This window comes from Podarcis liolepis, assembly GCF_965112155.1.
Source record: "Podarcis liolepis genome assembly, chromosome: 2".
Classification (NCBI taxonomy): Eukaryota; Metazoa; Chordata; class Lepidosauria; order Squamata; family Lacertidae; genus Podarcis; species Podarcis liolepis.
Window position 1 is genome coordinate 63559458 of NC_139555.1, and position 137458 is coordinate 63696915.

General features: G+C 44.2%; 2 protein-coding genes across 4 annotated transcripts; both read right to left on the bottom strand.

Moving 5' to 3' along the window:
- Nucleotides 1–892: 892 nt before the first annotated feature.
- LOC310699860 (melatonin receptor type 1A-like) lies at nt 893–11971 on the bottom strand. 2 transcript variants are annotated; one of them, XM_083488505.1, is made up of 2 exons: nt 11652–11971; nt 893–3636 (listed from the first exon to the last, which is right to left on the bottom strand). In XM_083488505.1, exons 1-2 carry the CDS (start codon nt 11686–11688, stop codon nt 2858–2860), a joined length of 816 nt encoding a protein of 271 aa, XP_083344631.1. In that variant the 5' UTR covers nt 11689–11971; the 3' UTR covers nt 893–2857. The 2 variants fall into 2 exon arrangements, with proteins under 2 accessions (XP_083344631.1, XP_083344630.1); XM_083488504.1 differs by lacking the exon at nt 11652–11971 and adding an exon at nt 7719–11594.
- A 3090-nt stretch (nt 11972–15061) lies between these two features.
- Nucleotides 15062–118441, bottom strand: FAT2 (FAT atypical cadherin 2). Of its 2 annotated transcripts, none has more exons than XM_083488283.1 (24): nt 118293–118441; nt 83109–86381; nt 82388–82702; nt 65993–66054; nt 63021–63332; nt 62059–62269; nt 56728–56867; nt 53028–53303; nt 52123–52333; nt 46212–50267; nt 45272–45468; nt 43526–43679; nt 42440–42673; nt 40404–40793; nt 39808–40022; nt 38699–38836; nt 37840–37983; nt 37150–37347; nt 35457–36267; nt 34059–34204; nt 27474–27915; nt 23094–23250; nt 20483–20901; nt 15062–16968 (listed from the first exon to the last, which is right to left on the bottom strand). In XM_083488283.1, exons 2-24 carry the CDS (start codon nt 86371–86373, stop codon nt 16445–16447), a joined length of 13017 nt encoding a protein of 4338 aa, XP_083344409.1. In that variant the 5' UTR covers nt 86374–86381; nt 118293–118441; the 3' UTR covers nt 15062–16444. The 2 variants fall into 2 exon arrangements, with proteins under 2 accessions (XP_083344409.1, XP_083344408.1); XM_083488282.1 differs by having other exon boundaries at nt 20321–20901.
- Between the last annotated feature and the right edge of the window lie 19017 nt (nt 118442–137458).

Consider the following 137458-nt stretch of genomic DNA (forward strand, 5'->3'; position numbering starts at 1 on the left):
TGTTATTCTTTAGTGACGTATGGGGATATATGTAACAGATAAAGGCAGAGAAACTTCCAGGCTCTTAGTATTGGAAGGGAAGGCAGTGCTGTCTCCACACACAGAAGGACAGTTTCAGTTTCTCATTTTTCCAATTTTAAATTATCCATATTTTTGCATCCCTTTGTGATTTTTTCCATTAAGAATCCTTCACCCGCATTTCTCCTAATATGAATGTTTGCATGCAATATTCCCTAATGTAATCTATTTTTGTGTGATTTTCCCTAATAAAACACATTTTTGTATGTTATATTCACTAATCTGTGCATTTCTGTGCACACTTTACCCTAGTATATGCAGTTTTGTGCACATTGCTTGGCTGGAGAACTGCACTGCAAAATTCAGAGAATGCGAATTTTGAAAGATGGCAGTGTTTTGGTTTCTGTATTGTTCCATAAAGTGTGAATTATGTAAGCCCTGGACTGAATCAAACCCTATTTCCACAGAACACTGGCACCCTTTGAAAAACGACAAAGCCCCTTGTATGGTGGGAGGAAATGCAGCTGTTTGATTTTCCAGAAGAGGAAGCAGATTCACAAGAAGATTTAGCCCAATCCAAGTCTTACTCTCCCATTTTCCAAATGTACAGGGATGGGACCAGAACATTCACAGCCTCCATGTCTCATGTGTCAATTAGCCCCAGCCCCTGGGGACTACATGTAGCTATGCACAGCCATGCAAACATCCTTGCAGATGTTTGTGCTGTAAGTGTGGACACCAGGGAGCTGGGACTAGTTTGCACCTGCGACATCAGAGGTGTGGCTACTCAAAGCATTCAGAGCAAAATTTATGAATAGGGCTCTTGTGTTTATAGAAATGGCCAGTGCAGGCTACAGAAAGAAATACACATGCATTTAGAGTAGAGGGTTGCATTTTATATGTCAGAGGGCAAGAGAAGGCTTCAAACAGTTCCATAACCATCTCCTCTCACCATCAGTCTTTCAGCTTGTCGGATAGGTCACCCTCTATTTATTTACTTTTAAATGATTTATTGCATTCTGATCCATATCCATGAGAGTTGTTTCAGCAGCAAATGTTCTTAAAGCCTGTTGCACCAGGATTGCTGAAGATTCCACACAGAAACTTGGCTCGGTCTTTGGGGTCTGCTGCTCTTCTATCAACCTGGAAAGGTTGGTGATAATTTTCTGTGGAATTTCATCTAACCCAAATGAGTTGTAATGATGGGCTGGGTTGTAGAGTGTCCTTCTGACTACCTTCATTTTTCATTTAAGGGCTTTCCATTATCCTTGAACATCCATCTCAATAGTATTCACATTTGACCATCAACTTCTTTTGAAAGTTTGCAGAAATACGTCTTCTGCTGAATCAGATCATTGCCCTCTCTAGCTCAGTAGGGTCTACACTGACTGGCAGCAGCTCTCTAGCATTTTATACCCTCAGCTTTACCCAGAGATGCTGGAGACTGAAAATGGGATCTTCAGCATTCACAGCAAATGCTCTACCACCAAGCTAAGGCCCTCCATAGACCTCTCTGGTTCTCTTACCCTTTCTGGAGATGTGCTGGGTGTCTCTGTACTAGGCAGATAGACAGACAGGGACCTGGCCTTCTTCCATATGCTTGGTTGTCCTTGGCATAAATGAGCAAAATGTGGGCAGTAGAAAACTGGAAAGATTATCCTGCTGGACTGTGCACTGACCTGGTAAGGCCTGACTATCCTACCCCTACTTGACTCCATCCCCTGCCTTGCTGAGTTCAAATCTGCTCTGGGACAAGTATGAACAGTGGAAGGATGGAAAGCCGATTTCTGCATTGCCTGGAAGGACATGGCCTCATTCCCACCTTCACTCCAAACAAGAAGAGCCAAGGGAGGCACTTCTTCAGGTAGTCAAGGAATAGCCTCAGGGATTAGATCCCTGTAATTGCTTATTTTTCATTTTGGGGAAAAAACACAGCATTTTGGAGCAGGCACACTGACTCCTCTAGCTCACAATATGGGACTTTCCAAAAGTCCAGCCTGAGGTTTTGCAGCGGTCTTCCTGAAAGCTAGCCTTCTCCTGTCCCTTTTTTCTAGCTTGCACTCAGTTTTGCATTCCTCCACCAAAAAAAAGATGGTACCCAAAGTGAATTACGCAGATATTTTCCAAATCATTTCACTTTTCATCAAAGAAACCACAAGAGAAAAATCTGTGCACACTCTATGCATGCGTGAACATAGATTTTTGAACTGGAATAAAAAATTGTTCATACCAGGATTATTTCAATTTCAGCAGTCCATTTCTCTCTCTCAACCCCACACCGTTTTTGTGTACTCAGCACAGCTGATGATCCATGTACAAAAACCTACAGCTCTTTGCAGATTGCATTCTCAGGATCTACCGAAGAAAGAAATCTACCAAGAAAGAAAGCAAGCACCAGTCTTAATTCTTTCCTAGTCAAGGTCCCTGGACTTCGTTCAACAAAGCCCATTTTGGGGCTTTTGGATAGCTTCTCAAAAACAATCTCAAATGCCGTGGGACTTTAAGAATCAAGTGGAGAAACCAGCAACATGTTCCGTATGGAGAGCAGGTCAAAATTATTACAAGCATTATTTGCTAAGAATTATTTGGCTCAGCTCTTATCAGCCACCACGGTGATTTTACTGATAAGAAAAACGGGGCAGGTTGTGGGTGGGAGAAGGATTTAAGGAAGCTGATGTTTGCTATGCCAACACAGCTCTCAAGTGCTACTCTCAAACCTCATTGAACAAGCCACCATTGAGTATCCTGTTGCAGGCAAGTAACAAACAACTCTTTTGCAAATTACTTTGCTATCCGAGACCCAACCTCTCCAACCCATTTGAGCTTTGGTGGATTTCTTTCAGTCAGTTCTGCAAACCAGCTGGCAAAGGGTTAGTATGATTTTCTTGTACTCCTTTCGGAAATTGTGATTCAGGGCTCCATAAATCACGGCGTTTAAGCAGCTGTTAAAGTACGCCATGAAGTAACTGCCCGTGAAGAGCCATTTAGGGATGGAAGGCTCCAGCGCTGGATTCAGAGCCACGACAAAACCAATAAAGTTCAGTGGCGCCCAACAGATGGCAAAAAGCACAAAGACCATAAACATGGTGAGGAAGTTCCGGATGTCGTGTGGCTTCATTTTGGGCCGGACGTCGGGCTTGACTCGCCGCCGCACCTGGAGTACCAAGGCCCAGATCCTCAGGTAGCAGAAGCTGACGATGGCAATGGGCAAGAAGAAATGGACCACCACCACCGCAATGGTGTAAAGGGAGCTGACGGACTGGGCAAAAGTGCAAGAGTACACCCGCGGGTCGTACCTGAGGGAGTCCACAAAGAGGTTTGGCATGATGGCCAGCAAGGTGAGGGCCCAAACGCCCCCCACGTAGCCCAGTGTGTTGCTGAGGGAGAAGACCTTGTCATACTTCAGGCTGTGGCAAATGTAGCAGTAGCGGTTCAGGGCGATGCCGGTGATGTTGAAGATGGAGCCAATGACGCTCATCCCCATCAGGAACCCGCTGACCTGGCAGTGGAGGTAGCCCATGACCCACTCGTCGTGGAAAATGGCAATCAGGGCCAGTGGGTAGGGGTACAGGGCCACCAGCAAGTCCGCAAAAGCCAGGCTGACCACAAAAGCATTCCCTAGAATTCAAAAGTTGAACAGTTAAAGGCACTTGAAAAGTAACCATTGTTAATAAACAATTAGCAATGTCCTTTTAAAAATAAAAACTACCGGTGCCTGCATACTTGTACCCTTAAGCTTCTTGTCTATATTTGAAATACAGTCGTACCTTGGAAGTCAAATGGAATCCATTCCATAAGTCCGTTCGACTTCCAAAATGTTTGGAAACCAAAGCACGGCTTCTGATTGGCTGCAGTCAATCGGAAGCTGTGTTGGACATTCAGCTTCCAAAAGAACGTTCGAAAACCGGAACACTCACTTCCGGGTTTCGATCGTTCGGGAGCCGATTTGTTCAGGAGCCAAGGTGTTTGAGATCCAAGGCACGACTGTAGCTTGAGTTTTCATTCCGCTGCAGAAAAAGGGACTAAATTTCATGACAGCAGGATTCATGCAGGAACAGAGAGCTGGCTCCTAGGATGGCAGAGGTGGAAGGGACCACAAGGATCATCTAGTCCAAGCTGTTGCGATGCAGGAATCTTTTGCCCAATGTTAGGCTTGAACCCACAGCCCTGAGATTAAGAGGCTCATGCTCTACAGACTCTCAGAGGGTAAACAGCCCACCCACTCAGTAAAAAAATGGCCTGCTTTCACCCGTGTCCTTGTCACTCAGCACAAAAACAAGAGGAAGACATTTGTGCACTTGATGTTCTGGAATTTTATTTATAATAATAATAATTTTTAATTTATATCCCGCCCATCTGGCTGGGTTTCCCCAGCCACTCTGGGCGGCTCCCAACAGAATATTAAAAACACAATAAACATCAAACATTAAAAACTTCCCTAAACAGGTTTGCCTGTTTTATTTTAATTACAGGTTAAATGAAATAGCCCTTAATCAAAATGTTTTAGACGATGTATACTTGAGTTTTTGCCATTTCACAACTTACTTTGAATACTGAGATCATGGGCCTCTGGTATAAGCGGAAAGTGAAACAGAAGTGTGGTCACCCATGCTAATAATTGTGAACGCCTGGTTCTGTTTCACTATTGCTTATGGCTAGAAAGCCCCTGCTGTTTAATTGACCCAAGGACAGAGAAGGTGTATTTATTATTCCAGATATGGATCTCAGCAGTAACCCCAGAGCTTATAATTCTGTGTTTTTCCCGCCACCCCTTGTCTACGAAGCATTTATAAGAAGTGTGTCATTATTTTTGCTACTTTATATTAGAAACACTGCAAGCACGCAAGCTGTTTGCAGTGCCTACAGATGGACAAAACCAGCAAGAGAGCCCTACATGTTTATCCCCAAACAGAAGTGCAGCTGCTGTTTGCTGAAGCTGCTCACAGCAAAATTTCAATAGACTGAAAGGCTGTTTGTTCCAGACACCCTGGGTCAGGCACAAGCAAAACTAAGCAGAGAATGCAAGTGGACACAGCAGAGCCAGCCATATCCTCAGGCTCAAAAGCTTCAGCTGTGTTTTCTACTTGAAGATAACATGCAATGAATTCAAACTACTTGTGCAGAAGTGTGCTTGAGATATTATTGCTCAACGGGGTTTTCGTGTAAGCACAAAAAGGACAGCCACTCCGAGCCAGGTGGTGAGACCAGTTTCCATCCCATTTTATCTAGTTCAGCCTTCTCCAAACTGATGACCTCTAGATGTTTTGGATTTGCAACAGCCCCATTCAGAATAGTCAGTGATCAGGAATGATGGGAGTTGTAGTCCACAGCATCTGAGGAGAGGGGAGGGACACCAGCCTGGTCTGTTATCTTGCATCAACAGGGATTAGTGATGTTTACATATCAGACAACAGCCACATAGGTGAAGCTGCCCAGAAATTATCAAGTAACCTATGGCTTGTAGCCAGAGGCAGAACAAGGTGCGTGTGGTCCGCCCCAGGTGTCATCTCGGGGGTGTGTGTGACATCGCCGCAGGCTCCACCTCTGCCCATCCCTATGAGCACCGCATGGTGGGCTCTGTCCCTAGCCCCTATGGGTGCCATGCTGCGTAATGCAGACCACCCCAGGTGCCCGCGAAAGCTTCCTCTGCCACTGCTCGTAGCTTATCTCCTTAAATTCCTTCAGTGCTTGCTTCATGCACCACTGAGTCCACCATGCCCCACAACCACAAATTCAGTATTATGGGAATTCTGTCAAACCTCCCTTCCCACTGAGGTCGGACAGGATCCCTTCCTGTTGAACTTCCAGCACCTACTAAGGTCTTCTAAAAAATTCCAGCAGACATGTTAATTGAAGTCTGCTTTTATAGTTTTAATCTTTTCTGTATTGTATCCCTTGTATACTGCTCAGAGATGCGTGTAGTTAAGTGGTATATACATTATTGAGTAAAATTAAATTATGCAAAACTGTACTAAAACACCCTGCACTTTCCCCACCTTCATGTAGCTGATTCCGAGTCTCTGTGTTTTGGAGATCACTTTGAAGGCAACTTCAGATAATTTTGAATCAGGGACAGGGAAGCCTATGGCCAGATATTGTTGGATACCCCTAGCCAGGATCAGAGCCGTCTTTCCCATAGGGCTTAGTGGTGCGTTGTGCCAGGGCCTCTCAGGGGCGCCCCAGCAAGTGGGGGAACTGCACGGCTTTGCTGGCGGCCTCCCCTTTCCCAGAATGCCCGCCAGCTGCGCCTCATCAACCACATGGCTGACAGGTGTGCAGCTTCCTTCCCAAGCCTCCGTGGGAGGAGAGCAATCCCCGCAGAGGCTTAGGATGGAAGCTGCGCCCCACCAACTATATGGCTGGCGGGTGCGCAGCTTCCCTCCCAAGCCTCTGTGGGGATCGCTCTCCTGCAGAGGCATGGGGGAAGAGTTGCGCACCCCCCATGGTTGGCTCCCTCCCCCCACTATCCCCCCACTATCTGTGGTAATTTGGGGGGCGCTGAGTGGATATTTGCACCCTGGCACCGCATCTGCTAAAGACGGCCCTGGCCAGGATGGCCAACTGGACAGCCACAGGGTCCCAACCCCTGCTTTACAAGTTGTGTTTTCTAGAAAGCAGGACATCTTTCGGAAAAGGAGGTGTGAGGGTGTTAAAAATATCTTTCCAAAGCAAATCTCTCTAGTCTTCAAAAGAGAGAATTGCTATTTAGAATGATGGTATTTAATAACCAGGGCACTTTCAAACCATCTAGCTATTTTGGGGTGAGATTCAATCACGCACCAGCTAATTCAGGCTGCACAATTAAAGTTGATTTTATGCTCCTGCAGCGTGGACACACTCTCCTAAAAGATTGGATTGGGACTGTGTGTGTTTTGCAATAAGGAAAATTGCAGGGGAAATGTGCTGGAAAGTGTGGCTAACACACTTGTTTTGATGCATGGCTGTAGCCAGGATTTTTGTTAGGGGGGAGGCAGCCAAAATTGTTCAGCTGTTTTTAGGAGATGCCCCCCCCCCAAGTTGTTGAGCTTTTGGGGGGAAATATACCCACCCCAAGGAGGACATTAACGAAGGCAGGCTTCTCCAGGGGAGGGATGGGCACAACCTCAGTTAATTGAGTTCTTTCATTGCTTTTCAAATATTTTTGTGGATCTAGGGTTACGCCCATAGCATCTAATGTCCCTGCAAACAGTGCTCAATAAACATGCCACCTGCACCCTAGAAAAGGAGTTTGTTCAGGACGCCACCCTTGAATGAACCCAAGGTGGCATCCTGCACTTCTTCTGACCAAGAAGGAGAGTCCTGCTCAGACAGCAAATATCTGCATGCCTAAATAAAATAAACATAATGTCTTCTGCATTTCATCATAAATTGTGGGGGAGAAATGCCTCTCCAGAATCTAATTTGGTGCTACAAGAAAATTTTTCTTGGAGATCCTGCTGGGCAGACACAGCATGATATTCTGCTTCTGCTGGAGTGAAGACTCTCAGCAGTTCCTCAGACAGGCGGAGGAGAACGGGAACTTGGAACAAGGAGGGCAGATTCTTCTGCATCCTGCTACCTTTACAGGCAGGTTAAAGAATGCGCAGGTAACCCCGTCCCAGGCAAACCCCGGTCAGTTATGGCAGCATCGGAGGCTGAAGGAGAGCGGTGCGGGATGCTGTCTCTGGAGACAGGTGTCCTTTGGCCAGCAATGCCATTACCTGCTTTCCTCAGCTTCTTGTTCTTGTACACGGACAGGATCACCAGCAGGTTGCCCAGAATGTCCACGGCGATGGTGACAATGAGGACGACAGCGAGGAGGGCCGCCACCCAAACGGGATAGGGACCAGCCTCTTCCCTTTCCAGCCGGGCAGACTGGTTCTTCTGCGGCAGCCACCCTTCCTCTTCCATCCTCGCTTATCGGGGGTTGGGGTGGGGGGCGCCCACCACCTCCGATTTCCGGGCGGGGGGAGGTGAGCGTGCAGGGCAATCGAGGGCGACCCCCAGTTTGAGAGGAGGAAGCTCATCGCACGGGGATCGAGGGCAACGCTTCCCAGGCTCCTGCCAAAGCCTGGCGCGAAGGAAGAGCCCAGCAACGCTGCATGGCCCCTTTGGAAACCGGCGCAGAAAACACTAAGGCCGGAGGAGAGCGTTGCGCGCCGCCTTGCAGAAGTTTTGCAGAGAAGTTGCTCGCGGCGGGGAGAGGCGCATGGCCTGGACTCCTCCTCCTTCTCGCCTCGTGGTAAATCCTGGTGACTCGCAGGCAGCCGGGTGGCTTCTTTGGAAAGACTCTTGCCGGCCGATCCACAACTCCGGCAAAGACTCAAGGCAAGGGCGGAGGACTCGGGGAAATCTTCCCGGCTGGTTTCGTCTGAGCGCTCCGTTCCCCGATCCCGTCTCGCCTTTTCTTATGAGCCGCGGACGGATCGTCCAGAAGCTGCTGCGCCCAACGAGATCTCCCGGCTCCTGAAAGTCGTGCAAGCGAGGCTGAGCAGCGGGGAGAGCAGCTGAGAGTGACCGCGGGACACTTGGAGAGGAGGAGGAGTGTGGGCTCGTCGAGGGAGCCTAGCCACGCCGCAGCTGCTATGGCCACACTTCCAGTTCAGTTCAGGGCGCGCTCACGCACGGGAAGGACCGACCATCTGCTCTGCCCCTGCCTGATGCAGACGGGCTCGGGTTCAATCCCCAGCGTGCCCAAATAGGGCCGTGACTATCCACGGACAGGCGTCGAGCCGCCTCTCGGCGCAGACAACATTCAGCTGCATGGGACGGATGCTCTGACTGCAGAAGGCAGCTTCCGAGGTTCCAGCGGCTGTGTTTCTCCCCCGTAGCTGCTCTTGTCATGCACGCGCCTTGCGACCGCCGACCAACTCGCCTCGTATGGATCTGCCCCCATTCATACCCGCGACCCGCCCCTCTCCCTTTCTTGCGCTCCGCCGGCCGCACTGGCAGGCTGGAGGGACGCACGCTGGAGGGGCAAAGTTCTCTGGAGATGCGGGAAAGGCGTCGGCGAGGCGAAGTTGCCAACTCTTTGCCCTCTTACTTTGAGAACCACCCCATCAATTCTTTCTCTCTCCTCCCTCCAAAACAGCCCCGGGTCTGGCCCGAGGGGGCTACGATTCGGGGGGTGTCTTTCCTACCCTCCTCTCGGCTCTGGACGCGTCGGAGGCAGTGATGGACTGCAGCCCGCTTCCTGCGGTTATATAGTCGCTGTCCCTGCACTTGTTGCTGCCTGCGGACGCTAGTTCGGGCTATTAACTCCTTCCAGCCCGCGAGGCAGACAGAATGTCTGGCCGGGGCTCTTCAAAACAAGCCTATGTATTCTTATCTATTGCTTTTGGTTGTTCGAAGGCTGCTCGATGATTACGTCTGCACACATTCTCAATTTAGTAGGATATTTTCTTTGCAATGAATTACCACCTTTTCCTTCCTATTTACGAATTCCATCAAAAACATTTGAATGCCAGTGGGAGGATGTCATGAAGCCCACAAGTCTTTTCTTTCCTGAACATCTCCCCACCCCGTACCCCGCACCTGATTTTGTCTGGCTGCCATTCATTCCTCTTGAAAATGGCTCATAGGCGGACTTTTTCATGGGCATCGATGTCATTGATCAGGACAACGAATTTGGCCAAGGCAGAAATAGCATTCTAAGCTTGATTATAAGTTCCAAAACCTTCCGTGAACTGAAGTTTCCTCTTACCTGAAGCTTAAAACGTTCTCTTTGAACTGAATCTTGTGTATGTCAGCGAGCCTTGCTTCCAAAATAAGACTTTAGCCTTAACAAAACAACATATTTCCAAGTCAGTGGAACTTACTTTTGGGAGTAAGTTGCACTTGCCAGGAAGAAAGACCATTTACTTCTGAGTAGACATGTCTAGGACTGAGTTACAGTCTTTTTATGACCATCTCCTGGAAGCAAAATTAGCTTCCCCACAAATCTCCCCCCACCCACAAATAAAACTATGCCAAAGTTTTGTGCTAGTTTTACAAAATTACTGATTTTGTCAAAATACCGGTTAGCCCTAAATGGCTTAAATCAGAGGGTTCTTGTGCTCTGGGTCTGGTGGCAGGTTTTTCCTGGGCATATGGTTGGCCATTATGAGAACAGGATATTGGACTGCAATGAGCCTTTGGCTTGATCCACTAGGCTGCTATGTTCTTATGCTCAAATCTATGTGCACTTCTTACATCCAAATATACCCTATTGCATTGTTCAGTGAGATTTGTGACCTCCGAAGTATGCATAGGACTGAGACCTTATTAATAATTGTGCTGGGATATTGTAGGTGTTGGTGCGGGGGGGAGTTCATTTGGAAACAGGAGGTTTCCAAATTTTTTGCTAGGTTGTTCCTGGACCCCAATATGTCATGGAGTGGTTTGAGCCTTTCCCAAGCTGGTGTCCAACAGCTGTTGCTGGACTACAACTCCCATCATCTCTGACCATATCGGCCGGGACTGATGGGAACTGGGGTCCAACAACATCTAGAGGGCATCAGCTTGGGGAGACCAGCATCACACACTACCCCAGCCCACAAATATTTTCATGTGATAAAGTCACTGGCTAGCAATGGCTAGACACAGAGGGCTTGCCTTTTCCATTGTGCACCTGTGTCTTAAAAGAAGCAGAGGGCCCAAACATTTATTTATTTCAGGCTTATTTAGATTTTTAATTGAATGGATAATCTATTGCTTTCCTCTTCTAATTTTGGAACCTCTTTGAAGCGCCTATGAAAAAGTGGAATAAAAATGTTTGAAAACAAATAAAACTTGCCCCCCCCCTTTGAGATCATCATCAGAAGCTCTCCTAGGTTTCCCAACATCTTGCAGATGCCTCCTAATTGGCACCAGGAAGAGGATCTCCAGTGGCTTCACCCCAGCTCTGGAACTCCCCCATTCTGTTGGCCTGACCTAAGTTAGTTAAGGAAAGGAGATGCTATCCCATCAAAATTAGACTGGCAGAACAAAATGCGAGAATATGTAGAACTAGCTAGATTATCAGCAAAATTCCAAGATGTCACTGACCAAAAATTTGATAGAGAATGGGACGTATACAGAGTCTGTCTGTAAAAATGTAAATCCGTTGGCAGGCCTGGACTGACTTTCTGCATGAATTAAGAGTACTTTACAAGATTAATGTAACCGAAACAACTTAGAAGAGGTAAAGCTTAGTTTGTAGTTAAAGAATGTAACTTGGGAATCACAATGGGATGACCGGAGGTCATGATCACAAAACGTCACATACAATATTAGGTTTGGAATGAATATTTTATCCCCACCCCCGTTGATTGCTTTGTGTCGTGTTGTTTTTAGAACCAATAAAGCATAATAATAATAATAAAAATCCCCAGGTTAGTTAAAACCTTCCCTTTTAGGATTTTTTTGAGGGTCACAAAATGGTTGCTCCCTTTTTAAAGTGGCTTGATTTCCATGATTAAGGGTTGCCACATTTCTCTCTGCCCTTTTAGTGTTTCCCGGCTATTTTGTTGCATTTATTGCTGCAGTCAAATTGTTTCAGATGTTGCTAAGTGGGCAATCCTAACCACCGGATCTGGATCTAGTGTATTTGATCCCCAGCCACCACCCACCCCATTGGAGAGGCCGTAATAAAATAAAAATACTAGGAGAATGCTACTACTAATACATTTTCTCACCTCTTGCCTTGGTTAACACAAACCATTTTACACCCATAGTCCACCCACAGTCCCACTCTGATTAGGGCTGCTAATCCATGCTGTTTGTCACCATGGGCTTCTTGAGGCAATGAATGTTTAAAATGAACAAGCTGGGGCTGCAATCTTAGACCTGCTTATTTACTCAGCAGGACTGATCTCTGAGTAGGCACTGGAGTCTGTAAGTACCGGTATTCACTGAAGTGGGTTGTGAAGTAGCAGCAGTCTTTTTCAGCAAAGGATTATGAGAAAGGCACATGGACACTAGGCTTCTTTTTCTCTATGGTGAAGCTGATTGGATTGCAGTTTAAGGGGACAGCTCAGTTGGTAGAAAGGGATGTGGGTGGCGCTGTGGGTTAAACCACAGAGCCTAGGACTTGCCAATCAGAAGGTCGGTGGTTCGAATCCCCGCGACAGGGTGAACTCCCATTCCTCGGTCCCTGCTCCTGCCAACCTAGCAGTTTGAAAGCACGTCAAAGTGCAAGTAGATAAATAGGTCTACTCCAGCGGGAAGGTGAACGGCATTTCCATGCGCTGCTCTGGTTCGCCAGAAGTGGCTTAGTCATGCTGGCCACATGACCCGGAAGCTGTATGCCGGCTCCCTCAGCCAATAATGCGAGATGAGCGCCACAACCCCAGAGTTGGCCACGACTGGACCTAATGGTCCTTTACCTTTACCTTACAGTTGGTAGAGCATGAGGCTTTTAGTCTCTGAGTTTGTGGTTCAAGCCCCACGTTGGGCAAAAGATCCCTGCATTGAAGGGGGTTGGACTAGATGACCCTCGTGGTCCCTCCCAACTTTACAACGCTATGATTCCCTAATTTCAGGGGGCAGGGATTTGCTCAGTGGCCATGGACGGGAATCCAAGATCAAAGGAGACTTCCCTAGAAAGGCAACTGGGAGGAAGACAGTTTGGTTTGACCTCGTTTCCACAAGTTCGCCACCTGGGTCTTGCTTTTATAATCTTGGAACGCCTGCAGAGGCTTCTAGTTAGGAGCAGATAAAAGGCACCCATCTCTCACAAAGGAACCCAGTTTCTTACATTCAAAGCAGTAGGTCAGAGAGAGTGGCTGGGGAGGGAGGGAGGGAGAGAGAAGCTGTTCTAAAATAGCAATTTATTTCCCCTGTCTGTGTCGGCCAAAAGGCTGGGGAGAAATAACAAACCACTGGCTGCTCTTTTCAAGGCAGGCTTCTCCACTGAACTCGAAGGCTCTCTGAAAAGACATTTGCAGCGCACCAGGGTGTGAGGAAAGTGGGCAATGAGGTGCTACTTCCATCAATGCCATTTTCTTAGACAAAGCCGTTCCCTTCTTAAAAGGTCCCTTCTCACTTGCAGCTGCACATCTCACAGTGTGTCTGACTCACTCTAGTATTGGCAACTGGTTCAATGTCACTTCTAACCCTTCTTTCTTCCCTTGGTTAACTTGAGGAATTTAGGGGATGGGGGTGGGGGGGCAAAGAGGAAACCCTGCAGAGATTACAAAGCAGAAACTAGCACAGTCCGATTATTGGTTTAGAATTCTTGTCCCAGAGAGCCTCACAATTTTGGGGGGCACAGAATCCCTGTGGAGACATGACAGGCGCCCCCCATCCATATTTTCTGGAAACATAAGAAATTTATTTTTGTTTCAGTGAACTTTTCCATCTGGATGAAAAGGTCTCTGCTTCAGGTTTTAAAACAGTACAAAATAAAAGATACAAAATCCATGATTGTTGGGTTCTTCTGCTGTTTTTTAGCTGTTTTGTGGTGTGTTTGTAAATTGCTTTGGGACACATGTAAAAGCAATTTATAAATATTTACCACTTTTTAATTTTTTGCTCAGAATTCTCATAGGGAAACACCAGCAGAAGCCACTTCCCACATGCTCTCCTTTTTCTCTAATGGCAGCAACTTAAATGCCTTGAAAGAACACAATTGCCACATTACCTGGCGATTTCTTTTTCTGGCATCAGGCAACAACAACCCCAGTTGGACCAGTTTTTCCACACATAAGCTCATAGGAGGAGGATAGTTCCTCACTTCACTGATTATCTTTTCCTAATACAAAAGAATGAATAATAAATAATCACCGCAGCAGATAGTTGGTAAGGTAAAGGTAAAGGGACCCCGGACCATTAGGTCAAGTCGTGACTGACTCTGGGGTTGCGGCGCTCATCTCGCTTTATTGGCCAAGGGAGTGGGCGTACAGCTTCCGGGTCATGTGGCCAGCAGGACTAAGCCACTTCTGGCGAACCAGAGCAGCCCACAGAAATGTTGTTTACCTTCCCACTGGAGTGGTACCTATTTATCTACTTGCACTTTGAGGTGCTTTCAAACTGCTAGGTTGGCAGGAGCAGGGACCGAGCAACGGGAGCTCACCCCGTCACAGGGATTCGAACTGCCAACCTTCTGATCGGCAAGTCCTAGGCTCTGTGGTTTAACCCACAGTGCCACCTGCGTCCCTAGACAGTTGGTAGGGATGCCATAAGAACAACTAGCGGTTGCTATGTTGCAATTACTTGGTTTTTCTACATTAAAAACTCGTTGTGGTTAAGACTTTGTAGTCAGCAAGCTTGCATTAGAGGTTATTTCCATGTTGGGAAAAATATAAATAATGCCTGATAAGAGATGCGGACTTCCATTTTCTTAAGACAAGAGAAGGTAGGAGAGTTTTTCCTATAGTAAGGTCTGCTGATTGCTTACTGATAGAGAAACATTTGCCACTGCATTGTACCAATCATCAGGTGCCTTTTTAAGCTTTTGAATATCATAATGGAATAATTGGACAATGATGCATGTGCATAAGCAGTTTCAATGCATTTAACCAACGTGGAGGTACAGCTACATCTCAATATACATCTGAGCCCTATTGAACTGGACGCATGCATAAATGAATGAATGAATGAATGAATGAATGAATAAATAAATAAATAAATTGTTGTGAAGGGGGATGTGCAGTGAGATTTAGGGGCCATTAGCTGTTATGTCTGACAAATGGCCTGAAATTTGGATGTGAGAAATTCCTGGAGGATAAGCCAAACAATGGCTATGAGCCATGATGGCTGTGTTCTACCCGCACTGGTAGAGGCAATATGTCTCTGAATACCATCTGCTGGAGATCACATGTGGGGAGAGTGCTTGTGGGCTTCCCATAGGGATCTAGATGGCTAGTGTGAGAACAGGATGCTGGACTAGACGGGCCTTTGGCCTGACCCAGCAGGGCTCTTATCTTCTTACGACTACAGCGGGGTCAAGGCCAGTGTCTTACTACTGAGCTGACTCAGTAGAGCTGAATGCTCCTGTGGTTTGTTTGGTTTGGGTAAAAATTCCCTAGCCCTGTCTTTAGTGTGATCTGTGCTGATTGCTTGCTGCTGGACAGTTATCCAGTAACTCAAATTGATCTGCAAATAACACATTTAAAAAAGTCCATTTTATTGCTTTTGATAAACAAATGTCCATAATAAACTCTCACAGAGAAATATTTCATTTAACTAAAGATGCACAGTGCATTAAAGGTACAGGCCAGCCTTGTATTAAATAATCCACTCCACACCCAATTTGGGCTCTCTTTCCCCATGTTTGTCCATCAGTAGTCGCACGCATTCTCACACACATCACCTTGCACAAGTATGTCCATATGTATATCTATTTATATATATATATATATAGAGAGAGAGAGAGAGAGAGAGGAAATATACAGTTACATGCCCATGGTTCGTGGCATGTACTAAAGCTGATGCAGATGGAGCCAGCACACTCTGTTTACTCATTTCCAAGGGCAGCAACGCAGTAACACAGGCTCTCATAAATTATGGGAATTGTAGGAAGATAGACTGATCATCGACCACCACCCTTGACTTCCTTGATCTGGTTAATAGGGCGCCCTTGTGGAGGACACCACTTACAGGTAACAGACAAGGCTTGTGGTACAAATATGGCACATTGCCTCTATGCCCTTTCCTAGTTTGCCATCTGCACTCATTACTTTCACTTGACCTCTAGCGCCAGTGACAATTTGTGGCCTAAGATAAGGAGACAATGCTTTCTGGGCAGCAACTCTTTCTCCTATAAAAATATAACTGTTCTCTTTCTTTCTTTTTCTTCCCCAGGCCCTTTTCTTTTGCAGGGCTCGAGGGTGACAGGCCAATGAATGAATGGATGTGACAGTAGAGTCCCCCTCTGTATGAAAGGAGCAAGGGGACATAGAGTTGTAGGGCAGCCCATTCTCACCCGCCTCCTTTTCTCCTTGGGGAGCTTTCTGCCTAATGTAAACCTTTGATGCCAGATCCAAAGGCAGCACTAAGAGATTTCTCACCGCCACTCCAATGTTTCCCTTATATTTTACAATAAGCAATCAGTTCAGCCCTAATTACTGCTGCTTTGGCGACTGACAACCACAAGTGCCCATTGTTCTTTGGTTACAATGCATTCTAATGTGTTCTGTATAGAACGTGTCCATGCAAGGGGTTGGAAGATGGCGTTGAAGTTCTGTGTCCACTTCTGAAGGACTCCCTATTGCTCAGAAGATGCCAGTGTTCTCTTTGGCTCTCGAGATACAATCCAGCTCAAAAAACAAACAAGCTCTATTTGAAATCCAGTCCAAAGCAGAAGTGGTTGTTGACCAGGGCTGTGGCACCAATACTAATTTTCAGTGTAATTATGTGCATGGATGAGGCTGCTTAGAATACCACAGGAAGTCGCATGTTCCGGGAAATGGATACTCCAAAGAAAGTTGCCTCTCCTTCATTGTGCAGATGAAATTGGAAGTCCTCCTCATTTCAAACACGAGTCCCACTAAAACATCACCTCCTCGCAGCTCCCATAGTCACTCTCCACCATGTCAGAGCCCTCGTAACTGGGAGGTGGTACTGGCTGAGTTCTGATAGTGGACGTAGGCCTCACCTCGCAGTCTGCATAGGACGGCTGGGCCACACTGAGTCGCATGCTTACTCTCTTGTACCCACTGTCTGGGTGGTAAGGTGGCCCCTCGCTCTCTACGCGCTGAGAAGGGTAGTAGCTAATGGCAGTATATTCATTCTGGCACTGGGAAGCAGGTAGCTCTCCAGGAACAGGAGGTAAGAAGTCTTCCAGATTCTGGTTGCTGTAGCGGGGTGGTATTGGGGCCCGCTTGTTGCTTTGGTCAAGCGGGAAAGGAAAGCCACCATAAAGGCCTGTTGCCTCTGAGTCTACGGAAGGAGGAGGCGGCCTACGGCATGGAGAAGGTGGAAGAGGGCCTTGAATCACTTCATACTGATGGTACTCTTGGAGATCGGCTGGCTGGTATCTTGGAGGCCAGTAGGTTGTTTCTCCTGGGTACACTAGAAGAAAATCAGAAGCATGTTAATACCTCCCAAGGAGGTATTTTCTAGCCATCTCTGCACTTTCTGTCTAGAATCAGTTCATCATAAGAAGTTAGAATGAGCTATTTCCAAGGGAACACAATATTTCACACTTGATCTTAGCCAAAAGGCCCAGAAGCGATTGGGGAACACAATCCTTGAAGGATGAGGAAGAATTTGGATCCTCACACAGTAAACTTCTCCCCTCCTTTTCCTATTGGTTTATATAGCCATTTGTATGTGTGGTATTGTCAAGGTGCTCAAATTAAATCTTCAAAGCGCTAAATGACTCAGGCTCCAAATATATGAAAGACCATCTCTTTGCCTCTTGGGTGTTAATATTAGCAGTAGGGGTCCTTTGCTTAGTTTGGCCATCCTCAGAGGTTTGTGGGCAACACACTGGGAGAGGGCATTTTCAGACACTAAACTGTGGAATTAGCTCCCAGTTGCATCTGGAGTCTTCACTGTGCAGTTTTTGTCCTATGCACCTCTATACCTTTGACACTTCAGATATATGTTTTTAGACCCACCCCATTCTTTTGATTGTAAATTGTTTTAATCGATTTGAATATTGTATTTTTAAATTGCTGTATTCAACCCTTATGGCGAATAGTGGGTAAGAAATCTTTAGCAACAGCAGCAGCAGCAGCATTATTCTACTCAGCCCCCTCAAGCATGGATAACCCACGTTAAACATCTCACTAGACATCAAGGGGATGTAGCCTATGTTAGTTCTAAGAGTAAGGTAAAGGTACCCCTGACTGTTAGGTCCAGTTGCAGACGACTCTGGGGTTGCGCATTCATCTCACTCTATAGACCAAGGGTGCTGGCGAGCTTCCGGGTCATGTGGCCAGCATGACTAAGCCGCTTCTGGCGAACTACAGCAGCACATGGAAACGCCGTTTACCTTCACGCCAGAACGGTACCTATTTATTTACTTGCACTTGGAGGTGCTTTCGAACTGCTAGGTTGGCAGGAGCAGGGACCGAGCAACGGGAGCTCACCCTATCGCGGGGATTCGAACCACCGACCTTCTGATCAGCAAGCCATAGGCTCTGTGGTTTAGACCACAGTGCCACCTGTGACCAGCTGAAGAGTAGATCAACTGAAATGAATGATCTTAAATTAGTTATGACCATTAATTTAAATGAGTGTGCTTCGAGGACTTAACGTAGGCTACAACCGAATGCTATTCCTTTGTACCCGTCATGTTGTTATAGCACTGAATACTGAACAATTCAGTAACAGTATGCAGTGTGAAGTTTGAGGCACCTCTTGGCAAATATTTTTGCTGTTTGAATCGCATTTAGTGGTGGATGGAAGAGTGGTGCAAGCAGATTATACAGATGTATTCTAACATCTGACAGTGGGCTCTTGCTAACAATGCCACCCACTCCCCTTGGCTAATTCTTGTAATTAATGTAAGCATCATGTTGGGGCTGGGGCTGATGGGAGTTTGAGTCCAACAACATCTAGCGGGCAACCCCCCATTGGGCTGCCTTGGGATCAGCAAAGGCCTCTTGTTATGGGGCCAAACTTACCATGGAGATGCTGTTTCTAGTAGTAGCCCCATGTTGAGTGTATTGGGCAGTTCCATTATTTCACCATGGAAAACAGGTGGGAAGACTTCCCACCTCTTTTTTACCTAGCCTCTAGTGATCAGAACATTAATTACCTCCCACATATTAAAAAATTCTGGGATCAAACATGCAAAATTTCTGTTCTGAACGTGACCATTCTTCATTTCTAAGCCTGTGGTCATCCCATCCTCCCTTATCCAAAATGCAATAGTGGTGGACCACGATATTTTCTCCCATTCTGATTGGTTATCTCATTCAATTTCCCTTTAATATGGCACATCCATCCATCACATTACTTTGTTACTGAAATATGTTGTTACTGGCATTTGAGATTCATAGCTGGCCTGTTTGACTGCTATGTGAGAAGTGAAAGCAAGTCAGTTTGATGGATATGATAGCCTCTGACACTGAAACCTGGCTTAAAAACCATGAAATATTTCTATCATGAACTGCATCAGAGCTCAGCTTGCCCACTACTTTGTCTATGTAATTAACTCCTGCACAGTAATAAACTTGGATATATTATTGCCCCTGAATGTTGCATCAGAGTGAGTGTTGAAACTAATCAATAGAAGTTTTTGTGTGGGCTGTGGGTTAGAGTTAACAGAAACCCAGAAGTGTCATAGCAAGAAGCCATTCAATCAAGACTGAAACCTACGTTGAAATTAGCAATTCCCTGCTTAAAGATGATTTCATCTTATTTGCACACAGCTTCTGCTTGCAGGGGAAGGAACTTCAAACTGATAAATGCCATAATATTTTCCCCCAATAAAAACTGATTGCCAAGCTGCTCTCTTTTTATAGACAGGCAAGTATAATCAAACTTTGCAGGTCCAGACAAAAGCACTGCTGCATTGAAACGGATCGTAGGCAACCCAGTCTTGTTTTTGGTGTGTGAAAATGCCCTTTCTGACAGAACATCAGGATCCACACATTTCAACAGCAGGGCATACAAGGCTGCATGAAGATTCCAGGGATCAAGAGCAAAACAATGGGGCTGGAAGGAGCAAATATTTTGCCTGCATTACTTTTGTCTCCTATCTGAGCTAGTGGCTTCTTGTTGTTTTGCTGACTGCACACTCATTCTTTTCAGATAATACAAAAGCACAGATCAGACCATTTCCCCATCTAATGGTTGTGTGTGGGGGGTGGTGGGGGTGGTAATCTTGCTTTGGTGTGATAGTCATACAAGTGGTCACCAAATCCTTTTACTCAGAGGGAAATCTGTGCACTGGTGTGAGAGATAAGGAAAACCTACCAATCAACGATTATTATTTTTTAACAATATTTTAAAGTGTTGCATTAATGAAGGATGTGAAGGTAGCCTGGCTAGCTAGCTCACTTCTGTTTCTTTTAAGGGCAACATTAAGTTCCCGTGCTTTAGGGGTTCAGAGTGGAAAGCTCCTCAAAAATTAAAATCAATTTTTTTTGAAAGACCACAAAATGGCGGGAGAAGCTTTAGACTACTGGCGTAATGGGCACAGCCAAAGTTACACAATACTCACATCAACCCTAGCACAACCAATGATCTATACTGGGGAGGGCAAAGTAGAAAATATGTTCCCCCAGAGACAAAATATTGTGTTTTGAAGGCAAGAAATGGAGATCCCTGTGACAGAATGGCTACTGTGAGACACAGACATCTCACACAATAACAACTGCGAGCACTAACTGCTGGGAAGGAACGTCACTTGGAAGCACCCCAACACAGTAGAGGGAAGGGGGGGAGAGAGAAAGAAGGTCAAACAAACCCATCTTTTCTCCAGCCCAGGTGCTCTTGATGACAGGCTCATTTTCAGGTGAGGGCGTGGCAGTTGGGAGATTGGGGGCCACACTGCACACAATGGCACCCCGCTGTTTCTGAACATGGTTTGTGTTGAAGGTCGCAAACTCCGATGTGACAGCAGGCTTGCCTGGGTCTAGTGCATCGAGATGGTGGTGGTGACCGTCGCTGAGGATGTTTAGTTCAATGGGGGTAAGACCTTGAGTGCCAACCCCGACACTTTTGGATAATTCGCTTTTGGAGAGCAGGTCTGGGTCTTCTTTGGCCACAGGCTTGTGAGCCTTGACTTTGTGGCAGTAGAATTTGCGGATAAGTATAAATGCTGTCACCAGGGTGAGGACACCTAACAGCCCAGCAGAAATCACAGCAATTTCTCCAGACCCCAAGATCCAGCTGGATGGACTAATTGTTGGAGTCACAATTTTCTGCGTGCAGAATGCTCCCTGGAAGTCGCCCGTGCAGATGCAGTGAATGGAACCATCAGAATTCACACAGCGCGCAGAGTTCAGACATGGGTTTTCCAGGCATTTCTCCGCAGCTTTTTCACATCTGCAGAAGAGATGGTAGAAGGCATCATTAGACAATGTGACATCACATGTATCAGAGACTCTACCTGTGAGATCATCGGGGAGTTACAGTGCCAGAGGAACCAAAAAACTGCATTCCACTCTAGCTAAAAATGGTTGTGTCCATAGTACCATTGAAGAAACAATTAGGTATCTTAACTCATATTGCCTTCAGTGAAAGAATTACAATTAAGTGTAGCTAAATCCAGCCATCGGGATCTAATTCAGAAGAACTGATTCAAAGTGTATAGTCAATATGCAAAAAAACCCACCAAAAACAAAAACAAAAAAACCCCCCCCAGGGTTAAAAAAACAATGTTCTGTTCAGAATGTTCATTTAATTCCTTTTTATATGTTGTTGTTTTTCCCCTGTAAATATTGCTGGTGTGCTAACAAAACCATTTCCATTTTAATACTATAAAAGTTCATAATAGTTCAAAATTTGAAGTCATTTCTCTTCAGTGATAATCATTCTATAGGATGACCACACTTTGAAAACACTTTGGTGTATAACCTGCGTATAACATGGTATCAAAGATAAACATAGAACAAATGTTCATAGAAGGCCAGACAGCCTCATGGTAATGGCATGGGAATGCTGGTGAACAGGATGAGAGGCCATAAGCTTTATGAATGCCAGATTTTTGTTGGCCTATGTCATCCTAACAACAGCTCTAAAAGTATCCTTTTGACAGAGAGGCCCAGGGCTGGTGCCAAACTTCAGACGGGTCATTGGCACAATCCAGCCAATGTCTCCCCCCCCTTGACCTCCCCGCCTCCAGTCTCCTTTTTGCTGCAGCAATTTGACCACAATTCCCTTCCCCCTGCTCCCCACAGCCCCCTCTCCTACTTTTTTTTTGTTTACAACCACTTCTCTGCCATCTGGGTTCTGAGATGGAGCCAAAGGCATCCTTCTTCAGACAAAGAGATTTTAGGTAAAGTCACTGAGAAGGCCTCTGGGGCTAATATGCATTGCTGTGCTGGAAAGTACTTTTACAACTTTTAAAGCTTAAAAAACCCACTGAGTTTCGAAAAGCCACAGTAGCGAAAGACTGCATTTTTCTGGCCACCTCACCTACAACACCTGGCTCTGAGGATACCCTTGGACCTTTCTCAGAGCTCCCAAAAAGCAGGTGGATGGAGGAGGAAGGGGAGCAGCTAGCTGGATGGGAGTCAAGCTTTACTGCCAAGTGAAGTGATGCCTACACAATGCCATCTGGGCCTGGTGGTGAGCGTTGGTCAGGCTGGTGAGATGCTCTTCCTAGCCCCGAGGCTTTAGCCAGAGCCTGACTTGGGCAATTGTTGGTGCTGTCCCTTGAGCAGAGGCACCAACTTCTCAAGATGATTGAGGGGGCTCGACACGACATCCTGATGCCACACGTGCGATGTCACGAGGAGCCAGGGGGCAGAGTTGAATGCCCCTTGAACATTGAGGGGCCCCAGCTGCCTCACAAAAAAGGGGGGGTAGGCAAAAATGTCTCAGCCCCTAGGATCTGGTGTGTATAGCCTAGGGAGATCCATAATTGGGTTCCCATAACCCCAAACATCCTGCTCCTCGCCCAAACAACTGTATTTGCTATGTGTGTAAATAATTTCCCGTTTAATTAATTAATAATAGTGACATTGGTGGCAGGTAATAATAATGAAAATACATTACTCAACACTTATGTAGCCAAAGACCTACAGAATAACCTGATGTGCTTGTACAGCAGCACCATCTAGTGACGATTTGTGCATTTTCCTCACATAGGCAAGATGAGGAGAGTTATTCTCCTTTTTCATGGTTGTCCTCAAACCAAGATTATTATAAATATTAACTGGCCTTTCCTTTTCCTCTAATCACCTGAGTGAATTCAAAGACCCGCCAACAACTTTTTGTTCTGGACCTAACCACGAGATCTCACCTGACTTCATATTTAAGTAAGAGGCTGCCACTGGTTGATAGTGAAACTCTACAGGCAGTTATCATTTTGCTGTGTTTTTAAAAAAATGGAATTAGGGCATCCATTCTGAACGAGCATGTGTGAACCCATCTAGCATCTGAAACGTGTAAACCGACTCCTCTGACAGATGTTGCATTTCAGACGTGGCATGAAAACTATTGGTAGTGCTATGATTCTCTGTTTCTTGTGTCATTCAAGCATGGAGGGGGTAATGCTTAAGGGCCACACCTACCTTTCTCCCCAGTACCACTCTGGGCAATGGCAGGTATAGCCGCCTTTCTCGGAGAGGGCACAAGTCCCCCCATGCAAACAGGGCTTGCCTTCACAAAGGTTATCAGCAACTTCGCAGTGGTCTCCAGAAAACTGGATGGGGCAGATGCAAGAATAACCTAGTGACAGGAGGGGGGAAAATGGAAAAGGTTTGAAAAACAAGTGAAACCAGAATGACATTTTTTCATGTGTGGAATCAGGGAACCAGCCCGGAGGCAAAGGACAAGATAGGGCCTCCCACCCAATTCAATATAAAGAAGCTGGATGACAGTGGAATCCTATGCCCTGCTGCCCAGAAATTTGATGATAGTGCACTTGAGGGTGGTAGAGTAGCTATGAGGGAGAAGGACAGCTCTGTGGCACGTATTGCTCAGATCTGCAAAAGGGGAGAATGGCCAGGGGCTCAGGAGGAATATTAGGGCTCTTGCCCTCCAATCTACTGCCTGAGGCAATTGCCTCACTCTGCCTTATGGTACGACCAGCCCTGTGTGGAATGCACCGTTGTTACAGCCATCCATTCCTGGGAAATAACATTTACAGTGCACCGAAACAAATGTTGAGTTGCTGGGAAAATCGGAACCGTTCACTGCTCAAACAACTACAGTAATTAGCACTGCAGCTGCACTACCTCAACTGCGCCGGCGTCATGGGCACCTATTGGACAGCATATGTGGAATCACGGCCACAAAAGACATTACTCTCCATTGCCATTTCGCTTACTATATTTTGCACCTTCCTGTTTTCTCCCAGCACAGGTTCCCAAGGGAAATGCACTTACAAAATGATCAGACGATGCTCAGATACCAATTCCGGGGCTGTTCTAGCTTATTGTTGGCATTCCAGAACACCCCAACCATGGCTACTGCATTTATGCAGGCACACACTTCGTACGGGCATCTTCCCACCATCACACGGAGACCGTCATGCATGTCCCCAAGCATGCTGTCACCGCGTGCTGCAGAAGCACATGTAAATCTGTGAGGACATGAACTTATACGCCCTTGTCTCTCTGAAAATTGTTGTCTGACAAGTGCGCCTGAGCTGCTGATCTGACAAGACAAGAATTGTAAGCTTTTTGCTCTGAGCTGAAGGAAAGGAGGACGTGTGCTCTCCACCTTTTGCTAACTGCTCACCTGTCAGGGCATGCAACTCGACAGCAGGCTTCAGGCAGAAATAACAAAAGGTGCACATGCCTACAGAAGGTGATTCAAAGTGTTTCTCAGTGTGTGTCTCCCATTACCACACACTGCTATCCAAGTCACCTCCAAGCACCCATCAGTCCCACCACCACCCCAGGATAGGGAAAGGAAAAATCTCTACAAGCCAAGGAGCACCTTTGCTGGCTGCCCTCTTTGCTTATAAAATGTGTGGCTTCGTCCCATGAGTATCAGGACGGAATGCTTTCCACAGATGTGGACACTAGTGACAGAGAGTGTAAAAAGGATTCTGCTTAAAGCTCATTGCACATCATGCTTGTGCACTAGAGTTGGAGTTTATGATTTGTCTTTCCCCCCCAAGTGAAGCTCATGCGTTACCGAATGGAAATAAAACCAGTCAATCAAGTGTATGAATGTAAAGCCCCACTTAGAGTGTACGTTTATACTGCTTTAAAGAGTCATAGCTTTCCCCAAAGAACCCTGGGAAGTATGGTTGATAAGGGTGCTGAGAGTTGTTAAAGGTAAAGGGACCCCTGACCATTAGGTTCAGTCATGACCGACTCTGGGGTTGCGGCGCTCATCTCGCTTTACTGGCTGAGGGAGCCGGTGTACAGCTTCTGGGTCATGTGGCCAGCATGACTAAGCCGCTTCTGGCGAACCAGAGCAGTGTACGGAAACACCATTTACCTTTCTGCCGGAGCGGTACCTATTTATCTACTTGCACTTTGACGTGCTTTCAAACTGCTAGGTTGGCAGGAGCAGGGACTGAGCAACGGGAGCTCGCCCCATCGCGGGGATTCGAACCGCCAACCTTCTGATTGGCAAGTCCTAAGCTCTGTGGCTTAACCCACAGTGCCACCCGAGTTGTTAGGAGACCCCTATTTCCCCCACGGTTACAATTCCTAGAGTTCCCTGGGAAGAGAGGCTGAATGGTAAACTGCTCTGAGCTCTGTGAGGGGAATAGTGGTTTCCTAACAACTCTCAGCACCCTTAAGAAACCTCAGTTCCTGGTATTCTTTGGTGGAAGCCATGACTGCTTAAAGTGGTATGAGGCTGCTTGAAATGTATAGTACGGATAACTTCTGGGGTCACCATTAAAGCCATTTGTTCAAGGATCAGTGTTCTCATGTGGCCACCAGACTAGAGACAGCTGAAGGCCTAAGCCCCCCTGCTCAGTAGGCACCAGAACAACACACATTTTGCTATATGTGATTTTGCTGGGGGAGAAGGGCTGCTTTAAGTATGGTGCCAAACCCCTAAAAAGCCCTCATCTTTTCCTCTTCTAATGTGCTATCTTTCCACGTCTAGCTTCCCAATACACCTCCATTCTAATTGGAAATTATTACTCACTGACTTTGGGCCTGAGTACATGCATGCCTTTGTAATGAATATGCCTCTCTTTGGAGTTCCCAACCCAATTATTTAAGCCCCTTTCCCAGTGCCACTCGCTTGCCTTCCAAAATACTCACAGGCCAAAACAGGTTCCCCTGCTCCTCCCATCCTGCCAGCCTAAACATTCTTGTTATCCAAATCTTCTTCGCTGGCCACGGGCTAAAACCTTCATCCATTCCACACCCTTCCCCCTTTGCAGCAAATGCTGGCAAAGAGAAAATCCCACACTTTTCACATTCTTGTCCCTTGCACTGTTGATTTAAATGTAAAGGGGGAGAGGCGGATGTGTAGGAATTCAGCAGCTGCCATTTGTCTGGCAGCCCCGCAATAAGCTCATTGGGTGACTTGAGGCTAGTCCACCCAACCTCAGCTTAGGGTTGCTATGTGGAGAAAATGCCTTGAGCTCCTTGGAGGAAGGGCAGGATACAAATATTGGGTAGGAAGGTACAGAGAAACCAAGTAAACCTCTACTCCTGTCTGACAGTACAAATGGATCTAAAGACCAGACTCCCAAGTGCTTAAGATATTGAAAGAAGGGACAGGAACAGAAAATTGGAGGAAGAACTTTATTTCTGCTGCCTTTACCCCCAGGCATATTTGAATGCAGGCAATGAAGCAGTTTGGTCTTTCAATGATCAAATCATTTGGAATTTCCCAGTTGACCTTATCAACTCAAGAAGTTCCAGCTAGTGGGAATACCTGGCAACAGCGGCCAGAGTCACACACAAGCCCAGTTCACCTGTTACACTGCCAGTTCCATAAACCATGGCTTAGGAAGCCTGGGTCAAGTCTCTTGCCTCTGCCTTCCTCCTCCCCTTGTGTGCTGGTTTTGACATGAAGATCCTGGCTTGTTTAAACCAGAGTTCCTTGGTACATCCCAAACAGAGAAGTCTGCTTTAATGTTGGTTAACCAATCAGGATATTAAGCAGATGTAAAGGAAGTGTGGGCAGGCAGTGTTATTTTTCTAAAAAAAGAGGTGCTAGAATTCACCACGAACACCTCCCTCATTCTCTTAGAATGGCAATGGTGCCCACCTGAGAGGTACTGGAACCCACCTGAGAGGTGCCGGGCCTGAGTTTCTGTGAGTTTCTCCTGAAAAAAAGCCCTGTGACCAGGTTTTAGGCTCATTTCTGGCAGTTCCCTCATTGCGAGAAGTGAGGCTACAGGGAACCAGACAGAGGGCCTTCTCGGTAGTGGCGCCCGCCCTGTGGAACGCCCTCCCATCAGATGTCAAAGAGATAAATAATTACCTGACATTCAGAAGACATCTTAAGGCAGCCCTGTTCAGGGAAGTTTTTAATATGTAACGCTGTACTGTTTTTAACACTGATTGGGAGACGCCCAGAGTGGCTGGGGAAACTCAGCCAGATGGGCGGGGTATAAATAAATAAATAAATAAATAAATAAATAAATTATTATTATTATTATTATTATTATTATTATTATTATTATTATTATTATTTCTGGCTTCTTAAGCCATGCTTTATGAAGAGGCAACATGACATCCTAAACAGACCAATGTCTCCAGTATTGTTCATATTTGCACAGAAGCCATTTTCCTTAAATGTGACTAATCCCTGCTGTTATTTCTCTAGGCCAGCCTTCCCTAGCTTTGTGCCCTATGGATGTTTCAGAGTACAACTCCTATCAGCCTCAGCCAGCATGGTCAATGGTCAGGGATGTTGGGAGCTGAAGACCAAAACATCTGGAGGCTGTCAAGTTGGGGACGCTGCTCTACCCCCCCAAAAAAACCTTGTACATTGCCCATTACTGTTATTAACACAGCTCTTACCTCCACCTTGTATCTCAATGCAGAGTCCGTCATTGAGGCACGGGTTGCTCCTACAGGCACCGGTGTGTGGGCAGCATTGCCGAACGCCTGCCTCTTCAACAACACCCCTGGATCTCTTTTCCTTTGGTATGGCCACCAGGTCTCTTCCATCGAGCGTCATGGCATCCAGGCACCCTCTGAACCCATCAGTGACCCTCTGAGCCTGATGGTGCTGCACAAACCCTCCAATGAGCAGATCTCTTCTGGAATGGGAAGGGTTGCAGGCCTCGGGGAGCTGCAGAGAGGCATTTCCCAAGCTGTCAACAAGCAAACGGATGGAATTGCCTTTCACTTCCAGGAAGACAGAGTGCCACTTTCCGTCACCCACAAATTGGCTGGACGAAAGGTTACCGCTGAAACCACTCCGACATCTGTACCCAAGGCGAGGCACTCCATTCGCAAGCTGCAAAACATACCAAAACAGGCAGAGGTGTTTGCTTTTTAAATAGATAGATAGATGATAGATAGATAGATAGATAGATAGATAGATAGATAGATAGATAGATGTGTCCATTTTGCTTTCTTGTTCTGTTTTTAGACTCTGGGGCTGCATTCACACTATACCTTTAAGCACATTCTAATCTAAGCACATTTCCCTCCTCAATGAATTCAGGGCATGGCAGTTTGCTAAGGATGTTGGGAATTGTAACTCTGTGAAGGGTTAAGTATAGTGCCCAGAATTCTTTGACTGGGGGTAGGGATGTGCTTCAAATGTGGTTTAAAGGTACAGTGTGTTCACAGCCTAAGCATCAAACACAATTTTACAGTGGTATTTTATTGTGGGTTCCTGCACCAAAACGGTATAGATAAACCAAACAAAATGGAAACGTGAATCCAAAGAAGCTAAGAAAATACAGTACATACATTATAACCCAAACTTGCATTGTCATTAATTAAGACTGATTCTTCCTAGAATTTACAGCCATTCAACATTCATAGGAATCATGCCTGCCATTTGGGCCTTAAGATAATTCAGAAGTAAAGAAAGAACACTGGCACTCGGGAAGACTTGACTGACGACTTGCCTACCAAATGGCTGTGCAACAACTCTGTTCTCGCCCTCTTGTTAATGCTATAGAAGTTGCTGCCTAAGCTGGAGCTGCTCTTTTGCTGGCGCCAGTAGAGGAGTGTTGGCAGAATCCAAACAGTGGAAGGCAGCTGACAGTTTTGCACCGGGGAGAGTCAGCAGAGAAAACAGAGAGGCAGAGAAAAAGACCGATTGTAATAGTCAGCAGCTTCTCAGCAAGATGGAAGCAGAGACCAGCTGCTCCAGAAGACCTATCTATTCAGCTAAGTTGTTGTGTGCACAGAACAAGGTCTCCCCCTCCATGCCTCCTAAATCTGCTCTGGAATATTGGTGAATAATAATAATAATAATAATAATAATAATAATAATAATAATAATTTATTATTTGTACCCCGCCCATCTGGCTGGGTTTCTCCCGCCACTCTGGGCGGCTTCCATAGAAACCAAAAATACACTAAAATATCACACATTAAAAACTTCCCTGAACAGGGCTGCCTTAAGATGTCTTCTGAATGTCAGGTAGTTATTTATCACTTTGACATCTGATGGGAGGGCGTTCCACAGGGCGCGTGCCACTACCGAGAAGGCCCTCTGCCTGGTTCCCTGTAGCTTTGCTTCTCGCAATGAGAAACCGCCAGAAGGCCCTCGGCGCTGGACCTCAGCGTCCGGGCAGAACGATGGGGGTGGAGACGCTCCTTCAGGTATCCTGGGCCGAGGCCGTTTAGGGCTTTAAAGGTCAACACCAGCACTTTGAATTGTGCTCGGAAACGTACAGGGTTTTTGGGTGGTGGGGGTGTCCTGCACCCCCCCAGTGCTATGTTGAATTCCACCCTGGACATTATATTTATTTTATTCTTCTGAAACATGCTATTACTATCATCAATATTCTCAGTAACAAATAAATCATAGTGAATAGTAAGATATACATATACCCACACCAAACCTATAGCTCACAGAACACAAGATGAGCCTGCTGAATCAATGCAATGACCCATCTAGTCCAGCTAGGAATCAAAGCAGGGACCTTCTGCACACAAGGCATGTGTTTGGGCATTGAGTTATGGTTCCTACCCTCTTATTAAGCCCATCCTGTCACTTGTGTTTATGGAGGGCTGCAGAAGAGTGCTTGCCAGAATGCCCTTCCCTATGGAATTTATTCTCCGAAAAGGCCTGTCTAAGCCCAGCCTATGTTTCGCAAGTGAAAAATCTGTTGCAATTTCTGCAAGTTACATTTTACTGTCTTTTTTGTTTCCTTGTTAGGGAGGGGATTCATACCTGTTTGATTGTTGGCTGTGCCTTTGTGCTATTTAACAGACCTTTATAACATTATTTTAATTTCATATGTTTTATACCATTTATGAGCCACGCTGAACAGCTTTGCTCACAGAATGTGATGTAAATAGCTGTGGAGGAAAGCTGTTGGTTTGCAAGATGTTGGGAGGGTGAAAGGAAGGGGGGGAAAAATCTATTTCAAGGAATGAAAGATAGAACAACCGTAAAGATACAATTTGACCAAAGTTAATCACTTTAAGATGCTGCTGATGTCAGCCAAGCAGACTGCTTCATTCTCCCGTTGAAATCATTAGGATTTAAATGTGCTTAGGACAGATTGTGCACTGAAGTATCAAAATGAGTAAAATAGCTGTGTGGTTTTTTTAAGCTAAACAAATGGGGCAAGGGATTCAAAGGTAATTTTAAAGTAATTTGTTTTCTCTGCTAAGTGCTGTGCTGTAGCAATGGCGAAAGATATATTCAAATTTTGGAATCAGTAAGTTACAAGCTCCTCTTTCTGCATCAAGGTGCATTAAACTCAACCAAGGACCATCAAATAAAAAGAAAACTGTATCTGGAGGGTGAAGTTCTTCCTCTGCTGCCAAGGGAGAAGCAGTGAGCACACCTTTGAATTCCATAAAGATTCTAAAAGTACAGCCAAAAAAGAAAGAAAAGGGAATGATATCAGATTAAAATGTTCCTGCTTCTGGCTAGATGTCTTGAGTGATGAAACTCATCAAGAGCGCATGTTGGTGCTTGACTAACTCTCTTCTTCTTTCACATGGGCTGTTCATCAAGGAGTAAGTCATGTAGGATGACCCTGAAAAAATGCCTGCCATCAATTAAAGCAGGGGTTGGCAACGTGCAGCCCATGGGCTGGATGCAGCCCACAAAGACCGTTTTACTGGCCCCCGAGCTGCCCCCGAACCGAGCCACCCACTTGGTGAGTCCCTCGCACACTGCGCTAAACTGGCGCAGTGCGGTGTGGGGACTTGCTGAGCAATGCTAGAAATCGCGTCTGCGCACATGCGGATACCAGAAATCGCGCCTGCGCATGTCCAGACACCAAAAACCGCTTCTGCGCAGGTGTGATTTTCAGTGTCTGGCCATGTGTAGAAGTGATTTCCGGTGCCACAGACATGTGCAGAGGCAATTTATGGTGTCATGCTGCGCCAGTCTGGCCCACGGACAATCTCCGTGGGAGTGATCAGGCCCATGGCCAGTAAACCTTGCTGACCCCTGAATTAAATCTTAGGTCAATGAAGACTTGGGTCATCACCTCTAGGTTAGATTACTGCAATGAGTTATACATGCGGGCTGCCTCTGAAGACAGTCTAGAAACTTCAGCTGGTGCAGAATTCAGCAGCCAGGTTGCTCATCCGGGCAAGATGGTTTGAGCATATAATGCCAATCCTGGCCCAACTGCACTGGCTGCAAATTAGTTTCTGGGCCTAATTCAAAGGGCTGGTTTTGTCCTATAAAGCCTTAAACAGCTCAGGACCTCAATACCTCAAGGATCGCCTCTCCTCGTATGAACTGACCTGGATTCTGTCATCATAATCTGAGGCCCTTCTTCATGTGCCTTCTCCATGATAGGTTCAGAGGGTGGCAACATGAGAACAGGCCTTTTCTGCAGTGGCTCCCCATTTGTAGAATTCCCTCCCCAGGGAGGCTCGCCTGGTGCCTTCGTACTTATCTTTAGGCACCAGGTGGAAACATTTTTCTTCTCCCAGGCCTTTGGCTAATTAAACAATCTACACAGCCTTTTAAACTGAGGAAGGGTATTGTTTTGTTTGTTGTTATATTGTGTATTTTTGTGTTTTTCTACTGTAAACAATCCTGGGATCCTCCTAAAACCACCAAGATACACCAAAACCACTAAAATACATAAAATAAATGTTATCTGTCAAATCTGAACCATTACTAATAAAAACACAAGCTATGGATTACATAAAAACAAAGATAAGAAGTTAATTAAAATTGTGGTGAAACAACTAAACGGAGACCTCAGCTTGGAGGCTGTGCCTGTGATAGCCAGTGTTAGGAAAACCTGTGGAACTGGATTTCCAAAAGTGCTACGCATCTCTCTAATTCCACCGATTTCAGTATGAAAAGCCAGAGCTAGATCAGGATCGAGAAATTGGGGGGATTCTGTCTGACAATAAGTGACACTGTCTTCCAGCAAAGTGTTTCAGCCAAAAAGATAAAACTATTAGGAGATGTGCGAGAAAAACAGCAAGAAGACGCACGAGGTGTTTTTATCTCAGACTCATTGTGTAAACAGGCTAGATCATTAAAAGCTAATGAATTATGTGTAGTAATTATTATAAACTGTCATCAGACTACCTGAATAGCTATAATTAGCTGAGTGCTTTGCCTATTCATCTTTATCCAATGGCTCTTGAGTGTTAGAAATGTAGGAGGCAATTCTGTGACTGCCTTCTCCCCTTATGAATCATCAAAGGATATTCAATATTTCTAACCACATGCCCGTTAAGCATTTTCTTTTGCATTGAGTGCTGCGTAGGAGACCAGGCAGCCATTTTGTTGAGCAGTCATTCTTTTTTTTTTTCCTGCATGAAGATTAGTCAATGCTGGCTATTTAACAAGCATTCACTGCAATCTGTTTGCTGATGTTGCATCAAGGCAAGCATTCCTCACACCTCCCAGTGTCTTTTTCCTTACTTTCCTTATCACAAGAAGTCTGATCTTTTTGGGGAATAGGTTTGTTGTACAACCTCTGCAGATCCACCATAGTTGTGTGATCTGAATGTGCAAATTTTGCCTTGAAGATTAGCAGCTAGTCTCAACCTAATTCAGTTTAAGCAATTTTATGAGTGTTGTTTAAGAAAGTGGGTGGTGAAGGTAAAAAGCCCCCCCAGACTGCATGGATAATGCCTGTCCTTCACCCCCACAGTGGGGTTAACAGTAAGTTCAGGCTGAACGGGAACACATGGGGTGGGAAGGGGTGAAGTTCCCATTCCCTCAGCATTGCTCTGTTGATTAAATTAGGTGCCCAATATGTAGACAATCTCCCATGGCTGCTTTAAAGGGGGGAAAGGGCCATAGCTCAGTGGTAGGCCATCTTCTTGCATGCTAGTTCAATCCTCAGCATCTCCAGGTAGGGCTGGGAATATCTTCTGCCTGAAGCATGTTTCCTCCATGTGGAGATCTGTGGCCAATCAGTGTAGACAATACTCAAGTAGATGGACCAATGATCTCACTCAGCGTAAGGTAGCTTTCTATGTTCCTATGTTAACAGGGTGAGCAGATGACAGTCTCCTGCACCATATCAGTTTTGACCCCAAATGTGAGAAGCTTATTCATTCATCCAGATCAACCACATGGCCCATGACACTATATTTCAGCACATCTCCACTTGAAAGACACAGATATGTATTGAGATAATTATGGCAGCCCACTGGAATTGATGACTGCTGTTTCCTGTGTGGCCAGGATGAGAGGAACTGACCCATGAACTCAAATCATGGTGAAATGGAAGCCCTGAGGCTTCCCAAGTTCATAAGTTCATTGAATTGGCAGGTTACCCTGATACTGAAAGCTCTGCATTGATTGCCAGTTCATTACCAAGTTAAGACTGGTATAATCTGTATAAAGCCTGATGTCCCAAAGTTATCACATATTTGTTTAGCTTCTACACGAACTAAGGCCTTTAGTACAGTGGCACCAGGATTCTGGTACACTGTTCCTGCTGAAACCAGAGGGGCACCTACAATTTCAGTTATTTCATTGCCTGCTGAAAACAGGCAGTTGTAATTGGAGAATTAATTTGGTTCAGTGTTGACCGTTTGTTCTGTATATTATGATTTTATAATTCTATTATGTTTTAATGATTTTATCGTACACCACAATGATATTACTTTTATAAGTTCAGATACGCTTCTTTAAATAAAGATGGAAACTTACTGACTTCTCAAGAAACCACAATGGTTGGTTTTTGGCCTCCCCCTCCTTTTGTTGTTGTTGCAAAGTGCACTTCTACATATAGAATCAAAGAGTTGGAAGGGACCCTGAGAATCATCCAGTCCAATGCCCCGCAATGCAGGAATATGCAGGTGTCCCTTGCAAGGATCAAAGCTGTAAACTTGGTGTTATTAGCACCACACTCTAACCTACTGAGCTATATATGTAGGTGCTCTACATTTGAGATGGGGAAGGACATTGTGCCTGCTTCCTTGGGTTGCAGGGTAGTGGTAGTGGAGGCTGTAAGGATCCACAATGCCTACCTGCAGAACGGCACTATTGGTTCCATTGGTAGTGAGCAGGACGGCATGGAGCTGATGGGTTTTCAAGTGGAACTGCATTTGCCAATCCCTTTTACCTTGGTGGTGGTACCATATGTAGCTGTGTCCACTGAACTTCAAAGCTGTACCTAGAAACGAAAGTTTAATAAAGGCTGTTTTCAGAAATAGGACATCATACTGTACTCTTCCAGTTCTATGCATTCTTTATCCTGAACATGATCTATAGTGATACTTAATAATAATACTTCACATTTATATGACACTTTTGAGTGCGATTTGGACATGCATGACCAGATCCATGCAATAAAGGAAGCCAGTATTGCTACCCCCAGTATTGCAGGTGGGAGGACTGAGAAAGTGTAGCTTGCCTAAGTCTACCTAGCAAGTCATGGCAGAGGTGAGATTTGAACTAGGGACCCCCTGATTCAGAGCTCAGCTTCTTTACCTGCAAGGCTACACCAGCTCTGCTTCCCTAAGCATCAGCATCACACAGGTTTTAATGAACACCCCTTGCAATCCACATCACAAAAGTGCATCAGACAGGGAGTGAAGTCGTCAAAATTTGCATTTCCTACTGGATGACAGTCTCAAAAATTAATTTCCAGATGCCTTCATCTGCCCCTGCTGCCATAAAAAACCTCTGTCCCATACTGATCTCTACAGCCACACTCAAACGGTTTGACTTTGGCGCAGTCTTCCATTGCATCTTGAGACAGACAGATGCCATCAAAAGCCTATTGCAAGCACTGTGAAAACCATGAATACTGTGAAAACCACACCTAGTCGAAGCAATACTAGGTGTCACAGCATGCCAGGTATCTGAGAGGGAGCGGGGAAAGACCAAATTCCCTGGCCCACAGCTGCTGGAGCAACAGTGCAAAGGAAATGGGTGTATGGGATAGAAACTGGGGAGAACAAGGCAGGCAGGTAGATTCACAGGGATTTCACAGGAGGGCAGGGGGAAGGATTGGACCCTGTTGTGCTCCCAGTGACAACATAGGAAGCTGACTTATTTGAAGTCAGGTTTATCTAGCTCAGTTGACTGGCAACAGATGTCCAGGGTTTTGGATGGGAGGAATTTCCAACCCTATCTAGGGATGCCAGGGATTGAATCTGGGACCATCTGCATGCAAGGCGAAGGCTCTACCACTGAGCTACAGGTTAGTTTGGGGGTGGAGTAGCTATTTTCTGAGTTTTTGGAAAGACATTATTTTTGGTCTGAGCGACAAAGATGAAAGAAGGATGTGTGTGTGTGTGTGTGTGTGTGTGTGTGTGTGTGAAGAAACAAAACATGCAGGGCATTCTACAATGTTCAAAAAGGACACCAACAGAAAACCCTGAAATACTTCAAGGAGGTGATTTATCAGAAGACTTTCTCACCATTGCAAGAACACATTTGTTCCAAACTGTGCCGAGGAGTGAGAACGCTGAGTCGGGCGGTACTGTAAGTGAACACCATGCCCGGGTCAAGCTGCATTGTCTCCCTGCAAGCACGCTGAGTGGTGCAGCCCCCCTCCTGGCATGGGACATGAGTCACCTTCTTCATCTTCAGCCCTACTCGCTGGTCCATCTCTTCAGCTGACTCAGAAATCCGGCTAGCAAGGAAGCTGGGCTGAAAGAGCGGATGATGAGGCTCCCCAATGGCCAGCAGAAGGTCCACTCCATTGGTAGCACCCGAAGGCTGCAAGCTAGCCATGTGTATGTTCTGCCGCCTGGTTTCAAAGAGGCTTCCCAAAAACCTTTGCAGGTTGCGCCAGTGATCGCCTATAAACTCCTCAGGGGTGAGGTGGCGGAAGTGCAGCACCACCGCTTTATCCACAGCTTCCTGGCTGAAGGACCACACGTGGATGTGGACGCTGGTTGTGGCTGCAAAGGTCCCATCACTGACAGTGACATTCAGGGCATAGTGACCGTGCGGGAGACTTTCATCTGCAATTATCTTCCCATCTGTAGCCCCCACAGAGAAGTGTCTCTTTTCCGGCCCTTCCGACTCCAGAGTGTACAGCAGAGTGTCGTGAGGGTCTCGATCGGTGGCATGAATTTTGCCAAGAACCCCACCGCGGAATGCTCTTTCATTAGTACTGATGAAAATCTCTAGAGAGAGGGCTGAAGGTGGATATCTGCTTTGCTGCGTCACCCGGATGTTTACAAATGCAGATGAAGAGAGAGGAGGGATACCACTGTCTGTGACCTGTTGAGAGAAATTCAGCAGATGTTTACAACTTTGCACTAACACTTGTGCTCAGCGTGTTGCTAGCATGCCTCCGTCTCCTACTCAACTCTCCTCCTCAAGGTAAGAAATGATGTAATATACAGTTAACGACTCACACTTGCATAATGAAAGGGTTAATCTGAGTTCAGGTTGCCAGTGGGAGTGGAGTTTTGCAGGCTCCCAGTAGCCTTTTGTTTCCTCTCTCTTTGAGCTTCCTGGAAGAAAGAGCCATGCAGCCATGGCTCCCTGCAAGTGAACTGAATCTCCCTAAATGGAGATTTTATAACCAGCATCTTTGCTAACCCAACGAAGGAAGAAAGGAAACCAAGTGCTTTTATTTTGAAGTTGTTTGGAACCATTTTTCCATCTTTATTTTACTGCTGGCAGATGGAGACATTTATGTTGTCACTTCTGAAATTCTGTGGGCAAAATATTCACTTACTTGCAAAGCTGAGTGTCTGTGATTTATTCAAGGCTAAGTATTTTGTGGGGAATGTTTGTTTAAAGGTGTGGGTTGCCAAAGGGTCTTTCTGTGTGGGTTACCAATGCTGTTGTAGCAGTGGCACTGGGGAAGAGGCTATTTTACCCAACCAAAAGTGTGCTTTTGCAATCAAAATACTCACTTCCACGCTGCTATTTGCTCTGTAAGGTACTTGTATCTTTCTCTCAACAGCACAAACAGCAGGCTACCTAATAGGCGCACTTTTGATATGAGAAATGGCCCCTTAGCCAGCATTGCTGCTCTAAAGAAACTGGCAGCTCTCCAGCCCTGTGGCTCCATTTCATTTATTAAAAAATTGCTGGGAGAGCCACTCAGAATCTTCCCATGTAATGTGTGATTTGAGCCTAAGATGGATCTACCTGGACTTGCAGAAGGTATTGTTCTTTTGTTCTTCTGTTCAGGATGGATGATGTCAGCAACACTCCATCCTGATTGATCTGGAATGCCTTTCCATCATTCCCTTCAGTGATCTGGAAAGAATATGGAGGACCGTTCTCTGGAGAGTCTCTGTCACTCATGATGAACTCCAGGACACTACTGCCAACTGGAGAGTTCTCCTGAAACGTTCAGAGAAAAAAGTTAGAGAAAGACCAGTTGTCTAGCTAGTTACAGAATGGCCAAGTTGGCTTACAGGTTCAAGGCTCATTTGCAGCTACAGCTTTGGTCAAAGGCCATCACAAAAACAGAAACAAAAAGTGCTAGGGTTAAGCACGTGCAGAGCATGTGAGCTTAATAAAATGTCCCACTTTGTATACCTCTTTAAATGTTAAGAGATATTTTGGTAATTATGCTATAAAGAATCTTCTGACCAAATGTGGATACTGCAACACAGTTAATATCTTCAGATCCCGTTAAACTCAAGGGCTATGTAGAAAACTGTGAAAGAATGAAATATTCCTGGAATTTCACCAGATTGGTTTTATTATTACTGTAAATCTTGAGTTACCTCTTAGCCTATAGGAAACCCTGTGATTAACATGGCAACTCTTAGGATTATCTTTGAAAAAGACTAATCGGGTAAGGCTGATGATTTGGAATCGATACTTTACCTGAACAGTCACACTGTAATTGAGCTGAAAGAACCTGGGTGGGTTATCATTGACATCAGACACTCGAATGAGTACAGTGGTGTCATTGAAAAAAGGCACCTGTCCATTGTCAGTCGCTCGGACTTTGAGAGAATAGCTGGATATCTAGAAAATATAACGCATGCACCAAGGAGCTTGGTTATTCCAATACACATTAAATAATGATTAAGTAAAGTATCATTTATGGCCTAATATTATAAGTGCCTTCTACTTTACTAGGACTTTCAGGGTTGATGAATTCTAAGTCCATGTCAGTCATTCAGTAGTAAATTTGGATATGCAGTAAATTAAAATATAAACAAGGAACCGCAGAAAGAGGGGAAGGGGAATCAAGAATGATTGTGATTTATTTTAATTTTTGTTCTGTATATTGTAAAAGCCTGTAAATAAAATTTTAAAAATAAAAATAAATTAAGATAACTACATTACCCTTATTTTATAAACAGAGATCACAACTCACAGATGGTGAAGCAAGGGTGGAGGATGTAGATGAGATTAGGTTTATACACCAAGTCAAGAAACCACAAATATGGGTATTCTAACCACTGAATGCTCCTGCCTGCCCATTTAAACAGCAGCTCTTACTGCACATTCAAAGTAGCCTTCATATTGATTTCTATGCCCAGTGAATGTTAAGCTACCCTTTCTTATTGACTATCACATTTTATTAGTATTACGAACATGTTCGGCAGGTGGACACCATTAACTTCATTTTGAAAAAGTTCCTCTTTTGTCTTGTGGATGTGTTGCCAGTAGTTTAATTATTCAGTATTAAACCCTAACACATCTTAGCCTCACTCCCACTGAATCTGTCACTCACTTCTTCTCTGTCCAGGTGCTTGGCAATATGGATTTGTCCACCTTTGGGATCAATGATGAAATGGCCCAGTGGATTCCCTACCACAATTGAGTATGTGATCTGGTTGTTCATCAACCCATCCTTGTCATCTGCTAGAACCTGTAGAGAGAGAAAGAGCTGAGTTATTACCACCAGCAACCTTTAGCAGGAAAGAAGCATTATCTCTTGGACAACGTGTGAAGGTTTCACTAAAATAAGCAGAATGGGTGGGTTGGGTTGGCCTGATTGGGGGTGGGGGGAGAGCATGGATCAAAGCCATGGGGCAGATTGTGTGTGTGTAGCCCTAGGAAATGATAGTCCTGTTTGGAGGTGTTGCTATTTCCTCTGTAATGCCAAAGCCCATATCAGCCTATTTAAAAGGTGCCAAAGATCGGGCTGATCACTAATATAAACTCAGTGGCCTGATTCTCACACAACCCTAAACTATGCCTTGGCTTTAGCTTTATGTGTGAACCCTGCTCACTGGCGTAACTATGGTTTGTTTACTGCCAGAAAAACCTCAATCTGAAACCATGGTTTGGTGTTGGTCTATGAAACCTGGTTTGTTTTTACTATGGCTTGGCGCTATGCTTGAGCCCAAAGTTCTTCTTTAACCATGGTTTCTTTGGCCACCCAGAGGCTTGACAAGATGCAAAGTCACAAGGCAAGAGCAGCTGGAAAACAACCAACTTTGGAGAAGCAAGCTATGGCTTGTTTGATAGTCTGTGGAACCACTCGTGGTTTGTTAAAGATGTTAGATGCAAACCAGGCCAGTAATGGCTGCTTTTAAATGCTTTCTCTTTATGTATCATGTACCAATATGTACCAATATTGTGCCTGGTCTGATGATGATGAATGGAGATGGCTATCAGCTAATATGCCTAACAGCATATTAGCATATTTCACACTGTCTTTTCTCACTTCTCCCATTTACTGCATCCATTATTACACCAGGACAACGGCTCATCTTCTAGTAATAATCCTGTGCACTGCCTAGTGTGTTTTCCTCCACAGAGGCCATTAGAACACAAAACTATAGTGGCAGAGGCTGTGGCCAAAATGCAGTAGTGAAGTCCCATGCTATTTCTTACCATGATCACCATTTCACCAACAGCTGCATCTTCACGGATGTCGGCAATGTACGGGTCTTGGCTGAACATTGGCACGTGGTCATTTATGTCTGTGACATTGATCACAACCATGGTGATGTCACTGAGAGAAGCAGAGCCCTTTCTTATACCCTCGATAGACAAGTAATATTCATGGCTAACTTCGAAATCCAGGCTTCCATTAACATATAAGATGCCTGCGTATAGATAGGGACAAGAAATGTTTTGAACACAGGACAACCAACATACTAGCTATACAAACTAAAGGGATGGGTGGCTATCTCACAAGAAAATATAACTATTTCAGATAAAGCAGCATTTCCATACAAAAGTGACCAAAATTTACTGCTGTATTTTTGAGTGAGAACAAAACAACCACTACTTTTTCCTTTCCCCCACCCTATAAAACCATCGCTCTCATTGTTGATAGATTTGTCGTCGGATCTGTATGGAGAGGGACCAGGGGAATTCACTGCAGAGTGCAAGAGAAGCACCTGGGATAGACAGGAGAAGCCAATTTGCTGAAGAACAAAAGTATCATTGGCTTATCTTGCCTGCTGAGTAAATAGCCCACTTACCTGTCATAGAATGAAGCCTGAATTTCCCATGATCATTTCCATTCATAATTTCATACTTGATCTCGGTGCCCTGAGCACTATCCCTTGTTAATGAAGACAGATTCAGAATCTCTGTGCCAACAGCCACGTCTTCCTGTACCACAACCACGTATTCTGTATCCAGGAACACCGGCAGATATTCCTTCAGATCCACTACTGAGACGGTGACAGTAGCAAAGGAGGAGAGGGAGCGTGGAAAACCCCTGTCTGTGGCACACACGGTGAGCTCCAGCGCGGTCACCTGCGATTCTTTTAGAGGCTTCTCCAGCCGGATCACACCAGTTGCCTCCTCTATTGAAAAGTAGCCATTGGCTGACTCAGGAAGAGCATAGACAACTTCTGCATTAAGACCTGGGGGGAAGGGTGGACCCACAAGAGACAGAAATATTACAGGAAAGACCATTTCATTTCCATCATTATTTAATACATGGGAAACAAGCATATCTAGCATCTCATTTCTTGCCTTAATAATCAGAGATCCAGGCTTTAACCTGGAGTAGGTGGCAGTGCTTCCTGAAAATAGCATAAATTATAGGTTTACGTGGACGTTATAGATTGCGTTTTGTTATTATTTGATGAAGAGTGGAAGGTTACTGTGTTTAATTTTGCAAGTGCTTGCAGGTTAGGCGTATTGTCATGGCACAAAACGGGGCAAATCAGATTCTAAGATTCATGTTTCTTTGCAAGAAACAATTATGATCAAAAAGAAGTGGAATCCTTCCAGATGATATCATTTTTTAATAACTTTGGATCACCTGGGGGGTTAAATCCTCCATAATAAATGAGAAAAATGATCTGCAACAAACTACTCTATAGGCAGCATGGGTGTTTCTGCTGAATAAATATCAGGTTTTTCCATCTGTTTAGATTAAAATATATATATATAAAACCATGCCACAGATTTATAAGCTGATTGGAAACAGCAAATAACTGGTTTTGCAATGGCGTGAATAGGGAGAGCTTCTTCATCTCTGGTAGGAAAATTTAAAAGTCAGAAAATTTTGGAAAATAGTAATTAACTTCAAAGAGACATACTTGAAATATATTATAATCCAAGAGGCTGAAGGCTTCAGGTATCTAGTTTCTGTTCAGTTTCAATTGCTCTAGTTCTGACTAGGATTAATTATGTTAGGCTATATAGAAATGAGTGACTATACAGAATCTGTGAAACAATACCATTGGAATTATAAAGTTACCAGATTGATAGGGTTGCCATATTTCAAAAAGTAATATGCTGAACTTTTATAAGAAACTCACCGGGTTTCCCCTGATACTGTATTTTGCTGATGTCCCGAAAACCAGGACATGTCAGGAATTTTCCTGACATATGACAAGTCTACCAGATTGATGAAAGAGAGCTGTCTCCAACAGCCAATGGTCTGTAGTAACTAGATACATAGGCTATTTCACATCATTTACCTATGATACGACACAGCTACTCTAGATCTGGGAATTGTTTAATATATTACAATCACATTTGATACACTTTTATATATTACTGTCATGCATGATACAATTTGGATCATACATTTTGTATTAGCATACAAATTTTTGCTCTTCATTATAATGTGAAAAGAGTCATCCTAAAAATGACACACACCCCCAAAGATTTTCCACTGCAGAAAGAATTTACCATTATCTATCTAGGCATAGCTAAACTTGAAACTCAAATTTCAGTAGCATTTGATTTCCACATCATATTTGCACAAATCTGTCAATGGTCCATCAAATAGGTGTTTGCCTATGAGATGTCTTCCTAAATATCCTGAACTCTCTCTCTCTCTCTCTCTCATCATTAAATTGCTTTGGGATGCTTCATGGGAAGTGGTTCATTAACAAAATAAATAAACACATACATAAATATCTTAACAAGATTACAGAAAACACTCAAGATACTTAAAATTAAGTTACTCATGAATGATATATTTTCTTCATTTGCCAAAAACATTGATCTGTTTGTACTATAAACTTGCAATAAACACCACATTTTGTCTCACCTTCATCAGGGTCCCTTGCGGAGACAACTGCCACGGGAGTCTTTACTGTGGTGTTATCAAAGACAGCTACTGCACAATGACTGGGAAAGAACCTGGGAGCATTGTCGTTTGTATCTTCTAGGTCCACAGTTATGCCCACCTGGCAAAAACGTCCTCCTCCATCTGTTGCCTTGGCAACAAGCTGGTACTTGGGCTTCAGCTCCCGGTCAAGTAATGAAGAAGTGGTCAGCTCCCCTGGCGTGGGAATGATCAGAATGAATAAAGACATAAATACGGGGCAGGTTCCATGGCATCCTGGGATTTTAAATTGATAAAACATGCATGCTTACCTAAACATTTTAAAAAAAAATGGCTCCGGGCTTTGGAACTCATATTTAATAGCCGATAGCCTTCTCTGCTCTGCAGAGTTGCCTAAGTATGCTGTTCTCTCTTGGACTGGTGCAGAGAATTATGGACAGCATGTAACAGTCTCTTTATAAATAGACCTTACTAGATATTATACTACTGAAAGATCACCTTCTTCAAGAGCTCATACCATGTGGGAATATTCTGAAAATAATATAAATCCAGGCCAGGGATGTCAGAAGGCAACAATTTCCATTCTGACGTGTATTCTTCACAATCAGCGCTGTTTCTATTCTGCTGCAATTCGGTTTTCAACAAATACTAAATTATTTATCCCACTGTCTGCTCATTAACAAGATCAGCACAGTTATTTATATAACATCAACTGCCCTTATGTAACTTAAATTCATTGCGGTATAAAGACAACATTAAAAAGTAATTAATTAGGCATGGTTTGTGGGCTTAAAGGCCCACAATTTTCCAAGAAAATTGTGAATGAATACCAATTGTATTTTCTTGACAGGTTATACCCACATGTGGTGGATATCCCTGCATTCAAAATGCTGCTCCACAGCACATGCTGACTGGGGCTGATGGGAGTTGGAGTCTAAAACATCAGAAGGGAGCCATGTTGGGGAAGGCTAGCACACAGGGACAATATTCTGATCTCTAATGTATGTGCAAAGAGTGGGAATGAGAGTCAGGGATACCCTGGAGGGTTGAGGAAGTTGCCCATCTTACCTGTATGGGGGTCTAATCTGAACTCATCAGCACCAGATCCATGGAGACTATAGGTAATTTGGCCATTGCTACCAACATCAACATCTGTGGCTGACACTTTCAAAATAGAAAACCCTTGAGGCGCATCTTCTGAAACTCTCTCTTCGTACGGTGTCTGGAATGAAAAGAAAGGATGTTTTCAAGTGAAAAGACTGACTTCATTCCAACTGAAATGCCTTGCTGAAGTGGTCCACTCCATTAACAGATGCCGGGATTCAGAATAGTGATGGAATGGTCATTTCTTGCATTAGCTGAACCTATCTAGTTCAACCCCGATGCCTAAAGTCAAGGCTATGCACCCACAGGCATATGTATTGGCCTGGTTGACTTTGCTATTGCAAATGGTGAAGCTAAGGAAATGCGGACCTAGAGAGAAGAAGACCACTGGAATCCTAATGAAAGATGCTTCAAGCTTTCTAAAAGAAGAATGAGCTACATATATAGGCTATAAATACAAACAGCCATAGATCAGCCTCTGCCATCCTTACCACATTGTGTGTCCTAGGCAGAGTAAGAAAAGGGAAACAGTTACAAAATTCCAAGGAGCATAGCTGCTCAGGAGTACCTAGCCTCTTGGTTGTGGTGTCACTGCGAGAGGGCAGTGCAGCAGGGAGATATGCGCTGTGCAGACGCAGTGCAAGGAGCACTGGATTGCTTCTGTTTGTGCACCCATGCAGGGCCACCCTCTCACAATGTCACCCTTCCCTCTCTTCCTCCTGGTAAGTGGTACTGGCACAGCTGCTGAAAGGCCAGGTACAGTGGTATGTCAGGTTAAGAACTTAATTCATTCTGGAGGTCCGTTCTTAACCTGAAACGGTTCTTAACCTGAAGCACCACTTTAGCTAATGGGGCTTTCTGCTGCTGCTGCTGCTGCGCCGCCGCCACACAATTTCTGTTCTCATCCTGAAGCAAAGTTCTTAACCCAAGGTACTATTTCTGGGTTAGCGGAGTCTGTAACCTGAAGCGTCTGTAACCTGAGGTACCACTGTATATGATGGAACACCTCCCCGCAGACCACTCACTTCTGCAACTGTTCGTTAAATAAGGCCAGTGAATCCTCATCATCTAATACTCATAAAGGACCTAAATCAGGCACCCCCAAACTCGGCCCTCCAGATGTTATGGGACTACAATTCACATCATCCCTGACCACTGGTCCTGTTAGCTAGGGATGATGGGAATTGTAGTCCCAAAACATCTGGAGGGCTGAGTTTGGGGATGCCTGACCTAAATCATATCTAATCACTTTCAACCTAGTTTTTTTCTGGGGCAAGTTTTCTATGAGAGTGCAATTCCATGCATTTATGATTCCTTACCCTGTGCAGCTACCATTTTGATATCCAGAATCATCAAAAATATAAAGAGGCCATAGTTTGTACAGAGTGCAATACTGCTCTGTTTTGCTATTCTCCATCTTCTCCACCTTGAACTATTTTATATTGCCTCCTCCTTCTCCCCTAGTCAGGTACGAGGCAACAGAATCACAACACATGTCACAGTACTTCTAAACAAGAGGAATGGGATGACTCAACACGGCCAACATGTAATTGCTCAAGGGATTGTCCCACCTTACAAGGTGGCTTCTCCAGGTCAGCTTTGGTTCCAAATTGGCACACAGCTAGTGGTGTGGGATTCTCTCTCTCTCTCTCTGTGTGTGTGTGTGTATGTGGACGAGGAGATCACAACTTTATAGACATACACAATCACCTGCTTGCATTCAGGGCTGTTATCATTGACATCAAGGACTGAAATCTCCACTTCTGTTGCTGCTTGAAACTTTCCATCAGATACCATGACTTTGAGCAGATATTTTTCTCTTTCTTCCCTGTCCAGAAGCTTCTTGGAAAAAACCTTCCATTCTCCATCAACCTCAGCAACGCTGAACTGTCCCAAGATATCTCCTTCTGATAAGGAAGAGAAGGCATCATAATTGAAGACAATACAAAGTAAAACAAAAAACAAAAAAACCTAAGAGTTTAAGGGGAAGAGGTAAAGAAAGGAGACAAGCACCCTGACATTGCCATCCTATGCATCACACTCAAAAGTAAGCCCCATTAAGTTGAATGGGACTTACTCATTCTTGCTTACTTACTTAAGTATAGGATTGTATCCTGTGTCTCTTAAGTCTCAATTCTCTGTGTGGGATGTTTGCCCTAGTTATAATGAACACACTGCCCCACTGACTGCATCTATGTACTTGACTCTGAGCAGAATCAAAACTGCTATATTAAGACTATATGGGCAAGATTCAGCTAATGAGCTCGACTACCAGAAGCCCACTTCTGCGATGGGGCTTTCCAGTCACCACCTCCCACGCCCTGAGGGAATCCCCCAGAACAGCATGAGGAGGAGAAAAGGGAGCATAATGTGGTTTAGGAAGGAGCCAGGGATTGCTTTTGAGTTCTCTGATTTCAAAGGGTTGTCCTTCCAGGCAATGTCGGCATGTAGTTTTCATGCCTGCACCCCACAGTACCACCTGATTTGAAACATGTTGCATGACGCGGTCTTTAGTTAATAAAGGCTATCATCTGATATTATCAACTGCAAGACTAATTGTAGGATAAGGTGCTTCTCAAAGTCAAGCAAACCTGCCAGAAAACAAGTTGTATTCTATTTTATCAAAATGTTAGGAGAGATAGGTTCTTACCAGTGATGTAACATGTGACTTGTCTGTTCTGTTCTGAAATATCATTGTCTACAGTTCTAAGTGTGGTGATCATTTGCCCAGGCTCAGCGTTCTCAACCACGGACCCTTTGTAGATTTCAGAGGTGAACTGTGGAGCATTGTCATTTTCATCAGTTATGGTGACCACCACAAGGGCTTGAGAAGAAAGCTGGTGTTTCCTACCATGGTCTGACGCCACAACAAAAAACTGGTAGGTTTCTTGAACCTCACAATCTAGCTCTTTAAGAGTCATGATCCAACCACTTTCACTGTCAATGGTGAAGAGCTCTCTGATGTTGCTTGGTTCTGATCCTAAGCTATAACTCACTTGCCCATCGCTTCCAGTATCTTGATCATTGGCAGTGACCTGAATCACAGTAGTTCCTGGTGGCATGTTCTCCATTACAAAGGCCCTGTAAGGATCAGCCTCAAAAATAGGCTTGTTGTCATTGACATCTTTTACATGGATGTTGATGGACACCAAAGAGACCAAGTCAGTATCCTGGTGTGAGCAGTGAGCCAAAACATCAATCTGGTACCATTTCATCTTCTCATGATCCATTGCCTTCTCAATAGTCAAGGCGCCTGTTCGTTTATCCAAAGCAAATATCCCCTCTTTATTGCTTTCGGCAGTGGTACCTTTCACCAAACTATAGATGACAGGGTCCTCTGCCACAGCACTAACTGATCCTATTTCGGATCCCTCTGGGAGGTCTTCAGATGCTGAGAAGGTGTATAGTGGCTCAGAAAACCTTGGCAAGGACACCTCCTTTGGAACAACTTGAAGATTCACTGGAACAACGGAATTCCAATTGGGAGGTCCTGCATCTTCAGCTTTGACTTTGAAGTTCACTGTCCTGTTTTCTAGCCTGCGGAGACTCTCTTTGACTTGAACAACTCCAGTTGCAGTGTTAATCTCAATCACATCCTCTGCAATAACCTCCTCCACTGAATCAACAGAGTAGGTGACATCAGCATTCACTCCTTCATCAGCATCATAAGCTAGTACTTGAATGACTGGTGACCCTCTGCTCACATTGGACTGGATAGACAAGATGTATTCAGAAGCTTTGAACTGTGGCGGGTTGTCATTTTCATCTGTGAGTATGATTTTGACAGTACAGAATGCCACCTTTCCTCCCCCGTCCTTGGCCATGATTTTAATTGCAACAACTCTCTCTGTGGAATTTTCTCTGTCCAACTTCTGCAGTGTTTCAATGCGTCCCTTGTCATCTATTGCAAATTTCTCTTGGCCAAGCTTGTTTATGATGGTGTAATCTACAGTGCCATACGGGCCATCATCTGGGTCAGTGGCTAGCAATTCAATCACTTTGGTTCCAACCTTGGCATTTTCAGCCAATACGGCTTCATATACATCCTGCTGAAATGACGGACTGTATTTATTTACATTTGTGGTATTGATGTATACTGGCACTGTGGTTTTAAACACGCCATCTGATGCAGAGACTCTGAGGTTGTAAAAAGACTCCAGGTCCCTTTTGCAACGATTCAGTGTGGAAATGATTCCGGAAGTGCTGTCAATGGTGAAATGCCTTTTCTCATTCCCTGAAAGGATTAGATATTCCAATCTATGGGTGTCCCCGCTATCAGGGTCAAAAGCCTGGACTTTTATCACAACATGGCCACAGGGGACCATTTCGCTCACATTGGCTTCATAGTGAAGCTGACTGAACTTGGGTGGGTTGTCATTGATGTCTAACACACTGATCATCACAAGGGCTTCAGTGCTGAGAGGAGGCATTCCATGGTCTGTGGCTCTCACTCTAATGCGAAATTCATGGTTGGCTTCATAATCTAGAACCTGAGTTGTTGTTATTTCACCTGTGCTGGCATCAACATTAAATAACTTTGACGCGTCTGAACGGTCTTCCAAAATCTGATATGAAACCACCTTATTCCTCCCTGAATCTCTGTCAGTAGCAAGGAGCTGTATGACGGGGGTCTGAGCTGGCAGGCCTTCGGTGACTGACGCAGTATAAACCACCTGAGAGAATTCAGGAGGATTGTCGTTGATGTCCTCAACCTCTACTTCTACCATTGCTTCTGAAAAGGCACCCATTGCTGTGTCTGTAGCTCTGACTGTAAAGGCATGTTTTGTGTCAGATTCATAGTCTAGTTGGCTGGTGACCATAAGCACACCGGTCTTGAAGTCAATGTTGAAATGTTTAAGAGCTCCTTCTTCCACAATGTTGTATATTAAACGCAAGCCTTCAGGGCTCCGAGCCTGGATGTGGAGAATAGACGTGTAGAGTGGAATGTTTTCAGGCACTTTCACAGTATAGAAGAGGCTTTGGAAGAGAGGGTTGGATTTGTCCCTCACCATGATCAGAACCTCTTGTTCAGCATACAAGGGAGGTTCACCGGCATCTCTGGCAATCACTTTTAGTATGTATTTATTCAAAGTTTGAAAATCAAGGGGTTTCTTGAGTGAGATGTCCCCTAAGTAAGGGTCAATCCGGAAATACTTGTAATCTTCTGCAAAGGAATAAAAAATGACTCCATTATTCCCCAGATCCCAGTCAGTGGCAGAAACCTGAAAGATGACATCACCTGGCTCAGTGCCGTCCTGCATAGCTATATAATATGGCACATTTTCAAAATGGGGTGCATTGTCATTAACGTCGTCCACATAGATTTTGAGCATTGCTTGAGACACCCTTGGCGGATTTCTAATGTCCTTTACTTCCACTGCAATATCATAAGTGTCTTGAGTTTCACGATCAAATTCTACGCCCTTGGTCTGTAGCACTCCTGAAGACTGGATCACCCTGAACTTCTCTGTGCCATTCATGATGGAGTAGAAGAGGGGTTCATTCAGTTGATTCCCAATGACACCAAGAACAACCAGAGTTTGGATATCTGTGGTGTTTTCCTTCACTGTTGCTGTATATAAATCTTGATCAAATTTTAAGGTGCTGTCTTGTGGTTCAATAAAATGAATCCTAACCATAGCACTAGCTGTATATAAACCATCTCCAGCTCTAACTGTGAGTTCATGATAGCGTTCTAAGGTGGTAGCATTCAGCACAGAGATGAGGCCAGTTGTTGGATGAATGTAGAAAACGTGATCAGGATTCCCTTCTACTATACTGTAGGCTATCTCTGAGTCCGCATCTTCTGCATGTACGGTATAAAGCTCCATCCCGTGATGGACAGGAAGCCCTACAGAAAGTTCATAAATATCTTTTGTAAACACAGGAGGACAATCATTAACATCCTTGATATAAATGGTGACCTCAGTGGGTTTGGAAGCAAATAAATTGGGTTTCCCACTGTCACGCACATGGACATTGAAGTGATGAACTGGGACACGCTCGTAATCAATTTCTGCGCAAGTAGTAAGAGTGCCCATGCTTGGATCAATTTTGAAAAAATCCAGTGCCTCTGGCTGCAAAATTTCATAGACCAACAAGGCATTAGAATCTCGGTCAGCATCTGACGCATGAATCACAAGCGGCGCATTGTTTTCATCCATAATCATACTTCCCAATGGAACGTTCTCATTGATCCGGCCAACAAAGGAAGGCTTAGAAAAGATAGGCACATTGTCATTCTCATCTATTACATAAACAAACACCAGAACATCCATAAATGCTCCGGCCATATTGGTGCCACGGATTTTCAGCTGATAAGATGAAGCCTGCTCAAAATCTAGATTCCTTTGTGTTGAAATAAGGCCAGATTGATAGTTGATGGAAAATAAGCCATCTTTATCTCCTTCTTTTACTTCATAGGTAACAGACGAAAGGCTCGTGGCTGAAACAAGGATGACAGGAGAGCCAATAACAGCAGATTCACTGATCTCTATAACATACTCCTCCTCTGAAAACTGTGGAGGTGTGCCATCAGAGGGCTTCATAAAAATGTTCACAGTAGCAGAGTCCTTCAGTTGTGGAAACCCTTGATCTTCTGCCTTTACAGTGAGAACAAATCTCTTTTGCTTGGTCTGATCCAGTTTCTGAGACACTGTAATAATTCCAGACAACTTGTCTATAGCAAAGAAGTCTCCATTGTTCCCTGAAAAAAGAAAGAAAGGCTCACATGAAGAATGAAAAACCACCTTTAAATTGCTGTTGTGTTTATTGGTTTTCGTCACCCATCTGATCACCCACCTAACATGTACCCATTTCATTTATTAGGAGATAATTGCTCTTAAAAACACTTGTTGATGGGACCCGCCCCCCAATTATTTTCCCCTGAAACTTGTGCTGTTAAGACAGTACCATATATATATGTGTGTGTGTGTGTATATATATATATATATATATATATATATATATATATATATATATATATAAAAACCAGCATTTCTAACAGTTAAAATGAAAGGCTTAAAAGTCAGTTCTGATCTACTTTATTTGGAAGTAAGCCATTGCTTTTTCAGTGGCGCTTATTTCTGGAAAAGGACTGCAGCTTTAGGGACAAATAGCCTTACTCAACAGAGCATAATGGGAAACAATGCCTTCACTGGCAGGCTACACTTTGTTTAAAGAGATTTAGAAATGTGAAACGGTATTAGCCGCACATCCATTCAAAAAGTTAAACAGACTTTCATGCTACACTTAGGAGCTGCTGGCTTGGAGATGTAAGGCTGTGAAAAGTGATAGGGAGCAAGGTGTGTTTGTGTTGCACTGCAGACCAGAGACCTGAACTCAAAGAAGAAAAATGCTCATAGAAAAAGAATCACAACTCAGATTTGTTCAACACGTTGGCTAAAATGGTGGCCCATTTTTATTTTTAGATGCCGCTTCTGTCCAGAATGAGCAGAGTGATACTGACCTGCTGAACATTTTATGATGTGTCCACATGGTGGGGGCAACAGGAGAATGAATGAATGAATAAATGAATAAATAAATAAACAAACAAACAATAGTGCTTTGCTGGCTGGCATAGCTGAGCAAACAAGTGCTAAGAAAAATTTTCAAATCATACGAGCCTTTAGACTGGTAAGCAACAATTATTTATGTGCCTTATGATCTCAAGTGATTAAATTATGGCTATAGTAGCTTTTGGAGTATTTTTGATATGACATTTATTGTACTAATGGAATCGATTATTTAAAGTAGTATAGCCTTATGGTTTTAAAATGTTTATACATGGTATATTGAACCGATATGAATTATTGTTTTGTGTGTTTGGCTTTTGTGTGTATATACACTGATGAAGGATATGTTTGGAAATGGGTGCTTTATGCTACCTACTCCGCCTTTTTATTGCTCATTAGCATTTGATGCTGAATACACTATTATTCATATAAACTGAAATTTCAAATCAGCATTTTTGTGCACGTTTTTGTCTTTTTTTGCTTTACCAGGCAGAGAGCCAAGGAGCAAGCAAGCAGTGGCACCTACTACTCCTCTTTCTTACAACCCCTGTAGTTTAAGCCTGAATGAGAGGCAGGTAAACAATCAGGTTGTAATGGTGATGAGAAGGAGCAGGTCTTGTTGGTGGGCTTCCACCTGTGGTGTGTTCCCTTGGCAGATGCACAACCATCTGACTCTTGACTTGATGCTGGTTCTGCCTACTAATACAATGGGAATGTGGTCAATGAATTTGGAGCCTGTGGTTAGACATGGGGAACCCAGAGGCACAGTCTTCAGCACACAAGATGGAAAGTGAAAGGACAGGGGCTGAGAAAGGACACGAGTCCTGCAGAACCAGGTCCATCTAGTCTAGCATCTTGTTCTCACAGAGGTCAACCAGCACATTCATATGCCAATCCACTCCAGTTCATGCAATTTTCTTGCTCCTATTAGTCTTGCATTTATAGCACACTGGGAAAAACCATATTTAGCTAGCACATGCCATTACACTCAGTATTCAGGGAAACACTTTCATTCATAGGCAGCTATAAATTGCTCGAGTCCCTTACCTGCCTCAAGGCAGTAGTGGATTTCAGCATTCACTCCTCGGTCTTGATCCAGGGCTCGGACTTGCACAACCTCTGTGCCTATTGGGGCTGCATCCAGAACTTCCGCCTTGTAATGGAGGCTGGAGAACTGGGGAGGGTGGCTGTTGCAGTCCTCTACGTGGATGACAATTCTGGCAAAGTCTCGCTTGACCGGGACTTCCTGGTCTCGCACCTAAGTGGCAGAACAGGTGGACGTGTGAATGTCAGTCTTAGAGAAAAGAAGGCATTCATTGCAATGTGACACTTCCCAGCTGCAGAATGCCAAATGGACCTGGGGGAAAGGGACAGTATGGAATTGGCATCGCAACCACTCTCATTCATTTGGATGAACCCGTGAGCCACATCTCAGTCTCCTGATTCCAATGAGTAACTGCATGCATACTGTCACATTTTTTGCAGGGAAGGGCATTGGTGGGGATCCATAACTTATGGGGGGACTTGGGGAATAAGGGGTATTGGGCGTGGTGCTTCAAGGTCTTCACCCTAGCTTGGGGGGCCATGGCCAATGGCCATATATTGGCACATACCCCAGGTTGCCATCTCGGTGGCCCTTGGCATGATGGGCTGCATGGTGGCCTCAGCAGTTGGAAAGGGTGGTGGTGGGCTGTTCTTCCCAGCAGACAGATACTTACCCCACCCCACCCCAATATATTGACTGTAACCAATAAAGTAATGGCCTTGCTTAACCCACAATACTATCTTTGTGTTTCGGTCATTGCACCCTGACACAACACCTAGCTGTGCACGGCAACAAGTACATGTTGAATGAAATTGAGAAAAACTGCTGTAAGGCACTCCAAGCCCATGGGATAAAGTTGGATATAAATCAAATAAATATACAAGTTGCTTTCCTGTGACTCCCATACCATGACTGTCAGGGTGTGCAGCGACATGGATTGCGAATCAAGTGCTTCCGCCATCATGAGTGTGCCACTGCTTGGGTCCATCTGAAAAAGCTTCATGCTTCTGGGATCCACGCTGCTCTGAAGGGTGTAGATCAGTCCTTTCCCATGGTCCTTGTCTGTTGCACGGACCCAGGCAATTTCTGTCCCGGGAGGCGTGTCTTCTGGAATGTGAGCCTCATATTGAAACTCCAAGAACTTGGGGGAATGCTGGTTAATGTCAATCACACGGATATAGGCCTGCAAGAGTGTGGGGAAAACATATGTAAGAGAGAAGGCAGGGTGGGGGCTGGAATGATGAGGTTAATTCTTAGACAAGCACAGCAATTTTGACAGAAAACTCTAATGTGGTTATTTTTTGTAGCTTTGGAAGTATATTCAGCATGCCAGAGTTAGCAGGCTTTGGACGTGTGCTCCCTGCCATGTGCATAAATGCATATCTAAAACATGTGCTCCAGAGAGCTTCTATGCGGTTTTTGTCAATGACTTGATGTGAGTCCTGTTCTAGGCTTGAGGTCTTTGGTGGACGACTTCTGCTCTGGATATGTCCTCCCTGCTGGTTTCCCATAGGCATCTGGTTGGCCACTGTGAGAACAGGAGGCTGGAGGTGATGGGCCATTGCCCTGATCCAGCAGGTTCTTCCTATGTTCTTATGTGGGCTTACATGGCAGTGGGACCAGGTGACATAGGGCCACTGTTTTCATTCCCCACCATGTCCCTGAGTGACGGTACTTCAGGGGCATGGAATTAAAAGTGCAGTGAGAACTGCTTGTGATGCCTGTCTGGAAAAGAACAGGGGGCACAGGGCAGGTGTCAGTGGTGGGCTCTAATAGGGTGCCCAGCTTGAACGAGATGGCACTATATCTGAAGTGATGACCTCATGGAGGAAGGACTGCAGCTCAGTGCTAGAGCATCTGCCTTGCACGCAGAATTTCCCAGGTTCAATTCCTGCCATCTCCAGGACTGGGAATGTCCCATCTGAAACCTTGGAGAGCTGTTGCCCATCAGCGTAGACAATACTGAGATAGATGGACACCGCATAACGTAGCTTCTGATGCTCCTAAAATAGGATGAGGCATCCCAGCCAATCATACTGAAGTGTAGGCAAATGAGGCTGAGGATTATGAAGGTGAAGGATAAGGGTAAGCAACAGCAAAGGAGACCGAAAAACTCAGACACCATTAATGTTAGGTGATAATCAGTTTAGCAGCACTGGATGTACATACTGTTTTGAAACAAGCACTGGAATTAGAAACTTATTTGGTGTAGTTGCACTTCTGCTTATTTCATCCCAGGAAACTAACAGAATAAGGACAGGAATGACATGATGGGGAAAGTGTACAATATATCAGAAGCAGCCTGGAAACGTATTTGCAAGAGCCTGGAAACATATTTGTAACAGGAAAAAATAAACCCATCCCTAAGCTCGCTGTCAAATGTTGCAAAGAGAATTTGGCAATCCCTGTCTATTTGATCCAATTGTTTTTCATTGCAAACCACATCTTGGAAGGAGACGACCTGATGCAATCGCCTGCTTTCTTCAATGAAATCCAACTTGCCATGATTTTGCAAGAGCAGGTTCACCAACATACCCAGCAGTGATTGTCAATGCCAAAGTAAACAGAAGAAAAGTTCCTGGAGGCCGGGATTGCATGTCAGCCAAGGTGTCAGAAGATGACTCTTAGTGGCAGCAGAACAATGTTATAAAGACGTTGAAAATACCATCAATCTACTACTGAGTCACACTGAAACAGCACCCTCAGCATCTGCTTCCCACCATCTCCTAGGTTTTACATAACTTTAGTGGCTATCAGTAAAGCAATTATCAGATTAAATCCCTGCTAAAAACCTTGTTTTCCCAGGCAAACCTCTACATATTCACTTGTTGGCAGGAGTGAAAGGTGAGGCTACCTACCTGTTGGGAGACAAAATGCATGTCTACACTATAAATATCAGGTCACTTTTGAATTCATTAGCTGTCATGGCTACTGGCCAAAGACACCCTGAACAACAGAGATCACAGATCTATAGCAAGTAATTCTCAGTATCTTGACAAAAGTTACAATTCCCAGATTGCTTCAGAGAGACTCTGACAGCTAAACCAGTAACAAAACAGTTTAGACGTGCCTTCGGATCTTGCATTGACACGTGCAAAGGAAAGAGGTGGATTGGTGGAACCATTTTTGGTCCTCACCTTTCTCCTGGACTTGATAATAGGCCTTACAAATGCTGCCAGTTATGTGCAACAGGCAATTGCATTAGATGCAGAATTATTCTGACTGCTCAGACCCTGGGACATAGAAATCTGCCTTACCCTGAGTCAGACAATTGGTCCAGCTAACTCAGTATTGGCTACATAGACCGCCAGCAGCTCTCTGGGATTTCAGGCAGCGTTCTCTCCCAGGCCTACCTGGAGTTGCCAGGGATTGGTAATGAACTTGCCAATTTAATGAACTTAGGAAGCCTCAGGGCTTCCTCTTCACCATGATTCAGATTCGGGATTCAGTTCCTGGCCACACAGAGAATACTCATCAATCTCAAATGCCTGCCATAATTATCTCAATACATATCTTCATGTGGAGATGTGCTGAAATACAGTGTCATGGATGATGTGGTTGATCTGGATGAATGAATAAGCCCTTTGTTGTTTTGGGTCAAAACTGATGTGGTGCAGGAGACTGTCATCAGCTCACCCTTTTAACATAGGAAGCTACCTTATGCTGGGTGAAACCATTGGCCCATCTAGCTCATTACTGTCTACATTGACAGGCAGCAGCTCTCCAGGGCTTCAGGCAGCCCTACCTGGAAATGTCAGGGATTGAATCTGGGAGCTTCTACATGCAAAGCAGGTGCTCTAAGCTGCAGCTCTCTTCCATGTGGAAGCTCCTGGAGATGGCTTAGTACAGCTCAACACAGCAGCACAATGCCAGATCCCAGATCTCAATGCCAGATCCCATTCCCACCACCCTTCTGAGTAATACCCCTCCCCACCTTCTCACTATATAGAAGGATCTGGCAACTTCTGTTTCAGTGTATCTGAAGAAGTGTGCATGCACACGAAAGCTCATACCAAGAACTAACTTAGTTGGTCTTTAAGGTGCTACTGGAAGGAATTTTTTTATTTTGACTATGGCAGACCAACACGGCTACCTATCTGTAACAGCAGCACAATGACCAGGTAAGAGGAAAGGGACTGCAATCTCCTCTCTGACAGACTGCATGTTTGCTCATTTACATTAAGCAGTGGTTAGGCTTAGCTTGCGTGCAAACTGAGTCCCTGAGTCTCCAAGTACTGTATCACTGTTGGCCAGGATCTGCAGAGGAAGGAATTTAAGAAAAAGTGACACCTTTGATAAGTGTTCTTATCTTTATTTTTTTGCTGTGCATTGAGAAGAATTTGAGCATTGAGTTTGGGGTGTTTTCCCCAAGTGAGCTTGCATGAAAGACGATGCCATTTTGCTAACCTACACAGGCCAAATTGGGAGCCCCTTATAGCACCTTATCCCCCAGTCTTATGCAAATTCAGCTGAATCATGAATTTTTAGCATTTTGGTAAAGTAATTTTTTGAGAGAACTCTATCTGTGTATGTTCTGATCCTAGGTTCTCATAAAAACTCTCCCTGAGAATACAGAAGGGTTTGGACAGGGCTTTGTGGATGCTCACCTGTGTCTTGATGATGCTCGATCCATCAGTGACCTGCACTGTGAGGTTGTAGTTTGACCTTTTCTTTGCATCCAGGGTTCTCGCAATAACAATGCTGCCAGTGCTCTTCTCGATGTCAAAATCCATGTCATCATCACCACCTTAGAGGAAAGAGATAACTTAAGTAGATAGGGTAGGAGTTATGATGGAGGAGGCCAGGTGTCTGAGTAACATCATCTCCCCGGGCAGGCAGGGATCCAAGAGGGGAAAAAGTATCAATGCAGCTGGTAGCATTTGCAACAAATAAAATATATCCAGAGGCAGGCAGCAGAATAGCAAAAAAGGTGGGTGGAAAACCTCTGTGAAAGGCTTCTATTGTATTGTCCTCATTGCATCTTTGTTTATTTCCCCTAAGTTTTGCATAGGCTTAAGCATGCAATAATGCCTAGTTTGTTGTTGAAATGCTATACAAGGTGAAGGGAGCTGAAATTAACCAGTGGGACACAGAAGGGCATGTTCTGTTGAAAAGAAGGACTATTGGGAGAAATTGGCAGGGGAGAGGACATTTGCTGGCTTTGCTTCAAGGTGTGATGCTTAAACCAGTTCCCCTCTCTCTGTTGAGACTTGCTCCAATTCATGGATGAGTCCTGGGCAAGGACAAACATCTGTAAGATTTGCAGTGGAGCAAGCCACCCCAAAAGAAGATGTTTTGGAAGCCACTGCAGAGTTCTTGTACATTTCCCCACCATTAGTTACAATTGGATAAGGACTTAAATAATGCACATTTAGCATCTGAAGACTGAAATAAGACAGAAAAACCCGCAGCTTTATTCTCCAATAGTCCATAAAGCTAAAGAGCAGGCTGCATAGATGATGAAAGGCAGTCAGAAGCCAGTGATTCTGGCATGAGCTTGAGCAACCTGCGGCCTACCAAATGAAATGCAGCTCACCACCAACAATAATGACCAGGCAGAGGCTGCAAAATTGCGAGGTTACCTGGCAGGCCACAATACCCATTTGGTGGGCTGCTTTCAGCTTGGAGTGTCACAAGTTGTGTAAGGCTGACTATGATAATCTATGGGTTATTCTCCAAGCAAGGTTTCTGAGAGCTCTTTGTGTGACTATACACTGAGTTAGAGAATGTATCCTGCTTCTACACTAGGCATCATCTTGTGGAATAGTGATGTCACAGCAGTGTTCCCTGACATCTGCATGACATCATGAGCGAAACATCCTCCCATTTTTCTCCTTTCTCTGCTTCACCCCATCCAAAGAGCTTAGAAAATACAACTTTTCAGTACAATTGGCTAGCTGCATAATCTTTTCCTGCCACATAAGGCCTGTATAGACTGCTCTGTTTTGTCCACCATAGTCCACCTCTTTTCTCTGGGAATCAACTCTGTCATGTTAATCCTTCCATTTCTAAATAGCATTTCCTCTACAGCTATTTCTCCCCCCACCCCACCCCCCAAAATTGCAGGCATATGTTGAGGTGGGAGGAGGATCATGATCAGAATGGGAGTGATAGTCCATACTACAGTCCTGACAAATATTCCTTTCAACCAAGATGATCAAGGGTCTGCAAACCAAGCCTTATGAGGAATGGTTGAGGGAGTTGGGGATGTTTAGCCTGGAAAAGAGGAGTCTGAAAGCAGATATGATAGCCACCTCCAAGTAGTTACAAAAGTGGCATTGGGGAAGGGCCATAGCTCAGTGATAGAGCATCTGCTTTGCATGCAGAAGGCCCTAGGTTCAATCCCTGGCATCTCCAGGTAGGGCTTGGAGATATCCCCTGCCTGAAACCCCAGAGAAGTGCTGCGAGTCAGTATAGGCAATGCTGCGCTAGCTGGACCAATAGGCAGTGGCGTAGCGTGGGGGGTGCCAGGGGTGCCGACCGCACCGGGCGCAACATCTGGGGGGGGGGTGCGAGTCCAGAGGGAAGGGACAAGTTCCTTCCTCCGCCGGGCTCCCCGCCGCCACCGCCAGCCTTGCGCCCTAGCGCGCGCGCCCCCCGCCGTCGCTGTGGCTGCGCTCCGCTCACTGCTCGCAGGAGGAGCAGCCGCTGCAGCAGCGCCGACGCCGCCACCGACGCCTTGCCGGGCACGGGCAGCCTCTGCACCCTGCCGCCGCCGCCATCCCCTCGGCCCAGCCACAGGCGGCGGCTGCTTCTGCCTCCATCCTCCTCCGGGCAAGCAGCGTTGTTTGCGCGGCAGCGCCAGCGGCAACTCGCAGGTTAGGGGTTGGGGGGGCGCAAATTACTTGCCTTGCCCCGGGTTAGGGGGCGCAAATTACTTGCGTTGCCCCGGGTGCTGACAACTCACGCTACGCCGCTGCCAATAGGGAAACTTCCTATAGTCCTATTTGTGTTTCAGAGATCTGAAAGTAGAGTTCCTTGAAGCAAGACAGCAGCAACTGGGAGGCTTTGATGGAGGGTCACCATGGATCTATTGTGTCATGGATAGAGGGCAGCCTTGATGCAGGAGAGATGGGAACTACTGTGGTGCCTCGGGTTACATATGCTTCAGGTTACATACGCTTCAGGTTACAGACGCCGCTGACCCAGAAATAGTACCTCGGGTTAAGAACTTCGCTTCAGGATGAGAACAGAAATTGTGCTCTGGCGGTGCGGCAGCACTGGGAGGCCCCATTAGCTAAAGTGGTGCTTCAGGTTAAGAACAGTTTCCGTTTAAGAACGGACATCTGGAACGAATTAAGTACTTAACACGAGGTACCACTGTATGGCCATTTTTAAGAAGCTGTAGTTTCTGTGATAACAGAAACAGTTTCACAGATAACAAGGGGAAACTAAGATGCTATTGTATGAGTTCCTGAAATGGTGGAGCAAAACTATATGGAGTAGGTAAATGTAGTTCTGCTCATACAGGCCACCTGACTTGACACGTGAACACTCCTGGCTTGGGTGGCATTGGAGAAAGTAGTAAGCCTCCAAGTTTAAAAAACTAAATTTCAAATAAAATGAGGCAAGTAGAGAATATGTCAGAGGTGGTGAGGCACTGGTGGTCATCAGCGATCTCATGGGTAATAAGCAGTTAGGGCCTGTTACACTCACAAAAGCCTATCCCACAATAGCAGTTCCAACAACCATTAATCGGGGACCTGGGAAAGAATCTTTGGTCTGAGTACTCAGAAAAATATGTCCCTAAGGGAAAATGTGTTTGGCTCTCCTGAAGTAATTTAGGAAGAGCCAGGAATGAAAATGAGAGTGGATCAGAGGCACCAAGATTTTAAAGAAACAGTGCCTTTACAGAAAACGGAGCAAAGGGGAAAGGGATGGGGCCAGACAACGTCTGGAAGAAAATGAACATGTAGAACTATTTGAGCAGACAGGTGCGGACATTGTCTGACTTGCATTATAAATCACTTGAGCAGACAAGTGGAAGGGAAGGGCGTTATAGCGCCAAGAGAAACTTTTGGCTTTGGAACTCAAGGGCAGCTCTATGTGTGAACTCGCAATGTCCTCTGCTGTGACACTAGGGAAAGTCCACACTTTCTGGGGAAGCCTAGTCATCCAGGGATAGCTCAGTTGGGAGCGCATGAGACACAGGGTCATGGGTTTGAGCCCCACGCTGGGCAAAAAAATCCTGCACTGCAAGGGGTTGGACTAGATGTATCTTGTGGTCCCTTCCAGTTCTACGATTCTATAATGCTAATTGGACAGTTGCAGAAACAGACCATGGCTGGGGAACTAAAGGTCCTCCAGATGTTGTTGATTCCCCATCCCTACAGAGGAGCCCCATATACCACTTTTTCCACTGCCTAAAGCAGAAGGCTGCATTCTGTTTCCTTCTCACAGAACTGTTGTGTAGCTAAAAAGAGAGAGCTACATATCATGTATGCCATCCCAACCTGAGCTTCTTGGGGAATGGAGGGGTGTAAAACACAATTTCTAAAATAGAAAAGGAAACTCCGCCAACACTAGCTTGAGTATGCCAGCCAAACAAGGTAATGATTCAGGGCAAAGGATTACCCAGACTCACTGCGTGAAGGAGGTCCCATATTGTAAACAGTGTCTGATTTAGGAGAATAGATAAATACTGAGATTAAATTCCAAAGAAAATACTTGCAAGGGGACACAATGCGGGCAGATTGTCCCACACAAAAGTAAACTTTCATTAAGCATTGTCAATTCTGTACTGTGTTGATTCTTGTCCTGCCTTCATTGTATTTGTACTCTATTATCCATGCCCAACTGCACCAGGCACAGAAGCATTCCTTGGAGGTGCCCTGAGAAGAACAATTCTTGCAGGTCTGCAAACTATCTGCCTTCGGGAATGGCTTCACTCAACAGAGGCAAAACAAAAACAAACAAACAAAAAGCCAAAAAGCCCCAAACTAAACCTTAAGTCTGCAATGTGATGCCAGGAAATAGGAATTACGCACTCACAGATCAGTACAGCTGAAAGATACATCAAAGATCAGTCAGATGTGCAGGATACAAATGAAATGATCTTGGCACCTAAGAATTATTTCAAAAATCTATGCATTCCTGAAATTCTACCATTAAATGTGCATGAAAACCTACATGAGCCTGGGGATCATCTTACAGATGTTGCAATATACTATGAAAAAGGTAAACCCCCTTCAGAACCATGAGTACTTGAAGATGGAAGTAGGACCACAGTGGACAACCACTCGTGTCCCAATTATTAATCCCAGTGAGGTCCATATCTCCAACAAAAACAAAAATGCATTGATCATTACACTGGAATATCTAACTAGAATGGGTCACTCTTAACTCTTGCAAAAATATACAGATGAGATTTGTATCTTTAGACATCCTTCTACATAATGAAAGCATAGGGCATTTCCTACTAGTGGGGGAAAGCAGAGAAGAATAGGAATAAAACATAATAGATTTTTATCAAGGGAATTGCTGAGCATTCATAGCAGCTCCCTACCAACTTAACATTTAAAGACTTTCAAAACCCCTTGTGGTTTCTCTCTCTCTCTCCTGTTGGTTTGTTTTTATTGCTGTGGGGAATAGTTATGATTACCACATATTTCCTGTGAGCTGCAAAGATGTGTTTTTGCCCGTTTGCAACACAAGAATTTTCATTTAAGGTTGGGGGAGTGCCAGAAATGCCATTTTGCAAAGTGTGATGGGTAGGTAACGCAAGACCTGCACAATGCTTTATGTGGGACAACTGCTTGAGTCAGCCTCCATGCTGCTCCTTGCCAGCGCCAAGGCCTTGACTCTAATGTGCCTGCCATCTAAAATAAACAGCCTTTGTTCGCTCGGGGCATGTGCGTGCCAAATATCTGGGGAACCGAGGCAGCGTTTTGTCAGCCCAGTCACCCTCAGAGCTCATTTCCCAGCCGCATGCCACTCACCTGTGATATTAAACCAGAGTTGGCCGAGCCCAGCCTCCACGCTGATCACTCCCACCATGTGGTTGACTGGGTCTGTTTCCATGACAGCAAAGTTGAAATGAGGCTCATCAAAAGTCAGAGGCTCTGAGGACGGGAGGGGCTTAGGGATCCAGTTGACATGCAGCCTCACGCTGGAAGAGAGTGGGGGGCTCCCACCATCAGTAGCCTTGACCTGCCAAGAGAGACACCAGCTTACATGCAGTGGAAACCAAAGTTGCTCTTGCCAATGTTCCGAGTGAGCCTAATAGGACAGGACATCAGCCTTTCATGGTTCTATTGCCAGAAGCACCACAAAGTGGGCAGCCTGCAGTTGCCTTTGCCTTCCTTCAGCTGGTAGGTAAAGTGTACACCTGGATGGCATCCATTTGCTTGCCCCTGTTAACTTAGCAGGGTTCATGCAATACAAGAGTTCGATAGGATTTCCTTGGCAAATGTAAAGCTGCTGACTCTGTAGCCTGCAGAGCTTGTTGCTCAACATACAGAGGAAAATAAGGAGGCCCCTGTTGGACCTGACCATCTAGTCAAGTGTCCTGCTGCCCACAGTAGTCAGCCAAGATGCCTCCAGGAAGTTCACAAGGAGGGATTGAAAATAGCAACCCTGTCTTGCTACTCCTCCCCAGTAACTGGCGTCCAATGATGACCCACCAAACTGCTCTTGGACTACCCATGCAAACTGAAGAAGGTGATGGAGTATTTTGTCTTTTGCAACATACGTGTTGCTGTTGTTTCATGGCAGGTTTGGGCTAAATATGTTTCACAGGTTCTTGATGTAATTATGTTGCCCTGAGATCTATGAATGAAGGGCAATATACCAATGAGACAACAACAACCTGAATACCCTCTTTAACTACAAGGCTCTTAAATACTCAAGCAAAAAACTACTGTCTGCCTCCATCCTCCTTAACTTCCTATATCTCACTCACCGTCAATATGTTGTACTCCTGGACAGGAAAAGCCTTTTTGGAGAAGACCATGCCTGTCACTGGGTGGATGCTGAAGACTCCGTCACTGTTTTCTTCAAGGCTGTAAGTGACTTGGCAGTTCAGTCCCTCATCCCGATCTGTGGCAATCATCCTGTAGACTGGCAAAGGAGTCTCAGATCCCATTTTCTGTGGTAGATTAACCATGAAGAACTTCTCGGAAAATGTGGGAGGATTATCATTGACATCTGTGATGTGGATTACAACTCTGCTGGTGGATTTCAGAGTTGGATCCCCATTGTCTGAAACAGAGACCTATAAGGAAAAGCCAACAGAGTATCAGATCTGAAGCCTCGAGAAAGCAGTTAATGCTCATGAAACCCAGATGTTTCCCTGCTATGGCAGAGGAGAAGACCCAAGGTCCTCCAGATGTTGCAGGATGCCTGTAAGCATAACCAATGCTCTGGGATGATGAGAGTTGTAGTCCAGCAACATTTGGAGGATCTCCTAATATCTGACAAAGTCTTCTGGGAGTGGTTGAAGTGTTACAATGTGTGGTTTGCCTACATTGAGGGTTAAGGGTTTTATCCAATGCTGCTGTCACATTCAGGCAACAGACTTCTGCTTGCTCAATGGAACCTGCCCCTGCTTCCCCTCGGGCCCCCTGTGTACCCTCAAAATCTGCTCCAGAGTATTGGGGGACCCTTTTGGAGCATGAAAGGAGAGGAGAGGAACAGGAAGTCCTGCTGCGTGAGGAGAAGACTCATCATGCAAGGTTGGGTACAACCTTACAGAAGCTGCCTTACATTGAGTCAGACCATTGGTTCATCTAACTCGGTGCTGTCTATACAGACTGGGAGTGGTTCAACCCGGTTTCAGAAAGTGGAGATGCGAGGACTTTCTGCATGCACAACACTGAACGGCAACCCAAACAGTTTGGTGTGCATGTGTTAGGTGGAGAGATATTAGTGAATCAAAAACCAGAGACCACTCATGAAGGTGTCATCTCGGAGATGCTGTCCAATACAAAGCATTCTCTTTTGCATTGACTCTTACCAATAATGAATCTTTGAGCAAGCTGAATATAGCTCATTTGAAAGAGCTGCTGTTTGTAGAAGCTAGCCTGCAAAATGGAGCAGATTCTCTCAGGCAGCAGCCAGGAGCTAGTAATGTAAGTTTAGACTAAGAATGCCAACTGGCCAGATGGGAAAAGGGTGGTGGTGATGGGGAACAGTCTGTCTGAATTCCCCCTGCTTTCTTTGGAGTTATTTGGTAGAAAGGCAAAGAGAAAGAAAGGATGAGGGGCATCTTATGTTGTGTGCTGGGATCTATCCAACCTCCGCTCCAGACCCAACAAAAACTGCTAAAGGACTCCAAGTCTGTACTTGCTTCTGAAAGTGCTTCTGTACTCCACCTTCTGACAGAGACAACTCTTCAAAAGTTGGCAATCTGATATGTGCTACATTTATTGAAATGCATTGTTCCTACCAGCACCCATGAATTTTGGTATGAGCTATTTTCTCAGAATGTGTTTGAGTGCAGCACAGTATTTAGAGGAATGGCCATAGCTTGGTGGTACAGCATCTGCATCTGAAGAGCCACTGTCAGTTAGCATGGACAAAACTGCATTACATGACCCAGTGATCTGACTTTGTTTTTAAGGCAGCTTTTTATGTTTCTTTTGGAGGATGGGCTAAAACACCTTGCATGCAGAAGGTCACAGGTTCAATCCTCAGCATCTTCAGGTTATAGCCAGGAGACACCCCTGACTGAAAATATAGTCCTTACACTAAAACCAGCCTTCTCCAAACCAGGGCTCTCTAAGAATTTTGGACTACAACATCTATTATCCTTAACCACACTTGGCCATACTGGCTGAGACTAAGGATGGGTGAAAATGTCTGTGTTTTTTCCCCTCTGTTTCTCATTTTCCCAACCTTAAGAGCAGTTCCCAGACATCCACATCAATCTGTGATATTATTTTTTCTTAAAGTCAACGAAGATTCAGCATTCTAGTGTGCATTTCTCTTAATATACACATTTTCACATAATTTTGTTGAATAAATACATTTTTTTGCAAAGCTAAAGAAATATATTTCACTAATACATGCATTTTTATGTACACTTTACCCTAATTTGTGCATTTTTGTACCATTACTTTTCCGGAGCAGAGTGTGAATTTTGAAGGGTGCCTGTGTTTCAGTTTGCTCATTGTTTTGGAAAGTGTAGATTGGATAAATTTTCCTTTATATGCAAGTGGAGTCAAATTCTTCCCTTCTCCCTGTCTGAGACTGATGTAGTCTAGAACAGGCATGTCCAAAGTCTGTTTCAGGGGCCTAATGCAGCCCGGCCGATCAGTTTAATCCAGCAGTTTCTTTCCCGGAGTAAAATCCTAAAAAACCCCTCAACAACTTCAATCCTTAGCAAAACCTCAACAACTTCAACCCTAAAAAAACAACTTGAATCCTAAAAAAAAAGCCAACTTTGGTCAGCCTTTTGGTCAACCCTCAAGGCCCTTCACTTCATCAAATCTGGCCCGATTTTGAAAAAAGTTTGGACACCACTGGTGTAGAACATCTCCTATGAAGGCCTCAGAACCTGCCACCTACTACCTCTTAGCTTGGAGACTGCATTTCAGTACGATGCAGTAATGAAATCCCCTAAGTGTCCATTTTGTCAAAAGGGGCAGGAAACCACTTGCCCCCCTTTACTCTGCAAGGGCTTAGCAGCAAGATTCCTGTTGCAGCCTTTAGTTAAGAAGCTAAGCCAGGAGGTATTAGCGAGGCTGGCACTGGGGGCAAACCCACAAAAATGCAGAACAAGCAATTATCTTCCTGAGCAATTTGGAACTGATGGAATGAGTCCTCCTCTTTGGTGTGCTCTGACTTGCAAGGAAATGTTCTTTGAGGACTTAAAAAAACAACACACACTACTTTCAAGTAAATAAAAGTAATTACAACTTCGTCATCACTCACCTCTAAGATATGCTCAGCCCTGTATTCGCGATCGAGCTGCCGAGATGTGGTATAAATCAGGCCTGCCGTGAGAGAAAAAGACCACGATCAGTTCCAAGAGCCCATGTGCTGCTGTGCCTTGCTCACCTGCCATGCCAACGTGACCTGGTTCTAAAGGTGGTGCTGCCCTGAAGCAAATCTATGCCACAAGCAAAAGAAGCTGATAGTTTTTTTAAAAAAAACACTTCCTGCCTCCCAACCATGGAAGTTTTCCATACTTCTTATATTAACCAAAATGATTTATTTCATTCCCTGGCACTTCCAACAAGTTTTCCCATTCATCTCACCGAATAATGCAATATTTGAGGCCCTCCACCTCTGGAGATGCCATATCAGGCTTCAGAGTCGAAGGATAATACTAATACTAATACTACTAATTATAATTAATTGATTATTTGTTTATTTATTAATTATTATTTCTACCTCGCCCCAGGGCCGTCTTAAGCATATCCAGTGCCGTGGTGCAAAGCTCCCTCTGGTGCCCCCATTTCCCAATTTTTTAGGGAGGACGGCACTGCCAGCAGAGCTGGAGGAGGCGGGCAGTGGCTGGAGGGCGGCTCCTCTGGTGGGGAAGAAGCGGAGGCTGGACGTGCCACTTCCCGGCTCAGCTGGATGCTTCATGCCGTGGCGGCCACTGCAGATGGAGGCTCCAGGCACGGCCCTGCTTCAGCGCGGCATGGCTGAGGCGGGCAAGGGCGCCGAGCTGATGCCGGGAGGCGCTGCATCCAGCCTCTGCCTCTTCCCTGGCACCCTCCAGAACTTGGCGCCCTGGCGCCTCGCACCACTAGCCTCTATGGGTAAGGTGCCCCTGCCCTGCCCATCTGGCTGGGTTTCTGGAGGACTGAGAGAGCTCTCAGTGGGGCACAGGAACTTAAGCAGCTAAGTCAGTCCTCTAATTCATCTAGCTCAGGGTGCTGGTATTTGTAGGCATACAGCCTTTGAGGTAGAACATAGCCATGAGCTTCCCTGGTGAGAACATTCCACAGTCAGGGGCTACCACAGAAAAGGTCTATCCTCTGGTTGCCGCCACATGTGGTAGAGGGGGCAACAGCCTCCTATAGCAGTGATACTACCACCTACACCCTTAATTAAGGATTAATAATAATAATAATTTAAAAAATCGTAAGCCAGCATTTTGAACTATGCTTCCTTCTTTCTTGTTACACTTGTACCTCCTCAGTCCTAGGGTCCCTACATTGAAAACAATGCCAACAAGGCTAGGGCAGGTGTTGTTGAATGCACATTCTGAGACGCACTTCATATTGCAAAAACATCAGCTCCATTTTGAAGGCTGTAGATTTCAATCTTTCCTGATGTATGCATGTATGGTTAGCAGCATATCTTGTTATCTTCAGCTGCAAGAAGCTCTGGGAAATGTCATGGTTGTTGTTCAGCTTTCGCAAATGAAGTACGCTACATGGAAAAAACCCAGTCGATGCTGTATTTTAGAGGAAGCTGACATGAGCAAGCTAACAGATAGGAGATAAGATCCAAGGGTGCCAGAAAGACAGATCAACATGCCTACTACTAGGGATGGGTGAGTCCGCCAACTTCTGATTCTTTCAGTTTTCCTCTTTGTCCAACTCTTACTCTCTACAAAAGTTGGTGGGTTTTAAAAAATTCTCGTGACCATTCAGCATTTTAGAACAAATTTCTATTGAACACATTTTTGTAGCACAAAATTTCACCTTCTAGACTTCATTTTCAGATGTTCTTTTCACTAATGCATGCCTTTTAATGCATACTTGATTTGGCTGAAGAACAGCATTGCAGAATTCAGAGAAACAAGCATTTCAAGGGAAATTTCACGTATTGTTTCAGAAAGCGCAAACTAAGCAGGATTGCCTATAAATGCAAAGGTAATCCAATTTCTACCTCATCCTTACCTACTGGTAACTGATCAGCCAAAAAGGTAGGATTGACAGGATTTAAACTTTATTATCCTTTGAGATTACTATAATTTCCTTAGCATCAGCGGCATTATCCTTCCCTCAGACTTCCAGGACTGATCTGCCCTTAGGATATAACAGCATCCTAATTATGGGAGTTGCAGTCCAACAGCCTGTGGAGGACCACAATTTCCCCATCCATGTCCTAGAGCAAGTAGGTAGTTTTACTAGAAAACCAGACAACGTCTGTTGATCGTTGCTCCCTCTATATACTTCTGTTCTCTCTAGTTTGGTCACTGGCATCATGCCTCTGAATCACCTTAAGGCAAGAGGTTAACTCTAGACCCATTGTTCACTGATCCAATCTCTCGCTTCATTTACCTGCTATGGGGAAATATTCCTCTAAAGGTGAAGAGACAAGTTGTAAACAATGTGTTGCCACAATCCATTATTTTGATGGCAGCCTCTGCTAATCTGCTGTCATTTATAGCTGGGGGGGGGGGGACAATGTTGCAGGGGCAGGAAACAGGAATTAAAGTGAGGAGGGATTTCTTTTTATCTCAGGATGCATGATCTAAACAGTGTCAGCCCTCCTACATATCAGAGTGAATTGCACCATATCAGATGGCACCATGGAAATGGGGGGGGGGGTGTGAAGGCAGGAATCAGTGCCTGAACGATGCCGCAACACACTGTAAAGTATTGGACCTACCAAAGGGGATACCATTTGGGTTCCACTTCAATCAACAACATGCAGTGTGCTGGCACTGGACCCAAGTCTTGAGGATAAAATATTGCACTTTAACCCAACAGACCAGTCTTCAAATCCAATTTTACCCATGATGACATATTGTTACTCCACTACACAAATACAGGTATTAGAAGTGCAGGAAGCCTGCCCTCCCCAACCCCCTCCTAGCAACCTAAATGGAGCTCTCTAAACACTCTAATACTCACCTAAAGAACCTAGGATGAGCCCTGCTTGATAAGACCAAAGGCCCATCTAGTTTAAATGACTACTGAATACATTTTTGTTTGGGAAGGCTTTCCCTGAGGCGTAACCCAGCCATTGATGGAATATTAATTTTATTGCCAATTAAATTCATTTGTAGGGCTTGTATGGGTTGTTTTATTGTTCTTAGAGCTTGTGTTTCCGCGCTTTATTCTCTTCTGATCTTGGATACCACTTTGATGGCTTTATGCTGTGAAATGGTCCATAATCTTGTATAATAATGATCATAGACTCCAGTGTCCTGTTCTCACAATGGCCAATCCATGAGAAGCAGGACTTAAGTGCAACAGAACTTGCTTGTGATTTCCAGTGACAACTGCTATTTGTCAGGGACTGAGCACAGGAGGAATTTTACCCTCATTTGCCTTCCCATCCTGACCCTCCCAGGGAGGAGGAAGAGGAAGACAGTACAGATTTACAACAGTGGTTTCCGGGAAGTCACAGCTCAGAGGCAGATGAGGGTAGGGAATTAGGAAATAATGGGAGAGGAGGAGGAGGGGGAGAAAGTGGAGCAACAGCTGATGGACACGGTGTCACTGGAAAGCCTCCCAGACCCTCCATCTCTCAGAACCCGGAGAGCCTTAAAAGTAGGAGAGCAACAAGCTCAAAGACAGAGGGCACATAGCAGCACCCATAGAAGTGACAAATGAGAAAATGGGAGACATGGGGGTGGAGATTCACTCGGACATCACCATTATCCAAGAGGCTGGGTTCTATAGCCTCTCTCTGTAAATATTGAATAAAAAAGGACGGTAAGAAACCTTCCCTTGTCTTTATACTTTCCTGGGCAACCAGCCAGGAGCTGCTGACAGCATCCTGACACTATTCAGTGGGAATCTGCCTCCAACGCTAGAGGGAGCACATAGCCAACATGGCTCCTAGCCCTTTGGTCCATAGATTCCAATTCATCATAACTTCTATACAGGCCTGGCCTATGCAGCCTGTGACCCACCAAACTGAGCACAGTCCACCTGTCATGTATAGTATAGCCTACAAGAGGCTTTATATCTTGTTATTACTGTTTCTCTGGGACTACAAAAGGCATGGGATTGACTAGCGACAGCAATACAAGACACGTGAGTTGGGTTTTGGTTTGGCAGGTTGCAAGTTGCGCTGAGCAGCTATAGGCAGAAGACGATTCCATGGGAAAACAGGACGTGCTATCCAGCTCCAGGGATTGTGATGTAAGTATTTGGAACAGGGCTTCAGTTAGCAGTCATTACTTGTTCATTACTTTCTCCCTCTGAGGGATTATGGATATTTGGCTTATAAACTACGTTTAAAACCAAAGAACACAATGTGTTACAACAAGACGAATTTAATGGACTCTGCATAGAGCCCACGTCTGGGCTGCTGTTTGTTTATTTCATCCTTACATCTAAGCATGAGCAGAAGATCCCAAGGGCAACAACGAAACTATAAAGGAATGTTTGCATTCCTCTTCGCGGCCATGAAGAAAGCTTCGGGCAAAGCACTTAAGCATGTGGTCTCTGAAGTGCAGCCCAAAGGTCTTTGCAAAATTGGGTCCTACATATGGAGCCAGGATGACTCATGTAGAGCAGAGAATGAACGCACCGTGCGGAGGTGCTTGTTGACAGCTGCCCCTTACAGATGTTCTAAGTGTGCAGCGCGAGCACACACAGGTGAGGAGGAGGCTGGCATCCTGGCAACAACTCCACCTCTTCCTACACGTATTCAGTCTACACACTGAAGGCCAAATTAGATATGATGCTATTAATGTCCTCCCATGCCAGTGTTCTGGTCCTCAGTGAGCTTTTGTCCTCATTGCTACAGCAGCCTGTCTTCTCTCACTCTAGGCCCAACTGAGGAACTCAAGGAAATGGTGGGAGCACCTACTGCTGTTCCTCCTTCTCTTCACCCCAACTTCTTCACTAGGCTGGGCAGGATGGGCAGGCAGTGAGGAACCTGCTAGGGTGTCCCAGCATGCAACAGTGAGCCACTTCACTGAGCTGTGGGCCTTACAACTGTTTGAGGGAGCCAACCCCCTGGTGCCAGCCATGTCCCAACCTCCTGGCCAGGCATCTTATTCCATATTACCCTCCCCACCATCTAAAACCAACAGCTGAGGCTTTTCCTTTTTCTCTGTTATAAGTGAAGCAGGTAACAACTAGAAAGAAGGTCCTTTCAGGCTTGGCACCCCATATATTGAATGTCCTCACCTGGCACAAGGGCTCCAAATCTTGTTTGTACTCTACGGTTTCTTGCATTTTGATATTTTTAATCCTGGAAACTAACCTGAAACCAACTTCAGTGAAGGGAGGTTTATAAATATTCTAAACAAATCAACTGACTGTGTGACTCAAGGTCCATAACATAATGGGCTTCCCCACCCATGAACCATATCAATTGAGGCTGCTAATTATGGCAAGAAAACCCACAGCATTTGACTCACATGGCACACTCATGGCTTCCCCAGTGGGGGATGGGGAGCTCACCACAAGGATCCTGGTTTTGATAGCAAAACTAAAGGCAAATTCTCCATTAAGAGGAGAATGGGCAGGTAGAGACAGATTTGTGTGGTAATACGAAAAGTGACTCACTGTGGTTTTGGTGCTCTGCAGAAGCTGAGTGTTCCTCCTATATTTTATGACCTCATTTACTTGTGAGTAAGCTTTAAAATAAACTAACAGAGCAATAAGAAATTGCCACTTTCCCCTCATTCACATTTGGAAAAACAAAACAAAACATCACAACACTGATTGAAAGGGTTCTCATTCCAATTCCCGTGGCAATAGTTTAAGGAATTGCAACAAGACTTTTAACTATTTGCTGTCTCTCAGCGTATCATGCACCAGAGGGAGAACTATATACAACAGCTTGAGCTCCTTGTAAGAAAGGTGGAATAGAAATGTAATAATAAATAAAAGTGAAAAGGGAAGCTTCACAGGACAGGGAGACAGCACAAGGGACAGGAATCCTAAAACTGGTATCATATGAGCTGTGATGAAGAATAATGCAGTAGATGACACAAAAGCAAAGAACTAATAATTTTTACTCTGCTGGACTGCTGGTATGAGATATTAAAAATATATAAAAAAGGAAGAAAATTTGTTACTTCCTGAAATGTAGCACCTTTATTCTTATTAACCTATTTTTAATTTTTATTCTGTGCTGGAGTAATACAAAGAACAGGCTGAAACAAACAAACAAACAAACAAACAAACAAACCTAAACAGAGAAAATGTATAGTGAAGGAGCCAAGTGTGAAGGCCGATGCACAATTTTTAAAAAAATCAACATCCCGAAATTATTGTTTTGCTGGAAGACAACTGGAGAGAACCCAAATCATCCTGGAACTTTTGAATAATAAGAATAGAACTGGGAGAATCTGCAACTAATCCTTATTACATGGAGCCCCTTTGGGGCATTTGCAAGGGAGAATTGGCAGGTACTTATTCCTCCCACTACCAAACTCTTATTTGCAAATATCTCCCGCCATTTTTTTACCCTAGCCACAATTAATTCTGGTTTAAGAGCCTGGAGAAGCATTTGCAGGGGAGAATCATTAGGAGGAAGAAGACAGAGCACCTACATCTTCTTCCTGATGCTCCCATAATGCACAATGACCACATGTTAAATCAGGAGTAATATGTCTGCCTTCCCACCCCCTGCTCCCTGCTTTAGAGTTTATTTCCCCAATTTCTCTCATCCTGCTTTTAATTGTTCTGCTCCTTGACAAGGCAGTTGTACTTTTGGAGGGAGATCTTGTTTGGCTGCCCTGTGATTCCAGTCCATGCCACACACCCCACTGATTTCCTTACAAGGTCTGTTAAACACCCTGTAATGAGATATGAGAGGAATTGTGGTTAATGGTTAATTGCACTAATTCCAAAATAGAGCCGTGATGCTTTTGCTCCTGCACACAAATATGAGATGTGTTGACATGGATCCATGTTCACAGCACATCTAGGAAGATGCAGTGACATGGAGCTGGCATTAAGGAGAAAATAATTAGAGTGAATGCGCTTTCTTATTTAACTGCCGCTCATTTCCCTATAAAAAGCAAAGGGTTAGAAATACAGGCAGGGTGCAGCATCTAAAGCTTTTGTTCCCCCAAAGATATACACTTTTATTTTTCACCACTTTAGACAGAAAAAAATTAATTCTTTTTCGCTTTTAATAAGCATGCTGTCCTTCACTACACTTCACATTTTTAGGTGTACGTCTAAGATGTTTTAAATGAATAACTACACATCTAAAGTGTCAATGTGACTAAAATATTATGGAAAATTGATGTCCAGAGCATAAACATTACTGTTTTATTTAGCTGGGCTTGGTGGTGGTGGTGGATTGAATCGAGGTGTCCCTCTGTTTGGTTCTCTCGGCTGAGCTGGTCTCCTGCCAGTCCCTGCAGTGCTGAGTGACCTTTGCCTTTTGCCCCCACTGAATGGGCAGGTGGGCAGGAGGCCCACAGGAAGTTTGTTAGAATTCCTGCTCTGTGATTACAGTCATGGGATTTTTGTCTGTCACATGACGGTGTATTTTTTGACTCCACAAAGTGGGGAGTGACGGAGACAGGATGTTTGTGTTACTGTGTTCCCTGAAGTGGGACTATTGTCCTTTGTTCTTTCTCTTTGCTGTCTGATGCTAGAGAGAGAGGGAGCCATGTTGCAGTATGTGTTTATATGTATGTGTTTATATGTAAATAAAGTAGATTAGCCAAAATGCTGAGTTGCTGAGGTCTGTTACACAAGCTGCGAAGACTCTGCAGATCCCTAAGTGTGCTGATGTCTGTTGGCATCAGTCACTGTGATGTTCGCGCTGAAGAAAGCTTTTGAAGCTCCCGAACAATCAACCAGGAGGGAGAGAACATGCCAGTCGGGCATGTGTCTCTGCCAGGGTCCTACTTGAGTGTAGGACGAGCTCCTGACAGTTTCCCTGCCAGCAGAATCCAGTGGAAAGCCCTGGGGAAGAGGTGGAACTGAACCAACCCAGGAGCCACTGGACCTCACACTCTGGAGCTGGGGCAGGGATCAGCCCTGATTGTCCAGCTCGCCACCTCGCCACCTCCCACTGCGATGTGTGTCCAAGCTGTGAAGGTGACTCTACTGTTCCTCAAAGCCACAAGGATGAAGGGTGAAGAATGCAGCCCTACTTACTGTAAATAAACAAGCCTTTGGGTGGGTTTAGGAGTTAGAAGGCGGGCTTGACCCTCAACATGTATTCATGAAGCAATATTCAACACATTTTCAAGTATCTGTGTACAACCATGAGTTAAAGACATTTCTGAAAGGCCGAGAGTCCTCAAATCCCCCATCCATCGATGCTGCTAACGCTGCATTGGCATAATGTAACATCTGTGCCCTCTGCCAAAAATCACCAAGAGAGAAATGACTAGAGCACTGGGTCTCTTAGAAACGCCGGGGCAATCCTTCCTATTAGGCTGTTACCCTAGTTAATCGGTAACCTGAGTGGTTTCATTACTAAACTCCTGAAAAGCAGAGCGCCAAAGTGTTTATGTTGATCAATCAATTTGGATTACAAATGGACTGACACCTGATTGTAGCTCTGAAGTGTCTTCCACACTCACTGCAGAATTGGATTCATGTAGTCCTGTGTCTGTGTGCTCTACGTAATTCAAAGGGCTCTCAAAAGCAGTGTTTTCCAGTCACAGAAAAATAGTCCAGTAGTGTTTTGCTGATTTATACGAAACATAGAATCCTTCCTTGCTAAGCTTTCCCTGCTCACTTCCCAAATCCTGGAATTAAAAAGGTAAAGGTAAAGGGACCCCTGACCATTAGCTGACAGTAAATCTTAAGTTTGATCCGGGAGGTGGAAATCAGGTGAGCAGGACTTGCTTAAACCAGGATGAGTAAATTATGGAGTCCATCCTTTCCCTGGCCGAATTAAGGTCGCTGACGTAAGGAACCCGAGAGATGACTGTGGTACAAACTCTTGGTTGTCATAGCTTCCTCTATGGAATTACAGGTGCTGCCATTTTGTAAAGGTGGTGGGTATTCTTTAAAATAATGTTTATTGTTTGAATTCTTGTTTGGTTTTTCTTATTTTGAGTGGGACTGGAAAGGAAATGCTGCATGCGCAGCAGATAAATGTCACAAATAAATACATTCTGTTTCGGTGCTTCTGAGCATTTTTGGAAATTCTGTGATTCTGCTGCATTTTAAAAGAACAAAATCGCCACATCGACATGTCACATTTCCTCCATGTCCCCCCAGTTTTATCCTGCAATAATCCTGTGACACAAGTTATAATGAGAGACTGTGGCTGACACAGGTCACTCAGCAAGCTTTATGTCTCACTGGAGATTTGAACCCAGGGCTCCCAGGTCCTCACTCAGCACTGTATTACAGTGGTGCAAATGGGCCCTGAAAGTACTTCTGTTTGTGCTGGATTGTCCTTTAGAATCTGCTCAGGCCTCAGGAAATGGTACATATTCTCCCATTGTGTGATGGGGAATGAGTGACTACACTTCATGGCAAAGCAACTGACCTGCCTATGCTAGCAGATTTTGCCATGGTGTTTGTGCCTCAGGGTTCATTTCTAAACCATGGAGGCAAAGCCTCTGTGTTTCTTTACTCCTGGTTTGGAGTTTGAAACCTATATGGCTGAGCTCATATGTAGAAAATTGGGAACGTATCGTTTCTGCCTGCAGTTATGGAATGCCTGGCTTCTGCTTTTCGTCAAGCAAAGAGGAAGAACATCCAGTCATGTCAGAACAGAAGCAGAAATATTAACACTGCACAGTTGGCCAACCATAAAAAACCCCAATTTCTCTTGGCAAAGGTGGAGCTGAGGACAAAGTCCTGGTCCAACCTTATTAGAACTTAAGGATTTAAAAGAATGCGAACCAAGTTACTGGGCATGTCTGTGTACGTTGTGGGAGGGGGGTACCAACTAAATGAGGTCTAAGTGGTTTGCCTAAAATTTGCTGCTTTAGCAACAATTTGCATTCCTTTTTCTTTGAACTCCTAGGGACTGAGAGTGTGAGTGCATAATTCTCCCCACCCATCCAGATCCTGTAAATTCCTACAAATTGCAGCATTTGGTTTAGGGCCCAGTTTTTTCAGGATCCAGGTTGTGTGTTTGAAGAGGATGACCAACATGGTTTCAAAAAAAGCATTGCTCCTGACTCAAGTTACTCATCACCTGACACGTTGTACCTATGCAATTTCATAAGCTGTGGTCGACATCTTTCAACATCTTCAGAGAAGCCTAGCCCAATGCAGATATCAGGGGCTAGTATCTTATTGCTTTTGGTTTGCAAGAAGCAGGTGTCCATAGCAAACACTTATAATATAAATGCATATATGAACAGTGGCGTAGCATGGGGGGTGCAGGGGGGCCGGCCGCACCGGGCGCAACATCTGGGGGTTGGGGTTAGGGTGCGCAAATCCACGGGTTAGGGGGCACAAATCCACGGGTTAGGGGGCGCAAATTACTTGCCTTGCCCCGGGTGCTGACAACCCATGCTACGCCACTGTATATGAAGTTAGTGGCTAACTGCTGCAAATTGCATCATGTCTTCTGCTACACATTGTATTACATACTGGGGATTGTGGGGTGGTGGCAATATTAAACCAGCTTTTCACTTTGCTGAATATGTGTATAACTGGGATGTTACTTCTCTCTTAACCAGGGGTAGGCAACCTAAGGCCCAATCGCCTGCTCAATCCGGCCCGCGGGTGGTCCGGGAATCAGTGTGTTTTTACATGAGTAGAATGTGTCCTTTTATTTAAAATGCATCTCTGGGTTATTCATGGGACATAGGAATTTGTTCATCCCCCCCCCAAAAAAATATAGTCTGGCCCACCACATGGTCTGAGGGATGGTGGACTGGCCCATGGCTGAAAAAGGTTGCTGACTCCTGCTCTTAACCATAACCGATTTGACTTTGAAGCTGTCAAGCCTGCATGTAGGTTGACTGTAAGCAGTGCAGACTGGTACTAAAAGAACTTAACTGTGTGGAAGCAGTCCTCCCCCCCCGGGGGGGGGGCATTTCAGAACATCTACTTGTCCATACACAGAAGCAGAAAGGGAGATAATCTGAGTCAGGAGTGGGCTTTTCTACATGTACCTCTTGGGTTCATTTTCTATCATTCCTAATTCCAAGAGTCAAATCCAGGAATGTTAAGACTTGATAATAAAAGGCAGCAGATTATGTTTTGGAACAGCCTGAACATGCAGAGGCTTGCTGCAGGAGGAAAGGTTAGAAATCCAAGTTCTCCAGTTACTACAAAAGCCTTCGATCCAGTATCATCCACTATTCTTCTCGCTGAATGCATCCGTTTCTTTAGAGATCTTCCCTTCCAAGCATTAACTGCCGTTTGCCAGTATCGCATAACAGGAGTCTCAGTCAGCAATGCAGGGCCTGCTTTTAATGCCCTTTATTCTCTCTCTCTCTCTCTGTTTGTGTAAACATATCCTTTGCATTATGAGCAAACTTCATCTCCAAGTGTGGAGCCTTATGTAGCTAAACTGGCATTATCTTATGCGCAAGAAGGAGGCGTCTGTTGACAACAGGCTTTAGAGATCCCCGAGATTTGTAGAAGATGATTAATTCTTCAATTAAATAAATAATAATAGAAAGAAACCCTCTAAGAAAGAGGGCGACCAAACAGCTCAATGTGGGTGGCAGCTGCATCCACACATTTTATTGCAGAATCAATGGAGATTGCGCACTTGGTTTTTTCTACAAAGTCCACCTACCATATAGATCTACTTTGTATTCCTTTGCCCTAAAAAGTGGTTCTTGAGAAAAGGGTTTCATTCCAAAAATAAAAGCTCATTGGAGATTTAATTTTGTATCATCTTGTGTCCATCTGAATACCGATGCAAGCGGTCCCAGCTGCCCAGTGATGTTGTGGGTATGCATATCACAGTCACCAATTCCTTCTTTGTACACCTGGGGGTGTGCAGAGAAGAAAAGGTGTTGTTAACCTAATCGTGGGGATGGTATCAAGGAACCACACTCACCCTTGCGGACAGCAGCATCTAGAATTAATCCAGATTGAAAGCAGCATATTAAGGCAGAGCATCAATGATTCTGGATTGAGAAAAACTACATATTTGTGCTTCAAATGGGTTAGTGTAGACACAAGCTGAGCATGCTCAGTAGCCATGGAATGCTGACAGGGGTTGTGGTGGTAAAAGAACAACAACAACAACAGGGAGAGGGGAAAGGGAATGGAATATCTTGGAAAATGTACTGCAACACATCTCTATTTTCTTTCACTCTCTCCCTCCATCTTTCCCTCTCTTAAAAAGGAAAAGAATAAACCAAGGGTAGAGCAATGGGTGTAACCTACCAAATCAGGAATGAAACCTAGCTTAAAGATGAATGATATAACAAGCTACTCTTCACAATTAGCCCTGACAAGGCCTGCGGCGGGAAAATGAGCAATATGTGGTTGGAGAAAAAGACAAGACTAGCCAGTTTATGGCTAATCCATAATGTGTAGATTAATAGATCTTGGTTAAAGCGATGCCTGATGCAAAGAAGAATTCTGAGCAATTTCACCAACCAAATGACAGCATAATACACAAAAGCTGAGCTACCCTTTGAATCAGGAAGCGCCCAAAGAAAAAAATGTGACCTTGAAAGGATGCTGCTGCACTGGCTAGTCCTGGTTTTCATTCCAGTCAAGCATGTCTTCCAGAAGAGAGAGTTCAAGAAAATAAGGTGAAGGGGCTTGCTCTCTCACTTGTACAAAGAGATGCATTGGGGCTTGGACAAAGAGAGCATTGGAGACTTCTCCGAGTAACCCAACATTGTGGAAGACAGCTTGGGGTTAGTTGATGGTGAAAGAAAGGCATTCTGTACATGCCCAGGAACCTAAAACAGCCATTTTATTATTATCTAAGAATCACACAGATTTGACAGCAGAAGCTCTTTCATAAAGAGTTGAAGTGTTACTAACATTTTATAAGGTTTACCAAAAGAAACATTATAGCTATGTAGCAGACCCATTTAATTAACACCGCATTTTTACACCAAATCTTTTGTTTTCAATTTCTTTAAGCAGGAGGACCCTGGTATTATTCCTGGATATGTTAGTCTGAGGCCCGCAAGCTGCCATAGACTGTGACCCAAAGACCTGTGGGTAGATGGAGCTTTCTTGCTACATTGTACAGCTCAAAATCCAACCTGTTGCTGGGTTTCAGAAGCAGCTGGCCTTCTTGGCTGCTTGAGCTGCAGCAAGAAAAGCTTCAAAGAAAATTCCAGCTGAATGCCTGGTTCCCGAGCACATGTGCAAATGGCTTCTTTGGACTGTAAAATCTCCCCAGTGAGAAAGCACTTGGCAAAAGCTCAGCTGGGCCATCAGCTCAGGTAGGGATATAAATCCATTGCCAGCGGCAAGTAGTTTGAAGTGTCACAGAGGAGCCACAAACTGCTGCCATGCGGCGCATTCCCTGCGCAGGATTTCAGCCAGTTCTGGCTCATCTCCCAAAAATCTATTCAACTTCCTTAGCTGACATTGCCCTTTGCACACGCATCTCATTCACTTATACCTTCCTCACTTTAACAAATCCCTCACATATTTAACTAGGGTCATCATTCCTCTCTTCTAGCACCTTAACTATCTAGAACAGAACTAAAGAGAGAACAACAACAACAAAATACTGAAACTTTTACATTTCATGTGGCTGAGGTGGCTCCCAACAGAACACCAATAACAATAATAAAAAAGCAACAACATCAAATATTTAAAACTTCCCTAATCAGGGCTGCCTTCAGATGTTTTCTGAAAATCAGATAGTTGTTTATTTCCTCGAGATCTGAAGGAACAGCATGTTTAGTTCTGGTCATCTCATCTCAAAAGAGTATTGCAGAGCTGGGAAGGTGTAGAAAAGGGCAACCAAAGTGACCAGAGGGCTGGAATAACTCCCCTATCAGAAAAAAATTACAGTGTTTGGGGAATTACAGCTTAGGGAAAAAAGATGAGTAATATGCAATAGAAGTGTATAAAGCACAACAGAGATGTGTAAAGGCATGCGTGGTGCAGAAAAAAATAGATGGGGATATATTTTTCTGCCTCCCCCATAACCCAGAGTCATCTAATGAAACTGAATGTTGAGAGATTCAGGACAGTCAAAAGGAAGTGCTTTTTTCACACAGCACAAAGTTAAACTACAGAATTTGTTACCACAAGATGCTGCAATGGCCGCCATTATGGGCAGCTTTAAAAGGGGATTGGCCAATTCATGGGGAGTGAGTATACAAATGGCTACTAGTCACGATGACTATATTATTTCCAGAAGCAGAGGAAGTGTGCCTCTAACTACTAGCAAGAGAGTGTGGTTGCACTCATGTTCAACTTGTGGGCTGCCCATAGGCATCTGGTTGGCAACTGACGGATACTGATGGGCATTTGATCTGATCCACAGGACACTCTTTGTGTAGGAGGTTCTGGGGTGTGCCATCACTTCACATAAAACCTTCTGGCTAAGTGAAAAATATTGACTTTTATTCTGTTATATGCCGTGCTTCTCAGGACTGCTCATTTTACAGTTAATGGAAACGGTTGTTGAATTAATTAATTCTTATGGATTTAACAGATTTATTGTATCCTTGCTCTGGTTTGGATATGATTTTGATCTTTACTTGTTTTGTTTTTTGATATATTATTCTTGGCTACATTGATTGATCATTCTGATAAGTTGTGGTCCCTTGGGAATGAGAAGCAGGTTTTAAGCAACAGATGAAAAGAAATCAAATGACAAAGCAGTTTAGAAGCAGTCAATGAAATGAAACTGAAAAGATACCAGGCATGCCAGCTACTGGCACTAGTTGTGGCAAAGGTTGTGCCAGAGTCTGCATGCTCCTATATAAATGCTGTAAATCACAAACTACAAAGCCAGTTTTGCTGCCTGAAGACAACATGGTGCATCAACAATTCTCTCCTACTGTCAGCCACAAACTCAAAACTAGGGAACTATTCCAGTACACTTCACCCATATCCCTAATGTACACATACAGCAGCCCAATTGGGAACTCATCGCCTCCACATCGTGCAGTGAATGAAGCCAACGTCTCTAGCATTGCGTCACTTACAGCAGGAGTGCTTTGTTTAAAGACTGGCCCAACACCAGACCCAGAAGACTACTTTTCAGAGGCAGTTTACATTAAACACTGGTAGGATTTGAACAATCTGGATGGATCTGTTCCCTAAGCTAGAGATGACACAGACATAATGGAGGCGAAAGGCTGAGTTGATACCTCCTCTGCTAACACTGACAAAACAAGGGAAGTGATAGACACAGCTCAGATTTATAGAAATGGTAAAGCATGGGGAATTTAGCTAGTGTTGATAGCAGTTTGCATTGAATACGAATTCTGAAGCCTGAGCTTCTAAAAGGCCATTTCTTGTCAGTGTGACTGCTCTTGATGAACAAACTGTCTCCCAGTTCACACAATAACAACAGTGGTTTTTGGTTGTTGTTTTTTAATTCAAGAAAGTAACTGAACACCCTGGGACTCACTTTATTTTTTTAATTTTTATTTTTGTGATTGTCAGCTGTTTTAATCTGTGTTTAGCACTGTGTTTCAGTTGTTGTGACCCATCCTAGGACCTTAGGGAGAAAGGGCAGGTAATAAATTACAACAACATCAGCAACATCTGGAAAGCCACAGGCTTCCCTTGCATGGTGTGAATGAATTCTCAATATCCTAAGACCTATATTCAGACAATAGTAGCTGTCAGGGAACTGACATCGGAGCTAGAGGCGGAGGGAAGGCTCTCAAATGATGCTGGAGAAGGGCCCAGCAGGGAGAGAGGTAGCTCAACAGATGGGGAAGCAAATCAGCGCAACACCAGGGATAAAGGGGGGCAGATGGGGGAATCGGCGAGAGGGCTCCAGGACTCTTCACCGGACACCAGCGGGGAGAGCACGGGTCCTCCGCTACCCACGCCCTCCCTGCGCAGAAGTCTTCCATGCAGGGAGAGTAGGAGGAGACTTGGCGTCAAACAACTTTTATGTTGGAAAATGTTTAAGAAACGCCCACTGACGGATTCTGCTAGCGACTGAGGCAGCCACGAAGTGAAGGGCTGTCCAGACAGAAAGGTTTAACCAGGCAACATAGCCAGGAGAGGTGGCAACTTACGCACGAGCAACGCATACTCATTACAGTAGCCTATTCATGTTTTAAACTCATTGCGCTGAAAAAGCAATGATCAATATTTTTTATGTTTTCTCATTCATCTATCTTCCACCTCCAAGCGAGGAAGCCAAGCAAGAAACATTTGTTCCCTCTAGACATCTGAACATTTTATTTGTTTGTGGTGACCAGCAGTGGGGAGGGGGTGTGTGTCTTTGACAGAATTGTAAGTATTTTCTAATAAGCAGATACCATACTGAGATTGAGTCTTTGTAAATGGTGGGCATTACCAGACTTTACTCCTTGTAAAACAAACCTCATACACATTAGGAAGGATTAAAAAACAAACACAGAATCTGCATGTGTTTATTCCTTACCTGTGACAGGATTAATGGCGAAGAATCTATTATGGTTTTCATTTATGATGTGGAAGGTCAGCTTCCCTTGGGAGCCAGAATCTGGGTCAGTAGCTTCAACCTGAAGGATGGAGGTGTTGGCTGGGGAATTTTCCATGACAGAGGCATAAAAGATTGGTCTCGACATCTGAGGCGGATTGTCATTTACGTCAGTGACTTCAATGTATATGTCAACCACAGAAGACAGAGGGACTGATCCTCTATCAACAGCTAGCACCGTCAACCAATAATGACTGTTGGATTCTCTGTCTAGTGGACCTGTGGTAAAGATTGTACCTAAGAGAAATTAAAAAAGGGGGAGGGGATATATGGATTCCACAATTAGAAATATATATATATATGTATATAAGAATCCCTTTCAAAAATTAAAGTAAGTGGATTTCTTACTCCGAAGCCCTTTAAAGACAAAGTAGCCCATGCTTCCTCAACCTTGGCCCTCCAGATGTTTTGAGACTACATTTCCCATCATCCCTGACCACTGGTCCTGCTAGCTAGGGATCATGGGAGTTGTAGGCCAAAAACATCTGGAGGGCCGAGGTTGAGGAAGTCTTATAAACACAGATAATACTAGCAATTTTTTTTTTAAAAAAAATGCTGGCACATGAAAATTTCAGGCCAAACAACCCATGCCATTTAAGCCATTTTTCTATCTTGTCTAGTGTCCTATTATTATTATTATTACCTGTGTCCTTTTCAATATCGAAGACAGCCAAGCCTGTTCCCTCTCTGATGAAATACTGGATTTCTCCATCTTTCCCTTTATCGCCATCGTTCGCTATCACTGTCATCACTGATGTCCCTTCTGGTCTGTTTTCCTTCACTGACCCTTCATACACAAAAGAGGCAAAGCGAGGCGGGTGCAAGTTTTCATTGACGTCCAGAACATCAATCTCAATATGGCAGAGGGAAGAAAGAGACAGGGGTGTCCCAGCATCGCTGATTCTCACAGTTAGATTGTAAGAGTCCCTCTTCTCATAGTCCAGCTCTTTTTCCAAGACCAGTGCCCCTGTAAACTCATTCAGGTGAAACATATCCTCATCATCTCTGAACAGGCTATATTGCAGCTCTCCCCCAGATGCAGTATCTGGATCAAAGGCTTCTAGGAACAGCAATGTTGTCCCAAGGGGCAGGTCCTCAGGAACCTTCACCTTATTCAAGGCTGGGATGCAGCGTGGAGAATTGTCGTTTACATCTTCCAAAGAAATAACCAGATCAGCCACTGCAAAGAGCTGCTGGCCTGTTAGTGGCTGGTCTCTGGCTTCAACTTTTAATATGTAATGAGGACACGATTCTCTGTCAAGGGGAACAGTCACTGCTACTTCACCAGTGATGCTATTGATGTCAAATTTATCAGAAGGTGCCAAAAAAGAATATTTCACTCTCCCATTGTCATTTGTATCCGCATCATGGGCTTTCACCACGGTGATGGTTGTGCCTATTTCTACATCCTCTGGTATAGTAACCAAGTATGTATGTTGCGAAAATTTAGGAGCGTTATCATTTGTATCCAGAACGTTTACCGCTAGCAACTTCCAGGAAGACTTCTGAGGAATGCCAAGGTCGTACACTGTAACGTTAAGTACGTAGAAACTTGTTCTTTCATGGTCCAAAGGAGAGGAGACCAGGAGGAGACCCGTTTCTGTGTCAATGTAAAAACGGCCATCCTCATTCCCAGAAGATATTACATAGACCATCTTTCCATTAAAGCCGGTATCACCGTCTACAGCTCTCAGCTGTGCAATGGTTGAGTTGACTGGGGTTGTCTCCATTATATCAATAGATCTTGGGAAGGCATCATCGAACTGTGGCGCATGATGGTTTATAAGATGCACATTCAAGGAGGAATCTTCATCTGGTTTTTGCTCTGGAGACTGGGATTCAATAGAGTGGATCATGCTCTTAGTTAGTTCCTTAAGAACCCCAGTATCCTCACACTGAAAGTCTACTTGGGTATCCTGGTAGACCACAGTGATATTTACATAGGTTGGGAAAGCAGAGTTTTCTCCGTCTGTGGCTGTGATTTTTAAAGAGTAGGACGTCGCTAGTTTATCATGGAGATCTCTTAGAGGAGCTCTAAGTGAAATCACCCCAGACACAGGATCCAGTTCAAAAAGCTGCCTCTCATTGCCAGACATGATTTCATATTTGATGGGCTGAAGCTCGTCATTATCAATGGCTGACACTGTGATCACAGAGTGGCCAACAGGCAAGTCCCATGGAATACTTGCATTGCAGTTAATCTTCTCAAATGCTGGTGCATTATCATTCATGTTATTCATTCTGAGGGAAACGAAGACCTCGGTCTGAAGGCGAAAAGGAGACCCTGAGTCTGATGCCCAGACACGCAAATGGTACAACCTCTGCATTAGCTCATAATCCATTAACTTGGAGATGGAGATGACACCTGAAAATGGGTCAATGGCAAATGGAACAGCTCTCTGGTTGGCTATGGTATATGTGATGAAACCGTTCTCCCCAGAGTCACTATCTGTAGCCTTCACAGACAGGATGCTGGTGCCCAGAGGCAGATTTTCATCAAAGCTGCCATGGTACGATGGTTGGTTGAAGCTTGGAGCATGGTTGTTGCAATCAATAATACTAACCAAGACAGTGGCAAAGACCTCACTGTAACTTGTTGTAACTTTGAGTTCAAAGTGGGACTGTTCCTGGAAATCTATTAGTTTGTCTGTAGTTATCAGGCCAGTCTGAGGGTTGATTTTAAAGCTTGTGCTACCAGAACTGGGTTTCAGAATGTATTTTAGATTTGGGAGAGCTGGACTAATCTGAACCATTGCAACATGACTGCCAGGAGGTGCAAATTCACTGAGCTGGACATGATACAGATCTTTTTCAAATCTCGCAGAGGCGTATTTGGAAGGTGGTATTTGAATAACTACAATCTGAGAAAGAAGAGGTGGCTTGTTTTTGTCTTTAGCCCGTAGGCTGAGATTAAAACCATGTGGGTTATCGTTCCAATTGATCTCTCTGGCTGACACTATCATGAACTCATTACTTCCCACATAGGATCTAATGGATTTGAAGTGCCTCCTTGGATCTCCAGCCACAATGTCAACTGAATCTACCCCGGCTCCTGATCCATCTACTTCCACACTCAACGTAGCATAAAGCAGATCCTCAGGAGAATCGGATGGCCTCACCATCACTGAAGTTATAATGGGGGGTTTCTTGATAGATGGCTCCACCTGGATTGTAAGACTGGCCACGTTTCCAAAGCCACTTCCTTCAGAGATCTTCTTCATTCTGTCGACAGCCAGAACCTTTAACTGGTGCTTCCCCCTGTGGGTGGAGTTCAGTTTCACAGCAGTCATAATTACCCCACTGGTAGGGTGAATGGAAAATAGAGGTGACCTTGTACTAAACGCATAATAGAACTCTGCATTCTGACCAACATCAGCATCTGTGGCACTGACTGCACCAATGGAGGTTTTCAGGGGTGTATCTTCTTGGATGGTGACTTTATAAGAGGGTGGTGAGAACAGAGGCTTCAGGTCATTTCTGTCAAGGATGTGGATGAGTACTTTGGCCCAAGCCTCATAGGCAAATGTTTTCTCCAAGGCTTGGATTATTAACACGTACTTGTCTTTGAACTCCCTGTTTGGCCGCTCGGTATTACCACTTTTAGTCCTGATCCTCAAAAAGCAGAAATCTCCCACAATATGCTCCTCTGTTTTAAACAGGCCACTCGTGTCCCCAGAAGCAATCTTATATCTGATGTCCCATGCTGGGTCCGTGATGTAAATGCCCATTTTGACATAGCTCTCCACATAGGTTTTGGGAGGGGAATTTTCATAGACTGTCGTGTTATAAAGGGGATAAGTAAAGTGCAACAGGGAAGCATTGCCTTTTTCTGAATTCCCTTCACAAGCCAGAAAAGACGTCAGGCACAGTGCAACAGTCACGGCGAGCCTCCTTGTTTCGATTTCCATTGCAGGCCCTAAAGGAAGGAAAACGAGAACAGTGAGGAGGCGGAATTGCCAAAGGGAAAACAAGGTACAGAAATAAATAATACAGAGCTTAAGCTATATGCAGTGGTGACCAGCAGGATGTGGTTGGGCTGTGCTGTTTAGCTGACTTCCTGCTAGTTACTGAGAAGGAGACAGGCAAGGCAGCAGGGAGGTCAGTGTGGTGTGGGTGCAGTGGCAGTGGCGGAAGCATCAGATTGGCTTTCTCCCCCTGCACTGCACCAACCACCTCACTGCCTCACCCATCTCCCTCACATTTCACTTCTCCTATACCCTGGTCACATTTCTGTCTCTCCTGTGTCAGAACCTAGCTTTTTATTATTATCATTTAATCATTTTTTTGATACAAACAACAACTGCAAAAGACACATACAACAAAAACCATAATAACAATAACAACACAATTTGACAATTCAGATTTGAATACACTGATATACCTATGACTACACCTTTTAAAACAATATTTTCCCACCTCTCTCTCTCCTCCCCCTACTTCCCACCACTATCCGCCTTATCACTTAAATACCGTATTTGTTCCAGATTTCTTCATATTTATCCATTCTTATTTTGCACTGACATGCAATTCGTTCGTATGTAGCTAATCTGTCCATATTATCAATCCATGTGCTCAATGGAATCTTTTTGGGGCTCTTCCAATTCATCAAAACAAGTTTTTTTTGCTTCTAATATAGCACGGTACATCCATTTTTTGGACCCCTTGAAATCTCCAATGTTTCCAAAATATAATTTAGAATTAAATTCAATTCCCCTAAATAACAAATTTTTTTTATTAATTACTCTTGCTATAAATATCCTCACCTTGCACCAAAATGATCTTATCATTGGGCAGTTAATCATCATATGTACTAAGTTCGCATTTTTACTCCCACATCTCCAGCAGTTGTCTGCGTCTGGTGTCAGAACCTAGCTGCCCTCTTTCCCTCCTTAACACATGACATGCTTTATGGCTGGTCTCTTCAGATACACATCATTTTGTTAGTGATATTACGGATATCACAGAGGAAAGGGCTTAAGGCTAATCATAATACTGAAAATATTTTTGCAAAAAGACAGGTGAATGCTTTTTAAAATTTGCATTCAGGGATGAAAAGAGAGAATATTTACATACATTTTGGGTTAATTATAGGTGCCTATATTTACCCTGGATATCCCGGGAGATCTCTATCAGGTGCTGTTCCTTCCTGTTTTAAATTAAAAATCAATGATCAAGTACCTGCCAGATGTTTGGCACTATCCTGCCTTAAACAAGGCAGACTTGTTCGTCCAGACACTTTTTCAAGATCCAGCGTCCAAAAATAGTTTGCTTTTCACTTTAAGTCAAATGTACGGTGCACATAGCCATAGCCTCAGTTTGTAACTGTGCTGGTTATGTGTGTATGAGTCTCACTTGTGGAAATGCTTTATTAAACTAGATACAGCGGTACCTTGGTTGCTGAACTTAATCCATTCCGTGGGCACACTGGCAGAATGACTGGATTGTCTTTGCTTAGGCACCGGCATAGCCCCAGCCTCACCCTGTCTCATCCCAATCTTCTAACTACTTAGGCTGCTACTGGATATAGAATTGGGCAGGGGAGGGGAGGGAATACACATATTTTGCCAACCAAAATCTCACAAAATTGCATGCAGTTCTACAAAACTCTTTTATCAGACTAGATGGTAACAAAGCAGCAGCAACAAAAGGGACGGACACACACACACACACACACACACACACACACACACACCAGTGTATCTTGTAGTGAAGTCATTTGTCTCCATTTTGTAAGAGGCCAAAGATGAGGTGGGGAAGGAGGCAACAGTCAAGCAAATGAGGTCTACAATGGTACCTCGGGTTAAGTACTTAATTCGTTCCAGAGGTCCGTTCTTAATCTGAAACTGTTTTAACCTGAAGCACCACTTTAGTTAATGGGGCCTCCTGCTGCTGCCACGCCACCAGAACACGATTTCTGTTCTCCTCCTGAAGCAAAGTTCTTAACCTGAAGCATTATTTCTGGGTTAGCGGAGTCTGTAACCTGAAGCGTATGTAACCTGAAGCGTATGTAACCCGAGGCACCACAGTGGCTGTTCCCTTATCTAAGCAAATACCCAAACGAGTCGCGATCCAGGTCTGTCCTCCATCCTTAGACAAAACACACAGGTTCCTTTGTAGATGGGCAATAGGTAAACAGAAGAAACAAAGGAAGACATAGATTTTAGGTGCTATATCCCCCCCCCACAAAAACCCCCAATCAAAGTCAGATTGAGTAGCTTTACCTAACAGTTGGAGGGAATATAGATGCTTGAGATGTCAGGTATTGGCCGTCAAATTGACAGTCTCCCTCAGAAGGTTGTGGACTCTCCTTCCTTGGAGGTTTTTAAGCAGAGGTTGGATGGCCATCTGTCATGGATGCTTTAGTTGAGATTCCTGCATTGCAGGAGGTTGGACTAGATGACCCTTGGAGGTCCCTTCCAACTCTACAATTCTATGATTCTATGAAATTTATTTGATAGAAACCAATGGTCATCAGAAAAATACAAACAGCAAAGAAGTATGTTTTAGAATACATGGTCCCTAGCATGCAAGACTCCTTGATATACAATGATATTTTGTCTAATTCTTTGGGCTGTTTAGGGAAACATAGAAGCTTTATATGTAGTGTTTCTATTTTTTATCAACAAACAGCAGATTTGCTCCCTATACTGTTATAAAGGATATTCTCTAAAGAATTCCTTTGGGAATTCTACCCCTGGGAGAATAATACATGAATACATTGCAAGGAGCATAATGAAATATTTTTCCCACCTCTCCCTGGATGCAGATAAACAGGCATTCTGGCATATGTCCCATCCAAATACGCTGTGGGCATAATTTGAAATCTCAAAGCTGTAAATGCCTCCCTCAGCATGTCAACCAATCGCTAAAAAAAAAAAAAAAAAGCAATCTGGAAGACCATAATCTGTATTCTCAGAATGATAAAATGGTGAGAACTGCATAGTTTGGAGATGACATCTAGCTAACAGAACCTCCCACACTTTAACTTAATTTATAATGCACTGTTTTTAAACTATAGAAGTAGCAAACTTGGGGGCATTAACAATCAGTCCATATTGGATTATGAGGGTTTTCACACTTGTACAGCTGTATTAGGGACGCGGGTGGCGCTGTGGTCTAAACCACTGAACCTAAGGCTTGCCGATCAGAAGGTCAGCAGTTTGAATCCCTGTGATGGGGTGAGCTCCCATTGCTCGGTCCCAGCTCCTGCCAACCTAGCAGTTTGAAAGCACGTCAAAGTGCAAGTAGATAAATAGGTACTGCTCTGGCAGGAAGGTAAATGGCGTTTCCATGCGCTGCTCTGGTTCACCAGAAGCGGCTTAGCCATGCTGGCCACATGACCCGGAAGCTGTACACCGGCTCCCTCGGCCAATAAAGCGAGATGAGCACCACAACCCCAGAGTCGTCCTTGACTGGACCTAATGGTCAGGGGTCCCTTTATTATAAATTTGCTCCAAATGACATGTTTTTGGGGTGACAGTGTCTGGCATATTCTGCTGTTTCAACCAATACAGAAGCGAAGCAGTATGATCTGTGGCCTGTCAGCTACTGAAAGAAGGGTTCACTTCCCCTCAAAGATGCTTGCCTACCCATATGCTGAGCAAATAATTTGAGAGACACAAGTGCTCTTAGAGAAAAATGACAGGTTTGGGCTTTGAGAACAAAAGGACGGACACACACACACACACACACACACACACACACACACACACTGCTTATTCTCAGCCAGAGAGCCATGATTTTAACAGTGCGGTTCATGTCACAACTTTAACAGGGTTGAAGAGTCAGGGAGCATGCAGGAACTTGTTTCTCTTTCTCTTGGTTCCTCATCTGCTGATCCTAGAAAGAAGCCATGCAAATGCTGGTGCCCTCAAGTCCTGTGAAGCAGGAAGGATTTCATGTCTCATACAGTAAACAAAATGAGCAGAGGCTCCATAAGATATCAAAAGGGACGGGTCCTGCTGTGGAAGTTTAGGTAGTCAAAATTGGCATCAGGGCTTCTGGTCTTTCACAGGTGGTCTCCTTGCCCAGCAGTGGCCAGCTGGTGACAGCATGAATGCAGTGCACTGATGTGCTTGGTGGGTATTCACTGATTTTGCAGTTCTATATTGTTGAGATCGATTCATTGTATTTACTGTAATGTTGTTCAATGCTTTTGGTGGGGCTTGGGCCAAAAAGCAGTATATCAAGCAATCTGTTTGTTACAGCCAATGACCACTGTTCAAAAAGCAGTAACATAAAGAAACCATACCACAACATGCCCTAACATTTCACAAGTCACGTGAACCAGCTTGTCATGTGCCAAGGCTCTAGACCATGGGTGTCCAAACTTTTTTCAAAGAGGGCCAGATCTGATGGAGTGAACATGTGTGAGGGCCGACTAAAGTTGTTGAGCTTTTAATCCACGGGGGTGGATTAAATCGACCGGTGGGCCAGATTAGGTCCCCGAAACAAACTTTGGAAATGCCTGCTCTAGACCATCTGTGAGCAGTTGGGGCTGTGCCCACACCATACAGATAAGGCATATTTAAAGCACACCCCCACCAATAATCCTGGGAACTGTAGTTTGTGAAGGGTGCTATGAATTATAGCTCTGTGAGGGGTAACTACAGTTCCCAGGATTCTTTGGGAGGAGGAAAGGAATGCGTTTTAAATGTATGGGGTGAATGCAACACCTTTTGGGATAAAAAATAAAGATGCCAATCAAGCAAATCTTGATAAAAGTGGGTGCCTTGAACCTCACTCAGTGCAGCTGTTTTAACAATGGTGTGACATTTTCTTGACCATCAGTAATCAGGCTACTGAATTTTGCACTAGATGGAGCTTCCAAATCAGACACGCATGGAGCGCATTACAGCAAACCAGCACTGACGCATGGAGAACATCAGAAGAGCCTGCTGAGTCAGGCCAATGGCCCATCTAGTCCAGCATGCTGTTCTCAAAGTGGCCGACCAGATGCCTTTGGGAATCCCGCAAGTGGGGCTTCAGCATAATGGCACTCTGCCCACCTGTGATTCCTGGCAACTGGTATTCAGAGGTATTGTACCACTGATGGTGGAGGTGGAACATAGCCATTATGGCTGTTGAAAAGAAGCAACATAGACAACACCTCCCAAGGACAGCATGATGGGGAGATCAACAAAGGAACAGAGGAAAGTTCTTTATACTGAGCCACATTATTGGTCCACCGAGCTCCACATTTACACTGACTGCTGGCAGCAGCTCTCCAGGATTTTAGACAGGGGACAGTCCCAGCCCTACCTGGTGATGCCAGAGATTAATCAACTGGGGACTTTCTGCTTGCAAAACTGTTACTCTGATGCAGGTGGTGCTGTGGTCTAAACCACTGAGCCTCTTGGGCTTGCTGATCAGAAGGTCAGTGGTTCAAATCCCTGTGATGGGGTGAGCTCCCGTTGCTCTGTCCCAGCTCCTGCCAACCTAGCAGTTTGAAAGCATGGCAGTGCAAGTAGATAAATAGGTACACACTGTGGCGGGAAGGTAAATGACATTTCCGTGTGCTCTGGCTTACATCAAGGTGTTCCATTGTGCCAGAAGTGGTTTAGTCATGCTGGCCACATGACCAGAAAGCTGTCTGTGCACAAACGTCGACTCCCTCGGCCTGAAAGTGAGATGGGCGCCGCAACCCCATAGTTGCCTTTGACTGGACTTAACCATCCAGGGGCCCTTTACCTTTCCCTTTTTTTCTGCCCTGAACCATGGCCCGAACTAAAAAATGTTTGGGGTCGTTTCCTACTGACAGGTGTACATTACAATCACTATGGAACACTCCGCCTAATACTATCCTTGCTTTATTGAAGCTCAAACCTTGAAGCACGGAATGGACGATTTCACCTGCACAACAACATGAAGGGCTTCATCTTCCACAAAATCCTCTCCATATACAAACACACTTTCCCTACCATATCCACAAAGGTCAAAGAACACTTTGCTTTTCTTGGACCCCAATGTATTTTTCAACTACTGCCAACTATCAAGCTTAATGCAGTTGTATCAAGCCCAACTACAGTGGTACCTCGGGTTACAAACACCCCGGGTTACAGACACTTTGGGTTACAGACTCCACTAACTCGGAAGTAGTACCTTGGGTTAAGAACTTTTCCTCAGGATGAGAACAGAAATCGTGCGGTGGCGCAGCGGCTGGAGGCCCCATTTGCTAAAGTGGTACGTCAGGTTAAGAACAGTTCCAGGTTAAGAACGGACCTCCAGAACGAATTAAGTTCAAACCAGAGGTACCACTTTATTGCCAACTGAGTGGGTCCCACAAGCCCAAACCCAAAGACAACTGATAAGGTAGACAGTAGTCCATGAAAGCTTATACCATAATACATTTGTTAGTCTTTAGGGTGCTACAAGGCTTTACAATAGTTTATGCTGGCATACATTCCTTGTCCTGCTCCCAGCTTAATGGAGGAGAACATATATAGCTCAAAACAAAAGATCTGAAGCTGCAGTGCCTGCAGTTTGAATAGTAGAAGGGAATTATGGGCTGGGCTGGGGGAATGCCACATAAGCTATGGTGTACTGCAGACATCAGGTGCAATTAATTAATTTTGGGTTCTATAACACACCTTTAAGGTGGGGAAGGGATGCTCAAGGTGTGGCCTGTCTGGTACTTTGCCTCAGAAGCAGCAGCAGATGCCTACAAGGCATCCTGGTGTTTATGAGGGAAACAAATGTACAGAAGTACCTTGTGCTTTCATCTCTGAGGACTTCAAAAAAATTTCTCACTTTGGGACAATGGGTGCCAAAACTTTCTCTAGGAAGTACTCAGATCCATCATTATGAGCTGTTAGCAAGGCATTGTGGGTAGGCCACAATCTCCTTCCCTAACTTAATACTGAGAGTGTGGAGGTGGTCTGGCAAGGATGCAGAGGGCTCTTTTCATGCTCCACATGCTACTTTGTGTGTGTAGGCCATGCAGAAAAAGCATCAATCCATAAGGTACATCCACTACATTGTATTTTGGGAAGACTGCCTGAAGTCGTAAGGGAGTGAAAGTTTAGAGCAGGAAACATAAAATGGATTCACAAGGGTCTGGTAATGTGAAAATGAATAGATAGTTCATGGCTGAAATCTAGCATATAGCGTAATGACAGCTTCTGCTCAGCTGTGTACTATAAAATGAACAGAAAGCAATGCAGTCTTTGATCACATCAGTGTTAAAGTAAGGAAAATGAGTCTTCTTTTACGAAAGCAAGAGATGTACAACTGGCAAACTGTGGCCTGGATCCAGCTCCCAAAACAGTTGATTCCTGGCAGGTCTACCAAATTTTAATCAAGGTGTGGTGAAACGATTGCCTACAGATTAACTCCTAAGAAAAACAACTACTTAAGTGGTAAGAGGAAAGAGCCCACAGGGACTGTGCCTCCCTCCCCCCCTCCCTCCCCCCCTCTCTCTCTGAGTTCCTTATCTAATGCCCTAGCAATATGTGCACAGCTGTGCATGTCAGAAACTCCTAGAATGATCAGGAACTCAATGCATACAATCCCACTCCACCAAACATACATACATACACACATGGAAACAGCTTGAAACACTGTTCATTAAAAACAGTGCTACATGATCAATCTGATTGTGCATTTTTGTTCAATTCTAATTCCTCCTTTAAAGATACAAAGATACAACGACTATTGGGGAGATGAGGTGGAGCAGTTTTGCTACACTGGCACTGAGGTTATACAATATGTATCCCAGCAAGAACTACAAATGCTTAAACTGAAAGGTGTTTTGATTTCATCTCGACTTCTGCAGGATTTGCGTGGTATCCTGCGCTGAGTTCTCTGTGGGTCCTCAGAAGAAAATATAGGCAGGGGCGAGCCTCACAGCTGAAGGAAGGAAGAGGGATTGACTAATATTTGTGTACCCTTTATGTTGCAAGCCCACCTGCCCCAATGAACTGTAATTCCCAGAGCCCCAGCTCTGTCTCTTTTATTTTTAAAATTAAATTTCTAGTATTTGTATAACCTTAGTAAAGGTAAAGGGTAAAGGGACCCCTGACCATTAGGTCCAGTCGTGACCGACTCTGGGGTTGTGGCGCTCATCTCACTTTATTAGCCGAGGGAGCCGGCGTACAGCTTCCGGGTCATGTGGCCAGCATGACTAGGCCACTTCTGGCGAACCAGAGCAGTGAAAGGAAACGCCGTTTACCTTCCTGTCAGAGCGGTACCTATTTATCTACTTGTACTTTGACATGCTTTTGAACTGCTAGGTTGGCAGGAGCAGGGACCAGGGAACGGGAGCTCACCCCGTCACGGGGATTCGAACCGCCGACCTTCTGATCGGCAAGTCCTAGGCTCTGTAGTTTAACCCACAGTGCCACCCGCGTCCCTTGTATAACCTTAGATATGAGGTAAAATGTACCAGCACTATTCTCATCCTTTGTGTTTGTGTGCTCCCCCTATCAGTCTTTTACTTTGCCCCTAATACCACCACAAAGCATTCCTGTGGACACCCAGGTATCCTACCTTGTTTCACAAACCCAGGCAACATTAGGGTTGCCATATTTCAAGGAGTAAAATTCCGGACTTTGAGCTTTTCTTTTTTAAAAAAGGAATTACCCAGAAAAAGGCATTTCCTGCTTCTGTCAATAAAATCCCGGACATTTTGCCGATTTCCTGAAATTCCCCTGAATGCTATTTTCGCTGCTTTAATCCCCGGCAATGTAGACATGGGCATCCACCCATGATGATGAGCTTCAATTCAAGAATGTTCAGAGCGGGATTCTGGGATCTATCAGAAGCCCCATATTGGCCCCACCTTCCAGACTTTGTGAAGGTTGTCTGAAGCCCTTTGCAACTCAAGCAGGCAGGAAAGAAGGAGGCACAGAGGCTGCCAAAACAAAGGAACCGGTTTGCAAAGGCTTGCTAGTCATCTGCAGATGCTGGGGCCAGGCAAGGTGCTGATCTTTGATACAGCAACTGGTGAGAAAAAGCAGAGCAACAGAGGTGTGCCCAAGACAGAAGCGGGGAGCCTCAGGCAGGTGTGCTTGCTATACTGTGTTATGACTGGCTGGACGGAGAGAGGGGTGGGGTTTTGCTTTGTGGCCATACTAGAACCAGCATTACTAATCTCCCCACTTTGTCCTTGCTGTTTGCTCTGGTGGTTTGGGAATCCTCCTTGTAATAATACATTGGTAAGAAGAAGAAGAAGAAGACACACCAGCTACACAGGTGGTTCCGTGTTAAGTGCTGGTAGGTAAACACCAAGAGATCTCTGCCAAATGACTCATGATCCTCACTAAAGGTTTCAGGTTCTTAAATATAAGTACACTTCCCAAGCACCTCATTATGTTTTTAATTAATTCAGCATTTTAACTGAGCAGCCATCTTGGGGAGCTTAAATTAAAACCCCATTTGACTCTACATTTACAAGTCTGGCTACGACATATTCAAATGAAGAGGCTGGCACAAGGGTGAGGTTCTGGAGAGGAATTTCTTTGAAATGTGGGAAATATTACTGGCGACCAATAATTATATATTGTGCTCAGGGACTAATTCATCCATCTGGAGTTTAATGAATGCATACACACACACACACACACACACACACACACACACACACACACACACACTATTTCCTTTCTTGATAATGTAAAAATATGTTGGCCTTTGATTCTTTGAGACCTACAGCAGCAGCAATGAGGACACTGGCAATGCTCTCTATTTGGGTGTCTTCTATTAAAATCGCAAACAAAATGGCTGCAGAACCTGTCCCAAAACAATACTGGGGAGTTATCCCATACAAGCCCCAGTAAAAGAAACTGGAACATCACAAGAGCACTACCAACCTTTTTGCACTGTTTGCAGGTATAATGAGGACGGGTGATACTAAAGGTACCCCATTCCCTCTGCTGCCTTGGTTTCTACTTCTGCTTCTCTTATGCCATCCATGAAATTGTGATAGGGAGGGAAAGGAAGTTATATTATTACTACTGCAACTGTTGCTGCTAGAAGTATAAGTGCCTAAAATTAACTAAGTGCTGTCTTTGCATTAGTAACAAGGCAGTTCCTGGTCCACGTGCTTACAATCTAAAAGATGCAACACACTGGAAGAAAAAAGGGATGCTGGCAAATTAGAAAATAAACTCCAGAAAAATAATTTCTGTAAGAGGATTGAACTGATAAGACTGAAGTTCTGTGGAACTGTCCATTTAAATGGGGGTAGTTTGATGCAATTCACACTTCATATGAACTGCTAGACCATTTATATTATAGTCGCTTCAAAGGAAGGAACAGTGATGTGTGCAGAGTAAATTCATTCTTGACCACCTGTAAGTACTTATAAACGCCATCTCCAACTCCTCGAAAGATTCCATCAACGGTGTCTCTGAAAATTTGTACACATCACTTGGGAAGACAGGCAAACTAATACCAGTGTACTGGAAGAAGCAAAGATCACCAGTGTTGAAGCAATGATTCTTCAACATCAACTTCGTTGGACTGGTCATGTTGTGCGGATGCCTAATTGTTTGTCTTCCAAAGTAACTACTCTATTACGAACTTAAAAATGGAAAGCGTAATGCTGGTGGTGAACAAAAGAGGTTTAAAGACAAATCTAAGGCAAATCTTAACAAAAAAAAGTACTATAAACACTAACAACTGGGAAACACTTGCCTGCAAGCGCTCCAACTGGAGAACAGCCTTTACCAAAGGTGTCATGGGCTTTGAAGACACTCAAACTTAGGACGCAAGGGAGAAACGTGCTAAGAGGAAGGCACGCTTGGCAAATCCACACCGTGATCAACTCCCACCCGGGAACCAATGTCCCCACTGTGGAAGGACGTGTGGATCCAGAATTGGCCTCCACGGTCACTTACGGACTCATCGTTAAAACTGTGTTTATGGAAGACAATCTTACTCAGGTACAAGTGATCGCCAAAGAAGAATAAGAAGCCCCAACACACCTGTCTCCATACAGATCCCCTTGCTAGCCCTTTCACTGGGCAGCCACAGTAGTGTGCATTTTGCACCTTGCACCATGATGAAAATATGGATTCCATGATGGTGTACATAAACAATTTCCAAACTCCCTGACACAACATTAAAGGCAGCATCAATCATTCAGCAAAAATACATCTGAATTGAGAGGAAACCCTTGTCTGTTGACTTGGTAAGGATTCCATAGAAATGCGGTTTTCCATTAATGTGCGGTTTGGCAGCGCCTAAAGTGTGCAGCTCCTTCCTTCCTTCACAGTGGTACAGCTTTCGCCCCAAGAGTAAAGACACAACTCCTTATTCTGACATTTGACATTTGACACGAAAGTATTTTGTTTTGTAGCATCCATAGTATTTGATTTGAGATGGAAAGAGGATAAAGTTCCTACCAGAGAGGAATGGCAAATCAAGCTGTTGGAGTACGCCAAAATGGCAAAATTGACTGAAAAACTCAGGAACCAAGAAGACAAAAAATATATAATTTATCTAGGAGACCACTGCAAGCAAATGAAAACATTAGCAGGATTCCAATAACACTTGTAATGTAGCAAATATCATGGTCAATATGGAGAGATGTAAAATATGGATTATGACAGTAGAAAAGGTTGACAATAGGAGCCATGGAGGGGAGGCGGGGAGTCAGGAGATTCAGATAAATCTCTAAATATGGATTTGTATTTTGAATTGGTATAATTCTACACTTGTAAAATCAAATAAAAATTATTTCCAAAGAGAGAGAGAGAGAGAGAGAGGAGGAGGAAATGAGGAGGGGAAAATGGTTTGATTTTGGTTAGAACAATTTCACTGTTCTGCTTGCTTCCATCATTGTAACTGTTTTGCTTGTTGTTATAAGTGTATGACTATATTGTTGTGTAACCGTTCCTTGGACCTTATGGTGAAGGATGGGTAGGAAATCTCGTAGGAAAATAAATACTGGACGTGACTACACAGTCTGGATAACCCCCACCATAAATTCCCCTTGCCCTCTCTCCCGACTCCCTCATCCTCGCCTCCATTTTTGCATATGCTCCGTAATCTCTGTCCCAGTTGCCTTTCTGATCTTTGCACTTTTACAGCCCCAATAAAACTGACCCTTTCTTGACTTATCTGTGGAGCTGGAAGAGTTATTTCCCTCCCCCTCCGTCTTCATTCTTCCCTGTAACCTTTAGAGAGAGGGTAGGCATGTTGCTGCATGTGGGTCTTGTGTGGCAACAACATAGGCAGCCTTTGTCCAGGTGATTGGGAAAAGTGGGGGAGGAAAAGGAATCCCTGCCATCTCATGCAAGGAAGTGAGCAAGCATTGCCCAGAAATCTGCTACTGTGCTCACCACCTGGCTCCCTGATAGCATTACCTGGAAGCTGCCTCAATAAACGGGTGAATAGGAGAAAACAAGAGGGAATACTCCACTAGACCAAAGAACAGGGATGGGCAAGCCTGTCAATTTCAGTTTCTTCCCCTTTCTTATTTTTCCAAACTTACGATCAGTTCTCTGTTTTTCCACACTATTTTGTTAACTTTTTTTTAAAGTCCTCAAGAGATTTAATATAATTTTGCATTTAATGCAATTTTCTCCTAATATTTCCATTTTTATAGGCCATTTTGCCTAATGTACACCTTTTTGCAAAGCAGTTTCCCCTAATATAATGCATCTTTGTATGCTATTTTCACTCATAGATGTGCTTATATGCACACTTTACCCTAGATTATGCACTTTTGTGGACATTAATAGGCTGGAAAACTGCACTGCAAAATTCAAAGAAGTGCAATTTTTGAAAGATGGCTGTATTTCACTTTGCCTATTGTTTCAGAAGGTGAAAATTAAGTAGGTTTGCCTTTAAATCGGAACTGAGTCAAACTTCTTCCCCCATTCTTACCAAAGAACATGTACATATATTAATCTGTATAACTAAGTTAATAGAAACAGAGAGCTGGGTGGCACCCAACCCCGAATTATAAATCCGGAGTCAGAATATCCGCAGCAGACATCTCTGCTTGAATACCTCATGAGAGGAATCCCACCCTATGCAGCACAAGGTAATTGGTTCCCTTATTCTCTTATCATCAGGAAATTTCTTCCAATGCCTAGTCAAAGTGTACAACTCAGTGTGTACATCAGTATTCGCTTTGGATGTGTGTACACATGAACATGTAAAGTGTGTTTAGGAGACTAACGGGCAAAGCATATATGATACGAATATGCATAAAAGGACTAGGACTGACTACAGTTCCTTGTTACATGTATATATGCTTGCAGACATGGGTTTGTGGACACATTATACAGGAGGAACTGGATAGGGTGGCCCTGTGGTCTCTTGGGCTTGCCGATCAGAAGGCTGGCGGTTCAAATCCCCGCAACCGAGTGAGCTCCCGTTGCTCTGTCTCAGTTTCTGCCAACCTAGCCATTCAAAAGGATGCTAGTGCAAGTAGATAAATAGGTTCCACTGCAGTGGGAAGGTCAATGGCGTTTCCATGTGCTTTAGCACTCGTCACAGTGTCCTGTTGTGCCAGAAGTGGTTTAGTCGTGCTGGCCACATGACCCAGAAAGCTGTCTGCAGACAAATGCCAGCTCCCTTGGCCTGAAAGTGAGATGAATGCTGCAACCCAATTGTTGTCTTTGACTGGACTTAACTGTCCAGGGGTCAGTTAGCTTTTTCTTTACCTTTTACAGGAGGAACTCCTCTCCTTGTCTGGCCCCTTTGAATTTGTTTGCAGACTTTGATGAAAACCTGAATAACAAGGAACTGATTTCACACCTTGATCTCAGTAATCTGGATTATTGGTATTCCAAGACCTGGCAAATCAGCCTTCTTGAAAAAAATCTCACATAAAATTTGCCCAGAGGTCAAAGTCCTCAAGTTCACTGCTTTGCCATTTGGTCTAATTTGATTTTATATGTGATTACAGTGGCTCAGGTGTGTCAGGTACCACATGTCTATGTGACTGTCTTAATTTAATATTCAATATTATTCAATTCAATAATATTCAATTCAATATTATTTTTATTTTCGTTTCTGAATTTTTAAATTATTATTTGGACTATGGAACCCTTTATCATTATAGGCCACACATCCTTTTCTTCTTGGTATGTTTTATTATTGACTCAATTATTTACATAGCTGTATTCACACCCTTTTTTATTGGTAACAGTTTATCCTTAAAAAACCTATTTTTTCTTTCATTCCTTCTTTTTCTGTAACTTTTTTTATTGTTATTAGAATTCATTTAAAAATATCTGGATAAAAAGACAGAAGATATCTTTCCCTGCCCTGGTGTTTAACAGATTCACCTTTTAAGAAAATCCCAACTTTTAGGTTAACAGAGGACTGCAAGGAAGAAGACTGAAGCAGAAACAAAGCCTGCTCTTAAACTGAATCCTGTGGCAAAGGGGAGACAACAGCCTGTCAAGAAGAAAAATAGGGTTTATTCTGTTAATTGTGGTCAAGGCCAAGGTTACTCAGATGCCCTAGGCATAGACATTGTGGTGCAGAATTGGGCTTGCTGGGAATCTCAACAAGTTTCTAGTTCCTGTGGTTCTTGAGGTCTTTCTTATGTCAGGGAAGTACCTAGTAAAGGCTCTGAAACTTGAAGATGTGTTGGGCAAAACTGCCGGTGGTCAAGGGATCAGTTAGGGATTTAATTTCCTTTGGTGAATACGTTTGATGATAATTTTTTGGGCGCAGAAAAAGTCTGACCTCTGATAAAGTGCTTATCAGATACTCAGGTAAATAGCAGGCAGCCTGAGAAAATTCCATTTTATACTATGATTGTTGTCCTATCTCAGTTTGAATAGGGGCAACAGGGGCTGTTTTGAGTGTGATTCCCTTGTCCCTGGATCAAGAAAATTGGGCGTTCACTGAAGCCAGTTTCTGGTTCATACAGAGAATGCTCAAATTAGTATCAGTTGTGTACTGGATTCCATTCTCCCAGGGATCATCCTTCTAACAGAGTATGTGGGTTTCTAATATCAGTGTCTTTCCATGATATCTCCATCCAGATCAAGGGATAGAGCAGATAGGAAAATCACAAGCATGGACAATAGGAGCTTTCTCTCTAAAGGCTAAAAAAACAGGGCAGAAGTGGGGGTGGGGGCAGGATGTGTTTCATTTATAGTGAGGCTGGGAAAGTAAGGATTAAAATGACTCTCTCTGTATGTTGTGGTCCTGATGAAAATAGGGAGACTTGCCTACTATTATAATTTTTAAAACCTGACATGCTTCCCAGTGGTATGTTTAGCATCACATGTTGTTTGGCCATTTGAATGCAGAACAGGTGTAGACAACATGGTGCCTTCAGATGTTGTTGGACTACAACTCCCATCATCCATTGCATTTGGCCATGCTAGCAAGGACTAATGGGAGTTGTAGTCCAACAACATCTGGAAGCCACTCCAATGGCTGCTCCTGGTAATGTATGCAGTGTTTGGTGTCAACTACAAAAGTCTATGCTGACCTGCACAGCTTCCCAACCTCTGTGATGCATGTGAAGTAACTATCTTTCTACACCATATTTTTTTATTTGCAGGGGGCGAGAAGTCTTGTGTGCCATTTTGCATTTTGTGTCACTTCTCTCCCTACTTAATTTTCTTTGGAAAATGCCACGACAAACCAGTTTCAATTTCACTTCTTGATTTTTCATGGTTAATTCTAAATCAGCATGCCAAAGCAAAGTGTGTTTTTGTTGACCAAGTGTATTTGTGAATGCTTATCCAGGATTGAATTTACACTGGATTTGGCAGGGTATGCTTGGGGGGGGGTATGAGCTTTTTGGGGGAAATAGACTCAACTGGATGGAGCAACACAGGCAAAATGTACAGTTAACTGCTTTCCTAACAGCCTTTGAATTGCAAGTTCACTTAAAACACAAAAAACCCAACCCCCAAACCCAAAAATTTTGCTTTTTAGAGCACTGAAATATTTTCCTAATTGCCAAACAGCCTGCAGCAGCATGATATGGGTAACCATCTAAAAACTGGAGTGTTGAGCATTTTTGTTTGAAATTTCTTATTTGGAATGGCCCCTGGCTATTCCACCCGTATTTGCAACACATTTCTTATGGTTGGTAAATATAGGGTAAATATAAGTGCAAATATACACTTTACATTTAATGAGTGTACCATCTGTGTACCTGTGCACACAACATTTGTGCTGCCCAAATCAGCAAGGATACACTCTTTTGCACAAGCACTTGCACATGTGTGGAGACAGCTTGAACCTGTGTTCAGTGAAACATGTGAACAAGCCGTATATGATTTGAATAAAGGGCTAAAGCTGCAATCCCTCAAACCACCAAAGCAGGTTGTTGGGGGAGGAAAGCGGGGAGAGGTTCCATTGCACTCATAGAAGTTTGGCCAAGCTGTTTTCCTCTAAAAGCTTTCTCCACTGCTACTGAAAAGATTGGGAAGGGGCCTTACACTGATGGCACTGGCATGCATTGGGATTCCAAGAGCAGAGAAGCAGCAGGCAACTTTCCTTTAAAATGCTCTATGATGTGAATCAAAAGGGACATGGGTGGCACTGTGGTCTAAACCACTGAGCCTCTTGGGCTTGCTGATCAGAAGGTCAGCAATTCAAATCCCCGTGACGGGGTGAGCTCCCGTTGCTCGGTCCCAGCTCCTGCCAACCTAGCAATTCAAAAGCACACCAAAAAGTGCAAGTAGATAAATAGGTACCACTCCGGCAGGAAGGTAAACAGTGTTTCCGTGCACTGCTCTGGTTTTGGTGTTCTGTTGCGCCAGAAGTGGCTTAGTCATGCTGGCCACATGACCCAGAAAAACTGTTGGCGGACAAACGTTGGCTCCCTCGGCGAGATGAGCGCCACAACCCCAGAGTCATCTGCAACTGGACTTAACTGTCAGGGGTCCTTTACCTTTATTATGTAAATCAGGGCAGTTTTCCCCAAACATCTTTACGATTCAGTAAATCTCTCCCCACCCTGCACCCAACCCAACCTACAATCAGATACTCTAGCTCTCTTATGAATATCATGGGCCTGGCTTTGCTTCAGGGTGGAGGGTACAATACCCCACCCTTCAATTATAGGCATTTTGATATGAGTATTGTAAACATTGTGACGGTTCTTTGTGAGAAGTAGGAGTCCTATAAAGTAAACAAAGAGGTTTGCGCTGTCATCAGAAAAACTGTGCCCCAGGGCAATAAAGACAGATAAATGGATAAATTAGCAGATTAGATAGCAGAAATGTCATCGCTCTGCTTGCACATGCCTGCGTGGATGTTTTGGTTAGTTGTGGAAGAAGCTCCAGTGGCTTCCGGTCCTTCGGGCCCAACTCTGTATTGGAGAAGCTCAATTGCTACTCTGCTCAGTTCAGACACAATGTGAGTCACATTCAGATGATCTCACCTTGGTTTAATAACCTAAGATATGAACAAGCATTGTGATTCTGTATGCAGCCACTTCACTCCTCCCTTTGTGTGGGTGAGCAACAAGCCAGGAAACCTTCAATAGTAAGGGTGGGAAATCTCAGGTCCGTGGGCCAAATGCAGTCCTCCAGGCCTGTCTTGAAGCTGTCGTGAAGCTGAGGATTCAATACTTTGGCCACCTCATGAGAAGAGAAGACTCCCTGGAAAAGACCCTGATGTTGGGAAAGATTGAGGGCACAAGGAGAAGGGGACGACAGGACGAGATGGTTGGACAGTGTTCTCAAAGCTACCAGCATGAGTTTGACCAAACTGCGGGAGGCAGTGGAAGACAGGAGTGCCTGGCGTGTGCTGGTCCATGGGATCATGAAGAGTCGGACACAACTAAATGACTAAACAACAGCAGGCCTGTCTTTCTGGCCCTCAGGACTCACTGGCTCTGCTCCATACTATCTTCAAGTGCTTTTGCCTGGAATTAGTATGTCCTTTTGCTGGTCTGGATGGAGAAATTTGTGTGGGTGTTTGTTTCAACACTTTGCATGGCTAGAATGCAGCCTACTGTGCAAAGATAAAAGCCACATCTCCTGTCCTCCCCCCCCCCCACTTTTGCCTCTGGTTCTGCCCACTACTGGAAGGTTGACCATATAAGCCTCAGGCTAAAATCTGTTGCCCACCTTAAACTACAGTTTCCCATTTCACCCAAATCAGGAAGCAATAGTATGGCTTTGGGATGAGACAGGTTTGAAGTTGACTTCAGATCTCCTGGCTTCTTCGAAAGCTGCTAACCATGGTTTCTGAGTTTAGATGAAAGAAGAGACTACAGTTAACCAAACCCTTTCTGATTAGTTTGACAGCTCACACAAAGGGAAGAGTGGCATGGCTCCGTGAGAGCATGAAACTCATTCATTAAGCCAATATATGATTATCAAAACATGGCTAGTGACTCTTACATGAGTTTCTCTGGAGTAGCACATCACTCCTTGGCTCAGGTCTAGCAGCGTTCATTTCCAAGTAGTAGTTTAAAAAACCAACGCAATGGCAGCAGCAATTTGTGGTGGTCTGTTTTCAAGCTGCTTCAGTGGTATAAATTTCAACAGCAAGATGATCAGCTCTTGGATGGAAGCACCAGTTTACCCAAATGTCTCTTCTGCCTATTTTGTTGCTGGAGTTTACAGAAGGTTGGCGGTTCGAATCCCCACGACAGGGTGAGCTCCCGTTGCTCTGTCCCAGCTTCTGCCAACCTAGCAGTTCAAAAGCACACCAGTGCAAGTAGATAAATACAGTGGTACCTCGGGTTACAGACGCTTCAGGTTACAGACACTTCAGGTTACAGACTCCGCTAACCCAGAAATAGTACCTCGGGTTAAGAACTTTGCTTCAGGATGAGAACAGAAATCGTACAACTGCAGCACGGTGGCAGCAGGAGGACCCTATTAGCTAAAGTGGTACCTCAGGTTAAGAACAGTTTCAGGTTAAGAACGGACCTCCAGAACGAATTAAGTTCTTAACCCGAGGTACCACTGTAGGTACCACTGCGGTGGGAAGGTCAATGGTGTTTCCATGCACACTGGCACTCGTCACAGTGTCCTGTTGTGCCAGAAGCGGTTTAGTCATGCTGGCTACATGATTTGGAAAGCTGTCTGTGGACAAATGCTGGCTCCCTCACCTTTGACTGGACTTAACCATCCAGGGGTCTTTTACCTTTTTAGCTTACTGCAATGTCTAAATTGAGCCTCAGATGTTACAGGGGGGTTGAAGGACTGCTCTGTCAATTTAAGGACTAAGAACTAGGCTGCATTTTTATACCTCACAAAGCTATGATTCCCAGCACCCTTAGCAAACTACAATTCCCAGGATTCTTTGGAGGAAGTTATGGTCTGCATGCAGCCCTATAAAAGGAGAGACCAGCAGGGGCCTTGAAGTTGCCCATCTTCAACAGTTAGCACCCGCTTATCAAGAGCATCCAAAAATTGGTCTCTGTAAATTCATCTTCACACCTTCACTTTCTCTCTTCAGTGGCATTTTGAGACCAGATATAACTCATGCCAGCACTGATAATGTAGACATCTGTCACTCTTCACCTTTTCCTCTCCTTCTCATTCCAAATGTGGAAATGGCAAAGTACATTTTTGCTTTCCAGACACACACACAAACAGGATCATACAAGTCCAACCGATTGGGAAGGAAAATAATCAGAGGTAATATATCATCTGATCATTACTTATTACTTGACATAAACAAGCCTGACAGTTATTTATGCTGCTAATAGTCAAAGCACCACTAATACTTTATAATAATATAGTAGTAAAATACACTGTGAGTCAGGGAGTCTCTGAATTCTCTGCACATTTTAGGGAAAGAGGCCTTGCTGCCTTCTTTTGAATTAAGCTAATCCAGGGGTGGGGTGGGGGCTTCCAGATGGACTCCAACTCCCATCACCCCTGACCATTAACCATCCTGGCAGGGCTTGATGGGAGCTGGAGTTCAAGAAAGCTGGAGGGCCACAGGATTCCTCAGCCCTGAGCTAATCAGTCATTACAATTGCCTTAATCATCATCCCACCTGACAATAAGGAAACTGAGGCACCAAATAGTAAAGTGACCGGTGAAAGCACAGAATTAAGTTTGAGAATCTAAATGACAGGATCCCCCCACTTTTTTTGAACAACGTATGTGCAGTACAACTGCCGTTCACTGTTAGTTTGGATTTCATGAGATGTACTTTGGAATTCACGGTTGTGAATTTCCAACTGGAAAAACCCCAAAAGACCTGGGAACACATGAAGCTGCCTTTTCCCAGGGCAGAATGCTTGTCCATCTCGCCCAGTATTATCTTCTCTGTCTTTTCAGGGTCTCAGGCCAATGTTCTCCCTATCAGCTACCTCTTAATCCTTTTGGCTGGAGAGGCCAGGGGGACATTCTGCAGGCACTGCATGCGCTTACCATTAGGCTAGGCCTGCCCCCGTCCACTGAGTTTTCTTCAGGTTCTGTCTGCACTCTAGACCACTTTAAACATGGATTCCCTCAAAGAATCCCGGGAGCCAATGTTTGTCTTAAGGGTGCTGAGAATTGTTTTAGGTGACCCCTATCAGAGCTATAATTCCTGGAGTGGTTTAACAAGCAATTGCTCTTACTGGGGAACTCTGGGAAATATAGCTCTCTGAAGGGAATTAAAAACACACATCACAAGCGGCATAAAAGCGATGTACAGAGGATTAAAACCCTGGGAAAGCAAATAAAGGACATTTCCTGGTGCCAAAATGACATCAAAGTTGGCACCAGGCGAGCCTCCCTGGGAAGAGTATTGCATGGCTGAGGTGCCACCGCAGATGGCAGAGGAACAACACTAAAACTAACATTTTTGTCAACAGACCCCTCCTGTTCTGTGAGACACTGAAGGTTTATTAAAAAGGAGTTGAACTTGACTTGGTAGCCTTAATAAAACTAAAAGTCATGGGCATGGGCCAGTAAAATTTAAGCACTTTTATTTACTACTTATTTCCATTCAAGTGTCAATCACATTCTCAAATCTTAACTCTGGCTTGATAGTGTGCCATATTAATTTCTCGTTCTCTTTATTCCTTTGACTTGTTTCTTCTCTGTGCTCCACTCAGTTTCCTCAGAGTACAGTTTCCATCAGGTTACAGACGCTTCAGGTTACGCGTTTTCAGGTTATAGACATGCCAAAACCTGGAAATACCGGAACAGGTTACTTCTGGGTTTCGGCACTCATGCATGCACAGAAACACTCAATCTTGCTTTGCGCATGCGCAGACGTGCCGTGTCACATCACACGCATGCACAGATGCGGCGCTGTGGGTTGTGAACACTGCAGGTGGGAACGTGCCTCCCGCATGGATCACATTCGCAAACCGAGGTTCCACTGTAGTAGCCTGGGCTATTTTGCAGGTCTCCTCTCCCTTCTCTCAGTTGGTCCCTTAATCTGACCCCCTTGTGTAGCAATAGGCACAAAGATAAAATGAGAATAATTTTCTGACTTCAAACATTTCGGTCCTGACCTAATTCATCATATAAATTGGTGGCTGAAAAGCAACTGTATTCAACTGATTCACCCTCTTAGCGCAAGGATTACCGCTAGCACAACTAGCCAACCAACCAACCTTCCTTCCTTACCAACCAGCCTACCACATTTATATCCCACCTTTCCTCCAAAGGAGCTCAAGATGGCATATGCGGTCCTGTTCCTCCCTATGTTATCTTCACAACCACCCTGTTTGGTAGGTTAGGCTGAAAGGCAGTGACTGGCGGGAGGTCACCCAGTAAGTTCCATGGCCAAGTAGGGATTTGAACCCAGCTCTTCCAGGTCCTAGTCCAACACTCTAAGCACTACACCACACTGGCTCTTTCCCTCCTCCTGTGCATGCCCCACACCTTCCCCACATGACTGGGGGGGGGATCCCTAGAATAAATTTAGGGGGATGTATCGTGCAAGTAGATAAATAGGTACCGCTCCGGCGGGAAGGTAAACAGCATTTCCATGCGCTGCTCTGGTTTGCCAGAAGTGGCTTAGTCATGCTGGCCACATGACCCAGAAGTTGTATGCCGGCTCCCCCGGCCAATAAAGCGAGATGAGTGCCGCAACCCCAGAGTCGGCCACAACTGGACCTAATGGTCAGGGGTCCCTTTACCTTTACCTAGTTTGGACAGCACACTAAACTATGGTTAATCTACACATGACCATGGCAGAGAAGAAAGTGGAAAACTCAAGGCTCACTGAAGCTCATGTTTGTCACAATAAACAAGTGTGATGTCTTAATAAGGCCTATTTAAAGACAGAATAGCAGTTAAATCAACTATTGGTCTTATCACTTGTTAGCAACCCAAGTGATAGCCATGTTAGTCTGTTGCAGCACAACCATCAAAGTCTTAGATCTGTTAGTCCACATCTCTTAGTAGTTTTATCTCTTCTTAGCCAATTCAATGTCCCTGAGAGACTGTGAAAAAAGTTTCATATCTGATTGCAGTCCTCTCTCTCCCTGATCTTATATTAATAAGAATGGTTGGTTCCTCTTCTAATTTCTCTGCCCAGTTTTCCTTGGTTGAAGGACACAAAAATCAGGTATTATGGCATTGAAACAACTGCCATTTCAGACTGCAGTAGCATTGCAAGAAATCTTAGGATGCAAATAAAACTGTGATGGATTACCTGTGAAAATATTTGCAAAGACTGAAAAGCACCTTGAAAAGATAGGGGTTTTTCTTAAGTTATTACGGTATATATAAAAATGATTTTAATAAATCAGTAAATTTGTTTGAAGACAATGGTGTTAGAATGATAAAGGAGGACAGAATGCAAAGAAAGGGGCATGTCATATGCATCTCATATGTGCACTTGCCCCAAATTTTAAAACAGGCCTACAGAATCTCTTCTCTTAATCGGAGTATTTCTGGTGATCTGCTCCTATGAACTCTCCACACACAAATCTCCAGTCACACAAACTGCCGTCAAGATCCTCCATTAATTATCCGTTTCCCTCCTTTGCAGGCAGAAATACTCCTGGGCTACTCTGGAGGAAAGCGTAAGAATCACTTTACCTTCTGTAAAAAAATTTTTCACATACTTTCAGGCTTGGGATCCAAATACACCTGTTGTTTTTTACCTCACAGTTTGAGGAGCTAGGTGAAGCCAACAATCTTCTCTTTCTGTTTGCGGTCAGCTTTAAGACTCTTGTCACTGCCTGTCCCGCTTCTTCCAGACTCTTCATACTGTTGAGTTTATATATGCAAAGAGGTGAAAAGGGATGAGGTAATGAACTCAGCTGTAATGCATAGGAATGCTTCCAAGGGGCTATTAAAGCCACAAAGAGATTGATGCCTACAGTAGGGATGGGCAACCTGTGCCCCCCCAAATGGTGCTGGACTACAACTCCCATCATACCTGACCATTGTTACCATGGGATATCAAGTCCAGCAAAGAGGAAGGGGCAGGATCCTCAGCTCGGGCTGGGGCTAACCATGTACAAGCAAGGACAGAATCCTGTGCGTTCAATAAATGTGTAGAAAGGGGCATTTCAACAGGGGAAAGTTATTTTCCTTCTGCACAAAAAGCAAAAATTCTTCCCTCCATTGGCATAATTAGTCACAGTCTAGCCAGTCACCTTAAGAATGTCATCATTCTATTAAATGTAAAAGAAAGCTTGTAAGATAATACCAAGCCTCTGGGGTGACAGCTTTGACTAGAATTCCCTAGGGTATTACCCTCTTATATGTCGCTGTAGAGTAGCCACTAAATATTCTGAATAGACATGTGTTCATCATTGAACTGATCCTCAACAAACCATGACCCACCAAGCCAACCATAACCAGCCATAGATGGTGGCCCACTAATTCTTCTTTTAAGAGACAAAAAACATGTCCTCCCTGCCTCCTGCCAACACTGGTTGATTTTCAGTACTAGATAAAAACTTAGTTTTTCAGTCAGGCTTTTAATGATGTGGGTTTTTGACACATTAGGCCACTGATTTTTGTAGTAAGGAATAGTAGAGGTTATATGGATTAATGTTTAAGTTGACTTGAATGTACAGTATTTACAGTGGTACCTCGGGTTACATACGCTTCAGGTTACAGACTCCGCTAACCCAGAAATAGTGCTTCAGGTTAAGAACTTTGCTTCAGGATGAGAACAGAAATCATGCTCCGGTGGTGCAGCAGCAGCAGGAGGCCCCATTAGCTAAAGTGGTGCTTCAGATTAAGAGCAGTTTCAGGTTAAGTACGGACCTCTGGAACGAATTAAGTACCCGGTACTTAACCCAAGGTACCACTGTATTGGATTTGTTGTTCTGTTAGTTTGATTTTATATTACATGCACCCCACCCTGAGATCACTTGTTTGATGAAGTGCAGATTGAAAACTAATTAAATAAATAGTTCTATCTCTTATCGCTATTTATTTAGAGTGGAAGGCTTTGAAAGATCACAGCCAGGCCAGATACTGAGACTGTTTCCTTTGAAGAGGCATGCAGTATGGACCATGACTTCAGTCTAACAAGCACACACTTTTAATTCTTCAGTATCTTCTATCTGTTCAGAGTCACTTAAGTAAAGTAGCTGGAATCCAGAGATAAAATCCCAGTAACACTTACTGAACAAACTGAACAAAAGAGTGTATAATTTGAAGAGAAAAAAACAGAGGGGATTTGTCTTTTAGGAGCTAAACATATAGAAGAAAACCTCCTTCAGAGCTACATAGCCAGTCAAGGCAAGTGTTACCTCACCAGAGATCATGCCATGTTCAGTGGTTAGCTGATGTAATGCTAACAGAATTAACCCTTACATTACAAACTGAATGAATGATTATTACTGTTGCATTTCCAACACTAATTCCTGGACTGTTTACACTGAGAGAAAACTGAAACACACACACACACACACACACACACACACACGTCTCCTGCACTAGCACAACTTGGGTTTACGATCCCACCCACCCAAGATTATTCTGATGACCTCTTAGCCTTTCTATTGAGAGCTGCAATACCATCCCAATTGCTTTTATAACATATGGCAAATGTTTATTCAATACATAAATTGTTCAGACTGCAACAGGAATCCACTCCACACTCATGGGAAACTGTGTTCATGATTGCAGGGGTCAGCAAACTTTTTCAGCAGGGGGCCGGTCCACTGTCCCTCAGACCTTGTGGGGGGCCGGACTATATCTTTTTTTGGGTGGGTGAATGAATTCCTATGCCCCACAAATAACCCAGAGATGCATTTCAAATAAAAGGATACATTCTACTCATGTAAAAACATGCTGATTCCCGGACCATCTGCAGGCCGGATTTAGAAGGCGATTAGGCCGGATCTGGCCCCTGGGCCTTAGTTTGCCTACCCATGTTTCAGAGTAATCAAATGAAACTTTGTTGCATAGCATGACAAAAGTCTGTAATTACAGTATATTGGGACAAGTTGTTTGTTGTTTGTTGTTGCAACAATTGCTTTCTCAAAATGTACCTGAAATGAAAACATTAGTAGGATATATTTGAAACAGTTGACAGCAACTGTCCCAATCTTGCTGTGAATCTCCACATCAACACCAATGACTGCCAGGAATGTGTGGCAAGACCGGCATGAGATTATGCAGCCTGACTGAACTCCACAGTAGGCAGCAGCATTCAAATGTTATAGCCCCAATGTCAAATCTCAGCATACAAAAATCGTCTTGGCTTCCCATTCTTATGGCAGTGACAAGTTAGTCTGGTTTATACCTAACACTAAGCTATGATTTCCTTAGGCAAAGTGTGGCTTGTTGGAATGTCCATACCCAACACAGCAGTCTAGCCATGGTTTCTTTGGCCACACCACCGAAAATACTCACCAACTTGATTTGTGGTTACAAGGTTAAAAGCTGGGCAGCAAATACAGCATTGGAGAAACAAGCTGCAGCCTTTTCGCTGTTATGTGCAAAAAGGTTTGCACATAACACTAAGCCAAATCATGCTTTAAAACTGAACATGCAAACATGCACAGCTCCCAGAGAAAAGATTGCAGGCACTTTGCTTCTCCCCAGTTATGTTGTTTTTGCACTGTGCTGAGCTAAACCATGGTTTGGCTTAGCATGTCTTCCAACCCTGGGCTTGTGGTCTTCAGGCAAACCACAATTTAAAACCAAGGTTGTTCCTATGGGGCTGAGGCTGAAAGCCCAGTAGCTTGCCTCATACCACCAAGCCCAAATAGCCTTCCACCTGAGATCCATAGCAGGCATGGGAAACCTGAGATTCTCCATATGTTGTTGCTCCTATCATGCTTGACCATTAGCCGTGCTGGCTTCAGAAGTTGGAGCCCAACAACATCTGCAAGGCCACAGCGTCCCCATCCCTACTCAATAACATTACTTCTGTTTAGCTTTTCAACAGTTTCCACCATCTTGCTTAAAACTGTCCAACTGTCTTAGATCTTGAGGTTTGGTCGACTCCTTCTTCCATGTAACAGCTTCTCTGCTCCACTGAGCTTGCCCTTCTACTCCACCTCCTAAGAAAAACTGCAAGAGAATTTGGGAGACCTGCCTGTTCAGCAAAACTGGGCTTCCTTCTAATAGCACACAATGGCACCCACTTTTCAAGAGATACCGACCTTTTTTTAATTCTATTACGTCCGTGCATCAGTGAAGGGCTAAAATGTGCTGACTGCCGTGTGGAAATGTGCACATCACATGTGCATGCACTCTCACACAAGCATGCGTTTCAGGATGTACAGGCACGCAAATGAAAAGCCCTGTCTGTAGCCAACAACTGTATGGTTTGCACTGGAGCCAACAGCTGCTTACAACAGAGCATAATGCAAAATGCATTTGTTGCCTGCAGCAGATGTTGGATTCCAGGTGTATGCAAACTTATTCCTTGTTTCCCCCCTCTGTTTACTTGGCCTACACATCCGAAATGCTTCTTCAGATATATCTTATCAGGACAAAACTATCATTCTGTGGAACATGTTTGGCACAATGAGAGATGCACCACCTTTTCTATGGAATAGCTCCAAGCACGCATAAGCCATTTTGCACTCACCGCGTGCAAGCGCATTACGGAGTTGACACGAACACTTTGTGATCCAGAGGATGGTACAATAAGTTCTGCAGGCTCAAGGAGAAACTGGATGTGTGTTCTTGGACAACCCTCCCCAACAATGTCTTTTTGTGTCGTGAACCACCCTGAGATCTGCGGATGGAGGGTGGTGTGCAAATTTAAGAAACAAACAAACAACAACAATGCAACATTGCAAATCACCATTGCAAAGTGGAAGGAGCTTGAGGGTCTACTGTTCAAAGTAAACAAAGGTAAGAAACCACCCTCAAATCCTTACAGATACGCTCAGACCATCAGCACACCTGAGGTCCCTACATCTTACACCAGGCAAAGGAAACCTTTTTGGATTTGGTGGCCACATTCTCTTCTGGTCATCCTTACAAGGGCCACAGACCAGTGGTGGCTGCGACCAAAGGCAAAAGCTGACAAAGCAACAAATGCACGTTTTACCTGTACATTAAGTTAGTTTCTGCACACACTCATATACCCTCCTCTATCCACCATCCTGACAAGCAAGACGCATTATCAGAGCTCAAGGGTAGACTGCAGCCAAGCAAAACACGGGGGGATGGGGAGCAGAAGCCAAGGAGGGGGTGGCCTGGGGACAGTTCCAAGGGTCAGACAGAGATGCCTGGAGGGCTGCATTTGGGCCCTAGGCCTAAGGTTCCCCTCCCCTGTCTTACACAAACTAGAAGAATGTATACAGTGGTACCTCAGGTTAAGAACTTAATTTGTTCTGGAGGTCCGTTCTTAACTTGAAACTGTTCTTAACCTGAGGTACCACTTTAGCTAATGGGGCTTCCCGCTGCCGCCATGCAATTTCTGTTCTCATCCTGAAGCAAAGTTCTTAACCCAAGGTATTATATCTGGGTTAGCGGAGACTGTAACCTGAAGCGTCTGTAACCTGAAGCGTCTGTAACCCAAGGTATCACTGTACAAAGGCAAAATTAAATGAAAAGATGGTTCATGAAGCTCTTCCCAAACTACTCCTAATTCCAGCACACTTATCCAGTGCCCCTAAGTGAGAGTAGACCGATTATGGCACCCATTAAGTGTTGGCAAGGCTGCAGAAGCAAGCCAAATGACTTCAGCATGACTAAAGGGAAAGGGTGGCGCTGGGTTGTTGGTTTTCTTTAGCAAAGTAAGAAAATAGCATGGCTCACAATCTTGAGCTCTTTGTGGATGTTTTGATTATCCATGGCATTAGGATTTACCTCATACATCCGACTATTTTTGGGACAGAGTCCTCTCAGGACCACTTCCTAGATTACGTGGCAGCAGCACATATGTGCACGGGGGGGGGGGGAGTAGAAATCAATCTGAGTTCTTCAGCACATGTGCTTGCCTGCACTGTACATGAATATGTCACATGCTGAATTCCCTTACCCACAGAAATGAATGCACTTTGGTACACTTAACCAACTCTTTGTTAAATTCCAAGCTACATTTTATACATGTGCAAAGTGGCGCATACCACCTCTGTCACATCACACAGCCCTTTGCAACACAGAGACCTTAGAGCAGGATAAAAACAGTAGTAGACGATGCTTGATCAGAGTTTTACAGCCAAGTTTCACAAGGGACTGAGCAGTGCGGTGCAGCTGTTAGAGAGTTAGGCTGAGACATAGGAAAAGTCCATTTCAAATCCCTGCTTAGCTACGAGACTTACAGGAGAGCTTTGGGGCAAGTCTCTCATTCTGCCTGAATGATAACATGAGCTACCACAAGATTTGCTGTTCTGAACTCCTTGGGGATAGTGTGGATGAGATTGATAGTTATGCAGTGTTTATCATACTCTTATGGAGCTGTGATGTACTAAAACAGGGGAGAAATGGATGTTACAAAATAAGCAATCCCCAACCTAAACCAACTGCTGTTATTCAGAATCTATGTATATATTTTTCTGCGCATTGCATAAATTCATTATATTGTCACTTTCTTCCTCATATCAAGAATTTATGTATGTAATAATAGGAACATAGAAACGTGAAATTGCTTATACTGAGTCATACCATTGGCCCACCTAGCTCAAGACTGTCCGCATGGACTGTCCGTGGTTTCCAACGGTTTCAGACTAGAATCTGTCCCACCTGGAGATGACTTGTGTGCATGTTTCGGATGGAGGCATTGCTGGGTGGAGAAAGCATTGGTCACACTACATCTAGCCCAGTTGCAATGCCTTTCAGGCTCAAGTGGAAATCGAGTCTAATTTATTGTATGAGCTTCAATTTGTCTGTGAATAGTGGAAAAGCAAAGAAAAGTCTCACAACCTCATTGGCTGTCTCACTCGCCTCCACCCAGTTAAACCAGAATGCTTTGGTCTAATCCAGTTTTCCTCCATTTAAATTAGCAGGGTTACTAAACTGTCTCTAATCCAGATATTCTAGATAGGCTAGGCTGCACCTCCTCAGCACCACATTGTCCAAAAAGCAGATGCTATTGAGCAACTGATCTTTGTCCTTATGGCCTCTTGCTGTTCACCTAGTCGACTTTTAATTCCCCAAGGAGGTTAATTATCTGATAACTTCTGCTCCTATGTTACCTTTGCATGTTACCTTTGTTCTGTCAATGCTGGCCTCCATCTCTCTCTCCCCTAACCTCTTTCATTCACTCTCTGTGGGTGCTGAGAGGAACAGCATCTACACCACGGCTGACTTCAGTTTACTTTAGAGATTGATATCTAGGGCAGTCAGCCATACGAAGGCAGACAAAGAATCGGGTTATCTGCTGACACATATGCACGTTCACTGACAACACGCACCCCCCTGCGAGAAAAGAGAGCAAACTGCAAGGCCTTGGCATCGCTGAAACATCTGTTCAGCACTTCCACAACTAGAGATCTGTCAAGGAGAGCAGCGCTGAGATTGAAGGAGGCAGGAAGGTGTGAGGGACTACCTTTAGCGTAATCTTCAGAGCAGAGAAAGACACGTGTGGCAGCAAAATCTCTTTTGGGCGCAATTGTTCTGACACAACTTCATTTTAAGTTGCAAGTTCCAATGAAACATTCCCAACAAAGGCACAATATTGATGAAAAGGTTAGCTAAGATAGCTGCCATATGCAAACATACAGAGGCCCATAAAACCCCACTTGCATACTATCTGCGTGATTCAATCACCACATCCACCTTTCCCCCATATAATCATTCAATTCGTAACTAGTCATAACAAATATCCCATTGTAAATTGTCGCAGAATTGGACATCAAAGAGAAATACTCATCTGGGCAGTTATTCCTAGGCTTCCTGTTCAAGCCAGAATCACATGGGCAAGCAAAAGTAAACGGTTTAAACATTCTCATTAATCTGGGTGATGGATCCAACCCTAAAACCATTTAGACCCTTGATTTTAGACCTTGGACCGCATGACTTTCAACAAGCCTTTTAAGTGGAGATCTTTCCCAGTCTGCATTTGTCCTGGAATTGCTTCTAATGCTTTAAAAGCATTTTTATTGTTTTATCGCATGTTGGATTCCACCCTGCGCACCTTTGGGAGGATGGGAAGGAATATAAATGTAATAATAAATACATATTTCTGGGTTGAACTGGAATCAATGAGAGGAACCAAGAGATAAAGTAAAATTTTGATTTGTAAACTAGTCTTGCTGATAATGATACATGGCACTATACATTCCAAGGGTTCAAAGCACATCACATTTATTATCTCGGTAATCCTTAGAAAGACCTTGAAAGGTAGGCCAGTCCTCTAATACCCATATAAAAGATGGGAGGCAGAGAAAATAAGCAGCTTGCCTGATCCTGTGGGGTTTCATGGCCCACTCCTCATACTCTTGCCGTCCAATTCAAAGCACATTTTCTTGGAGAGAAAGCTCCTTGACTACAAAGGTGCTTACTCCCAAATATGAATCAGATTATAGCCTTAACCACTGCATCACCCCAACAGCTCTCTCTTACATTTTCTCCTTTCCCTCTCTCATAGGAAACTGCCTTACATGAAGTTAGACCATTATTCCATCTAGCAGTTACTCTCGCCAGAGGTTCAGGCAGAGGTCTTTCCTAGTTTCCTACCTGGAGGCATCAAGGATTGAACCTTGGATCTTTCTCATGAAACACATGTGCTCTGCCCCAGAACTATGGCCCTTCCCTCTCAGGCAGTGATGGCCAAACTCGGCCCGCCAGCTGTTTTGGGACTACAATTCCCATCATCCCTAACCATTGGTCCTGGTAGCTAGGGATGATGGAAGTTGTAGTCCACAATCCTGTTTTTTCCTGATGAAATAATGCATCCCCTCTGCACAAAAAAACCAGGCTTGTTTTGAAATGACCCAAAGAAGGACCTAGCTGCACTTTCAGCAGGCAATGTGCACACACTCAAATAACGAAAAAAGTGCTACTTGCCAGGCAAAACTAGGGAAATCCTCCGTCAAACAAGTGCTACTGTCTTGAGAGGCTTAATCCAACATGGGTTTTTTAAAATAAGAAAAAGAAATGTGTACATGTCTCCGCTATCAAAGTTGGTGCTATACAGCACATTTACCAAAAAGAGAGAGACCTAAATCAGATTTGTTCAAATAGAAGAAGAATATAAAGGAAACGCTTTAGGAAATTTGGAACACGTGCACAGGAAAGTTCACAACACCATCTTAAAAACCAACAACTTGTTGCCTGTTTTCTGGCTGGTTGAAATGAATAAACTGCAGCGAGAAAGGAGGAAAGGGGGAGTCAACGCCTGCCCCGACGAGTCTCCAAAGCTCGGAAGAGCAAAACTGAAACGTGCACCACCAGTTTGTACTGCTCCTCGGCTGCTCACACTCGAACAGAAAGTTTCGCCGCAATCATGCCCAGCTCCCAACCAAAAAAACCTTGGCTCTGGGTTCAACGCGCCTCTTGCTCAAGGCAAGGTCCAGGATGTCCTCCGCAAAGGTGGGTGGTACCCCGTGCAATAATAGAAATAAATATGGTAACGATCCCAAGCGGAGCTGCCCGCGACTCGCCTTTACCTGGTTGTTGCAGGAGGCGATGTCCTCCTGCAAGCGTTTATCGGCGCTCTCTTTGTCCAGCTGGGTCCTCCTCTGTGAAGGCGCAGTGCGCGGCCGGCTGCGGAGGGCGCATGGCGAGCGCTGCTCCGGCTGCCGCTTGCAAGAAGTTGGGCTCAGCAGAAGTTCCAGGCAGAGCGGCGCGCCCGCAGCCAAGCAGCAGGAAAGACAGTTGCCAGGCAGGAGCTGGGGCGGCGGGCAGGCGCGCCTCTCTTCTGACCCCTCCTCCAGCGGCAGGGGGAGGAGGAACCGAGCGCGCCAAGCAGGTGGCCAGGCCTCCGCGCCCGCCCCGGTGTGCTCACACCCCAAAGGAAGGAAGGAGAGAGGAGAACGAGGAGGTCTAGCGAAAGGAGGGGTGCGCGAGGGTGCAACGGAGGGAGCAGATATATTGCAACCTGGAGAAGTGTGTGTGTGTGTGTGAGAGAGAGAGAGAGAGAGAGAGAGAGAGAGAGAGAGAGAGAGAGCTATCCAGTGGGGACAGGGGACAGTCCTCAGAGCCCCAGTTTTCCGGGCTGTTGTTGTTCTTAAGTTTCTAGCATTTGCAGAGTTCGAGATACAGTATGAGGCAAAATGTACAGGTACAATTCTTGTTTTTCTCAGAAACTAGCCTGCTCTCCCCTTTCAGTTGTTATATCCCCCCACCAAGACGTCCCCAAATTCCTGCAGATGCACATGAAAGGGATACTTTCTTTCCACACTGTTTCCTAATCAAATGCCCCCCCCCCCCGTATTTGGCCATACACGGGTCATACATAAAACGTTCGTTCAATGTCACTGGTGGGATGCACCAGATTTAGCCTTATGAACCAGTCCATCTGATGCAAAGAGCACAGGATCTTATGCTACAAGGCCATTTGGTCCTATTGTTTAAAATCTCTCCCTCTGTACATCCACATTTCATGGGAGAACATCCCTTGAGTTCTAGATGGGGTTGCATTCCTTCCCTTGAAGGAGCAGGTTCATAGCTTGGGGTTGCTCCTTGATCCATCATTGCCACTGGAGGTTAGGGTGGCCTGAAGAAGAAGAAGAAGAAGAAGAAGAAGAAGAAGAAGAAGAAGAAGAAGAGGAGGAGTTTGGATTTGGTATCCCACTTTATCACTACCCAAAGGAGTCTCAAAGCGGCTAACATTCTCCTTTCCCTTCCTCCCCCACAACAAACACTCTGTGAGGTGAGTGGGGCTGAGAGACTTCAAGAAGTGTGACTAGCTGAAGGTCACCCAGCAGCTGCATGTGGAGGAGCGGGGAAGCGAACCCGGTTCCCCAGATTATGAGTCTACCGCTCTTAACTACTACACCACACTGGCTCTCTGGGGTGTGTGGGTGGCCTGGAGCAGCTTTGTATCATGTTCCTGCTTTGCCGTTTCCCGGGCAGAGACATCTTAAGCCACAGTGAGCCACACATTACTTACCTCAAGACTGGATTATCGCAATGTGCTGTATGTGACTCAGCCCTTAAAGTTGGTTCGGAAGTTGCAGCTGGTGCAAAATGCAGTGGCTAGCATGCCCTTTGCTAAAGGAATTGCACTGGCTCCTAAGCTAAGTCCTTGTGACCTCATCAGGTTCTGAACAACTTAGGACCAGACTATCTGGACTGGAGGGGAAACAATGCCAATACAGATGTGAACTGGGAAAGATCTCAGCTTAAAAGGCTTGCTGAAGGAGGAAGCTCTTCATCAGGTATCAGCAAGGCAGTGCCTGTCTCATATTCATGGGGAGGGACAGAGGTGGACTTTGATCTTTCAAATTTCAGCAGCATCCTCTATGAGGCAAAATAAATATGCCACCCCATGCCTCTCGCCTTCCATGCTGCTCAATTCCCTACGCCATAGTTGCAGCGCCCTGTGGCACCCCCTAGGCTTGGTACCCAGTCACCCCACCCTAAATCTGCCTGGGGGTGGAATTACAAAGGGTAGGTGTCACAGCACTAATTCCTACATTGTGCAGAATTGATCTCCTGTTAAGGTGGTCTTTGCAGGAGGCCCACACCTGCAGAGGGCAGGGATTGATTGGCTGTATAAGATGTGAGAAGATCTTTTAGGTACCATTGGTCCCAAGCTGTACAGGGCTTTTATACATTCTCCTCCTGTCCTTAGCCCAATAAAGGTTAACCAAAGCAGATTCAGTCCTATAAGCAGGCCTAAACCTGTTATTGTTATTACTGTTGTTTGCCTAGCAGCCTCTGTCAGCATTCCTCACCGGGCAGCTGTGGGGTGTGTGGATTTTCACCTTCAGGGTTTCCAATCCTCCCCGGATTTTTATTTTCTTATTATTTTATGTTCTGCAAGGGTCAGGGTTCTGCTGATCCTGATCATACCTCTGTTTTATGCCTGAATGGTGCTGTAAGAGTATGAAATAGGCAAGAAGGATAGATAATTAGCTAGCTAGCTAGATAAGTAGATAGATGATAGACAGGGTTTCCTTTGGACCTCATTTATCTTTGCACATGTGTGCAAAGAGATGAAGAAAAATGAATGGCTTCAGAGATGGAAAGAAGACAGAAGTCCCTACCAGAGAAGAATGGCAGATGACGTTGTTGGACTATGCCGAAATGGCAAAACTGACCAGGAGGCTCAGGAACCAGGAAGACCAAAACTTTAATAATGGGAAAAAATTATAATTGACCTTGAAGACCACTGTAAGCAGCTGAAAACATTAGCAGGACTGCATTAACACTTGTAATGTAATGAGAAATATGGACACAATGGAGTTATAATTTGGCGGCGGGGGGGGTGGGGTATTTATAAAAAGATGCAGTAGAAAAGGTTTAACAACAGAACCCATGGATGGGAAGGTGGGAAGTCCAGAGATTCGGGGGAATCTTGTAACTTTGGGTGTGTTATGGTATGATTATAAACTTAAATATGTAAAATCAAATATTATTATTATTTAAATGAATGGCATAGATGTTATCTGTATCTTTAAGGAATGTTGCAATTTAAATTTAAAAGGCACAAATATGACAGGCGTTATATAGAAGGTTCAGTAAAGGGCATTTGATATTAGAAGCGGATCAAAACTAACAACCAGCCCTTTTCATTTTGCAATTCTTTCCATTGCAGGAAAAGAGTCTGAAGAGAGTCATATGCGAACAGTTGTTTCTAACCTATGGGGCTTCCCTCAGCAGGCCATGTGCTGCGCCCAGGGCAACAGAAAAGGAGGAAGTGAGTGGGTAGATCTGCATGCTTGGGCAGAGTCTCCAGAGGCCTCTGGGTGCCAGCATGCATGGATGATGTGTCAGCAAACCTTGCTAGCACTTAGAAGCTTCTGAGAGGGTTGCATGGTGCAGAGCAATTTTTTCTGCCACATCTGTGGTTCTCACTGCAGACTCCTTTTGTAGGGGAAGATGAAAGTCCTGAAGGATTCCTGGCAAACTGAACCATGTCAGTTGCAAGCACCTCCCCAACATTCCGGTCAGTCCCACAGAAACCCCATGACCAAATTTGCCACTGTGCTAGGATTTAGCTGTACTAGAAAGAGCTTTCCCTGCACATCAAGATACAGAAGTTTTCCATTTGGACGCCCATCACCTGCATTCTGGCTGAGGTCATCAACTCTGTGTGACTTAGATGGCGACGGGAGAATGTCAAATTGGTTGTCTCCTGTCGTCGGTGCCTTCCTCCATCTTCGCTTTCCCTTCCAACTCTCATTCAGTTTCAATAAGAGGAGTGAAAAATTCACACAAAGAAGAAACGTGCATTTTACAGGCATTTTACAACTCTCATTCAGTTTCAATAAGAGGAGTGAAAAATTCACACAAAGAAGAAACGTGCATTTTACAGGGAACAGAAATGTTTAACCCAATGAATTAATATAATAAATGAATTCAATAGTGGAAAGGAGCAAAGCTACTTGAGCTCATTCTCCTGGCCAAATGGAGGCAGCTGACCAAAAGCATCAGGGCTACTAGCTGTGATGGCTATGTTCTGCCTCCACCGTCAGAGGCAGGAGGGGGTCTCTGAATGCTACTCAGAAGTGGGGAGAGGGCTGTTGCACTCAGGTCCTGCCTCATGGGCACCCTTAGACATCTGGTTGGTCACTGTGAGAACAGAATGCTGGACTAGATGTGCCTTTAGCCTGATTCAACAGAACTCTTCTTCTGTCCACCAACCCACCTTTATTTATTTATTGTTCAGGTTTACATTTATACACCACCTTGCCTCCATGGAGCTTAAGGTGCCATACACAGTCCCCCCCCCCCTTCCCTGTTTTATCCTCATAATAGGCTTGTGAAGTAGGTTAGGCTGAGAGAACATGACCAGTGGAAGGTCACCCACTTCATGGCTGAGTGGGGTTCCTTGGTCTCCCTGATCTTAGCCCAACACTCTAACCACCATATTGTACTTGAACGAGTCTGGCCCTGTGGTTTGATGGAGGTAGAAACTGTCTCCCATGCCTTGTTATGCTGCCGTTTCTATGGGGATATACGCTCGGTATTTATTACCCCAGCTATGCAAAAATCTCCAAATGTGTCCGAACTTCAATGTCTAAAATCCCTGGTAGAGGACAAGGATCCTAAGATCACGTTAAAGGTAGCCAAATTCTGTGCAATTGCCATAAAACGTAAAGAACAAGCTGTGCTATCATAATGATTAAGGCCTTAAATGATAATTTTAGGTTATATGTTAGTGACTAAGTTTTAATTTATATATTTTTTTAACTGTTGTTATATCTGTATTGTCCCTGTTATACCTAATTGCAAATTCAAATATATCCCTATGACTTCCTTGATATTGTATGTAGGCTGGACTGAAATAATAAAAATCATAATAAATAAAATTAATTCATATCGTACTTGCTCTCTGGCTCTTCTGTGCCAATCAAATAAAATCCAGTTGTTGTGGGCTGTTCAGCATTGGAACAGGCAACCTCTGGTGATGGTGGGCTCTCCTTTGATGGAAAAGAGAAGGCTAGACAGCCATCTGTCAGGGATACCGTAATTACATTGTAGACCCTGGACTGAGCAAGGGGTTGGATCAGATGACTTCAAAGCTACTTTCCAACTCTAAAATTTGATGGCGCTGAGAAAGCAATAACAAGATTTGAGGCCTACCACCTTTGATTGCTTTCATAGTTGGGCTGGTTTTAAGAGGAAATTGTTCCATCCATGTGTGGGAGTCGGTTTGATTAGCAGCAACTGACTGCAAATGGCAGGTGCTTAATTAGAAGAACATCTGCTCAGCTGTTGCCACAATTCATATTTAATTAATATTAATATTAGCAGAAAATAGAATTTGAGAATGAAGACACAGAAAGGAAGTTAGGAGAGTGACTAAGTGACAAGCATTGCATTCCTGCTCCCTGCTTTATATAGAAAATCCCAGGCCCAAAACTGTAGACTGTAGAACAAAAGATAACAAGATATAAACTATGTAGATATAACTGTATAAAAACAAGAATCTTATAGCATCATAAAGGCTATAAAATTGATTGCTGCATGAACAATTCACTTCATCAGATGCACCTCTATTCAATAAAATCTGCATAATCCATGTACATATGAGACAAACAGCAGATCCACACCATACATTTAAAGTACAGTGGTACCTTGGTTCTCAAACACCTTGGAACCCAAACACTGCAAACCCGGAAGTAAGTGTTCTGGTTTGTGAACTTTTCTGGAAGCCAAACATGCTCCGTTTTCAGTGTTCCGCTTTCGTTTTGAGTACCACACTTCTATTTTGAGTGTTACACTTCCAATTTGTTATGCTTCCGTTTTGAGTGTTATGCCGAGGTCTGTCTGTTTTTGCTATTTATTTCACATTTTTGTTTTTGTGGCTCTTTTTCTTTTTGTGACTGTGTGGAACCCAGTTCAGCTACAGATAGATAGATAGATAGATAGATAGATAGATAGATAGATTGTGTGGCTGCAGTACATTGTTTATTGCTTTCATTTTATGGATCAATGGTCACATTAGATAGTTAAATTCATGTTAAATTGCTGTTTTAGGGGTTGTTTTTAAAAGTCTGGAATGGATTAATCCATTTTGCTTTACTTTCTATGGAAAAGCACACTTTGGTTTTGGAACGCTTGGGTTTTGGAATGGACTTCTGGAACAGATTAAGTTTGAGAACCAAGTTTGAGAACTGTACACCTACTGTGTACAGTTCTCAAATGGATCCAAACTATAAGAAAGAAGATTCCACCTAAACATTAGGAAGAACTTCCTGACAGTAAGAGCTGTTCGACAGTGGAATTTGCTGCCAAGGAGTGTGGTGGAGTCTCCTTCTTTGGAGGTCTTTAAGCAGAGGCTTGACAACCATATGTCAGGAGTGCTCTGATGGTGTTTCCTGCTTGGCAGGGGGTTGGACCTGATGGCCCTTGTGGTCTATTCCAACTCTATGATTCTATGATTCTATGATTCTATGATTCTACTGCACATATAGAGCACGTGACTTCTCCCAAAGAATCCTGGGACCTGTAGTTTGTTAAGGGTGCTGTGTATTGTAGCTATGGAAAGGGAAGCTACCATTCCCAGGAATCCCCGAGGGAAGCTGTGTGCTTTAAATGTGTGTTAAGTATGCCTTAAATGTATGGTATGGGTCTGTCCAAGGACATGCATGTGTGAATGCATGCCCACAAAGCAGAAACTCAATGGTATGCACAGGCAACAAAAGTAGATCCTCGTAATGTAGCTTCATTACAAAGCTTCATATACACAGAATGCCTGCAGGTAATTTCTACATTGGAAGTATATCATGTGTGAAGTGATCCTGATAATTGATCTTCCTTCACCAGCATCACTTTCCCTCTAGCATTCTAGAGAGTCCAGTATAAAGAAATGTAAGTGTTGCTTCCTAGTCCCACAATGCAGTGCATGCAATGACTTTGTGCTGAAAAGGATGAAGTCATCCGTATACGAGGCCATCTGGAGCCACGATGACTTCAGGAACTCGGCGAAACAGAAGGCTTCATGCAAGTTGGGATTGCCAACGTCATGCTGAGGGGGAATGTCATCACTCCTCGAAACAGATGGGACCCTGATGGGAGAAGAAAGATGTTCTGACAAAGTCTGGTAGAGCAAAGACCTTGGTGGGGATGCAGTCATGCATGCAGTGAAGTTGCTGGCACCAGCAGTAAGGTGACACACAGTCTCTCTTATCTCTGAGAGTGAGATGCGACAGGGTGATGGACCATGACCGCTGCTCTCCCAGAATGGGGTAGATGGGATACAACCCAACTGTAGATGTCACCATCAGATGACTTGGCTACGGGTTATGCATCTTACTTGACTAGATCTCACTCATAAGCCATTAGCTCACCTTCAGCCAATCAGCCTCCGTCTGTTCCATAAACTCTTATGTCATCTCCATCTTTTGGCACTGGGAGCTGTGTTCCATCCCTGCAGCCCTATTTGGGATGCGCCAGCCAGAGAATCAAAAGAGAAGGAAGCAGGAAAAGATAAAAGTTCCACAAATGTCCTTGTGTCAGCACGCTGAGGCTCCAGGAATGAGATCATTCTCACCTATATGCTTCAGAGGATAATGAAATCTGCATGACGGCTCAAGACAAGAGTGGCAGAAATTACTTTTGGGGCCCAATTACAGCATTATCTGAGTTGGTGAATAATTCCATTGTTCATCTATGTTTTATTGATTGATTGTTCTTAGACCTCACCCTTCCTCCTGATGGAGTTCAGGGTGGGTAACAACAATGTTAGAAAGCGCATAAATATTTTATAAAAGATGATGCTGATGCTGATAGTAATCTAATATAGTCTCTAGGTGATTTACAAACAAGATCCAAATACAGAATTAAAAACATAACAAGAACCACCTCAATAGTAACAGTAAAACAACAACAACAACCCAGTACAGAAAGTGATCTCAGCTGGATCACTGCTGCTTACCAGGAGATGAAGGGAAGCAGGTGAGGTCACGGTGAGGTTGGCATGGTGCAAACACACAGACTGAGCCAATCTGGCATTTCTGCTAGTATGTTTTCACTGCGCCAACTTCCTCACCACCTCCTCCTCTGCCTCGCAGTGACACAATCAACTAGTGGTCCGGTGAGAGATCAGCGGCCACTGGCTGTGTATGCCCACCACCCATTTAAAGGACACAGCTTTCTCCAGAGAATCCTGGGAACCACAGTTTCTTAAGGGTGCTGAGAATTGTAGCTCTGTGAGGTGTGAACTACCATGCTGAGGATTCATTAAGGGAAGCCATGTGCTTTAAATGTGTATTAAATGTATGCTGTCACTGCAGCCTTTGGCTCTCTGTTAGCAGTTGCCTAGTGCATCATCAGCCAGTCAAACTACCTGAACTGTTTCCACCCTCTCTGGTTGTTCTAAGAACGGCGACTTTCAGAACTTGTGCCAAACATGCTTTTTTCCTCTTCCCATCCTCCTCCCCCTTTCCTGTTGTACCTTTTAGATTATAAACCTGAGGACAGGGTGTGGCTTGAGTGTGTGTCTCCCCCCACACCATTAATGAACTTTAACCTGCTTTAGGAGCCTTTTTGGCTGAAGAAAGTTGTGCAAATGCTTAAAACCAAGCTATTGATTGGAAGTTTTTTTTTGGGGGGGGGGGAGTGATGTGCATAAGAACTAATTCTGCTCCATCATTATTAAAAGGAATATCATCTACCCTTAGAAGAGGCTCGCCAAATAACATTAAAGCAAACATGAGGTGGTTGGTCATGAAGCGAGCAGAATGATATAATTAAATGTGTGTAGAGGAGAAATATATAAAAGATGAGAAAGGAGGGGAATGTTTCAAAATAATTGGGAATGGGCAGGGGGAAAGGCGAGGGTTAATACTGGCACAAAGAGGAGAGGCAGGCTGGGACTCTACCTGTGCAGCACAGAGAAGCAGAGCAAAGGGTTGGTGTGCAGTGCATGTTCCTGCCTGCCGTCCTGCATAAGCCTGATGCCTTGGGTTATTTGATGCTGGCAGCTTACCCCAGAGAGAGGCTGGAGTTTAGCTAAGTCATGGTGGCTCCCACTGCATAATAATTATCCATCTGAGATGGGTTATGGAGCAGTGACAACTATAAGAGCACTTTTGTTTGTTTGTTTTAAATTAGCAGACCTCAAAAATATATGTGACAATGAAATGCCAAAGGAACTTGAACTTTTCTCCTGCAGGTATCTAGAAAAGAACCTTGCAGCAGATGCAAGCAAATGTTAAGCACCAAGCGTCATAACCAGATATATATTTCAAACTTTATAAGGAGGCAAATTGTCATCACAATTGGACACATGTTTATTCAGAAGTGAGCCCTGCTTTGTTTACCAGGGCTCACTCCCTTACATGCGGTCGATGGGACTAACTTTTTGAGTAGATCTGCATAATATTCCTCTAATGCAATATTGACGATCTTTTTCAAAAAGTGATGGATGCCAAGCAACCGTGTGAATTGCATTAATGCTGTAATTTAATTTGGAACAGCGAGCCGCAGATGTAAAAAAAAAAAGGTAAGAAAGAAATCTTGACATTGGGCAAGATGTGTCAATTTAAAATGAAAAAAAAAATGTAGTCTTTGTATGTACCGGCATGTTCCTAGATCTTTAACTTAATAGAGATACGATGCTTTCAAGCATATCTCTGAAATCATGAAGCTTTCATTTTCTTAAAGACAAAACCTGTGAATCTCCAAGTCTGGTTTCTACATGAACCATTCTATTACTCAAAATAAAAAAATCCTTCCAGTAGCACCTTAAAGACCAACTAAGTTAGTTCTTGGTATGAGCTTTCGTGTGCATGCACACTTCTTCAGATACACTGAAACAGAAGTTGCCAGATCCTTCTATATAGTGAGAAGGTGGGGAGGGGTATTACTCAGAAGGGTGGTGGGAATGGGAGATTGGCAGATAGCTGAGATGAGCCTGTTGACGACTCTTAACGACTGTAATAGGTCTTACAGGAAAAGGCAAGGGGTGAGAAGGTGAGAAATGGCTTAGTCATGTATAATGAGATAAGAATCCAATGTCTCTGTTCAGACCAACACGGCAGACCAACACGGCTACCTATCTGTAACTGAACCATTCTATTACTATGTGAGTGCTGATGTCATGTAGAAGGTAAAGTGTTGGGATTAGACTGGGGAAACCCAGGTTCAAACACCTGCTTGGCCACAAAGCTGACCAGGTAGCCTTGGGCTTGTCCCTGTCTCTCAGCTTTGCCTACCTCACAGGGCTATTGTGAGAATAAAAGGAAGACCCATTTATGCCACCCTGAGCTCACTGGAAAAAGAACTGGATAAAAATATCATCATCATCACCACTGTACACTTCATCTTACCTCCTGCAGCACAAAAACCTAATTACAGCATTCGCGTGTTTACAGATGATGCTTTTGCATCACCTACAAACATCCTACTATAAAAGGATCCATTGTTAAATAAATGTAATGTACCACTTGTCATTACCATAGTTTCACTGAATGTGTGGCATATGAGATTATAAAATAAAGAATTAATTGTTTCCAGGGCTCTTTGCCATATTTCTTTAGCTCAACCGAACTACCTTCTGCTCTCCTGAAGCCACAACAGTGGAAGGCATTCCCTGCTCTCCCCAACCCCCAATTTTGCCATTTCTGTTCTAGGAAATGGTGGCAAAACAGACCTGCCCAAGGTGCCATTGCTTCTGCTCTCTTGCCCACAGTCTTGATGAGCAGCTAGAATCTCAGGGTTCCTTGGGATTCCTTGACCTTTGGAAATATGGAAATAGAGGGCATAAATGAAACTTCCTACCATGGGATGAGGGGGTGCTTTTTCATGGGCTAAACATCCCGAATAGAGTCATCCTAATTTCATTTCCTCTATTGTTGTGGGCGTTGGGCTCCTATTGTTGAACCGCATGGTACCGTCATTCTAACCTTTAACCGTCTACCTGTGAGTCATCCTCTTTCACTGCAAATGCATTCTCACACAGCTTTTGAGAGACAGAGAGGTAAAGCTTTGAATTGCTTTGTTTAACATGCCTCGTTTATGTAATGTAAGTGTGCAGTGTATCCATATATACCAAATAGCACTGTAAGCATATTATAGTGTGTACTAAGAATGCAAATGCATAGAAAACAAATTACCCTAATGATAACCCCAGGTATGCATAGATACTGAACCATGGGAAATCCAGCAATTGGGGATATCTAATCTTTACAAAGCGGCATATATTTTGCTTACACCAACTGTAACAGGCAGGTTCTCTGGGCGTGTGCAGGCATGGCAGGGCATCCTCACTATTGTCTCGATGCATTCCCTTTGCACCGGCTGATGGAGGGGCCAAGACATTTCTCAACAGTGCTGAACAATGTGCACAGATTCTTGCAAAACTGCCCAAAGGGCAAAGCGGTTCTTCTTTGCTGAACTCAGCAGTAAAACCAAAGCTTGTGCATTTGTTTGGGAGTGCAGGTGACTTCATTGAACGCCACAGAGGCCTCTTCTGCAGAAAGAAAGAAAGAAAGAAAGAAAGAAAGAAAGAAAGAAAGAAAGAAAGAAAGAAAGAAAGAGAAAGATGAGAAAAAGTATGCTCTCAGTGATTGGCTCCTAATCCTTTTCAGAACTACAGATGTTGTTGTTGTTGTTGTTGTTGATAGTATGTTCCCTACTACCTAGGTAACCATTGGGAAAGACAGAATGAAAGACAGAGAATGCCCCCATCCCATCCCTGCTTAGACATTTTTGTGACATGCTATTGCCTTAGGACAAACTTTGGATATCCAAGACTAAAATATATATGTAGCCTGACAGGTAAAGTACATGTTAAAAGATCAACACTTTCCTTCAAAATTCACAGGAGTGGTGAGATGGAAAGCTGACTGGGTATTTGAAGGAAAACATGACTACTTATCACGGACTTGCCCTTCTCAGCGTACACTATACCAAGCTTTGCCAACCTGGTGCCTTCCAGATGTTTTGGATTACAACTCCCATTAGCCCCAGCCATTGTCTCCTCCTCCCTGCCCTCTTCCCTCTTCCTCTTTTTCTTCTTTCCATTGTAGTAGCCCAAGGTGGCTCGCATCAAAAATAAAAACCATTCAACCTAAAGAATAATAACAGAACAAAACGAAAACAAAACAGGCACAGCTGCTAAAAAGTATCAGTTGATGCAAAACAAGTAGATAAAATAAAATCAGGCACCAGCAAGGCCATGTTGGCATCTGTCTGCCTCAGGAGATAACGAAAGAGTGTGTATTTGGGAGTGAGGTCAAGCTATTGGAAGGTTACAGAACCTACTGTGGCTGTAGAGGCCAAAGGCATGTCAGAATAGACCTTGTGAACTGCTAAACATGGCCCTGGATGTTTCTTTGACTGAAGGCTGCAGTATAACTAGGGAAAAACCCCAAACCCCGGGAATAAAAGGGTCTTCAAGTGACAATGAAAAACCATCAAGGTGGGATCCAGTTGGTTCCCCAGTTGGTAATCCTGGGACAGGGCATTTCACAAGTGAAGATTCTGGCATGTTTCCACCCACCAGCCCATGTGATTGCTTGGACAGGGTTCTGTTAGAGGAAACGGTCCTTTTAGTAACTTGACGCAAAGCCCTTAGGGCTTTCCAGTACAGCCATGTCATCCTCACAATACTCTAAACAGATTACTGAGCTACCTTCAGGGATCGGAAGAGCAAAAGGATTGACTCACTGGTGGCTGCTTCAGCATGCCATATAGTCCCAGTTTATCCCGCTTCTTCCTTCTAAGTGTATCTGTCAATAAAGTGCACAAGAACAGGGGAGGAGAGCATGATGAAGGACTGTGTTTTACCCAGGTATTAAAGGTTCACATTAAAAAAGAGGACATGGTTGTTGAAAATGTATTGCCTTAGCTTCTGGCCTTCTGCTGGATTAACAAATTAGCGTTTGTCAATCCTACTTTAGTGGATGACGAATGTGCCATAATTTAGGTCTGCTTTCCTTTCTAAACAACATTCCCCCTCAGTCTCCCTCTTTCACATTAGCTTATGAAGAAGATACATAACAACCAGTGCAATGCAGATAAGCTTTATGCGATGCAGATATAGCATGTATATGGAAGTGTATGTCTACAGTGTCTTTGGGTGTGGCAAGGGTGGGCTCTACTGTTAGGCAGAGGGAGGTGGCTGCCTCAGGTGTACAGAACCGTTTGGGCCATAAGGCCCTTCTTGCAGCTCCTAAACTAGCCTCCTTCCCTCAGGTGCAGTGAAGGAGGACAGCCTGTTGCTGGTGTTAAAATACGATTGATCTACCAGTCTTGCCAGCTTCTGTACATGGAATTGGAGGGGTAGGGGTATATCACCATCTTGACCTCTGCCTCAGGCAACAAAATGTTTTGAGCCAGTGCAGGGTCAAAGAGCCAGTGGCTTCTTCCTGGGAAAGGTATCAAAAGATCTGGCTGCAGATCTTTTGAATGTGAAGGGCCACATCTGAGATGCAGGCAATGGCAGTACATGGAAGTAGGGAAAATAAATAAACACCGGCTTAGGCACTTTAAGAAGAGATGCTGTTTGTTAGGGATTGTAGGGAAAGACCTGCCAAGGAAACTGAAAAATATTTTCATGTATGCAACAATGGCGGCAAGAGTCTTAATAGCACAAGGATGGAAGAATGAGGAAATCCTGACTAAAGAACTATGGCAAGAAAAACTGATGGATTATGCAGAATTGGCAAAACTGACACACAAACTATGGGACTTTAAAGATGAATGGGAACCCTTTACAAAGTACTTAAAGAAGCAACAAAATGAACTGGACTCCTTGGCAGGTTTTGAATAAAACTCACAAACTTTTTATTGATAACAGCTAGTTACAGTGGTACCTCGCAAGACGAATGCCTCGCAAGACAAAAAAACTCGCAAGACGAAAGGGTTTTTGGTTTTTTGAGTTGCTTCGCAAGACGATTTTCCCTATGGGCTTGCTTCGCAAGACGGAAACGTCTTGCAAGTTTGTTTCCTTTTTCTTAACACCGTTAATACAGTTGCGACTTGACTTCAAGGAGCAACTCATAGAACGCGGTGTGGTAGCCTTTTTTGAGATTTTTGGTGATTTTTGAAGCTTTTCCAAAACTTTCCCGACACCGTGCTTCGCAAGACGAAAAAAATTGCAAGACGACAAAACTCACAGAACGAATTAATTTCGTCTTGCGAGGCACCACGGTAGATAAATTAAGGATCTATACAATTTTGTGACATACAGAGAATAACATTTGTTGATAAACCAGAGAGAGGAGCTGAGGGAAGTCCAGGGGGGAGGGGGGGTTACTTTATGGGGAGGGGGGAAAGGGGGAAAATTAAGGATGATATGCTTTTTGATAAAATGTCTTGTTGAAATTTCTAATTAAAAATATTTTTTAAAAAAGAGTACTCCCCCCAAAAAAGAAAAGTTGCTTGCTTTATTTATTTATTTATTTATTTACTTATTTATTAAATTTCTTTATATTGAAAAGAAGGTCAAAGTGATATACAAAACAGAAACAAATACAATAGTAAAGGTAAAGGGACCCCTGACCATTAGGTCCAGTTGTGGCCGACTCTGGGGTTGCGGCATACAGCTTCTGGGTCATGTGGCCAGCATGACTAAGCTGCTTCTGGCGAAGCAGAGCAGTGCATGGAAATGCCATTTACCATCCCGCCGGAGCGGTACCTATTTATTTACTTGCACTTTGACGTGTTTTCAAACTGCTAGGTTGGCAGGAGCAGGGACCGAGCAACGGGAGCTCACCCTGCCGCGGGGATTTGAACTGCCGACCTTCTGATCGGCAAGTCCTAGGCTCTGTGGTTTAACACACAGCGCCACTCGCGTCCCTTAAAATAAAAAAAACAATTAAAGAAACATTTCACGATTCTGAAATTAACAGTGGCAAAGCTGGGCTTATCATTTTAGATCAAGTCCCTGTTATAGCTGGAAGTGAATCCATTTTTGATGTGCTGAGGCACCATTTCATCACACTTTTTTAGATTTAGATAGAGCTGCATGCTAAAAATGATAGCTCAGCCTCCCTCAAAGGAATACCAATCTAGATATTAGGAAGATACAAAGAAATGTGGGTAAGAGAGGTGTGGTCTGCAAAATCCATAAATCAGAGGGGCTCCATATTAATTATCACATTAGGCGCCTGAGTGACAAAAAGAAAATATCAGATTTGGGTTTGTTTTTTTAATGTCAATTTGGATTCTCACAAATCCTCTTTAATTGTTCCATTTAATTCATTAAAGGATTACAACTAAGGCTAAGGGGGGGGGGGGAGGAACTAAATAATAAGGGTGGCTCTGGCTTTTTGGCAACTCTTGTAGCACTCTTCCAAACAATCAGTCAAACACAATAGAATTTTTGAGGAAATTGTATTTGACCCTTCCATTCATTTGATGAAATAGGCTCTTGCTCACATATCTCCATGCTTCAGTAAACTTGTTATTCGTGTATAGAAAGGTTATACCACACCAAAGAATCCCCAGAGAAGCCAACAATATACTATAAAATTTATAAATGACAAGAAAGCAGTATGAAAATGGTATTTTTGACAAGATTCTGTAAAATATAATAATCAAGAGATTTGTCAGTTCATAGGCAATAAGGTCTAAACCAGCAAAGACATGCTAAAGCAGCTTTTGCTGACTTGCTGCCATCCAGATGTTTTGGACGTCAACTCCTTGGGCCAGAGAGCCTCAAGTTGGCCAAAGCTGTACAAAAAAGGTGGGTGTTTCACCAAAACTGAACAAAACTGGCAGAGCTGTTTGGGGCTGGAGTTTCACTCTGCAAAGAACCTCAACATGTGGTGGTCACTTGCACCTCACTAAAAAATATGAAGCATATCACCAAAATTAAGAGAACAACAATTTACAACAAAATAAAAATTCATGTTCTAATTGATTTGTGTTCAAGGTCTTGCTATTGGTGTACATTGCCCTGTACAGCTTTGAATAAGGATACCTAAAAGATATTCTCATCCCTTATATCCCCAAACAATCACTGCACCCTGCGGGAGAGGGCTTTCTGTACATACAATCTAATCAGGGGGTCCATTCCATACAATGTTGGACTTGGGCCTTTAGTATTGTGGTGCTTACCCATCAGAACCTCCTTTAGTTGTCATAAGATTGCTATGATAGCTCAGTCCGTAGAGCATGAGACTTAATCCCAGCGTCATGGGTTTGAGCCCCACATTGGGCAAAAGATTGGGCAGGGGGTTTGGACTAGATGAGACCCGCGTGGTCCATAACAACTCTAGAATTACATAATTCTATGTATCAGTCTGGTGCCTTTTCTTTTAGCCTGTTGAAGACATTCCTTTTCCAACAAGTGCAGATTTTTATCCCATTTGGCATCCATATTGCATTCGAAATTGTTTTTACATATGCAATGGTTTTTAATTGTTTTTGTCCACATAATTATTTTAATTTTTGTATATCTGCAATTGTTTCTTCTGTTTTTCTTGTCCCGTAAAATCACTCAGAGATGCTTCTTAAATATGTTGTTAAATATGTTTCTGAATAGAACTTGAGATCTTAATCATAAAGAGCTGTTGAGTCATTTGCTTTCGGCTGCATGAGCAGCTGTAGCTCAGAATTGGAAGAATACTTCAGAATGTAAATATTGACCAGCGGTACCCAGAAGTTTGGCAATGTGCTTTCTTAGAGAAATTAACACAAAAATTATAGGCAGTGGAAGACAGGAGTGCCTGGCGTGCTCTGGTCCATGGGGTCACGAAGAGTCGGACACGACTAAATAACAACAAGAGTACTGGGGGTGGGGAGGCAAAACATAAATGACTTATTCAAGAAGATATGGAAAGTGTTTATTGACTATGCACTATGTACTGCAGACGATGGACCTTTAGAATTTTTTTGTCCCTTCATCTCAAAACCTGGTATAGAAAATCTAAAGCATAAATAAAATTGTAGGATTTTCAGTAAGTATAGTCATTGAGCTGTCTTAAGCCTGTTATATTAATACTTAGTCTTTGCATCTGTTTTGCTTTGCTTTCTCTTTGCTTTGTATTTTCAAAAAAGTTCAATCAAGAAATATTTTTTAAAATAAGAAGTGATTCATAAAAAGCAGAGAGAGAGAGAGTGAATGATATGAAAATTTAGAAACAATTACTGTAATTTAAGTAGAAATACAATACACCTCACCATAATAAAGAGGATTGTGACTAGGTCATGGGTAGGCAAACTAAGGCCCGGGGGCCGGATCTGGCTCAATCACCTTCTAAATCCAGCCCGCAGACGGTCCAGGAATCAGCGTGTTTTTACATGAGTAGAATGTGTCTTTTTATTTAAAATGCATCTCTGGTTTATCTGTGGGGCCTGCCTGGTGTTTTTACATGAGTAGAATGTGTGCTTTTATTTAAAATGCATCTCTGGGTTATTTGTGGGGCATAGGAATTTGTTCATTTCCCCAAAAAAATATAGTCCGGCCCCCCACAAGGTCTGAGGGACTGTGGACTGGCCCTCTGCTGAAAATGTTTGCTGACCCCTGGACTAGGTAGACCTTGTTTCTGCTAGGTCAGCTGTGCAGATGCTAATGGTTGATGGGCGACTTCCAGGCCCCTGCTGCTGTCCCTTCTTCTGGTTCCATATCTTTAAATCAGACTTGGACAGGATAACCCTTCAAACAGGAATGGCCAGCATGATGGGGCAGTGCCACCTTCTGAACATTTGACGTAGCTGTCATAAACCTTGATGGGACTGGGTAGCATAATGGCAAGGTCAGGGCTGTGTGGGTGCCCCAGTGCGCAACCTTGATCAATTCCACCAGCACTCCAGCACAGCCCTGATCTTGCTGCTGCCATGCCATCACACCAGCCAGCTACTTGGCAGTGACACTGCTGTCAGGAGTGCGTCTCTGAAGTCCCGCATTGGCCCCTCCTGCCTTCAGATAAAGGACACCTTCATACAGAGAACTGGCTGCCCTTCCAATAGAGAGCTTTCCTTTGTAAAGTAGGCCACCCTACCTTGGTATATGGGATGTGTGGTATCCCACAGATATAAATCTCTAGGACCATGTACTGGGCCAGACTATGGTCTCTTAACTGGGGTGGAGAACCTCTAGTCCTGTGGGCCAATCTTGGTCTGTCAAAGTTGCCTTGCAGTGATGGGGAGAGATAAAGATCTGAACCCTCTAGGCTAAAAAAGTTTCCACATCTGTGGTCTATAATATAGCCTAGCATTATCTGCTCTGACTGGTACTCTCCAGCAGGGAGACGTCTTTTCCATCACCTTCTGCCTGATCCTTTTAAGTGGAGAGGCTAGAGATTGAGCCTGGGCCCTTCAGCATGAGAATCATGTGCCCAACCACTAAGCCAGAGTCTCTCCATAGTCCTGTCTCAGTACTGACTGCAACATTCTTCCGTATATCCATTCCAGACAGGCTTTACCATCCTCTACCCAGAAGTGAGTCCCACTGCCTAAGCCTATACTGGACCTTGTCCCTAGTAGAGTCATATTCCACATTCTTAATAGTTTGTGGAATTAACATACTTTGCCTACTTAATTCATCTTCTTTATCCAATGGCCTCTGGAATGTACATTTGTTTGGAATATGCCAGCTGGTTGCATTTTGCAGCAATAACAGCACATATTCCAATGGCGAGCTTTCCATTTCAGCAAACCTCTTCAACTTTCCAATATATATATTTTTTCTTACATAGCACAAAATGTCTTTTGCGCTATAAGAGCCTTACATTATCAGTTTGCTGAAATGCCAGGAAATTTAAAGGAGAAACAAGAAAAAAAGAGGGACACTGTTACATCTGGAGGTGTTTCCCTTCTGTAGAGTTTGATTTGGTCAGAAAACTTGGCAAGGAAGTATGCGCTTGCAAAGAACTCCCCCACAAAGGGTGCTTCCGGGGTGTGGGGGCTTATTGTGCAATGCGTGCTCCTCATGCACATAAGTGTTGTGCGGAATCCACACGATGTCGTCATTGTGGGATGTAATCCATTGGTACAGTCAAATGCAATATTCCTTATTTCCCTAGAGTGGGCACAAGCAGGGGGACATCCAGTCAGTGTAACTTCCTGTTCCACTATCTGGAGCTTTCTCCCCCTGCATGCGACCTGGGAGATGGGCGTGGCTCTGGCTGACTCCATAAAAGAGCAGAGTCAGGAAGCTATTTTCTCTGAGAGCCAGTGTGGTGTAGTGGTTAAGAGCGGTAGTCTCGTAATCTGGGGAACCAGGTTCGCGTCTCCGCTCCTCCACATGCAGCTGCTGGGTGACCTT

Bases quoted from the DNA above. Each gene is read 5' to 3' on its own strand.
- LOC310699860 (XM_083488504.1), bottom strand. From the start codon at position 7,908: ATGGAAGAGGAAGGGTGGCTGCCGCAGAAGAACCAGTCTGCCCGGCTG. The intron at 3,637-7,718 runs GTAATGGCATTG...TTTGAATTCTAG, and splicing joins CAAGAAGCTGAGGAAAGCAG to GGAATGCTTTTGTGGTCAGC.
- FAT2 (XM_083488282.1), bottom strand. From the start codon at position 86,373: ATGGAAATCGAAACAAGGAGGCTCGCCGTGACTGTTGCACTGTGCCTG. The intron at 56,868-62,058 runs GTGAGTGGCATG...CTTTCCTCTAAG, and splicing joins ACTCTGGTTTAATATCACAG to GTGGTGATGATGACATGGAT. The intron at 52,334-53,027 runs GTATGGGAGTCA...TCTGCCACTTAG, and splicing joins TGCACACCCTGACAGTCATG to GTGCGAGACCAGGAAGTCCC.